The sequence below is a fragment of the Orcinus orca genome, chromosome 3 (genome assembly GCF_937001465.1).
Source record: "Orcinus orca chromosome 3, mOrcOrc1.1, whole genome shotgun sequence".
NCBI lineage: Eukaryota > Metazoa > Chordata > Mammalia > Artiodactyla > Delphinidae > Orcinus > Orcinus orca.
In genome coordinates, this window is record NC_064561.1 from 151,554,832 (window position 1) to 151,678,065 (window position 123,234).

The 123,234-nt window shown below is 38.8% G+C and overlaps 5 protein-coding genes, 1 long non-coding RNA gene and 1 other non-coding gene across 13 annotated transcripts in view; 5 read left to right on the forward strand and 2 right to left on the reverse strand.

Moving 5' to 3' along the window:
• LOC101285765 (caspase recruitment domain-containing protein 6) overlaps positions 1 to 5,846 on the reverse strand; it is a 9,281-nt gene extending 3,435 nt beyond the window's left edge. The window contains 2 exon segments of the mRNA XM_033421146.2: positions 5,536 to 5,632; positions 5,767 to 5,846. Of these exon segments, the coding sequence (XP_033277037.2) occupies positions 5,536 to 5,632; positions 5,767 to 5,846 (177 nt within the window).
• On the forward strand, positions 5,766 to 8,480 carry RPL37 (ribosomal protein L37). The gene is made up of 4 exons (XM_004265965.4): positions 5,766 to 5,902; positions 6,636 to 6,771; positions 7,015 to 7,099; positions 8,364 to 8,480. The coding sequence occupies exons 1-4, from the start codon at positions 5,900 to 5,902 to the stop codon at positions 8,431 to 8,433; spliced, it is 294 nt and encodes a 97-aa protein (XP_004266013.1). The 5' UTR covers positions 5,766 to 5,899; the 3' UTR covers positions 8,434 to 8,480.
• Positions 8,205 to 8,283, forward strand: LOC117200002 (small nucleolar RNA SNORD72). Its single transcript, XR_004481380.1, has one exon. It is a non-coding gene; the product is annotated as a small nucleolar RNA SNORD72 (small nucleolar RNA).
• Positions 8,481 to 30,438: 21,958 nt separating the features above from the next.
• Positions 30,439 to 76,869, forward strand: PRKAA1 (protein kinase AMP-activated catalytic subunit alpha 1). Of its 6 annotated transcripts, none has more exons than XM_033421212.2 (10): positions 30,483 to 30,593; positions 31,798 to 31,929; positions 58,145 to 58,286; positions 59,965 to 60,058; positions 64,072 to 64,216; positions 65,775 to 65,862; positions 67,622 to 67,846; positions 70,826 to 71,312; positions 71,425 to 71,551; positions 73,950 to 76,869. In XM_033421212.2, the coding sequence occupies exons 4-10, from the start codon at positions 59,999 to 60,001 to the stop codon at positions 74,192 to 74,194; spliced, it is 1,377 nt and encodes a 458-aa protein (XP_033277103.1). In that variant the 5' UTR covers positions 30,483 to 30,593; positions 31,798 to 31,929; positions 58,145 to 58,286; positions 59,965 to 59,998; the 3' UTR covers positions 74,195 to 76,869. The 6 variants fall into 6 exon arrangements, with proteins under 6 accessions (XP_033277106.1, XP_033277105.1, XP_004266015.1 ...); XM_033421211.2 differs by having other exon boundaries at positions 31,798 to 31,921; XM_004265967.4 differs by lacking the exon at positions 31,798 to 31,929 and having other exon boundaries at positions 30,440 to 30,593.
• Positions 44,857 to 50,700, forward strand: LOC117199976 (non-histone chromosomal protein HMG-14-like). The gene has a single exon (XM_033421217.2). It carries the CDS (start codon positions 45,121 to 45,123, stop codon positions 45,493 to 45,495), a length of 375 nt encoding a protein of 124 aa, XP_033277108.1. The 5' UTR covers positions 44,857 to 45,120; the 3' UTR covers positions 45,496 to 50,700.
• On the reverse strand, positions 68,512 to 80,204 carry LOC117199977 (uncharacterized). The gene is made up of 3 exons (XR_004481343.2): positions 80,012 to 80,204; positions 74,080 to 74,129; positions 68,512 to 69,426 (listed from the first exon to the last, which is right to left on the reverse strand). It is a non-coding gene; the product is annotated as an uncharacterized LOC117199977 (long non-coding RNA).
• Positions 80,205 to 80,303: 99 nt separating this feature from the next.
• On the forward strand, positions 80,304 to 112,376 carry TTC33 (tetratricopeptide repeat domain 33). Of its 2 annotated transcripts, none has more exons than XM_004265968.4 (5): positions 80,304 to 80,446; positions 82,996 to 83,217; positions 105,378 to 105,459; positions 107,281 to 107,412; positions 110,342 to 112,376. In XM_004265968.4, the coding sequence occupies exons 2-5, from the start codon at positions 82,997 to 82,999 to the stop codon at positions 110,693 to 110,695; spliced, it is 789 nt and encodes a 262-aa protein (XP_004266016.1). In that variant the 5' UTR covers positions 80,304 to 80,446; position 82,996; the 3' UTR covers positions 110,696 to 112,376. The 2 variants fall into 2 exon arrangements, with proteins under 2 accessions (XP_004266016.1, XP_033277107.1); XM_033421216.2 differs by lacking the exon at positions 80,304 to 80,446 and adding an exon at positions 80,452 to 80,588.
• Positions 112,377 to 123,234: the final 10,858 nt, after the last annotated feature.

Genomic DNA, 123,234 nt, shown 5'->3' on the forward strand with positions numbered 1-123,234 from the left:
TTTTGGAGAGAAATCTGTCAATATGCAGCAATAAATAAATAAATGTGACAGATAAAAATCAAAATTCATACCATTCAGTGCAGCAATCCCACTGCACTGAATAGGAAATTATCTTATGGAAATAATCAGACAAATGCCCAAAGATGTATGTGCAAGAATCTGCATTACAACATTTTTATAACAGCAGAAAATTGAAAATAACTCAAATATCCACAAATTGGGGGTTTATGGAACCAATGTTGATACATCAACAATGGTGTTACCTAATCAGGTCTGGCTGTTCACCACTCAAAAAATCAATACTTGAGGGACTTCCCTGGCTGCACAGTGGTTAAGAATCTGCCTGCCAATGCAGGAGACACAGGTTCGATCCCTGGTCCGGGAAGATACCACATGCCCGTGCGCCACAACTACTGAGCCTGCGCTCTAGAGCCCACGAGCCACAACTACTGAGCCCACGTGCCACAACTGCTGAAGCCTGTGCGCCTAGATCCCATGCTCCACAACAAGAGAAGCCACTGCAATGAGAAGCCCGTGCACTGCAACGAAAAGTAGCCCCTGCTCACTGCAACTAGAGAAAGCCCGTGCGCAGCAATGAAGACTCAACACAGCCATAAATAAATAAATAAATAAAGGTTAAAAAAAAATATACGAGAGAGAGAGAGAGAGAGAGAGAGAGAGAGAGAGAGAGAGAGACGGATGTTGTTAGGAAAGTTGCTTTTAATCAGAATGCTGGCAATCTGGGGAGATGGTGGACTCAGTGTCCCCAAAATCCACCTCTGAAACTTATGCTTGGCCATGAAAGTTTTTATAGGGAAAAAGGGAAGTAATCTCAATCATTGGGATAGGGGGTGGGAGTCGCCATCCCCCACTGTGTGCAGACTTGTATGCAGGCTTGTCAACTTCCTGTGATTTTTCTTTAGATGCTATCTTGTTCACACAGTTTGTTTGCAAGATTACTGAAGGGGAAGCTAGGGAAGAGATCTGGTCATCTGTTAATTACTTATTCTTCATTTCAGCTTCTTTGATCTATAGAAAGAACCAACAGATTAGGCAACGTATTGTATGATCAAGATTTGAAAGGCATGCTAGGGCTGGAGATGAGTAGAGCATGGGGGTACCTGGTTTCAGGTTAGTGACAAGGCAAAAGGGGCCTCCTGCAGAGAGGTCTTTCCTGCAAAAAGCTTTCTCCTGCCAAAAGCTGCTTACAAATCCCCACTTGTCAGAACATCATTCCATTTCTACGGGATCATGGGCGAAGGTCTGTCTTCTGTAACTTCTTCATTCTGACAAAGGGCACCATATTCTTAGAGTGGAAGATGTCAGCACGGGTTTGCAGCATCTCTTTGCTGACAATTTTAGTTGCCCACTTACATATGCAGGCAGAACAAGCTACAATTATTTTGATGCCCACCAAGATATAGATTATTATGAGCAATAGTGTTAATCCCATTCTCTTAAGGCCAGTTCTTGGAATTGTACTAGCCATAGATTCAGTACTGCTCAAGTTAGAGCAGCTTATGTCATGGCTACAATCCAGTCATCATGCAATTAGCTTTTCCCCTCTGGTGGCAGTTATAGTATCTGTAAAACAACTCAGCAATGTGCATCAAACACTGAGTCTGTGACTCTATTGTCCTAATCATTAATGGCTTGAGCTTGCTGTTTTGCGACTCAGGGAGGCCTGGGAGACCTCAGCTTTTCTATAAACAAGAGGCAGGAGACATGAAGGAGCCTTTGTGCTTGGGGTGGGGTGGGAGTGGGGTGCAGAGTTCTGCTCATTTCCAATGCAATACCAAAATGAAGTTAAAAGTGATGAAGTAGGGATTTCCCTCGCGGTCCAGTGGTTAAGACTTTGCCTTCCGATGCAGGGGGTGCGAGTTCGATCCCTGGTCAGGGAGCTAAGACCCCACATGACTCACGGCCAAAAAACCAAAACATAAAAGAGAAGCAGTATTGTAACAAATTCAATAAAGCCTTTAAATAGATAAATAAATAAAATAAAGTGCAAAACCTACAAAACCATCTGCCCTCATCCCATATACCACAAAAAAAAAAAAGAAAAAAAAGGATGACATAAATCTACACATATTGACAAGTAGTGATATCCATGATATATTATGGAAAACGGCAAGTTATAGATCCCATTTTTATTTAAAAAGTTAATATGTGTATAGTGTATGTATACAATATGTGTATATACATATACATTATATTTAAAAGAAGACAGCCAGGAAAGAGATACTCCAATTGTAACACTGGTATCTCTGGTGATATGATTACAGTGGTATTCATACCTTCTACTTTAAATATTTCTATTTATTTTAATAGTTTACATTTTTTGTCTTGTTAGCTGACTTTAACTTTTTTAAAACTATCTAGTTGGTTTTTATTTTCAGTTATAGTTCACAAGAACCTGAAAACAATCTAAATAACTATCAACAGGACTGGATGAGTAAACTGTGGTGTCTCATATAATGTAATATACAGCATTGAAAAAGAATGAACTTCAGTGACCCACAGTATACATAAATAAATCATAACAATATTAAGGGGAAATTCTAAGTCCCCAAATATTATATGTTGCATGATACCCTTTTCGAAAAGCTCATACACACACATTTTAGGAATACACATGGAATCGGTATAATTATATAAAATGAGAAGTACGGAAATGAACTTCAGAAGGATGGCTACCTTGGTTAGGGGAGGCTAGGGATGGGATGGGATTGGAGGACAGGGAAATCATGGAGTTAGACATAGGATATCATCTGGGAATGAGTTTATAGGTGTTTATTAAATTATTAAAGGTAAATAGTTAAACGTGTAAGTGAAAGCAGGCCATGCATGGACCAATGCTGAGCATAACAAAGGAAAATGATTCATTAAATTTTGGTGTCCCTAAGGTTGAAAAAGAATATGAGAATCCATATATGACATTAAAAATTAACTTTAGGTTGAGAGTTTTAAAATGTGTCACAAAGGTATGGGTTTCAAGAGATGTATCCCACCTAATACTAACAGTTTGATTGGCAATGTTAGTAGGTTTGCCAATCTTTTTTTTTAATTCAACTTGGTTGGTAAGGTATTCTAATAACCAGCTTCTCAAACCCCATCTCCTCCCCACTGCTCCCCATAAATACCCTCCTCTCCCACAAGAACTTGCTCCAGGAGATCTCAAAGCTGATGGGAAGAAAAGTGTTTATTTGAAGTTGCATATTTCACAGTAAAATGTAAATTTAGGGGAGGAAGTTTAAATTCAGTTCCTTGGTAACAGGAAATCTGCATCGCACACACTTTGAATGCAAATGGAAGTGAACAGGAAGGGGGCAGGGCAAAACCTTTAAAAGAATGACATAGCCCGAGGACATGACATAAACTAATTAGAACCAAATAGGTCCAAGATGGTAGACTAGTCTAATTCCACTAGACCTTGAGTCTCAGTATATGCTCATTGTAACACATCTGCAAGCTAAATGACACACCCATAGGCGCCATGACAGTTCCAAGGCCAACCATAAAGGTCAAAAAGTAGGCCTGGGCTTCCCTGGTGGCACAGTGGTTAAGAATCTGCCTGCCAATGCAGAAGACACAGGTCTGAGTCCTGGTCCGGGAAGATTCACATGCCACGGAGCAACTAACCCCGTGAGCCACAACTACTGAGCCTGCGCTCTAGAACCCGTGAGCCACAACTACTGAGCGCGTGTGCTGCAACTACTGAAGCCCGCGCACCTAGAGCCTGTGCTCCACAAGAGAAGCCACCGCAGTGAGAAGCCCGCGCACCGCAACGAAGAGTAGCCCCCGCTCGCCGCAACTAGAGAAAGCCCGCACACGGCAACGACCAAAGCAGCCAAAAATAAATACATATTTATTTAAAAAAAAGTAGGCCCAATTCCTAGAAATCCCCACCCCTTCCCCCAAATAGCTGGAATACTCCTCCTACTCATTAGCCTATGAAACTACCCACCCCTAAAAAACCTGACAACCCCATACCCTGGTGCCTTTCTTGCCTTCTGATATGGCTCACACTCTGTGGAGTGTGTTTCTCTCTAAATAAATAAACTTCTTACCTATCACTTTGTCTCTCACTGGATTCTTTCTGTGATGAGACATCAAGAAAAGACCGTGGGTCTAAATCCTGAGACCAGGTGTGTGATCTCAGTTAAAACACCGCGGGTTCAAGTCCCAATCTGGGTTTTGGCTGGGTTCGAGTCCCAATCTGAGTTACACGGTTTCAGAAGTGAGCTGGGGGAAGGGTGGCCAGGAGATGAAGATTTGAAAATACATCCCTCTGGGCTTCCCTGGTGGCGCAGTGGTTGAGAGTCCGCCTGCCGATGCAGGGGACACGGGTTCGTGCACCGGTCCGGGAAGATCCCACATGCCGTGGAGTGGCTGGGCCCGTGAGCCATGGCCGCTGAGCCTGCGCGTCTGGAGCCTGTGCTGCGCAGCGGGAGAGGCCACAGCAGTGCGAGGCCGTATGCCGCAAAAAATAAAAAATAAAAAACAAAAAAAGAAAATATAGCCCTCACATCAAATACAGTGAAACAGGTGTAAAAATTTTGTTTGCAGCTAGGAGTTTAAATTATGTGATTTTTTTTTAAAGAGAAAAGTCAGCACTAATTTCACCTATTGTAGGAAAAGAAGGCAGGTCAAGTCAAGAGACCTGAACTATATCAGAATAACAGATGCAAGATTTATGAACTCTCTATCACTCTCTGTCAAAAGGCAAAACACCGTAAGTAACAGCAGAGATTGCAACAGGGAAGACCCAATTTTGACTCCATGTTGGATCTGTTTCTTTGACTTTAGCATTTACTTTTCGTAGCTTTTGTTATTATAATCATACATAATGGACTGCCTCAGGGAACCCTACCCACCTGTGAATGGCTGCAAGAAAGAAGAAATTAACCATCTCCTCCCGGAGGCTGGTCATTCCAGAAGATGTTTATCCTTTTCACTTTACTTCCTCCCCGCATCTCCCTCTCTATTCTGCCTTTTTACTTTACTTCCCTCTCTGATTCTATTTAGGAAACTGGCATCCAGATCCCGCTAAGATGGTTTTTTGGGGACTCTAGTCCACCATCTTTTCAGTCCGCCAGCTTTCCAAATAAAGTCGTATTCTTTGCCTCAACACCTCGTCTCCCAGTTTATTGGCCTGTCGTGCGGCGAGCAGAGTGAGCTTGGACTCTGTAACAAGATTATCTGTTTCATAAGTCATTCCTGCCGACCTAAACCTGGCATCTGGATAGAAATGATCTCGGCTTGTGGGATCTTCCTGGACCGGGGCACAAACCCGTGTTCCCTGCACCGGCAGGCGGACTCTCAACCACTGCGCCACCAGGGAAGCCCAACACTATAGTGTTTTGAATGAAGTACAGATGTCCAAGCCCCATCCAAAGATGCTGAACCACATTTCCTCACGGTAGAGTTTAGGAAACTATTTAACAAGTTCCACGTCTGATTCCTTGGCATAACAAGATTGGGGATCAAATCCTTTGCCTCTAAAGTACTATAGTTAGAAAAAACATTATTTGCCTTTCTCTTCATATTCTGAGCCCAGCTCCGTCCTCCTAGCAACCTCTCAGCGATGATCAGCGTCAGCCGAAAGCTTCCGGCGAGACTGCGGAAGAAACTGGCGAAGAACCCCAGTCCCAATCCGAACCCTACACAGACGCCCACCCCGGACCCAGAAAACTGTGAGCCCCGCCCCTCTGAACCTTCTATTGGCCCCGCCTGGCTCGGGATCCTCCTCTCGACTCCACGCACGCTGCAGCAACGGACGCTTGAGAGCGGTGCACCGCGTCCCGCCGGAAGTACTTTCCTGGGCGGAAGCTGCTGAGCGCCATATAGCGGAAGTGCCTTCGAATTAGCTCTCTTTGGTCTCGGCGGCAGAAGCGAGATGGTGAGTTGTTTGCAAGGGCTGTCGGAATCGGCTTCCATCCTAGCGCCCTGCGCCGCGTTCCTTGCTATCCGTGGGGGCCCGGCAAGGTTTCCGATAAGGGGAGCCGGTGGGCAGGAAAGGGACATGCAGTGGCCCTCGAGAGGCAGAAGAATGGCCTCTATCTGTCTGGGAGTGCGGGGCCTGCAGTCGTGGAGCTGCAGCTGCTCTAGGCACCTTGCTTCTGTCTGACCTTTGGGGAGCCCGCACAGCCCTGTCCGCCTATGGGAAAGGACAGAAGAAGCATAGTTTGAGAGTGGCTCTGTACGCCAAGGAATCGTTGGCGGTGGTCTCTGGGCGGGAGCTCTTAGATTTTGGAGTGGGGTGGTAGGAAAACCACGTTATCTCGTCTTTTGCATTATATATATATTTTTAATAATGTAGCGGATTTCAAAACACAGCAGCTCTTGCAGGGGGCATTAGATGACGTGAAATTCCGATAGAGGTCTCTGATTTAGCATTTAAGGAAAGTCAGACTCTGCTATGTTTATAGCATTTGAATTCTTAATACGTTGTAGTCGATTTGAAAACATGTAAATAAAATAAATACACCACATTTTAAACAAAAAGAAAAGTCAGACTCCCACAGTTTGAGACCTTGTGGTTGTCATGAAATCTTATCAATAGTTTCTTTAACTGAAAACGTAAGAACGTGTGTAGAAATCGCTAGATTGAAGAATCGTCTGTCCCCTTGTAGACGAAGGGAACGTCCTCGTTTGGAAAGCGTCGGAATAAGACGCACACGTTGTGCCGCCGCTGTGGCTCTAAGGCCTACCACCTTCAGAAGTCGACCTGTGGTAAATGTGGCTACCCTGCCAAGAGGAAGAGGAAGTGTAAGTGCATGTTTACTAAACTCTGATAGAGTGTATCATGGCGTTGAGAATTCTCCCGTGTTTGTTTTGTACCTCAGTGGGGCATGACTGAGCATTTGGGGGCCCCTAGCAGAATGGGGCATCTGTATAGCGATGAAGTGGGGTTAAAACCCAAGGCAGGCATTTTTAAGTATATTGACCGACAGAGCTTACAAGGTGTGTGGGGAAAACCGTTTACAACCTTCACCTGAATGTGTGTTTTAGATAACTGGAGTGCTAAAGCTAAAAGACGAAATACCACCGGGACTGGTCGAATGAGGCACCTAAAAATTGTATACCGCAGATTCAGGTACAGTTTTTATGTTTCAGTTGTAGTTGGTTCTGTGAGCTTGCATAATTTCCTCTCAAATGCCCTGGTTGGTGGGATGAGGTGTTAGCAAGGGACTTGTTTCTTCTGCCACCATAAGCTTCAGATCAGTTAGTTTAGATCTTGTGAATCTTTCAGTAAACAGTAGTATGAACTATGCATGCTGGGGCTTAGTTGGATCTAGACTCCAGAAAATGTGATGACATTTGTTAGCATACCTACATTTCACTTTCCTACCAAAATTTGTCAAGATAATCGTGCATAAAGGAGACTTTGGGGTTTTGTGGCTTTGGGCAAGTGTGCTATAGAAAACTGTCAGTTGCTATTGCGTTTGTGTAGAAAGAAATTTTATAGTCTTGTATTACTTAAAGACAGGCCTTAGAGTTTTAATTTCAGCCCCCATCTAGACTAAACAGAAACTGCATTTTAGTGGTAGCTTTTGAGGGGTTAACCCACGTAAGGTCTCAGCTGAGGTGATTTCTTTGTTGGGGAGGGCAGTTGTCCTGTGCAGTGTAGGATATTTAGCAGAATTTCTGACCTACTGCTGAATTCCAGGTTTTCAAATTTTAAAAAACCTGAAGACAGTTTGGGGGTTTGTAAACACAACACCCTTAGATGTGCTTGTGTTTATTTGCTAAAGTGACCTTTCTGTGCGCTTTGCGCTTCATAATGTGTAAGACTATTATACAGTAGTATAGGCTTAGGATTCAGTGGTCTGCTAGTTCAATGTAAGAGTTAAGAGTATGAAGTGAAGCCAACTTTAACCTGTCTGTCCCTCAAAAGAGGGATAACGGTACACCTCAAGTAGGTGTTAATATTAAATGAGTTACGTTATAGAGTAGTTAAGCAGTTGAGAAAATGTCTACCATTAAACACATTGTTTTTCCTTGGCTAAAGGAAAGTAGGATCTCTGGCTCGTAATTTAAGAACTCGTTTTCACAAATGCCTTAGGAGTCTTAAGTGGTGGGGAAATACTGGCCCAGTGATCAGTACAACCAAATATGTTGCCCTTTTTTCTTTTTTTTCCAATTAAAGTTATCTGTGTTCTTGAAATGGCTACCTTGAAGCAGAAGGAAGTAAATACTGCAGCTTATCAGTGATGTTGTAAAAATAAATGTCTGAACATATGAATTCAATATTGATTTCAGATTTAACTGAGATAAGCTCATAAAAATCTGTTATAGCAAAAATTAAAATGTATGCATTGGCATTGCTGAAGTAACTGTTCTTGTTTTTAACGGTGCAGGCATGGATTCCGTGAAGGAACAACACCCAAACCCAAGAGGGCAGCTGTTGCAGCATCCAGTTCATCTTAAGGATTTCAATTATTAGTCACGCAATAAATGTTCTGGCTTTGAAAAACTGTCTGGTGTGCTAAGGTATTTTTAATAGGCTTGTATCAATGATTTGTATAGGTTTGTGAATGGGACAGCTTAAAATCAGATTTACTTGTTAAGTGGCTGTTTTGGAACAGTAACTTTTGAACTGGGTTGTGATACTGCTTAAGAGAACAAGGAACAAGCAGAATTCCAGGATTCCTTCAAGCAGACAACACTGGCATATGATGTGAAGAATATAGTGAATTTACATAGTACAATTCTTAGTACAACACATACGGATATTTAAAATGTTAGAGTGAGTGAAAGAGCATAACTTAATTTCTTTTAGGAACATCTATGGTCTTTGGGGAGTGGTTATCAATCGTTACGATAGGCTTTGGAGTACCGGTGAGAACGTGAAGGTTAGGAGTTAAATGAACTCTATTTTAGAAAGGTGATTTTTTTCTTTTTTCTTAAAATGTTTACTGGAGTATAGTTGATTTACAATATTGCGTTAGTTTCTGGTGTATAGCAAAGTGAGGCAGCTATACATATACTTTTTCAGATTTTTGGAAAGGTGATCTTAACTGTTGCTTGGCACCTAGGTTAAGGTGGTCAGCTAAGTGAAAAACTAAAGCAACCTTCTCAGTGTGAGTCAACAACAAAATATGGAAGAAAGTTTGTAGGGCCACGGGCAAATACAGTGGATTGAGTAGAATGTAAAGGAAGGCCAAGTATAAACTTATATTTGTAGGCTAAAGGCAATGATAAATAGATTCCTGGAATTACTTTAACCCTTAGCTGGGTGATCATTGATTTTCGGTGCTCTGAATTTTTTTGCCTTGCTTTCCCAGTTCTAGTGTTACTGCCATTTGAAGTGAAGACAAGGCTGACTTTGTTGGACTGCTGAATGAGAGAATAGAACATTAATTAAACAGCATAAGTGTTGAAACAACTGGCATAAAATAGCAATGTGGCCAAGCTGTGCTCTCCTAGCTTTTAGCTTCCCATTGTATTAAGTATAACGTCCTTAACCTGACCTTGAAGGGGTCTTCATGATCATCACTGCCTCACCAATCTTACCTTTAGAATGCATTCCCAAAATTGTAGCTAATTCCTTTCCTCCCGCTTTTTTCCTAACTCATCCTTCAGGTCTTAGCTTACATTTAACTTCTACAGAAGCCACTGCTGATCTAAATCTACATTGGGCTTCCTCCCAATATGTGAGACTCAACACAATGACTCAGTACTCTGTACTTTAGGGATGCATAATTGAGAGCATGGTTCCTGGATCCAGCTGACATGTGATTTTACTGCTGTGCCTGTGCCGCAGTTGTAAGCTGGAGGTCTTAACATTATGGGCTTCCGAGTTCAGTGAGTGAAGGTGCTTCTACAGTGGCTGCGGCCTAAAGTTGGTATAGTAGGTTCAAGTTTATGAAATTGCTTTTGACCTACAAAAATAGTGGTTTTAATATATTTTGGCTTCAGAGTACTGAAATAATCTAACTTCGTGTTAAGATCTTTCTGAAATCTTCCAGTGTTACTAATGGTTGATTCCTGAGTGATGGAGAGGCCCATTAAGATAGGTAATGCCCAGGATGGAATAAATATTAGGCCTTGAGGTGAATGGGCACTGACCTGAAGACGTGGAATTTCTGAATCCTGGGCCAGAAAACAATTGGCACAAAGGGGTTGTGAGAGAGGTGGGCAGTGATGCATTAAGAAAGGCCTGTGTATTTGAGTGTCAGGGGAGCTTATCTCTTGTTTGCCAGTGCCTATGACCGTTGACAGGTTGGGTTTCAGTGGGAAATTGTCTGATGCAATGGTAAGTATCTCCATAGATCATAGGTGGCTCACAGACCAATTGAGGCTGCTCCAATCACAGGTAAAATTAATTTTAAGACTCAGGGAGCAGCAGTGGGAGAGAGATGGAGCTGGGTTAACACATTCAGTATAGAATGCAATCAGGTGGATTCAGTTCATTGAATACTAGTTTGCAGGAAGTTCACATCTGACGTATCTCATGTCCTGAGGGTCAGAGTTGGTTTGGACAGTGGGCCTCAATCTGACAAAAGATGCCTAGGGCCAATGCCACAACTAAGGAATTTGTGTTTCTTGGGCAGAGGATACTCAGGACCAGATGGGTGTCGCCAAAGGGTATCTGAAGTGAGACCCAGGAACATGTCTTAATGTTTTGTGTGTTTACTTGGCCTTTCAATCACAGATACTGTGGTTTGTCAGGTCTAGAGAAGGTGAGGGGGTTGGTAAGAATCTAGAGGGGTGAGGATGATCAGATGTGGAAGGTCTTGAGTATTATACTAAGGAGTTTGGACTTTAGCTTGAAGCAATGATAAATCATTGGAAGGTTTTAAGCACACACAATGGCATGATTAGTTATCATTAGCAAGATTAATATGGTGATGGGAGGTGATGGTATGGATGTGATATGTTTTGAAGCTGGAAAACCAGGCAACAGGTTCTTAAATAGTCTGAAAATCGTGAGGTTGTGGACTAAGGTAGCAGTGGGGCTGGCTGTAGGGGGGATGTCTCTACTGAGAACATGTAAAACTTGAATCAAAGGGAGTAGCTTCCAAGCCCCCTCTTCTGTATCAGGCTGTGTGAGGCTTCCATGAGATCACATATATAAAAATATAGCGGGACTTCCCTGGTGGTCGAGTCGTTAAGACTCCATACTCTCAATTCAGGGGGACTGGGTTCAATCCCTGGTCAGGGAACTAAGATCCCACATACTGCAACTAAGCCTGCGAGCCGCACCGGAGACCCAGAGCAGTCAAAAATGAATAAAAAAATAATAATAACTTAAAAAACAGCATTGTGTCTAGTGCGGTAGGCCTCAGAAATATTGGAGGTAGGAGTCTTGGATGTTTTGGACTAGGGGGCAAGGAGGTGGTGCATTCACTGGGAGGGAATATAGGGTGGAGGCAACAAGGGGGAAAATTAAAGTTAGGTTTTGTTGCCTGTGCGATACCAAGAGGAAGTACATTGGAAGACGTGAGTAAGCCTGGTGGCCGTTGAAGTGTAAAGCCTGGGCTAGAGGTCTGCATTTGGAAGTAATGAACAGAGAGTTGTGAAAGGGAACTGATTTCAGGGGTTGAAATGGTGAAGATAATTTAAATGGAGGTATGAGGTGATGGTGAGACCTGGTAGGCATTTAGAAATGATGAGAAAAAGGACTTCCTTTTTTCTTTTTCTCTTTTTTTTTAAGGACTCAGTTTCTTGGCTGATGAACTTCAGTAAACCATCCTTGACTCAGTAATGGTTGAAACCATTTGAAAATACAGATACTTAGAAAGAAAAGACAATTTGGAGAGGCTCAAGGAAAGATTTGGGGAGATGTCCATAGGAGACACGAGGAGAGAGAGTGGTTCATTAATTTGTTCAACATAATACATATGATGATGCTACTATGTGCTAGGCAATGTTAGAGATACAGTGGGAGCAACAGCCGACATGGTTGAAGTTGACAGTTGACTCTAGTGGTTGCAGAAATAGCCCAGGAAGTAGGATAGGGTTGAAACCAAGTATTGTATGTGGCTGAAGCCAAGGAGAAAAAGATTTTAAAATTTAAAAAAAAAAACCTTCCAGGATTTGCAAAATTTAGGTTAGTGTTTACTTCCATAAACCTTGTTTCAATAGAGCAGCAAGAACAAAGCCAACTTGCTAGAGGTTCAGGGGAGATTGGGCAATGAGAAACGTAAGAGTTTAAAATTAAATATACTTCTGGAAGAACCTAGATGTTCTATGATTCCCTTTCATTTCTGTTGATACAGTGCCACTTATGAATCAGATCTAGTGACCTCTATGTGCCAGAAGCAGTTCTAGGCCAAGGAGATACAAGTGGAAAACAAGGCAGACAAGGGTCCTTGTCTGACAAAGATTTCAATAGCATGTGTGTGTGTGTTGGGGGTTGACAGACCTAGAACAGGTAAGCAATTTCGGGTGGTGATAAGTGCTGTGAAGACAAAGATATAAAGAGTGTGATAGAGTGGGAGTGGAGGAACCTTTAGAAAGGTGGTTAAGAAAGTTAAATTATGGGAATTCTGTGGCGGTCCAGTGGTTAGGACTCTTCACTGCTGAGGGCCCCGGGTTCAATCCTTGGTCAGGGAACTAAGATCCCAACTCTAACTTTTACCAAGTTAAATGATAAGGAGCTTTCTCTTTCTCATTCGTACTACATATGGATTGTATTTCATTCTTTTGTTGTTTTTTTTTTTTCCTCAAAACAAAAGGTAGTTCAGATCATAATCTAAGAGAAGCACAGGGCAGAGGCTATCAACCTCAGGAACCAAGAATGGAATCTGAAGCAAAAGCTTCCTTGTATGGTAAGGTAGAGGGATGTCTTGTTCAAAGAAAATACCAGTGAAAAACAAATGGTTCTCATGTATGCAGGTGGCTTGTAGATTACCACAGGCATGGTATGTTGATTGAGGTAAAAACACAGTTCTTATTTTTGTGTCCTCATCTTTATACAGTGGAAATATGGTCCTGTGCCCCAGGATGAAGACTTGGTCTGACCCTTGTTTTTTTTGGGTTATTCACAGATAACAAAAAATATCCTCCAGTCATGATTAGTTGTAAAAAGTTTTATTTCAGTAAGTTATTTTTTTATTTCAAATAAAATTTCCAGTCCTTTGTTATAGTCAAACTTCAAAATTGACTTAACCTTATCTCACATCTTCCAGCTTGGGCCTCCTTTAGGTTGGAGCCAGCAGTGGAGAAGGGGGCATGGTCCCTCTGATCTCAGCCTTCTCCCTGTATACATTCTCTGGGGCTTGTGAGCTGCAGTTGCACTCCTCAGTGGGGTTAAAGAGTAGACAGGAGGAGGAAGGAGAGGTGGGGGGATGGGGGCTGGTTCTTCCTTGGTTGGGTGGGTAAACAATGTCTGGACCCTGCAGATGATTAAACTTTTCCTCTCTTGGGCATTTGTATGACCTCTCCTGTAGTTCCCATCTTAATTCAGAATAGTCTTTTGTGATTCCTTCCTAGCCCCTAGGATCCAACCTCTTTCTCCTGAGGTTTTCTCTACCTCTGAGGGCCCTACGGACAGGATTCAAAATTATCCCATGCTGTCCCTCTCTCCTGAGTGGCCCACATCTTGTCCACAGGAAACATTCCCACCTCCCTGGCCTGAACAAGTTCTTAAGTGCAGGGAGATCTCAGGCAGCAGCACTTTCCTGGCCCCCCACCAAAACAGTTGCAGGAAGCAAATTTTAAAGCTCTCTGAGTGGTTCCTTTGAAGTTTCCTTCCCTAGGTTTAGAGCTACAAGGTAGTAACCCCCTTTTCCAAGAAGGTTGAGTTGAATACTTAAAACTCTTCAAAGAAATTTCTTTACCAGTCTTTCCCTTGGACCCCTCTATATCCTTGATCTTGCTGAGGATTCTAAAGGCTGTGACCAGATGTAAACTATTATAGAATGGATGAACAACAAGGTCCTACTGTATAGCACAGGGAACTATCTTCAATATCCTCTGATAAACCATAATGGAAAAGAATATTAAAGAATGCATATATATGTATAACTGAACCACTTTGCTGTACAGCAAAAATTAGCTCAACATTGTAAAACAACTATACTTCAATTAAAAAAAAAAGTTTCTTGTATACATTTCCAGTGTGTGTGTGTGTGTCTGTCTGTCTGTCTAATTTGGTACTTCGGGCCCACTGCAGTGAAAGCGCCAAGTCCTAACTACTGGACCACCAGGGAATTCAGAGCCCTAATCTAATAGTGTTACATTATATAGCTCTGCAAATAAACATCTAACACATGTAAAAAGTGTGTGATTTGCCCTCAAAAATGTTTAAAGTGATTTGGACTCTAGAGTTATGTGGAGGAAATTAAGGCCTTTAGGGGAAAGGTCTTTTGTGAAAAAGACAACTGATAAAACAGGGTATTGGAGAAAGGTCCAACTTCCTTAAGTTACGGCAAGTGGTAGAGGTGGCTGAGGAAGAAGCAAATGGGATTAATACCAGGTGGCCAATAGTTCTGTTTCAGAAACACGACCATCTTGGGCAAATGGGAGGAAGGATGGCTTGTCAGTAAATGGCTCAGTCACCTCAAGAGTGGAGAGGGCATAGTCAGAGCAGAAACTTTATGGTCCCTGTTTTGCAGGGGAGCAGCCCTCAGGAGAAGCAGCTCCCCAAGGCAGGAGAGAGACAGGAAGACTCAGAGAGAAGTACTGTTCAATTAGGATGACTGGAGAGAGAAACCTCTGGGAACATAGATCTCTGAGGTAGCACAGCATGGCGCAGTGCTTTTAAATTTGAAAGAGACTTGAGATGATGTAATAAAACTTAATTTTGGAGAGGAACAAACTAAGGCACAGAGAGATGGTGAAAGGTATATATTTTCTTTTTCTGGTAATAAGGATTCTGACAATAGTGAGTGTTATTGGAATGCATTTAATTAATACAGACATTGTACAATGTAAGATTCCTTTTGTAGAAAATTTGTCTTTATTAAATAGAATACTTACTCATCTATGGCCTAGGTGTGGAACCACAGTGCTAGTCATACATCATATAGTACAGACATTAACATATGTAATTTTAGCACTGGATTAACTCATTAAAGGTAATAGCAAGCTATTTTACGGTCATAGGGATCAGAGCAAATCTGCCCCTTCCTGATTCCTGCCCTCTCCCCCCCAAAAAAGTCCTATGAGAATATACTACAGAGTTTTAAATTTTTGAACAGCTCTAAATTTTGAATAAATTTCACATTCATCAGAGACAACTCTTCGAATCTAAGTAGATGAACTATAGGCAGATTTAAAGACTATCACATGGGACTTCCCTAGTGGCGCAGTGGATAAGAATTCCAGTGCAGGGGATACAGGTTCAATCCCTGGTCTGGGAAGATCCCACATGCCGCGGAGCAACAGCCCGTGTGCCACAGCTACTGAGCCCTCGCGCCTAGAGCCCATTCTCTGCAACAAGAGAAGCCACCACAATGTGAAGCCCGCACACCACAACGAAGAGTATCCCCCGCTCTGCACAACTAGAGAAAGCCCACGCAGAGCAACGAATACCCAACACAGCCAAAAAGTAAAAATAAAGTATCACATGATGCCTTTTGGTATTTTTCAATTACTTGAATTTAGACCAATGCTAAAATCTGTGCAGATGCAAGCACAGAAAGTCATTTAGTATTTGCAAACTAATAAAACTTCAGGGCTTCCCTGGTGGCGCAGTGGTTGAGAGTCCGCCTGCCGATGCAGGGGACACGGGTTCGTGCCCCGGTCCGGGAAGATCCCACATGCCGCGGAGCGCTGGGCCCGTGAGCCATGGCCGCTGAGCCTGCGCATCCGGAGCCTGTGCTCCGCAACTGGAGAGGCCACAACAGTGAGAGGCCCGCGAAACGCAAAAAAAAAAGAAAGAAAAAAGAAAATTTCAGTTATTGCTCAAAACATGGTAATTATATACATATATAAACAGAAATAACATGTAGAGTATAAAAATACAAACATCCAATTAAAATAGCTGGTATACCAGTGAGGGTTCAATGAGGAGACAAGTCACATAGTAACTTGAACAGGAAAAGATTAAGGGATTAGGGTAATAAGGGATTGGCTAGGAAAAACTGAAGTGAACTCTTCAGGAAGAGCAGAAATAAGAAGCAGCCACTACTAGAGCAGAGATAGAGCACCCAGGAAGGAGGCCTCCCCACCCCCGGAGTTGAGATCCAGATGTCTGAGAAGATGCAGCATAGCTCACTGGATGTTGAAGTGTCTTGTTTCTGGGACTTGCTGGGAAGCCACCAGAAGGGTGATGGGGGGGAAGCCATTCATGGGGAGGTGCCTTGTCCAACAATGTTCTGTTCTGAAGCTGCCTGAAGGGGGTCCAGGGAAAGCTTCTGGTCATTAGGGGCACCTAGCCGGTGCACAGGGCAGGAACCTGGCACTGGAGAAGCCACCAACACTGCAGGGGCCTGGCATTGGGAAAGCCCGCATACTGTGGGAGCTTGGTCTTGGAGAAACCATAGGCCTCTTTCTGAATCACCAAGAATCATTTTGATACAGCTTAGAGCTCTTTGTCAGATTCAATATGAGTAAAATCTGTGCTGAATTGGCCAATATAAATGTCTATAAAATGTGCTAGACAAGCATCTAGTAGAAATATAACACGAGCCACAAATGCAAACCACATATGTAGTTGTAAATTTTCTAACAGCCTCATTTAAAAATGTAAAAAAGGTAAAGCTAATTTTAATAGTATTATTTTATTTAAAGTTTTGCCCAGCATAGTATTATTTATCTTGTAATCTTGTATCTTATTGTAATCTTGTAATCTTGTATCTTATTTATCTTGTAATCAGTATAAAAATTGAGATATATATATTTTTTCATACTAAGTCTTCAAAATATAGTGTATATTTATACTTTCAACACATCTCAGTTTGGACTAGTTGCATTTCAAATGTTCAACAGCTACGTGTGGCTGGTGGCTATCCTACTGGGTAGCCCAAACCTAAACAATAACAAGTTTAGTGTTTTGGGGTTGAGTCATCATTTGGTAAAGTTGTCTTCATCTAAAATAATGCTGGGACTTCCCTGGCGGCGCAGTGGTTAAGACTCCACGCTCACAATGCAGGGGACTCTGGGTTCTATCCCTGGTCAGGGAACTAGATCCCACATGCATGCTGCAACTAAGAGTTCACATACCACAACTAAAGGAGCCCACAGGCCACAACTAAGGAGCCAGTGCAACAAATAATACAAAAATATTTTTTAAAAAGTAAAATAATGCTGCATTCACCATGTAAGTATATAGGTAGAATCAAAACAGTTGCTAGCTTTTAGGTCAGTTAATTAACTTAAGCCAAGATTTTTACCTGTAAAATGGTACAAAAGTTGTGAAACGGAGCAGGACCCTATGGTCCTTGCCCCCCATGTCCTCAGCCTGCCTTTTGTCTGTGAAAAACTTTAGCCAAAGAATAAGTTTCATCAGAGAAGTGAGAAAATGCAGAAACAAAGACAGTCCAACAAGACTAAATAATAATAGTTGAGTCATTAAGCAAAGTCAAGGACTTTTAGTTCCCCCTCAAGGGCTATAGATAATATTCTGAGCCATGTCCTGTGAGCTGTCTTATAGATACGGAAACCCTCACCAGGTGGAAGAAGTTAACTACATGATGGCCAGAGTGTAGCCATGACATAAGTTGCCACAATTCCAAGAATTGGCCTCAAGGAAATGGGAACAAACCAACCCTGGAACTGAAGATTAATCGTACTTAAAACAGTCAAGATGACGCTGGTCAGACCACCGATGACCAATTTCAAGATGACTGTCAGAGCTGACTGTATTGTTTCTGCATGTAGCCCCTCCCTCAGCCTACAAAAGCTCTTGCCCCCTGATTGTCAGCTGGGGGGGGAGTCGGCCTTTGGACAGGTATCCGCACCCCCCCACACCCGGGTTGCTGGCGTCCAAAATAAAGCCAAGTTTCCTTTCCACCAACCTTACCTCTTTATTGCTTTGAGTGGCGAGCAGCTGGACCCCACTTTCAGTTACAGTTGTACCTACTTCATAATGTTCGTTGTGAAGTGTTGCTATGAGAATAAAATGGGATGGTGCATATAAAGTGTTCAGCATGGTGCCTGGCACAGGGTAAGAGTCTGATAAACGTTAGTGATCATAATTATTACTATATAGGTAATATTCCTGGATAATGGGTGTCACTGATAATAGCAGGAAGACAAAACCCTATAAGACAAGATGTATCTTGGTGAATTCACCGTGGTCAGTAGTGTCTGCTATATGCTAGAGACTCTACAGCACTGTAGGCTCAGAAATTTGATTTGATCAGAACGAAGAGGGTGGCTTATCTCTCAGGGGAAGCTCTTGTTAACCAAATCAAGATAAATGTATATTCAATAAACTAAATTTTAACAATATTCTATCTACAGATGTAAACTGTACGCTGTCTATGTGCTAGCCACTGATCTAGGCATTGGGAATATATCAGTGAACCAAGAAGGGTAGGAAGAGGGGAAAGTGGTCATGCATAAGCCCAAGTCATGTTTAAAACAAAATTACAGTCAACTCATTATTCAGGTAGGGTGGGTTAACCACTGGGGGATTATCTTTGATTGAGGTTCAGAAGTTACTTGTTGTGGATTAGGTTGAAAGGCAGAGGGAGCAGAGAAAGCATGATTCTGAGATGCCTACCACTTGAGCTCAGTTTCAACCTCAAGGCCTTAATTTCTCCATCTACTCAACTTCTCCACCACACCATGCACTTCACCCGCCTCTATGGTTAATCAGCAAACTGATTAATCCAATCCCAGATTAAATTAATAATTGTTTGAAAATAGGCTTGCCAATTGATCAAAAGTATAACTGTCAAACAGGCAGAATGCCCCTGATGTTCTGACAAACACTAACTCTGACAGCACTCTTATTTTTGTGTTCTCGAGGAAGCATCTTTCTATAGCTCACATGAACTGACCAAAGAGGAAAGCAGGAAATCTTTAACACATAGGCTACAATGCATTGCTCAAGATCCGTATCTTAGAACACAGTGTCAGACAGTGTCTTAGAACACAGCCAAGCACAGCCTAGTTACTTACACTATAAGTCTTACCCAAATGGATCTATACCTGAAACTAGACCCAATTACTAGGGGAAAATGTGGGGAACACTGATCCAGCATTCCCAATTCTAAACATGTACCCTACACAAGCACTATCACAAGGGTACAAAGTTATATGCCCATGGGCATTTGTTGCATTATCTGTAATATAAAAAATAGAAACAACTTAACCCCCTAAGTAGAGGCTGAGTTAAGCAAATTACTGTACCTCTTTACAATGGAATAGCAATACAACTGCTTAAAAACAGAACAAACCAAAAAAAAAAGGCTTTACTATAAAGCTGCAGTAGTCAAGATAGTGTAGTATTGGGACTTCCCTGGTGGCACAGTGGTTAAGAATTTGCCGCCAATGCAGGGGACATGGGTTCGAGCCTTGGTCCGAGAAGATCCCACATGCCACAGAGCAACTAAGCCTGTGTGCCACAACTGCTGAGCCCGCATGTCACAACTGCTGAAGCCCATGTGCCTGGAGCCCATGCTCTGCAACAAGAGAAGCCACCGCAATGAGAAGCCCGCGCACCACAAGGAAGAGTAGCCCCCACTCGCTGCAACTAGAGAAAGCCCATGCGCAGCAACAAAGACCCAATGTATCCAAAAATAAATAAATTTATTTTAAAAAATAAAAACAAGACACAGTCTTGGAGAAAATATATGCAAAACATATATGATAAATGACTTGTATTCAGAACTTAATAATTAAAAAATAAATTGCCCAATTTTTAAAATGGGCAGAAGATTTGAATAGGTAGTTCACCAAAGAACAAATATGCATGACAAATAAACAGAGGAAAAGATGTTCAACATTAATATCAGGGAAATGGGGGCTTCCCTGGTGGCGCAGTGGTTGAGAGTCCACCTGCCAATGCAGGGGACACGGGTTCGTGCCCCAGTCCGGGAGGATCCCACATGCTGCGGAGCGGCTGGCCCGTGAGCCATGGCTGCTGAGCCTGCACGTCCAGAGCCTGTGCTCCACAACGGGAGAGGCCACAACAGTGAGAGGCCCGTGTACCGCAAAAAAAAAAAAAAAAAAAAAGAAAATCAGGGAAATGCAAATTAAAACCACAATGACATAGTACTACACATCTACTAGAATGGCTAGAATAAAACAAATAAATAGATAAAACTGATAATACCAAGTGCTAACGAGGAACAACTGGAATGCTCATTCTTTACTGGTGGAAATGCAAAATGGTACAGCCACTTTAAAACAAGTTGGCTGTTTCTTAAGGTTAAATATATACCTACTATAACCCCAGCACTCCTACTCTTATTTATTCAAAAGAAATGAAAATGCAAAGACTTGTATGTGAATGTTCATAACAGCTATTCCTGCTCCAAGAATTAGAAACAATAAAACATCGAAACTAGAGAATGGATAAATATATATATATATATATATATATATATATATATATATATATATTTTGCCCGAGCCACATGGTTTGTCAGGCCACAGCAGTGAAAGCACTGAGTCCTAACCGCTGGACCGCCAGGGAACTCACCAAGAATGGATAAATAAATTTTGGTATATCCACACAATGGAATACTATTCAGCAATAAAAAGCAATAAGCTACTGACACAGGCAACAACATGGATGAGTCTCAAAAGTGTTATGCTAAGTGAAAGAAGCTGGATGCAAAACACTGTATATTGTATAATTTCTTTATATGACATTCTGAAAAAGGTAAAATTATAGTTACAGAAATTAAAAGGTCACAAGGGAATTTTGGCAGGTGATGCAATTATTCTAAATCTTGATAGTGGTGATGCTTACACAATAGTATACATTTTTTCAAAACATTGAAATCTACACCTAAAAAGAGTGAGTTTTATTTTATGTCAATTACACTTCAAAAAACTTGTCTAAGAAAAAGATGGGAAGTTAGAAGATAATGGAGCAATGACTTCAAAACCCTCAAGGAAATCCTTTACAACTTAAAACCCTATGTCCAACCAAACTATAAGGTGTAAGGGTAGAATAAAGACATTTTCAAACACATAAGCTCTCAGAAAATTTTACTTCCCTGAGGCTTTCTCATAAAACTACTGGTGAGATTGTTCCACCAAAACCAGGGAGAAAGGACAAAAACAAAAACAAACAAACAACAAAAACGGAAACCACGGCATTAGGAAACAATAAACCCAACATAGGAGAAAGGGAAGGGACTCTCCAGGACAATATTTAAGGGGATTCTCAGATGAGAACTCTGACACAGGTATAGAAGGCAAACAACTGAAGCAGGTACGAAAGCTCTAGGAGAGTTCAAGAACCTCAGACTGATAATACACATCACATGTTCCATGTCTTTGAGAGATTTTAGACAACTGGTGCAAGTTCGGGTTAAATCAATAAGTACTTAGAAATCTAAGCAAGTAAAAACCATGACAAAGTATTAATTCCAGGCGAAACAAAAAGCCTTTTATAAAGGTCAATTATAATGTACATAATCCAGTAAGGCACCTAGAACATTCTCCATGTTAAAATTTCAGAGTCAAGCAATCTAGAAGCATTTCAGTAAAAATAAAATATATTAGACTTAGAAAAAATTCCTAACATATAAAAAACTCCTGAATTCCCGTATAAAACCAACTTAATTTTTGAAATTAAACACTCTACACATGTTATAATGTACTTTAATTGTGCTTTATGTAAGAGAATAATAGATATAGAGAATATGAGAATTACATTAGTAATTTCACATGATGGTCACACAGGTAAGGAATAATATTCTTTACTAAAAAAAAATCAGGTCTTTAACTCTCTTTTCTTTCTTATATAATTTATTAGATTTAAGGAATCCACCAGGGGCTTCCCTGGTGGTGCAGTGGTTAAGACTCCATGCTCCCAATGCAGGGGGCCTGGGTTTGATCCCAGATCAGGGAACTAGATCCCACATGCATGCCGCAACTAAGAGTTCACATGCCACAACTAAGGAGCCCATGTGCCACAACTAAGGAGCCCACCTGCCACAACTAAGAAGCCCACATGCTGCAACTAAGGAGCCAGTGAGCCACAACCAAGACATGGCGCAACCAAATAAATATTTTAAAAAAATCCACCAAAGCTATATTACAGCTCAGTTCTTCAGAGTATATCCTCAACACATTTAACAACTATTTTTCTTTTTTTTTTTTTTGGCTGTGCTGCATGGCATGCGGGATCTTAGTTTCCTGACCAGGGATCAAACCACTGCCCCCTGCAGTGGAAGCGGTAAGTCCCTTACATAACTTTTAATAAATCTCTATCATAGTAAGATTCTTTTAGAAAGTATAAAATATTTCAAAATATTTGAAGAAAATATTTTAGAATGGAGACCAATGTTTTTAAACATTTTTAAATAGTTTACATTTTCCTTGTTTCAAAAGCCTTTAAGTGTGACAGAAAAGGTATAGATGAACCTTAAGGGAAATTGCTAAGGGAAAGAAGCCAGTCTGAAAATACTACATGCTGTATGATTCCAATTATATGATATTCTCAAAAAGACAAAATTATAGAGACAGGAAAAAGAGGAGAATGGTTGAATGTGTGAAGCAACAGGAGATTTTTTAGGGTAGTGACACTATTCTGTATGATACCATAATAGTGGATACAAAAAAAAAATAGTGGATACATGACATTGTTGAAACCCACAAAAATTTACAGCACAGAGTAAAGCTTAATGTATGCAAATTTATAAAATCATATGGAAAGTCGTAGTATAAGGCCTAATATAAAGTCTCAATATTATCTGCTGCCTTAACAGTCATGTTTATTACCTGGGAAAAATGGGAGGGCCTACAATGGCCTATCTGTATGTCCCTGTCCCCACTATTGCCATAGATAAGTTCCTCTAGCTAAACCTCTAACTCTCCATACTGAAGGGACCAGGCACACTCAGTGCTGATCCCTGAGTAGTTAGTTTCAGTTCCCTGCCAGCTTGTGGAATTATTCAAACAACTAATCAAATTCTTCACAGGAACCAGAGGGCACCTCATCCTCTTGATACTACAAAACTCTCTCCCCACAGCCTCTGGTTGTTCCTTCTGTTCCTGAGTGCGACTTCCGTGTGGCAGTGCCTTCTCTATGTGGTACCCTCCTGCCCGAGAGACTGTGAGTATATGTGCCCAACAGACTGCTGTTGATGTCATCTGTCCTGTGTCGGGTGTTGTGTGTTTGGCTATTCCCCAAACCCTAGGGAGGGAACTCTTCCCTCACCAGCAGGGTGACTAGGAGGCAATTAAAACAGAGGTTGGGGGACCCGAGGATGGAATGCAGATTGTGACAACATAATCTGTCTGTATTGAATATATATGAAACGACCTCACTGAAGAGGGTGGAGGAAATAGGTGATTACCTAAGGAAATGGTGGCATTCAAGATTACCACTTGGAAGTGAGTGAAGTCGGTAAAACTAAAGACAAAAGCAACTGCACAAAAGCACTGGACTCAAGTTGATACAACTGTTATCCACAGGAGTAGGGTTAATAATTCTGATACTTCCATAAATGTACACTCATATTGAGCAATTAGGTAAATAGAAGTTAAATGATGGAAGCTAGGTTTCTCACTGTTGGAGCAGGAATTTACAGATAAGCAATGGGAATGGCTAGAATAATCTATGCGGCAATGAATTAGAGTTGGTTGTATGGATCAGTATGAAGTCATGCTTAGCTTAATATAGACAGGGGTGGTTCCACATAGAGAAATAGAGATATGGGTATATTTATTAGTTAGAATACACACATATATTTCCTTGCTCTGTCAGCTGAGAGGGTCTAGAAGCAATTACACTCCAAATACCAAATCTTGGGTTCTAATACCACTCTCCAATAAAAGTAACAAGGACATCTTTGAGAAATGGCTGATCCTAGGACCAGGACAGGAAATATACAAGTTCAGCATCTTGTAGTGTCAGTAAGTGAGTGACAGACAAACAAAAAACAAAAACAACATTGATGGGCTTCCCTGGTGGCGCAGTGGTTGAGAGTCCGCCTGCCGATGCAGGGGACACGGGTTCGTGCCCCGGTCCGGGAAGATCCCATCATGCTGCGGAGCGGCTGGGCCCGTGAGCCATGGCCACTGAGCCTGCGCGTCCGGAGCCTGTGCTCCGCAGTGGGAGAGGTCACAGCAGTGAGAGGCCCGCGTACTGAAAAACAAAACAAAACCAAAAACAAACAACATTGATGGAGGCATGTCAAAGGGATACAAGAGCCAACTGAAAGAGCAACCAATGACCAAACCTGGAACAATCTGAGCAATACAATGAAGGAGTATTGGATTATAACTCAGTGTATAAAGTAAATATTCATGAATCTATACTGCTATAAATAAATGATCAAATAAATAAATGGGAGAGAAGAGAGAAATCTCCTGTGAAGAATTCCAAATAATTTAAATAAATATCCCACCTTAAAGGAGACAGAGCATAATTCCCCAATCCTTAAGTGTGGGCTATGCTTAGTGATTTCCTTTCAAAGAGTACAGTATGGAAAGGAGGAAAAAACAAGTGACATTACTATAGAGAAACCCAAATAGACCTTTGATGTGGTTTGATTAAGATAGACCATTGTTTGTGTTCTTCCTCCCCAAACCCCATAACGCCAATCTAGCCATGAGAAAAACACCCAATTCCAATAGAGGGGCATTCCAGCAAATATCTGACTAATACACCTCAATACTGTCAAAGTCATAAAAAACAAAAACCAAGATATCTGAGAAATTGTCACAGCCAAGAGGAGCCTAAGGAGACATGACAATTAAATGTAATGTGGTATCCTGAATGGGATCCTGGAACAGAAAAAGCACATTAGGTAAAAACTAAAGAAATTGGAATAAAGTATGGACTTCAGTTAATAATAATATAATATCAACACTGGTTTATTTTTCTCATTAATTGTAACAAATGTACCATATAATGTAAGGTAATAGGGGAAGCTGGGCATGAGTATATGAGAACTCTGTAGTATCTTTACATTTTTTCTGTAAATCTAAAGCTGTTCTAAAAATAAAGTCTACTTTAAAAAAAGCACCTGGGAAGCCTAGAGAGTGCTAATATCCAGCAAAGTAAATAATAAATAAATAAGGAACTGAGGGGAAGGAAAATACGTTAATCCAGGGATGAGGTTAGAATACTAACATGCATGCCTTTAGCAACGACGTTCTTGGTTAGAGGTAGGCTGTACATTTGGGTCCGCAGAAGTAAGGAAGCTTTGCGTGTCTGTTTCTCATAGCAGCCCTCAGCACCCTCCTGCACTGAGGACAGAGACAGCAGCAGAAAAGCAGACAGACCTGAGCTGGGCTGCTGCCCGGAAGCCAGTCTATAAAGGACACTGCACATCTCGGGGGCTCCAAAACGTCACTCTAATCTTTACTTACCTGAGTTCTTCTTGGAAGGATGCGGCTAAAAAGAACTACTTTGGTAAGTCACTTGGGGTGGGATAAAACCTCCTCACCCCACAAAATGCATGCTTAGATGGCCTGTGGACTGCTGCCTAAGAAGTTAGTGTCTGGGAACAGCAGGGTCTTTGTTTCCTGGGACACCGCTCCAGACATCCTTTATCTCTGCCTTTCCACTTAAATAAACGTTGAATAAATTTTTCAAGAATACTGTTTTGAAGGGAACCAAATTACTAGTTGGAACAGAGAGCCCAATTAATAGCCTATTAAAGGCGTCCGCATGTTATCAGCCCCTTGTATTACCAAGTTGAGTAAAAACGAATCTAACAGTAACCAGAGCCAGACAGTCCAACGACCTCTCTCTGATAGTCTCAGATGGTCCAAGGGCACAATTTAGACGATCAGCCTACCCTTCAGGCAACCATCCAAGGACATTATTTCCCTTAACTGATAAGAATAGGGCAGCAAAGAGTTTGGAGTTACATTTTTTTGGTGAATGACTATTCTTCGTGCTGCTGATCACGGACAGATTCACGTGCCTGATACTTAGTGAATCAACTGAGAGGTGGGCAGGGTTGATATTTTCTTATTAAAAGCAAGGAACCCAACCAGGACTAACCAACCACATTTACCTAAAGATGGACCGAGGGAGTCCTTGTGAACAGTGCTAAGATTTTCCCTAGAAAACAGCTCTGGGCCTATTTTTACAAGGGTAATTGAAGCTTAAAATTCATCATCATGAGGGGGTTGCAAAAGTTTTAACCTAAAAATATTTCAAACCAGGAGTTGGGAATCATCAACCCTAGATAAATAGGGGAAAACTATCCGCAAACTAATTTTAATCACTGTAACTTCCTAGAGAATATCTAACATAAATTGGCTTTTTTTCCTGTTTCTTTCATAGGCTCACATTGCTTCTGGATCTTCTTAATTATCCATATTCTCTAAGTGAGCGTTCCGTCCTTGGGTCCCTTAACGCTACAACCTGGGGAGATCTCACCCAAATTCACTGCCCTACTCTGCAATTTGTTTGGTGAGGACACCCAATCTGTATCTCTACACTGACCTTTTTTTGGGCTAATAGACCTGTATTACCCATACATTCCTGGATATCTTTCCTGAAGGTCTCTCAGATGCCTTAATGTCACAGATAGAATTCATTATTTCTGCTGAACCTCCATTCCCCATCCTCCTGACAATCTCTCCAGAAACCTGGGAGGTAATTAGGATTCCTTCCTTTCCCGCTCTGTCCACACCAATCTCTGTACCTCACTAATTTCATATCTAAATAGGTCTTGAGTTTTTTCCTTTTTTTTTTTTTTTTTTTTGGTGGTTCGCGGGCCTCTCACTGTTGTGGCCTCTCCCGTTGCGGAGCACAGGCTCCGGACGCATAGGCTCAGCGGCCATGGCTCACGGGCCCAGCCGCTCTGCGGCATGTGGGATCTTCCCGGGGCACGAACCCGTGTCCCCTGCATCGGCAGGCGGACACTCAACCACTGCGCCACCACGGAAGCCCAGTTTTTTCCTTTTTATACATGGTACCTGCCTCATCATTTCTTCACTAGGCGATTGCAAGTCTCTTGTCACACACATTGGTCTTGCTCTTCTCCAAACTATCCTCCACACTAAAGTCAGAGTTAAAAAAATTTTTTTTCTAACAGTTAATTTTTTCAACTCTGTAATATATGCATAAAGTTTAAAACCAAAACGTTACAAAAGAGTACATAGGGAAAAGTCTGCACTTTGCACCTGACTCTCAGTCACCCAGTTTGCCTTCCCAAAGGCACCCATAGCTATCAATTCCCTTGGTAAAGATTGTATTTCTAAAAGGCATCTACTTCACATCTTCCCATGGCTCACTACTGTCTATAAGAAAATGGTGAAACTGAGAAGCCCATATGAGGCCTCTCAGGGTTTTGTCCTGTTTCTCTCATTTCTTCTAGTCAGTCCCTCTATCCATCCAGATTTTGTCTGCTGTAAGCGTTTTGCTCTTCCCTAAAAAGTCTAAGGCTTCCTTCCCTCTGTGATTCTGTATATGCTGTTTCTCTCACCTGGGGCCTTCCCCAAGTTCCTTCATCCCCCATGCCACCCTTTTCTTTGAGTACAAAGTACTCTTAATACTCCTCTAAATATGTTCAATTTTAAAAGACTTTGTGGACCTCTGCAGATAAAGGTTATGCCCTTGTCTCATGAAGCCCTTTTAGGACCATATGTATATATATTTTTGTTATAGTACCTATCACATTGCTTGGCCATGTCAAAGGCAGTACTATGTTCCTTTGTTCTTTGAGTCCTCAGAGTTTAGCAGTCTGCCTAATACCTAGTTGTTGTTGAATAAATATTGAATATTAGTTACAATGTAACTACTACTAAGGATATATTAGGCTGCATTAATAGCAACACAGTACTTAAAATTTTTAGTTCTGGCCACCACATATACAGATAGATGTTGAGGAAGTATAGCATCTCCCTGACAATGTATGGTTTACTAACACTGTGATGGCCTTAACAAGAAAAGACTAACAGGGTACACAGCTCCCTCAGAATCTCTGAAGGGCTAAAGAGGACGCAGCTGACAACAAACTAGTGAGTTTCCCCATGAGACCAGAGGTTCTCCACCACAGTGTTCGGTCATCTTGGTTTGTCTTCATCAGTGCTGAAAGGTATTGTAACTTATTTGTGCTAAAAAAAGTTAAAGTACTGAAATTAGAAAACAATTTACTTTTCTCCCCTCCTAAACTAGACTGGATTCGAGGTTACTTCTACAAAGTCACTCCTGCCCACTTCTATTCCAATATACTTTGTTGAGATAGGGGTACAACTGATGGGTCCGGAAACTGGGCATAAGTCACAGTTTACCTTATCTTTACTTCCCCTCCGGAAGACTGCTAAACATGTGAACATTATCTATTGTGGGGTTGGGGGGATACAGAGAACTGCCCTCCTAGATTATGAGCTTCTCCAGGGTAGGGACCATGACTTTTCATTTTGTGTCTACCCATAGTGTCTGGGTGGAAGAAAATGTGACAAAAACTTTTAAAAAGGACTGAAGGAAAGAGAAAAAGCAAAGGAATAAAGGAGGTTTATCATTTGCTTTCTTAGAAACTGTTAATTGAATTCCATTTTTAACTCAGCATAAGAAACAAACAAAAAAAAAACAGCAATAAAAGCTGCTTAGGGACTTCCCTGGTGGCGCAGTGGTTAAGAATCTGCCTGCCAATGCAGGCCACACGGGTTCGAGCCCTGATCCAGGAAGATCCCACATGCTGCAAAGCAACTAAGCCCGTCCGCCACAGCTACTGAGCCTGCGCTCTAGAGCCCGCGAGCCACAACTACGGAGCCCTCCTGCCACTACTGCTGAAGCCCATGCGCCCAGAGCCCGTGCTCCACAGCAGGAGAAACCACCAAAATGAGAAGCACGTGCGCCGCAGCGGAGAGTGCCCCGCCCCCGCTCGCCGCAGCTGGAGAGAGCCTGCGCGCAGCAAAGAAGACCCAACACAGCCCCCAAATAAATAAATTAAAAAAAAAAAGCTGCCGAAACTCACATTACAAACAGTAAAGGTGAAGAAACAACAGAGCAAAAATTACAACAGTAACCACTGCCTACCCCCCAAATATCTCAGTAATCAAAGATTTCTTAACTTTTTGGCTCTTCAAAATATGTGCAGTCCATAATACAGTAGGAAGTGATTATCTATCCAAGGCTAGTTGTAAATGTCCTCTGATTATCTGATGTAATTCTAAGCTCAAAGGCTTTTGCCTCTCCTGCAGTACCTTGCTTGGAACAAAGCTGTGCTTAATGCATATTACTTTTATTTCATAAATATAAAGTATATAAAAACCAGAAGAGTTGAGTAACTTTCACTGGGAAGGAAAAAGGTAACATTTTTCATCTTTTTCTTTTTTATATTATTTTCATGAAGAGTCTAACTCTGCCCATTGACACCTGTCCAAATGCTATGACACTGCAAAACTGAGATCACATAAACTTTTTTTGGACACTTGATTTTGCCCATGTTAAAGGAATATAATTGAGTAACACACTCACTTAAAATTCTATTACAAATAAGCATACTTTCTCTACTCCCCCTGTGATATGCCATGATCCCATCTGTATAGACTAACTTTTACTCACTGAAAGTACAATAAATATTTGTCGATTGATTTGGTTGATGCAACTGTAAGCCTTGTTTTCAGTTCAAAGTCTACATTTTACTGGTAATCTAAAAATATTAATTCCTATACATCCAAATGTCTGGGTAGCATCCTGCTTCCCGAACACACACACATTCACCCTTAACCCCAACCTGCTCCTTCCTCAGAGCTTGTTGTGGGGAGAACATTTCAGGAGGGCATCCAGCAGGAGGAAAGACCAACACCTCTCGCTTCTTGAACTGTCGAGGTGCCCAATAGCAACTTAGTGGCTCAAAGTAAAAAAGAGCAGCGCGGGTGGCAGGTGGGGTGGAGGAAAAGGAAACTTCATCAAAGATGCAAGTGACAACTCCCAGGGGCTTATAGATTCCATCCGAACAGGAAAAATGAAAAGGTTAGAAAACAGTGGCAGGGTGGTGTCTCCAGCCATGTTTCAATTCACGCTGCACTGATAACAAGCCACATATCTGCCTTACCCAAGCAACTTCCCCAGTGCCCATCTCCCCACCTCGGAATAGGAAGGGGAGCGGGTCCCCACGACTCCGGAGTAATAATTAGGGGAGACCACTGCCTGTAGAGACTCCGCCAGAGGAAAGGAGCCGAGGGGCTGCGGCCCTTCTCTGCAATCCAGGAAGCCCCCTCCCGCGCGCAGGTGGGCGGGCGCCCGATGCCGCAAGGATGCAGGGCATGGAGCGAGGTACCGGGGCCCCTCCCAGAGACCCCCGCCAGCCCCGCCAGGGGGAGCGTCTGCGCCCGACGGCTGGCTGCGGGGACACGGCGGACGGCGCAGGGCGGTGGCTCGGCTACGCGGCTCCCCTCCCGCGTCCCCACCCTCTCCCCGCCCGCCCCCGGCGCGGCCCTGCCCGCCCCCTCCGCCCCCTCCCGCGGCGCCATGCGCAGACTCAGTTCCTGGAGAAAGATGGCGACAGCCGAGAAGCAGAAACACGACGGGCGGGTGAAGATCGGCCACTACATCTTGGGAGACACGCTGGGGGTCGGGACGTTCGGCAAAGTGAAGGGTGAGGACCTCCGGGGCAAGGCTCGGCCCCAGCCCGGGATCCGAGTGACTTCCGCCTTTCGCATCTCTTCATCCTCCCCCGCCCCTTGCGTTCCTCGTCCCCCGGGCTCGGCAGTCCCTGTCCAGGCTCCGGCCGGAGTAGAGCCGGAGGCCACGGCGGGACTGCGGAGCGGCGCCCCCTGGGAGGGCGGGGGTGGGGTGGGGACTGGTCGCCATGGCGACGGTGCGACGGCCGGAGGGGCTCGTCCGTGCGAGGGGCGGGGATGCAGAGGTGCGAACTTTCCCAGGCCTGACGGTCGGGGGCTGCACTACTCGCTCCCTTAGCTGGGTGGGGGCGCCGGGGTCTTGGCCGGGAACCCTGGAGAGGCGGCCCGCCGTTCGTCCCAGCTGTGATCCCTCGGCTCAGGGCCAGCCCATCGGTTCCCTGGCCGTCCTCGGCATTGTCCATATTTCCGTCCTCTTCAGAAGGCTGTTGACTTACCTGCCCTGGCTGATTCTCAAGTGTGAAATGTGTTCCCCCGAAGTAAGGTTGCTTTGGGGAGTAGTTTACAGAGTTAAAAAAAAAAAAAAAGGCCATTTTCTCGGAAAGGATCACTAATTTTTTTCGGAGCAGTTAATGAATATAAACTGGTCCTACATGTATTTGCGATCCTTGGTTTATGGTCTGAAAGCAGACGCCGTGCCTTCAGTGTTTCTGAATTACCAAACCTGGTAGGCAGTGCAGATTTTGCTTCCAGATAGTGTTTATTAATTCACTGATGCAGTTAGTTTCTGTTTATTTTCACAGCATATTTATATTTTAATTAATAGTTTTATGTACATTACTTGAAAAAAAAATTTTTTTTTAAAGAAAAGTGGAATCGCTTACCCTTGTGTTTCAATACAGTATTCCGGAAATAACAAACTTGCTCTCCAGTCCACCAATGCTGGCACAAAAAGTTTAATTGCAAATTTTGTGAGGCATAAATATTTTTTCCTTCAACATATTTGACTTTATTATTAGGGATGTAGAGGAAGGAAGTATGGAACTGATAAAAATAATTCATGCATTGGCTTTGGATAAATAGCCTGTGACTTGCATATACTAAGCGCTTGGTAAATATTTGACTTGAAAGAGAAAAAAGTTTGTGAAAGTCTGTACAGTGAATTAACTAACTGAGCCTTGCTCTATCGGAGCTAAATAAACATTTTCTGATTTTATCTAGGGATGGAAGAGGAGAGCCCTTCCTTCTCTTGCTCTTTCTGAGTCATAGAACTGGAAAATTGCTGTATAGCCCACAGGGAAGCAACTGCCTAAACCTTCTTAAGAAAATCAGCAAGGCCAACAATGTAAGAAAGTAAGAAGCAAATGCCAGAATAGGGTAATAACAGCCTTTAGGGTGGGTCTGTATTAGGCCAGTAAGATGTTTCTGTGCTTCTGAAGTTATTTATTTTTGGTGATGTTGTCTCTTTACTTGTTAGCAATTACAAACTTTCAGTTTATAAGTATTTGTAAGAAATACTCATTAATGCCACCCAAATAGCAATAACAGTTTTGATGCCTTCACCCCTCCCAGAGTTCTGTTTGGATTAGGATACTCATTGTTTTCCTAATATAGACCTGAGCAGAGTCAGGTCTCACTTTCTTATTGGCTAGGTGGCTTTTGGCATGGCAGATAGGAAAGCAAGAGGATATTTCTCATTTCCTGGGTTTGATCTGTGATGTGGCTGTGCCTTGAATCCCTCCAGTGACTGCTATTCCTTAACCTTCGCTCCTCCACATGTGCTTCTCTTGAAATACCACACACTGTCAAAGTCAACAATCTCTCCAAATATAGAAAGGCCAGTATTAGTCAAAGGATCATAGGTTTTATAGATATGGTTCATTTGTTCATAAATACATTAATTGATGGTGGTCAAAATCTTCAACCAGTGCATTTTTTAAAGTTGTTGAACAGTTGGAATGCTTTCTGTCCCAAATAAGAAAATCCAACTCAGCCTAGCCAAGAACATCTCTTTCTGTGGTTCTCTGTCCAGAGCAAGGAAGCCCCAGCATAGCCCTCATGAGTCTCATTGGCTCAATCATTCCCTCTGGCCAGGGATACCATGTGCTAACTGGCTTAGGCTTGTGTTCCTATAAGTAGGCACTAGCAGGAGAGATGGTATTACCCTTAGAGGAATACGGCCCGCTCCTGGACGTGTGTGTGTGTGGGGGGGCATCTTCTTCTGAAGTACTTGAATAGTATGGGGGGACAGAGTAGATACCTACACAGAAATGGGTTTTTTTTAGAAGAGAGGAAGGGGGACATAGCTGCCCAGTGAGCAAGCAAAAATAGCCACTGTAGTGGTGACGATGGTAACTTACAGTAGCCAAGAATTTGACAAGAATTCTTATAAATTATATGATTAGCCACATATTTCAATGGAGACAATTTGGATTAGCTAGAGGTTTTAAAATTAGTCATACACATTGCTAAATTTAACATAGAAAAGGAGTCTAATAGAGGATGTTATACAGATATGCAGAAAAATTCCCGATATGGTATTCCATCTTATAGGAAACTTATGGGGGGGGTGCAGAGAGGACTTTAAATTCATATGAATTATTTTGTTTCTTGTTACAGGTTTAAAAAAGATCCTTTGGTAATTTAATGGTAACATTTTGAGGGGAAACTTTAAATAGACAGCTAGGGTTAGCTTGGGATTATGCTTGAATTATCTTATTATTTCCAAGATACGTCCCCCCCCCCCGGTTGTCAAGGTGTTAGTCTCCACTCCCTTGTGGGGTCTAGTCCCCTTTCCTCCCAGAACAATTATAAAAGCATGGATGAACAGAGGCATGTTACTACTGCAGTAAATTTAAATGACAGTTTTTGTTAGTTTTCCAAAAGAAGATGCCTCATTAGTAGGGTGGGTAGTCTTTGGCAAATGAGTTGTTTATACATACAATCTATTTATTAATTTGCTGAGTATTTCTATATAAAACTGCAATTTAAGATAAATAGGTGACTCTTTGAATGAATCAAAGAAGTTACTTAAAAGCTTCTTGAAGTAAAAAATCGATATGTGAATTAGAGCTATATATCTCAGCATGGGTGAATTTCAAGTATATAAGGTTAGGCCACAAAAACAAGAAGTTGAAGAATATATATAGTCATGTTATTCATATAAAATTTAAAAACATGCAAAAACACTCATGCATTACTGGTAGGAGTACAAATTTGTACCACCTCTATAGAGTATGACAGTGTTTATTAAAGTTAACCCAGCAATTCAACTTCTAGGAATTTATCCTATAGGTGTATGAAATAATGAGTTATTCATATCATATTGTTTATAAATGCAAAAGATTGGAAGTAACCTTTCTAGTAGGACAATAGTTAAATTATGGTTTATCCATAGTGGTATACCTTGCAGATATTAGGAAAAAAGGAAAAAAAAGCAAGCGACTTCATATAATACAGGGAACAGTTTCCAATGTGGTTTTGTTTTTTTTTTTGCTGTACGCGGGCCTCTCACTGTTGTGGCCTCTCCCATTGCGGAGCACAGGCTCCGGACGCGCAGGCTCAGCGGCCATGACTCACGGGTCCAGCTGCTCCGCGGCATGTGGGATCTTCCCAGACCGGGGCACGAACCCGTGTTCCCTGCATCGGCAGGCGGACTCTCAACCACTGCACCACCAGGGAAGCCCTCCAATGTGTATTTTTAAGAGGAAAAAATAAGGGGATAGTAGAACAAAGTATATAGTATTCCTACCATTTGTGTATAAAGAGCAGGGGCAAATTAAAGTAAGTGTAACTACCTGCATATGTATAGAGTGTCTCTTTAAAGATACACACGAAACTGTTACATTAGTTGTTCAGGGGAGGGGAACTAGGTAGCAGAGGGACATGTCACTGTATATCTTTTTATAGTTTTGAATTGTGTAGTGCAGGTATTATGTATTCAAAAGAATATACAAAATTAAATTTTGTATATTTGTATACAAATATATATTTTATATATTTGTATATAAATAACCATATGAAAAACATTGTTACTGGATCATTTATGGATTCATACCTGTGGGAAAGACAAACACCACATTCAAGATAGTGGTAACCTCTAGGGAGAGAGAAAGGAGAAAGGAATCTGGGAGGAGTCAGACTGGGCTTCAGTTGCATCTGTTAATGTTTTACTGCTTAAGCTACTGTTGGGTGGAACATGGGTATTTGGCTTGCCTTTTGGGATGCCTGAAATGTTTGGTTAAGGAAAGGTACCTTTCTCACATTTCCACCTATAGCTTTTAAAACTCATCTCTCTCTAGGATTAAGTTATTTCCCTGATACTTTTAGCAGTGAGATTTTTTTTTTCAATTTTAGAGTGAGAATGAAATAGTTGGGTGATTAGAATATCTTTATAAATATTTCCATCTTTGTGGCGTCTCTTTATCAGTATTTAAAATTCTCTCTTTCAAAGTATGATCTTGTTTTACTTCAGGATTACATAGCTGATTAGAAGAGCATCTGTTACACTGTTCTACAGTTAGACAAAGTTCCCTTTAGAAAGCAATAACAGGTTGTTAGCTAATATTTAGTTGACTCATCTGTTGCTTTTGTTGTGTGGGAGACATTGTGAATTCTGGTAACCTTTGCTGTGAATGACTCAAGTCTTTCATGGCAGAAATACCTGTCTTCCATTTCACTGAAAAGCAACATCTTAGCATTACTGTAAAACAGTGACAGTCTGAAGAGTAACGTTTTGAGCTTTGGAAAAGGGGAGAAATATCTTAGTAATGCATATTCCTGACAAAGTCCATTTACCGCACTGATTGACTTATGGAGCAGCAGTTAATTTGGCTGTAACTGAGTTAAGTCACTGGAGAATCTTTAGCCTAGTTTTGAGAAAAAGTTCAGGTTTTGATATTGTGCCAAGGCTTTTTTTCCCTTCCCACTGCACTTTGATGGTGGGGTAGAGTGGAGAGGTCCAAGACTTGGAATATTTCTAATTAGAAGACCGGTTCCAACTTGATCAGTTAATAGCTTTACTTCAACAAATTAATCTCCCAGAGCCTCATGTTACCTGTATCATAGGTTTATTGTGAGGATCGAATGTGATAATGTGTTTCCTAAGCTATAATAAGGTGACTATATTTTCAAAAGTATTACGCTACTGAAATTCTAATGCTGAAGTACGTTGGCAGTTGGGTTCAAGGCAGATATCTGTGTTCTTACAAGTAAGGAAAACATGACATATTATATTATGGCCTTAAATTAGTAAGATTTTGCTGGGAGGAAAAAGGGAGAAAAATAATAGGAGATACTGCCTACTCTGAAAGAGAAAATATTTAGAGAATCAATGTTGGGACATATTTTAAAACTTTTTTTTTTTTTTGTGGTACGCGGGCCTCTCACTGTCGTGGCCTCTTCCGTTGCGGAGCACAGGGTCTGCACACGCAGGCTGAGCGGCCATGGCTCACGGGCCCAGCCGCTCCGCAGCATGTGGGATCTTCCCGGATTGGGGCATGAACCCATGACCCCTGCATCGGCAGACGGACTCTCAACCACTGCGCCACCAGGGAAGCCCAACATATTTTAAAACTTCTGAGGGAAAAATCTGTATCCAATTAAGACTGGGAAATACCAGGTTAAACGTTTGTTAGGTTTCTTTATGGCAGGGCTCTTTAGAGCCATTACTATATTAATATGTATAATGAGTTTCCAAAAGGGAGAGCAGACATCCTTCCCCAGACTCCTTGATTATGAAATCTTTTTCTGTGGAGAGTCTCCAGTCCTAGTGTTTTGTAGAGCATACTTTAGAAAGTCTATTCTAATAATTTTAGTTTTATGATTTTTTCTAGCCCATAGAAACTTAGAATCCTGAAATTAGAACATTGGAGAGGAGGCTGTGAGTTGACTCCTGATAGTCTTTGAAGGATGAGACACAACTTGAAAAAGCAGAAAACCCTAGGAGCTGGAACATAATAGTCTGGGAGCAAGAAGTAACTCCCACGGATGTCACTGTGTGAGGGCATAGGGAGTAACTGATGCTCATACAAGGTGAACATTTGCTTGGTTCCCCATCATCACTGTGTTCCATTTAAGAATTCTTGGATGGGACTTCCCTGGTGGCATAGTGGTTAAGAATCCGCCTGCCGAGCAACTAAGCCCACGCTCCACAACTACTGAGCCTGTGCTCTAGAGCCCGCGAGCCACAACTACTGAGCCTATATGCTGCAACTACTGAAGCCCATGCGCCTAGATCCCGTGCTCCACGACACGTGCACCGCAATGAGAAGCTCGCTCACTGCAATGAAGAGTAGCCCCTGCTCGCCGCAACTAGAGAAAGCCCATGTGCAGCAACGAAGACCCAACACAGCCAAAAATAAATAAATAAATTTATTAAAAAAAAAAAGGATCCGCCTGCCAATGCAGGAGACATGGGTTCAATCCCTGGTCCAGGAAGATCCCACATGCCGCGGAGCAACTAAGCCCGTGCGCCACAACTACTGAGCCTGTGCTCTAGAGTCAGTGAGCCACAACTACTGAAGCCCACGTGCCTAGAGCCCATACTCTGCAACAAGAGAAGCCACCACAATGAGAAGCCCACGCACTGCAACGAAGAGTAGCCCCCGCTCGCTGCAACTAGAGAAAGCCTGCGCGCAGCAATGAAGACCCAGCAGCCAAAAATAAATAAATTTATTAAAAAAAAAAAGAATTCTTGGACATGTGTAGTTCAGTTTAGAAAACCTGTTTTCAAAAAAGATTACTTTTGTTAACTTGTTGATTTTAATGGTGAATATCATAAACCTATCAGTTTCCTAGGGCTGCAGTAACAAAGTACCACAAACTGGGTGGCTTAAAACAACAGAAATTGTTTTGGAGTTCTGGAGGCCATAAGTCCGAAATCAAGGGTTTAGTAGGGTTACACTCCCTCCGAAGGCTTTAGGGGAGAATCTATTTCTTGCCTCTTCCAGCTTCTGGTGGCTCCTGGTGTTCCTTGGCTTGTGGTAGCAAAGCTCCATTCTCTGCTTGTATTCACATGGCCCCATTTGTGTGTGTGTGCCTGTGTTCTCTCCTTTTCTTATAAGGACACCAGTCATTAGACATGGAGCCCACCCTACATCTAGGATGATTTCATCCTGAGATCCTCAACTAAGTACACCCCCAAAGACCCTATTTCCAAATAAGATCCCATTCTGTGGATATAGTAGACGTGAGTTTGTGGGGAGGGGGACACTTTTCAACCCACTGCACTTGCCATTACAGTTTATGTGCTTTTATTTGTTTATTTATTTGGCCATGGTGCACAGCTTGTGGGATTTTAGTTCCCTGACCAGGGCTTGAACCCAGAGCCTGAACCCAGGGCCTGGCAGTGAAAGCCCTGAGTCCTAACCACTGGACCGCCAGGGAAATCCCCATGTACTTTTAGTTTTATGTTCTTAATTTCTCCCTTATGATGCAGTCATCCCTCAGTATCTGTGAGGGATTGGTTCCAGGAGTCCCTGAGGATACCAGCATCTGTGGATGCTCAAGTCCCTTATATTAAGTGACATAGTACAGTCGGCTCTCCATACCCTCAGGTTCTGCATATGGGGATAGGGAGGCTGAATGTTTATTTACTGAAAAAAATCCTAGTATAAATGGACTGTTGCAGTTCAAACCCGTGTTGTTTGTTCAAGGATCAATTGTACTTTTTGAGTAACTTTTTAAAATTTTTAAAAAAATTTTTTGTGGTAAGCGGGCCTCTCACTGTTGTGGCCTCTCCTGTTGCGGAGCACAGGCTCTGGACGCGCAGGCTCAGCGGCCATGGCTCACGGGCCCAGCCGCTCCGCGGCATGTGGGATCTTCCTGGACCAGGGCACGAACCCGTGTCCCCTTCATCGCCAGGCGGACTCTCAACCACTGCGCCACCAGGGAAGCCCTTGAGTAACTTTTAAACTGGTTTAATAGAATGAATAAAATGTCTTCTTTGGTATCTTGTATTAAAACATTGAAATCAATAGGAAGCAGGTTTTTATTAGACTGGATTTATTTTTCATATACAAGAAAAAGGTCATAGTAGCAGTGTCTGGCACATAGTAGGTGCAGGTGCTCAATAACTATTTCTTAAATATATGAATGAATTTTTAGAATAAGTCTTATTAGTATGGGGCATTCAGTCTATTATTCTTTTCAAAACTATAAGACTGTAAATTAAGGGTTCTGCTTATATGTTCAACTTCTACTATTTATGTTTTATTAAAAGGATATTTAGTATTATTATACTATGTAATATTCTTTTGAGGATTATCTTTTTAAAAATATCACATTTCACTTACCCTTTTTGGAAAAAGCACAAGTTTTTGAGACAGATCTGTCTTTGTATTTTTGCTTTGTCAGTCACTAGCTGTGTAACTTTGGGCAAGTTATTTCATCTTCCTGTGCCTCAGTTACTTGTAAAGTGTTGCTAATAATACTAGTCTTCCAGGGTTGGTGAGAGTTGGAGTCAGTATGTTTGGGTACAAAGTGGGTATGTCATGAATATTAGCTAGTGAGTTGTATACTTTAATTATGTATTATAAATCAACTAGATTTATATGTTAAAAAGTAGTAGTCATTTAAAAAAATCTGATTTCAACTTAAGTCAAATGAACCTGTTTTTACCTCTGTGCTCTTCTATGACAGAATAAGTGTTTCTATAGTTTTCGGGTAGTAGGTGAAATCCCTGTCAAGGACTTGGCACTATGTATATATATGTCTAGCAATATTATGTTGAAAATTAACCAAAGTTAGGAAATGGGTTGAACTTTGGAAGCTAGAAATCTCTGGTATTGATGGGATAGAGGAGGATGGAGCAGGTTAGTGAGATTGAAGCTTATGGGGATGGAAACTAGATGCATAGAAATTACAGCTATTATTTATTTAGTACTTATTATGTACTTGGATCTAAGTGGATAAAAGGGACAAATCAAAGAGCTGAGATAAGATTGGCTATATAGGATTAAATCAGAAAATTTAGGACTGATTAGCTAGGAATGGGGGACAGGTTTGGAAGCAATGGAGAATATATAACCCTGAATAGCAATAGCCATCCTTTCTTTATTGAGCACTTAACTGTGCCGGTCACTATGGAAAGTGCTTTACAAAGCCTACTTCATGTCACCCTTATGGAGTACGCGGTATTCTGATTTTGAATAGAAGGTTGAAGTAATTTAACTTGTTCAAGTCAAACATTTAGTAAATACCTTCGTGCAGGACCAAAGCCCAGATCTTTGTGACTGCAAAGCCCATGCTCTGTACACAGATTGCCTTCTCATGTGGAAGTGGAATTGGGTGCTTAACCCTACTCCTGAAAAAGATGAATCTGTTAATACCTATCATTGTTTTTTCCTTCTCTTTGAAATTTTTCTTAATTGAATAGAATATTAAAAAGTAAGTAAAATTTGAAAAAAAGACCAGAGTAGAATAACTTTTAATTATGGCACATTATCATTTTTATGTAAATATTTTTGTATAGCTGGAAAATGTAGAATACATATACAATTTTTGTTTGTTCTTTTCATGTTTATGAGAGCATTTCATGTAGTTTTTCTATGAGAGTCTGTTATGTTGGAATGACAATATGTTAAACTGTTCTCTGAAATTGGTCATTTAGGTTAATTGCAGTATTTGTTCTTACATAAGACACTGTAATAAACATATTTATGCACATTTTTTCATTTACTTAGTTCTAAGTTAAATTACAAGTCCAGGAACAACAAATTAAAACAAAAATGAAATAGCACCTTTAATGCTATTCTAGGACATTAATTGCCTTTTTATTGCCCTAAAATGTACTGTTGGTTTACACAGCCATGAAAAAGGAATTATTATACTAATATTCCATTAAAAGAACCAAACTGTTGGGACTTCCCTGGTGGTGCAGTGGTTAAGACTCCACACTCCCAACGCAGGGGGCCTGGGTTCTATCCCTGGTCAGGGAACTAGATCCCACATGCATGCAGCAACTGGGAGTTCGCATGCCACAACTAAGGAGCCTGCCTGCCACAACTAAGACCCAGTGTAACCAAATAAATAGATAAATATTAAAACAAAAACAAAAAAACCCAAACTGATCATGTACTCTGCCTGTTGACTTAGTTTGGAATGTCTGTGTATGTGTGAGAATTTGAATGATCTCTTTACAGTTGTTGTCATGACACCTTCCCCCTCCCTGACATTGTCTTAATTTTTATTTGAATATTTATGCAATCACACTTTTGTGATTTCTTCCACTGTTTCAAAAGTGAAGAAGTTATGCCTCTATACTTCTAATTAATTTATAATTTGATGAAATGCTCAAGTTTTAGAAAAAAGTTTAGCTATACCTTGATTGTCTGGTGATTGATTTCATTCTGTTTATTCTGCCTTCTTTATTTTTTTGGGGGGGCATCTATTATTTATAGGTGGAATGATATTCTACTCCTTATTACTCATGAGTTGAATTTTACTTGATTCCCTATGCCTTGTCTATCACCTTCCCTCCTGCTCTTGCTAATTTCTTCCTAACTTTTTGGTATGTGCTCCATAAAATTTTCTGTCACATATCTGCTGCAACTTACTGCTTTCTAAATGATTTTAGTTGTTCTGTTGTAAAGTTTGTCTTGCACTCTCTTATTTCATAACTTCTTTATTTTCTTATCATCATGAAATAGTTAATAATTTTCCTAGAACATTCACATATTTCTCAAGTGAGCGTTATTAATGTCCATTCTTTTTGTTTGCTTGTTTAATTCTTTGGGACTCGTTTTGGTGTTTCTTACCTTACAGTTACTTTGGTCCTCTTCAGAGGCCAGGAACGTCCCAGGGACCCAGGCTGCTTTCCATTGGTACTTTCCCTGGCAGCGTTAACTGGCGTATAGCAGATGCTCCATACATAAGGCCAAATGAATGAATTTGAGAGAATGCTTTGCATTTCCTATTCCAGGCCCTTATTTCATGACAGAATGTACATCAAGAGTTTCAGATAAGCCCTAATTGTTTCTTAAAGTTAGTTGGGGTTGAAAATAAGCAGAGTATGGTATAAGAGGAGACTGGTCAATGAATTGGAGTTTCATCAACCAGTTGATGAATTGGGTGATGAATTGGAGTTTAGACCCAAATGGATTCTGCCAATATTAACTGGTATTGTTGCTGTTTCCCAGTTCTGTTTCAGTTGTGCAGTTAAAGGGAAAAGGTTCCTACTAAGCCATGCTTGGAGTTTTTGTGGGTAGTTGGGACAGATGAGATTAGTACTTACTCAGTATCAATAAATTAGGTCTCAGAAAGAAGTTACTTCCTGAATTAGGGTTTAACAGTCAAGTTGACTCCTCTTAATCACATCTGATTGGTACTGGAGACTGTAGAAAACCTTATCAGAAATTAGAATGTGCTTGATTTCTACAGTTCATTTCAGCTGTGACTATAGGTTTTTCTTCCTCACTGGTTTCATATATATTTTAATGATGTTTTGATGGCAATATATCCAGTGCATTATGTTACCGTGCCATCTTTCAGAAAGCTTCTATAATTTCTTAGCTATGAATGGTTCTTTTTTTTTTAATTGAGGTATAGTTGATTTACAGTATTATATTCATTTCAGGTATACAACATAGTGATTCAAAATTTTTATAGATTTATACTCCATTTAAAGTTATTATAAAATGTTAGCTATATTCCCTGTGCTGTACAATATATCCTTGTAGATTATTTCATATTGATACACAGTTTGTACCTCTTCCTCCCCTACCTCTGTCTTGCCCCTCCCCACTTCCCTCTCCCCACTGGTAACCACTAGTTTGTTCTCTATATCTGTGAGTCTATTTCGGTTTTGTTATATTCACCAGTTTGTTTTATTTTTTAGATTCCATGTATAAGTGATGATATACAGTATTTGTCTTTCTGTCTGACTTATTTCATAGCATAATACCCTCCAGGTGCATCCATGTTGTTGTAAATGGCAAAATATCATTCCTTTTTATGGCTGAGTAATAGTCCATTGTTATATATGGATATATATATATATATATATACACACCACATCTTATTTATTCATTCATCTGTTGATGGACACTTAGGTTGCTTCCATGTCTTGGCTATTGTAAATAGCACTGCTATGAACATTGGGGTGCATGTATCTTTTTGAATTAGTGTTTTTGTTTTCTTCAGATATATACCCCAGGAGTGGGATTGCTGGATCATATGGTAGTTCTACTTTTAGTTTTCTGAGGAACCTCCATACTATTTTACATAGTGGCTGCGCCAATTTGCATTCCCACCAGCAGTGTACAAGGGTTCCCTTTTCTCCACATCCTTGCCAACATTTGTTATTTGTAGACTTTTTTTTTTTTTTTTGCGGTACGCGGGCCTCTCACTGTTGTGGCCTCTCCCGTTGCGGAGCACAGGCTCCGGACGTGCAAGCTCAGTGGCCATGGCTCACGGGCCCAGCCTCTCCGCGGCACGTGGGATCTTCCCGGACTGGGGCACGAACCTGTGTCCCCTGCATTGGCAGGCGGACTCTCAACCACTGTGCCACCAGGGAAGCCCATATTTGTAGACTTTTTGATGATAGCCATTCTGACAGGTGTGATGTGATATCTCATTGTGGTTTTGATTTGTATTTCTCTGATGATTAGCAATGTTGAGCATCTTTTCATGTGTCTATTGGCCAGCCATGGATGGTTTTGAGATTAGGTGAACTATATAAATGGTACTTACAAGAAAAGTTAGAGATTCCCTTTACATTGTAGTAGTTTAAAAATGGCACTTTTTGGAGATTAATCCTTTGTCAATTGCTTCATCTGCAAATATTTTCTCCCATTCTGAGGGTTGTCTTTTCGTCTTGTTTCTGGTTTCCTTTGCTGTGCAAAAGCTTTCAAGTTTCATTAGGTCCCATTTGTTTATTTTTGTTTTTATTTCCCTTTCTCTAGGAGGTGGGTCAAAAAGGATCTTGCTGTGATTTATGTCATAGAGTGTTCTGCTTGTGGTTTCCTCTAAGAGTTTTATAGTGTCTGGCCTTATATTTAGGATTTTTCTTTTCTTTTCTTTTCTTTTTTTAATATTTAGGTCTTTAATCCATTTTGAGTTTATTTTTGTGTATGGTGTTAGGGAGTGTTCTAATTTCATTCTTTTACATGTAGCTGTCCAGTTTTCCCAGCACCACTTATTGAAGAGGCTGTCTTTTCTCCATTGTATATTCTTTCCTCCTTTATCAAAGATAAGGTGACCATATGTGCGTGGGTTTATATCTGGGCTTTCTATCCTGTTCCATTGATCTATATTTCTGTTTTTGTGCCAGTACCATACTGCCTTGATTACTGTAGCTTTGTAGTATAGTCTGAAGTCAGGGAGCATGATTCCTCCAGCTCCGTTTTTCTTTCTCAAGATTGCTTGGGCTATTTGGGGTCTTTTGTGTTTCACAGATTGCCAACAAACACATGAAAGGATGCTCAACGTCACTAATCATTAGAGAAATGCAAATCAGAACTGCAATGAGGTATTACCTCACACCAGTCAGAATGGCCATCATGAGAAAATCTACAAACAGTAAATGCTGGAGAGGGTGTGGAGAAAAGGGAACCCTCTTGCACTGTTGTTGGGAATGTAAATTGATACAGCCCCTATGGAGAACAGTATGGAGGTTCCTTTAAAAACTAAAAATAGAACTACCATACCACCCTGCAATCCCACTACTGGGCACATACCCTGCGAAAACCATAATTCAAAAAGAGTCATGTACCACAATGTTCATTGTAGCACTATTTGCAGTAGCCAGGATATGGAAGCAACCTAAGTGTCCATAAACAGATGAATGGATAAAGAAGAAGTGGCACATATAATATAATGGAATATTACTCAGCCATAAAAAGAAACGAAACTGAGTTATTTGTAGTGAGGTGGGTGGACCTAGAATCTATCATACAGAGTGAATTAAGTCAGAAAGAGAAAAACAAATACTGTATGCTAACACATGTACATGGAATGTAAGAAAAAAAATGGTTCTGAAGAACCTAGGGGCAGGACAGGAATAAAGACGCAGTCGTAGAGAATGGACTTGAGGACACGGGAAAGGGGGAGGGTAAGCTGGGACGAAGTGAGAGAGTGGTATGGACATATATACACTACCAAATGTAAAACAGATAGATAGTGGGAAGCAGCTGCATAGCACAGGGAGATCAGCTTGGTGCTTTGTGACCACCTGGAGGGGTGGGATAGGGAGGGTGGGAGGGAGACGCAAGAGGGAGGGGATATGGGGATATATGTATATACATATAGCTGATTCACTTTGTTATACAGCAGAAACTAACACACCATTGTAAAGCATTATACTCCAATAAAGATGTTTTTTTAAAAAATGGCACTTTTACTTTATGATTCCCTGATAATCCTTTGTGTTAGACTATGTTGCGGTTGAACATTTGCTCGTGTGCTGGGAAGATTTGTATTGTGGGAGTATTGTGAAAGTTAAGAAAGGATCTGGGCGGGTCCCAGAATCAGCTTCGCGAAGGCTCTCGGCCTCTCGGCCGTGCCGCGGCCCGCAGGCACCCGGCACATGCCCGCCCCTCCGTCACAATGCCCAAGAGGAAGGTCAGCTCCGCCGAGGAGGAGCCCGAGAGGAGATCGGTGAGGTGGTCAGTTAAACCGGCTCCCGCAAAAGTGGAAACGAAGCCAAAAAAGGCAGCAGGAAAGGATAAATCTTCAGCCAAAAAAGTGCAGACAAAAGGGAAAAGGGGAGCAAAGGGAAAACAGGCTGAAGTGGCTAACCAAGAGACTAAAGAAGACTTACCTGCAGAAAACAGAGAAACTAAAAATGAGAAGAGCCCAGACTCTGATGAAGCAGGAGAGAAAGAAGCAACTCTGATTCATATCACACATCCGGTCCTATCAGCGGTCCCTGTCTCCCTGCTTGTACAATCCAGAGGAATATTCTTACCAACTATTTTGTAAATGCAAGTGTTTTAGTAGCTCTAGAAACAGTTTTAAAAAGGAGGGAATCCCACCTTATCCCATTTTTTAAGTGTAAATGCTTTTTTTTTAAGAGGTGAAATCATTTGCTGGTTGTTTTTTGGTACAACCAGAAAATAGTGGGATATTGAATATGGAAGGCTTTGATTATCTTGGGTGTCAGCTTAACATTCCACAGATGAGGGGTAGCTTTTATATCCTATAATACAAAGCATACTAAATGGCAGTTTGGAGTCAGTTGTGCATTTAATGTCTTAAACACTTGAAATTACTTCTTTTCCCATGTTGTTTTTGGTTGAATTGTTTCCTAAAGCAAACCACTCACTCCCTGATCTTGGCTCTCCTGGTCAGAATTTTGTGTACTCTGTAACATCTTTGGTTGTGGTAGTCCAGTTCTTCTCATAACTTTGTTAATGTGCTCTGAACGATTGACAATTTGAGTATGTAGTGTATATGATATTAAATTGTGAATTAGTGGGACTTACGATGTAACAGCATATCAGTATTTGAAGATATTGGTACTTGATACCCTGTCAAGGAAAATTTGCCTCCAAATTTTAAGCTGGAAAGTCACTGGAATAACTGTTCAGAAAAGAATCACAACTACATGATTTTTTAGATTTTTGGTACGTATGTTAAGAAATGTATACAATTTAGGAACTTCCCTGGTGGCACAGTGGTTAAGAATCTGCCTGCCAATGCAGGGGACACGGGTTCAAGCCCTGGTCCGGGAAGATCCCATGTGCCTCGGAGCGACTAATCCTGTGCACCACAACTACTGAGCCTGCACTCTAGAGCCCGTGCGCCACAACTGCTGAGTCCGTGTGCCACAATTACTGAAGCCCACGCGCCTGGACCCCATGCTCTGCAACAAGAGAAGCCACCACAGTGAGAAGCCTGCGCACAGCAAAGAAGAGTAGCCCCCGCTCGCCGCAACTAGAGAAAGCCTGTGCCCAGCAGCAAAGATCCAACACAGCCAAGAAAAAAAAGAATCGTATACAATTTAAATGTCTGTGCTGATCCTCAAAACAACCAGTAAAATCTCAATTATGAAAAAAAAAAAGGAAGGGATCTGGACAAAATGGAAGGTGAACTTAGGTGGTAAGTTACATTCTTGAAAGGGACTGAGTTCGGACTCTGATTTAAACACTTTTCTTTGAGTCTTATTTAACAAAGACTTTTTCTTCCATTGTGAAATATCTGTATAATCTAACCTTAAATTTAATATTATTAACTAAAATATTTAAGCAAAGTAGTAAATGCTTAAAAAATTCAAAATAATGAGGAACCACCCCATCCCCTGTCCACCCCTCTCAGCTGCAGGGGGTTTCATGGGGCAGAAGATCCCTTCACTCATTGTCTTGGTTAGCTTGGTGGGGAAAAAAATGTTAAATTGTTGAAAACCATTGGACCCGATGATCTGTAAGGTTCTCTTTAGTTCTAAAATTCTAAACTTCTTATTGTTAAATCGTCAAGAGCACATACTAAGTGAGGAGCAAACAATGTGTCTTTTTTTTTCTTTTAGAAAAAATAATTATCTCATTCCTCCCGTGATTAAAAACCTGCAGTGGTTCCTAGTCCTTGGGGGTTTTTAAAGGATGGTCAGGCTCGGCTCCTTCCTAAGTCCCAGATCAAGCAGGAAAGTCTATTGAGATTGGAATAATGAGAATAATTCTTTGTTTAAAATAATGTTTTAAATACAAGGAGTTTAAAATATCAATGCTGAGTTTCAATTTGGAAATAGTAAAAAATATTATATTAGTCTGCCAGCGCTGCCATAACAAAAATATTGCAGACCGAATGGCTTTGACAACAGAAATTTATTTTCTCACAGTCTAGAGGCTAAAAGTCTGAGATTAAGGTTTGGTTTCTTCTGAGGCCTCTCTCCTTAGCATGCAGATGGCTGCCTTCTCTCACTGTCCTCACATGGTTTCCTGTGTGTACCTCTGCTGTTTCTCTGTGTATCCATATTTCCTCCTAAAGGCACACTTGTCAGGTTGGATCAGGACCTACCCCAACTGTTTCATTTTAACTTAGTCATCTCTTTAAAGGCCTTATTTCCAAATACTATCACATTCTGAGGTACTAGGGATTAGGACTTCAACATATGAATTTGGGGAGAGACACAATTCAGCTCATGAAGGATTTCTTGTTATCATTACCCTTGATTTTCAGCTGGTAATTATGAAGATTGCCAGGGAAAGCTCTTTGATATTGGTCTTACAAACTATGTTCTAATTTAGAAGAGAACATTTTCTTCCTGAAAAACTAAAACTCTAAATCACTTATTTAAAATTGAAAAACAAATTTTTTTTGAAAAGTAATACATGTATATGTTAAAATGTCAAATAGTGCTAAGAGGTCTATTTATAAAACAATTTCCTACCCCCACTTTCAACTCTTAGCTGTTTCTTCTTGTATTTATCTTTTAAAAAAATTTTTTAATTTTTTATTTATTTTATTTTAATTTATTTAATTTATTTTATTTTTGGCTGCATTGGGTCTCCATTGCTGCACACGGGCTTTCTCTAGTTGCGGCGAGCAGGGGCTACTCTTCATTGCAGTGTGGTGGCTTCTCTTGTTGCAGAGCACGGGCTCTAGGCATGCAGGCTTCAGTAGTTGTAGCACGTGGGCTCAATAGTTGTGGCTCGCGGGCGGTAGAGCACAGGCTTAGTAGTTGTGGCACACAGGCTTTGTTGCTCCACGGCATGTGGGATCTTCCTGGACGAGGTCTCAAACCCGTGTCCCCTGCGTTGGCAGGTGGATTCTTAACCACTGTGCCACCAGGGAAGCCCTGTTGTTTTAAAACTTCCACATTTCTAATTGATAATGCATGCATAAAAGTTATCTTAATTCTTGTTGACAGACTTTTTGTTAAATTCTTATTATGGTTGATGAGGATTTTAGTTCGTTCTTAAGTTATTTTTATATTGAGGTATAGTTGATTTACAGTATTATATTAGTTTCCAATGTACAACATAGTGATTCAAAATTTTTATAGATTATACTTCATTTATAGTTATTATAAAATATTGGTCATATTCTCTGTGCTGTATAACATATCCTTGTAGCTTATTTATTTTATGCATAGTAGTTTGTACCTCTTTATCCCCTATCCCTATCTTACCCTTACCCAATTCCCTCTCCTCACTGGTAACCACTGGTTTGTTCTCTTTATCTGTGAGTTTGTTTCTTTTTTGTTATATTCACTAGTTTTATTTTATTAAAATTAAAAAAAAATTTTATTGAAGTATACTTGATTTACAATACTGTGTTAGTTTTAGGCATATAGCAAAGTGTTGTGGATATATATATATACATATATTCTTTTTCAGATTCTTTTCCATTGTAAGTTATTATAAGATATTGAGTATAGTTCCCTGTGCTGTACAGTAAATCCTTGTTGTTTATCTATTTTATATATAGTGGTATCTGTTAATCCCATACTCCTAATTTATCCCTTCCCATCCTTTCCCCTTGGATAACCATAAGTTTGTTTTCTATGTCTGTGAATCTGTTTCTGTTTTTTAAAAAAGTTCATTTTTATTATTTTTCGATTCCACATACAAGTGATGTCGTATAATATTTGTCTTTCTCTGTCTGACTTCATTCAATATGATAATCTCTAAGTCCATCCATGTTGCTGCAAATGGCATTATTTTATTCTTTTTTATGGCTGAGTAATGTTCCTGTGTGTGTGTGTGTGTGTGTGTGTGTGTGTGTGTGTGTGTGTATGTGTGTGTGTGTATCACATCTTCTTTATCCATTCATCTGTTGATGGACACTTAGCTTGCTTCCATGTCTTGGCTATTGTAAATAGTGCTGCTATGAACGTTGGGGTGCATGTATCTTTTCTTCTTTTTAAAAATTTTTTCTGGCCTTTTGGGAACAGTGTCATCTTAGGAGGAACTTGCCTTTCTCCTCTTATGCTTTTTTTTTAAAAAAATAAATTTATTTATTTATTTTTGGCTGCGTTGGGTCTTCGTTGCTGTGTGTGGGCTTTCTCTAGTTGCAGTGAGCGGGGGCTACTCTTCATTGCGGTGCACAGGCTTCTCATTGCGGTGGCTTCTGTTGTTGCGGAGCATGGCCTCTAGGCGTGTGGGCTTCAGTAGTTGTGGCGCATGGGCTTAGCTGCTCTGCGGCATGTGGGATCTTCCCGGACCAGGGCTCGAACCTGTGTCTCCTACATTGGCAGGCGGATTCTTAACCACTGTGCCACCAGGGAAGTCTGCATGTATCTTTTTGAATTAGAGTTTTCATCTTTTCTGGATGTATGCCTAGGAGTGGGATTGCTGGATCATATGGTAGTTCAATTTTTAGTTGTTTTAGGACCCTCCTACTATTTTTCATGGTGGCTGCACTGATCTACAGTCCCACTAGCAGTGTAAGAGGGTTCCCTTTTCTCCGCACCCTCTCCTGCATTTATTATTTGTAGATGTTTTGATGATGGCCATTGTGACTGGTGTGAGGTGATACCTCATTGCAGTTTTGAATTGCATTTCTCTAATGATTAGTGATGTTGAGCATCTTTTCATGTGCCTATTGGCCATCTGTGTCTTCTTTGGAGAAATTTCTATTTAGGTCTTCTGCCATTGTTTGATTGGCTTGTTTATATATATATATATATAGGCTTGTTTATGTTTTTGATATTGAGAGAGCTGTTTGTATAGTTTGGAAATTAAGCCCTTATTGGTCTTATCATTTGAAGATATTTTCTCCCAGTGCTTAGGTTGTCTTTTCATTTCCTTTGCTGTTCAAAAGTGTATACGTTTGATTAGGTCCCATTTGTTTATTTTTGCTTTTATTTCTTTTGCCTTGGGCTGATCTAAGAAAATATTGCCATGATTTATGTCAAAGAATATTTTGCCTATGTTCTCTGCTAGGGAGTTTTATGATATTATGTCTTGTATTTAAGTCTTTAAGCCATTTAGAGTTTACTTTTGTGTATGGTGTGAGGGAGTGTTTGAACTTCATTGATTTACATGAAGCTGTCTGGCTTTCCCAACACCACTTGCTGAGGAGACTGTCTGTCTGACTTACTTCACTAAGCATAATAACCTCCAGGTCAAAGATTTTAGTTCTTTTGTACCTTTTCCTCTACACCCTCGTTCTCCTAATATAATTATGTCACACTTTAAAAAAAATCCATATTTGGTGTTTTCATAATTGTGACTGTGTAAAAACTATCTGCTAAGCCAATACTATGACTATATTTACTTATAGAACTTTTCATTTTTCCTGGAGTTATTAATTTACCTCACTTTTTCATTTGCTTAGTTTTCTTCTAACCTAAGGTTAAATTCTCCACATCTTCAAATGCTTCTGTAAGATCTTTCTCAATGTAACATTACGTACTTTCAAACCTGTCAGATAATTTATCTGTCTATTCTTTTTTCTCCCTAGAAATAACCGTCCTGGATCCTCTGCGACATTTCTGTCTGGATTTGTTGCCTTCCAGCCTTCTACACAGCTGTTACCTATGACTTTGCTTCATTACCTTATTGGGGATTCTCTTCTTTTTCTCCTATATTGGATCCCTTCTTACTGAATACCATCTTGGTTTCTTTTTACTTATTTATTATTTAAAGAAAAATTTTTTTATTTTTAATTTTCTTTTTGAATTTTATTTTTTATACAGCAGGTTCTTATTAGTTACCCATTTTATACATATTAGTGTGTACATGTCAATCCCAATCTCGCAATTCATCACACCACCCCCTCCCCACTACTTTCCCCCCTTGGTAGCCATAAGTTTGTTCTCTACATGTGTGTCTCAATTTCTGCCCTGCAAACCAGTTCATCTGTACCATTTTTCTAGGTTCCACATATATGCGTTAATATATGATATTTGTTTTTCTCTTTCTGACTTACTTCACTGTGTAAGACAGTCTCTAGATCCATCCACGTCTCTACAAATGACCCAATTTCGTTCCTTTTTATGGCTGAGTAATATTCCATTGTATATATGTACTACATCTTCTTTATCCATTCGTCTGTCGATGGACATTTAGGTTGCTTCCATGACCTGGCTGTTGTAAATAGTGTTGCAATGAACATTGGGGTGTATATGTCTTTTTGAATTATGGTTTTCTCTGGGTATATGCCCAGTAGTCGGATTGCCTGGGTCATATGGTAATTCTATTTTTAGTTTTTTAAGGAACCTCCATACTGTTCTCCATAGTGGCTGTATCAATTTACATTCCCACCAACAGTGAAAGAGGGTTCCCTTTTCTCCACACCCTCTCCAGCATTTGTTGTTCATAGATATTCTGATGATGCCCATTCTAAATGGTGTGAGGTGATACCTCATTGTAGTTTTGATTTGCATTTCTCTAATCATTAGTGATGTTGAGCAGCTTTTCATGTGCTGCTTGGCCATCTGTATGTCTTCTTTGGAGAATGTCTATTTAGGTCTTCTGCCTATTTATTTATTTATTTATGGCTGTGTTGGGTCTTTGTTGCTGTGTGCGAGCTTTCTCTAACTGTGTTGAGTGGGGGCTACTCTTCACTGCAGTGTGTGGGCTTCTTATTATGGTGGCTTCCCTTGTTGGGGAGCATGGGCTCTAGGCACGCGGGCTTCAGTAGTTGTGGCACGTGGGCTCCGTAGTTGTGGCACGCGGGCTTTGGTATTTGTGGCTTGCAGGCTCTAGAGTGCAGGCTCAGTAGTTGTGGCGCACAGGCTTAGTTGCTCCGTGGCATGTGGGATCCTTCTGGACCAGGGCTCGAACCTGTGTCCCCTGCATTGACAGGTGGATTCTTAACCCCTGTGCCACCAGGGAAGTCCCTTCTGCCCATTTTTTGATTGGGTTATTTGTTTTTTTAATATTGAGCTGCATGAGCTGTTTATATATTTTGGAGATTAATCCTTTGTCCGTTGATTTGTTTGCAACTATTTTCTCCTATTCTGAGGGTTGTCTCTTCGTCGTCTGTAGTTTCCTTTGCTTTGCAAAAGCTTTTAAGTTTCATTAGGTCCCATTTGTTTATTTTTGGTTTTATTTCCATTACCTTAGGAGGTGGATCAAAGATCTTGCTGTGATTTATGTCAAAGTGTTTTTCCTATGTTGTCCTCCAGTAGTTTTATAGTGTCCAGTCTTACATTTAGGTCTCTAATCCATTTTGAGTTTATTTTTGTGTATGGTGTTAGGGAGTGTTCTAATTTCATTCTTTTACATGTAGCTGTCCAGTTTTCCCAGCACCACTTATTGAAGAGACTGTCTTTTCCCCATTGTATATCCTTGCCTCCTTTGTCATAGATTAGTTGACCATAGGTGCATGGGTTTATCTCTGGGTTTTCTATCCTGTTCCATTGATCTATATTTCTGTTTTTGTGCCAGTACCATATTGTCTTGATTACTGTAGCTTTGTAGTATAGTCTGAAGTCAGGGAGTCTGATTGCTCCAGCTCCATTTTTCTTTCTCAAGATTGCTTTGGCTATTTGGGGTCTTTTGTGTCTCCATACAAATTTTAAGATTCCTTGTTCTAGTTCTGTGAAAAATGCCACTGGTAATTTGATAGGATTGCATTGAATCTGTAGACTGCTTTGAGTAGTATAGTCATTTTCACAATATTGATTCTTTCAGTCCAAGAACATGGTATATCTCTCCATCTGATTGTGTTGTCTTTGATTTCTTTCATCAGTGTCTTATAGTTTTCTGAGTACACGTCTTTTACCTCCTGAGGTAGGTTTATTCCTAGGTATTTTATTCTTTTTGTTGAAATGGTGAATGGGAGTGTTTCCTTAATTTCTCTTTCTGATGTTTCATTGTTAGTGTATAGGAATGTAAGAGATTTCTGTGCATTAATTTTGTATCCTGCTACTTTACCAAATTCATATATTAGCTCTAGTAGTTTTCTGGTAGAGCCTTTAGGATTCTTTATGTATAGTCTCATGTCATCTGCAAACAGTGACAGTTTTACTTCTTCTTTTCCAATTTGTATTCCTTTTATTTCTTTTTCTTCTCTGATTGCCATGGCTAGGACTTCCAAAACTATGTTGAATAATAGTGGTGAGAGTGGACATACTTGTCTTGTTCCTGATCTTAGAGGGAATGCTTTCAGTTTTTCACCATTGAGAATATGTTTGCTGTGGGTTTGTTGTATATGGCCTTTATTATGTTGAGGTAGGTTCCCTCTATGCCCACTTTCTGGAGAGTTTTTATCCTAAATGGTGTTGAATTTTGTCAAAATCCTTTTCTGCATCTATTGAGATGATCATATGGTTTTTCTCCTTCAATTTGTTAATATGGTGTATCACATTGATTGATTTGCATATATTGCAAGAATCCTTGCATCCCTGGGATAAATCCCACTTGATCATGGTGTATGATCCTTTTAATGTACTGTTGGATTCTGTTTGCTAGTATTTTGTTGAGGATTTTTGCATCTATGTTCATCAGTGATATTGGTGTGTAATTTTCTCTTTTTGTAGTATCTTTGTCTGCTTTTGGTATCATGGTGATGGTGGCCTCATAGAAGGACTTTGGGAGTGTTCCTTCCTCTGCAAATTTTTGGAAGAGATTGAGAAGGATGGGTGTTAGCTCTTCCTTTTCTAAATGTTTGATAGAATTCACCTGTGAAGCCATCTGGTCCTGGACTTTTGTTTGTTGGAATATTTTTAACCACAGTTTCAATTTCATTACTTGTGATTGGTCTGTTTGTATTTTCTGTTTCTCCCTGGTTCAGTATTGGAAGGTTATACCTTTCTAAGAATTTGTCCATTTCATCCAGGTTTTCTATTTTTATTGGCACAGAGTTGCTTGTAGTAGTCTCTTGTGATGCTTTGTATATCTGCAGTGTCTGTTGTAACTTCTCCTTTTTCTTTTCTAATTTTATTGATTTGAGTCCTCTCCCTCTTTTTCTTGATGAGTCTGGGTAAAGGTTTATCAATTTTGTTTTTCTTCTCAAAGAACCAGCTTTTAATTTTATTGATTGCTATTGTTTTCTTTGTTTCTGTTTCACTTATTTCTGCTCTGATCTTTTTGATTTTTTCCCTTCTACTAACTTCGGGTTTTGTTTGTTCTTCTTTCTTTAGTTCCTTCAGGTGTAAGGTTAGATGGTTTATTTGAGATTTTTCTAGTTTCTTGAGGTAGGCTTGTATTGGTATAAACTTCCCTCTTAGAACTGCTTTTGCTGCATCCCATAGGTTTTGGATCATCGTGTTTTCGTTGCAGTTTGTCTCTAGGTATTTTCTGATTTCCTCTTTGATTTCTTCAGTGATTTCTTGGTTATTTGGTAACGTATTGTTTAGCCTCCATGTGTTTGTGTTTTTTACGTTTTTTTCCCTGTAATTGATTTATAATCTCATAGTGTTGTGGTCAGAAAAGAAGCTTGATATGATTTCAATTTTCTTAAATTTACCAAGGCTTGATTTCTGACCCAAGATGTGATCTATCCTGGAGAATGTTCTGTGTGCACTTGAGAAGAAAGTGTAATCTGCTGTTTTTCGATGGAATGTCCTATAAATATCAATTAAATCTATCTGGTCTGTTGTGTCATTTAAAGCTTGTGTTTCCTTATTAATTTTCTGTCTGGATGATCTGTCAATTGGTGTAAGTGAGGTGTTCAAATCCCCTACTATTACTGTGTTACTGTCAATTTCCTGTTTTATAGCTGTTAGCAGTTGCTTCATGTATTGAGATGTTCCTATGTTGGGTGCATATATATGTATAATTGTTATATCTTCTTCTTGGATTGATCCCTTGATCATTATGTAGTGTCGTTCCTTGTCTCTTGTAACATTCTTTTTTTTTTTTTTAACATTCTTTATTTAAAAGTCTATTTTATCTCATGTGAGCATTGCTACTCCAGCTTTCTTTTGATTTTCATTTGCATGGAATATGTTTTTCCATCCCCTCACTTTCAGTCTCTATGTGTCCCTAGGTTTGAAGTGGGTCTCTTGTAGACAGCATATATATGGGTCTTGTTTTTTTTGTTTTTAAAATTTATTTATTTTATTTATTTATTTTTGGCTGCATTGGGTCTTTGTTGCTGCGCGCAGGCTTTCTCTAGTTGTGGTGCACAGGGGCTACTCTTCTTTGCTGTGCATGGTTTTCTCATTGCGGTAGCTTCTCTTGTTGCAGAGCACGGGCTCTAGGCACACGGGCTTCAGTAGTTGTGACACTCGGGCTCTAGAGCGCAGGCTCAGTAGTTGTGGCACACGGGCTTAATTGCTGTGTGGCATGTGGGATCTTCCTGGACTAGGGCTCGAACCCGTGTTCCCTGCATTGCCAGGCGGATTCTTAACCACTGTGTCACCAGGGAAGCCGTGGGTCTTATTTTTGTATCCATTCAGTGAGCCTGTGTCTTTTGGTTGGAGCATTTATTCCGTTCACGTTTAAGGTAATTATCGATATGTATGCTCCCATTACTATTTTCTTAATTGTTATGGGTTTGTTTTTGTATGTCCTTTTCTTCTCTTGTGTTTCTCACTTAGAGAAGTTCCTTTAGCGTATGTTGTAGAGCTGGTTTGGTGGTGCTAAATTCTCTTAGCTTTTGCTTGTCTGTAAAGCTTTTGATTTCTCTGTCGAATCTGAATGAGATCCTTGCAGGGTAGAATAATGTTGCTTGTAGGTTCTTCCCTTTCATCAGTTTAAATATATCATGCTACTCGCTTCTGGCTTGTAGAGTTTCTTCTGAGAAATCAGCTGTTGACCTTATGCGAGTTCCCTTGTATGTTATTTGTCATTTTTCCCTTGTTGCCTTCAATAATTTTTCTTTGTCTTTATTTTTTGTCAATTTGATTACTGTTTGTCTCGGTGTGTTTCTCCTTCAGTTTATCCTACCTGGGACTCTCTGTGCTTCCTGGACTTGGGTGGCTATTTCCTTTTCTATCTTAGGGAAGTTTTCGACTGTAATTTCTTCAAATATTTTCTTGGGTCCTTTCTCTGTTTCTTCTCCTTCTGGGACCCCTATAATGCGAATGTTGTTGTATTTAATGTTGTCCCAGAGGTCTTTTAGGCTGTCTTCATTTCTTTTCATTTTTTTTCTGTATTCTGTTCCTCGGCAGTGAATTCCACCATTCTGTCCTCCAGGTCATTTATCCATTCTTCTGCCTCAGTTATTCTGCTATTGATTCCTTCTAGTGTATTTTTCATTTCAGTTATTGTATTGTTCATATCTTTTTGTTTGTTCTTTAATTCTTCTAGGTGTTTGTTCTTTAATTCTTCTACGTCTTTGTTAAACATTTCTTGCATCTTCTCGATCTTTGCCTCCATTCTTTTTCCGAGGTCCTGGATCATCTTCACTATCATTATTCTGAATTCTTTTTCTGGAAAGTTGTCTATCTCCACTTTATTGTTTTTCTGGGGTTTTATCTTGTTCTTTCATCTTGTACAAAGCCCTCTGCCTTTTCATTTTGTCTGTCTTTCTGTGAATGTGGTTTTCCTTCCACAGGCTGGAGAATTGTGGTTCTTGCTTCTGCTGTCTGCCCTCTTACCATCTTGGTTTCTTTCCTGATTTTGATGGAATATTAATTCTCCACTAGTTCCTTAAGAAAGCGTGTTTAGAAGCTAAATTTTTGGAGACTTTGTTGAAAAATGTCTAAATTCTATTATAACCATTTATTATCTGGGTATAGCATTCAAAATTGAAAGGTAATCACTTAAAATTTTTTTCTTATTTTTCAAAACAGAAATTACATGCTCATGAACCTAAATTTTAAAGGTTCAAGAGATTATAGAGAAAGTGTGTCTAACATGAGGGTGGTTTTTGGTATGATGCAACTGTTCTGTATCTGATTATAATGGTGATTACACCAATTTCTACATGCCTTAAAATCCATAGAACTGCACAACAAAAGAAACAAGTTCAATTTGTATGTATGATAGTTTAAAAAATGAAAAGTAAATTAAGAGAATTTAAAAGTACAAAAAGGTAGAGAGGGCTTCCCGCGTGGCACAGTGGTTAAGAACCTGCCTGCCAACGCAGGGGACACGTGTTCGAGCCCTGGTCCGGGAAGATCCCACATGCTGCAGAGCAACTAAGCCCATGTGCCCCAGCTACTGAGCCTGCGCTCTAGAGCCCATGAGCCACAACTACTGAAGCCTGCGTGCCTAGAGCCCGTGCTCCGCGACAAGAGAAGCCACGGCAATGAGAAGCCCGCGCACTGCAAAGCTGCAACTGGAGAAAAGCCCACACGCAGCTACAAAGACCCTGCACAGCCAAAAATAAATAAATAAATAAATAAATAAAAAGGTAGAGAGCAAAAAGAAGTTTCTTTCTTTCTCTCTCCCTTAGCCTTCCAGCTTTAAACATCTAAACGTTCAGGGGTAAATCAGGCAGAATTGAAAGGAACTTGACGTATATTCACTACTATGTATAAAATAGATAACTGATGAGAACCTACTGTATAGCACAGGGAATAGTACTCAATGTTCTGTGGTGACCTAAATGGGAAGGAAGTGCAAAAACAGGGGATATATGTATACCTATAGCTGATTCACTTTAATGTACAGCAGAAACTAGCACAACATTGTAAAGCAGCTATACACCAGTTAAAAATTAAAAAAGAAAAAAAGAACTTGGAACTGCGCAAGTACATTTGGAGAATGCTAAGATTACTACTCTTAGAATAGTTCTAAATATGTTATTAATCAAACCTGGCGCTAATTTATTAAAATTATTTTTCCTACAGTTGGCAAACATGAATTGACTGGGCATAAAGTTGCTGTGAAGATACTCAATCGACAGAAGATTCGAAGCCTTGATGTAGTAGGAAAAATCCGCAGAGAAATTCAGAACCTCAAGCTTTTCAGGCATCCTCATATAATTAAACTGTAAGATCTGATTGTATTAAATATAGTCATATCATTTTTTCATCATTTTTGTTAACCTTCTTAATCTGACAAGTGAGAAAGATGAGTGACATTGCTTTGGTCTGTTCCTGAGGGTTTTCAGATTTCTTCCTGTTCATGTATTTATCTAACCCCATTCATGGTCCCTTAAGCCTAAGTTCACATTTTGCCCTTGTGATGATCAGATGTTATCTTTCTCATTTTCGGGACTGATGCCGTTCTGATAGATAACTTTCAGTGCCCCTATTGCTGTAGAACCAACAATGATTTGCTAGTAAAGACTCCTGCCCTCCAAATGTCCACATGATATCAGCTAGCCTCACCAGAGACCATAAAGTAGGGTCTCCACTCCCCCACGCTGCTTATATCTGATAAAACAAGTAACAAATCATAGATCTTCAGGAATCCAAATCCAAATAATAGAATTTCAGGAATCCGAATTTCAAAAGGCAGTAATATTACCATTGTTTTACAGCTGACAATTGTAGGATCTACAGTTAAGTTATTTACTACTCAGCTTTATTATGCAGGCTATAAATTAAAACCATTTAGGCTTTTGTATTGAACTGGTGACTCAAAATTTGTTTCACTCTCACCTCTTCTCATGTGTTGAGGTGCCATGGTTTTAAATACCATCCTTATGCTGACAGCCCTTAATATACATCTCCTGCTTTGAAACCTGTTTCCTGAATATGCACACTGCCTATTTTACATCTCCATTTGGGTGACCATGAGGCATGTGAAACTCGATCTGGCCCAAACTGAACCCTTTATTACCCTCCGGTGCCTGGTCTTCCTGGTCTTTTCACCATCTCAGTTAATATCAGTTCCTCAGGGCAGAAACTTAGGAACTATCCTTAACTTTCCTATTTCTCTCACTTCCCAACCTCCATTCCATCCCTTCCTTCAAAAACTAAGATCTCATTCTAGTTCCTTCATTATCATCAACCCAGTATGGGCCCCCTTCACCTTTCTCATGGACTACTGCAGTAGCCACCTGCTTCCACCCTACTGCCCAGTCAGTTCTTCACATTGCTGCCATCAATTAAAGTTACCCTTTTACTTGGCCAGATCATGTGACTGCTTTGCTTAAAACCTTCAATAGCTTTCTTTCTCCTATAGAGTAAAAGCCAAAGCCTCATCATGACTTTTAAGGTTCTGTGTCCTCTGCTGTCCAGTTACCTCTTTGACCCCACATCCTGTTTCTCTCTCCCAGCTCACTCTGCTCTAGCCTTCCTACCATTGCTCAAATGCGCCAGGCAGGTTTCCCCCGGGGGCCTTTGCACTTGCTGTTCCTCTGCCTGGTTCACCTTCTTCCTAGATAATGGCATAGTTTGTTCCCTGATTTCCATTAGGCTCTGCTTAAATGTTACTTTATCAGAGAGGCCTTCCTTGAATACCCTGTATGAAAGATTTCCCTTAGTTTTGCTTTGATTCTCTTCATAGCATGTTCCACCACCTGAGATACTGTTTTTTATTCATTGTCTGTTTCTTGGCTTCTGGAAAATAAACTCCACGAGAGCAGAGAATTTGTTTTGTTCCCTGCAGTTTTCCCAGCGTCTAGCACAGTGCCTGGTGTATTATAGGTGCTTAGTAAACACTTATTGAATGAATGAATATACATGTTTTAATACTGGTAGATAATGTTTTCTCTTACCAGGTACCAGGTCATCAGTACACCATCTGATATTTTCATGGTGATGGAATATGTCTCAGGAGGAGAGCTATTTGATTATATCTGTAAAAACGGAAGGGTAAGCAGTTCTGATTTAATCCTGTGTATATTTTGTAATTCCCCTGATCCCTTACTAGCATCAGAATATCAGAAAGCAATTCTGTTAAGAGGTCTGTTTAATAACCAGCTCCCTTAGTCATGTATTTGCCTAGAATCATAGACTATTTAGAGCTAAGAAGCATCTTAAAGATTATCTCCTTAGCCTACTTACACAGATATGGAAACTAAGAGTCACAGTTTATTTATTTATTTTTTAAAAAATTAAATTAATTTATTTATTTACTTTTGGCTGCATTGGGTCTTCATTGCTGCGTGTGGGCTTTCTCTAGTTGCAGCGAACGGGGGCTACCCTTCGTTGTGGTGCGTGGGCTTCTCATTGCGGTGGCTCCTCTTGTTGCAGAGCATGGGTTCTAGGTGCGTGGGGCTTCTGTAGTTGTGACATGTGGGCTCAGTAGTTGTGGCTCGTGGGCTCTAGAGCACAGGCTCAGTAGTTGTGGTGCATGGGCTTAGTTGCCCCGTGGCATGTGGGATCTTCCTGGACCAGGGATTGGACCCGTGTACCCTGCATTGGCAGGTGGATTCTTAACCACTGCTCCACCAGGGAAGTCCGTCATAGTTTATTTATTTTTATTTATTTACTTTTTATATTTTGGTCATACTCTGTGGCACGTGGGATCTTAGTTCCCTGACCAGGGATTGAACCTGTGCATGCTGCATTGGAAGCGCAGAGTCTTAACCACTGGACCACCAGGGAAGTCTGAGACTCACAGTTTATATATATGCTCAAGGTCACATAATTTATTAATGACAGAATTGGATTGAGACTCCAGAACTCACGATCTTCAGACTTTGCTTCTCGGGCATACAAATACTTTTAATATATATCTTAAATTATGTATGTAATCCTTAAAAAATATATTATTAAATACTTAAAGATCTAGGCCTTGCTAGTCAACCCTAGTCACATTTAAATTGCATTCATTTTTTGGTTTCAGAAATCTGATGTATCTGGAATAGTAAGAACAGGCTCCATGAAGGAGGTGGGAATTAGACTTAAAGAATTTAGAGTTGGAAGGAACTTTAGAAGACATTTTGAACAGTGTCTTAAGTTACAGATACAAAAACTGAACATTGCCCCCTGCGCATACTTTTTCTTACACCCAGGGTATGTGGTATACAAAAACCTCTTTCTGGAAGAGCCACGTCAAGCACTGAGAAGCCAATTTTTTTCCCTCCCAATCTGACATTCTTTATATCATTCACTCATTTGTTCTATGTAGCATATCCTTACTTTCATCAAAATCATTAACCAAATTAATTTTGATTTTACCATTTCTTAACATGGTTCATTTCAATTTCAGGTATTCCACTTGTCTTTTCACTCCCCACTCCCTGCCCCCGCAATCCCGCACAAATATTCTGCCTAGAAAAATGGAAACAGACACAAATTGAATTGGCATCTTGCTTTCTTATCTTTTGTTTTTCATGTCTTAATCATTTTGCTTTACATTGTGGGGATTTTCCTCAATTTTATCTGTTGCATATTAAAATTCCAGCTGTTTTTTTTTGTGGTACGCGGGCCTCTCACTGTTGTGGCCTCTCCCGTTGCGGAGCACTGGCTCCGGACGCGCAGGCTCAGCGGCCATGGCTCACGGGCCCAGCCGCTCCGCGGCATGTGGGATCTTCCCGGACCGGGGCACGAACCCGTGTCCCCTGCATTGGCAGGCGGACTCTCAACCACTGCACCACCAGGGAAGCCAGTTGTCTTTCTTTAAATAGCCTATTTTTGTTGTTGTTGTTCCACTGAGATAATAAATGTATCTGTCTGAGGATGACAATTAGTTTAAAATTTTTTTCTTCTTCTCTTCCCTGGATTGCTTCTGTACCTTCTCTGCTCCCTGCTCCCTGTTTTTTTTCTATTCATTTTATTGGTCTTTGTCTTTTGTGCATGACCCTTGCTCAGATACCTGGTGATTCTGGGTTGTCCACTCATATTTGAGAGTGAGATTCTAAATGCCAAGCTCATGAGGATGGAACTTATTAATTGGTGGGCCTTCCCATAGGTTGAATAGGTACGGACCTGTTTGTTTTACTAGGAAACACCAAATGTTAACAATTACAAATATTTTTCCTTGGATCAGAATGTTGCTCCAGAAGAAACCTTCCAGTTTCCTTGAGCGTGTTAGCTTAGCTGCCAGTGCTCTGCGAGCTAAATGGGGAAAGGCCCGCAAGCCTTACTGGTTAGTATGTTGACTTTCATTTTATCCCCATGTTTTCCTTCTGGTGCCTCATTCCTACTCTGGTGTCCTTGAGAACAGAGCTGGTTCAGCCTTATGAAAGAGTAAATCGTGGGTCTTATTCCCCAGTAAGGGTGAGCTTAAAACTTCTTTATTCCATCAGTTGTCCTGTTTTCAGTCCACTTCTCACTTCTACCTTCAGAAATTCCCCACACTTCCAATATCTAAGCCCTTCCAGGAGTCTGCGTGCAGATGAGTTTATCATTGATTTCCACCCCTAAAGGCTTATTAGATTTCAGCTTTCTGTGGTTGGCCAAGTCTTCATCACTGTTCATCTACTCTCTAGCTTAGTGACTCCTTGGTTACTGCTGTCTGTTCTCTTGCTCTTTTGTCTTTATATGCTGTCATCTTAGTGATGTTTCAAGGAGTGGAGACAAAAGGTTCCATCTGCCATGCTTAAATGGAAATATGCTTTGACTTTTCTAATCTTTCTTTGTAGACTTCCCCTCCTTGATCCTTTGTACTCTATTTATTATTAATAGAGTATAATTTTCATTTTTGTAGCCTATCTAGTTATTTTACCTCTTGTATTTTGCTTAATCAATTAAATTTTCTTCTCTTTCACATTTAGAACACATTCTTTTTTTCATTTAGTGTATTTGATATGAAGTCGTATTAAAAAATGAACCTATATTCTAGAAATAAAGGTATTAGATTGCTAATGCATTATTACTTTCTCTAGAGGAAGGGTATCTCTGAGTGCTTTGATAGTTTTAGTTTTGCTTTCAAAAGAAATTACTGGTTCATATTCCAGATTATCCATACCATTAAAGGTGTAGGAACCTGGTTTTAGAATGCTAATTTGTGACCTGTGGTAGAGAATTGCATATTAGAGTCCTTTGCCTAGAGAATTAATAGCTTATTTATTAAATATGACTTCTTGGGAGCAGGCATACCCAAGTAATGGCTTTCACTTATGGAAAAAAATCATAAAATAATAAAATATAGATAAATGGACAGAGAAGTTTTTAAAGAATATTTTTTAAAATGTAATTACAGCATAAGATGTAATTTTTCAGTAAGCATAGTAAAGATAAATGCTGTTATATTTTATAAAGCAAATGAATTAAGGTTTTTCTTTTGTTAAAATTAAAACATCTTTTATTTCAGGAGATATGATAACATGGTTGCTTGCTAATTCATTAACACTGCTTAAATGTTGCTTTCTCATATAGTCCACAACAGTATTCCCCACCCCAGCATAACTCTTGGTGCCCTTATCCTCCTTTGTTTTTCTTCAAAACACTCTTACTCCTTATATTGATATTTATATGTTTATTGTCTATTTTCTTTAACTAGATTAGGGCCTTTTTTAAATTCATTGCTGTATCTTGAGTGTCTAAAATCGTGCATGGCACATTGAAGGTATTCAATAAATATTTGTTAAAGGAATCAAGGATTAAATATTTGTAATTTACAGGAGAAAACATGCCTACTTTCAGTTAGAAATTGAAATTATTTGAAATAGTGCATGAGATTAGGTGAAACAAGTTATTAGGGTATAGTCAAGAGAGTGATAATATTAGGAAGTTGAGTTACTGATTTGGGTTCTAAGACCCTCCTAGCATTTCTGTTTTATGCTGCCTATATCTCCTCCCCGTTTCAAAAGTATCTCATGAGTGAGGTTCATTTGGAAGGTTCCTTGCATCTTCACAGTTTTATAGGTTGGAAAATTATAGGTAGAATAATTTCTTTTGGAAGACACACGTTTAAGTTGCCTCTCTACTGTTCTTAGCTGGATGAAAAAGAAAGCCGGCGCCTGTTCCAACAAATCCTTTCCGGTGTGGATTATTGTCACAGGCATATGGTGGTCCACAGAGATCTGAAACCTGAAAATGTCCTGCTTGATGCACACATGAATGCAAAGATTGCTGATTTTGGTAAGGATATTTTTATAGTTTCATGTATTCATTATGTTTAACAAGCATCAGTAGGATTCTTCAGATAACTTTTGCTTTTATATAATAGACTGAGTATCCCAAAGTAGCATATCCTCACCGTTTGTCTATGAGCTACAAAAAGAAGTAAAAATAAGGAATTCTGTTAGCTCTATGTCTTTAAAATTGACTTTTATGACATAGGCAAACAATTTAAATTGGCAGCATTAGCGACATCACTTGAAAAGAGACCATTATTTGTGAAGGACCATTATTTAACTATTTGCTAAATAGTGTTATCAATAGAACACACTGTTTTCAGTGTGTGCTTCTGATCAAGTATGGAGCAAGAGGAAAGAGACTGGGCTGGAGTTATTCAGACTTTGAAAGCCAGAAGGCAAACCATATGAACAAAATTATTTTTAAAAAAAGAAAGTAAAATATTTTAAATAGAAAAACATAGTTTCAGCTTGAGGAAAATTTAATGAATTTATTTTTCCTTTATTTCTTATATAAATTGCCATTGACATTATTAAACCTGAGATAAAAATGAATATCTACAAGTCTCTTTTTTTAGTTTCATTTCAAATCAGAGGAGATACTTATATTTTCTTAAGTTTTGTATATGTTTATATATTTTAATCTATAGAGATTCACTAAATAGTGCCCAACAGCTCTGAGCTGCTGAGTTTTTTTGTAACTGACTAAATTATTTGACTTTCTTATTCTTTAGTTGTCATTATTTTTTATACATTGTATTTTTGAGGAGGCAGAGTTTTCTTTTTTTCTTTTTTTTTGGCCACACTGCGCAGCTTGCGGGATCTTAGTTCCCCCACCAGGGATTGAACCCGGGCCACAGCAGTGAAAGCACCGAGTCCTAACAACTGGACCACCAGGGAGTTCCCGAGTTTTCTTTTTGTAGTAGAACTATGAAGGAACTTTGATATTAAAAATTATTATTATTTATTTTATTTTTATTTATATATATTTTTTTGCGGTACGCGGGCCTCTCACTGTTGTGGCCTCTCCCGTTGCGGAGCACAGGCTCCGGACGCGCAGGCTCAGCGGCCATGCTCACGGGCCTAGCCACTCCGCGGCATGTGGGATCTTCCCAGACCGGGGCACGAACCCGTGTCCCCTGCATCGGCAGGCGGACTCTCAACCACTGCGCCACCAGGGAGGCCCTATAATTTTTTTTTAAAGAATCAGAATGGAGGTTAATAGAAACTTTTAATTCGGTTCTACATTTTTTTCTAGTAATTTCTATATTAATAAAACTTAAACATGCCCAGTTTATTCTATTAAACAAAATAACCAATAACTTAATATGTACTCATGAAACTCCAACAATGCACTAACTTTATATGTTGAAACAGATTGCAGATTTTATGGCATAAAGGCAAAATATTTGGGAACAGTAAAGACTACAGGATTCTGTTGAAGCAAAGAACAAAATGATGATTTATCACTTTAATGCAAACTCAATTTTATTGTTTAATGGAGCTTTGTTTTTATTTTTGTTCTTGGGAAATCTTGAGCAGTGGATTTTGTGCATTTTCAGGTCTTTCAAACATGATGTCAGATGGTGAATTTTTAAGAACAAGTTGTGGCTCACCCAACTATGCTGCACCAGAAGTAATTTCAGGAAGGTAGTGTTTGCCACCTCCTCCCCGCCCAATATATTTGTAATTGTCTTCTTTTCCTAGACTTTGTTAGTCTATAGTATAATATTCAATTCTATTGAAAGGAATTTAAAGCTTATTTTTTTCTTATCCAGAAGGTATTCTATTTTAAGAATAAAACATTATAAGTGAATAAGGATTAAGGACTCCATTTATTGAGGAGGATGTTGGTTTGCAAGTCAAAATTATATTAGTTAGATGAGAGTACTCGTTTTTTCCCCTGGTGGAAGAAACTGAAGGTTTAAAACTAGCAAGTTTTAAAGGTGAGACATTAAAAACTTGAATAATACAGAAATATCTAGTAGTAAGAAATAGTGTACTATTTGCTTAGATGAAGAATTAAAAGTGTAATGGGTAGCTTTAATTTTTCAAATTAGCTTTAGCTTTTATGATAACGTGCCTTGGGGAATTGGACTGAAGTATTGATAAAGTCCTCAGATTTTATTTAATTTTCATTCTTTAAATCTTCTAGAGACTGAAATATTTTAAGAATTCTAATCTCTCAATTTAGTAACCACCAGCATTGAGAACATGAGGATCTTAGTATAGGGCAGCTTTTCGGATAGTTTAGATGACAGGAAAATTTAATTTTTTGAAGAGTAACTGTTCTTCACTATACTACTGAAAGTGAAAACAAAGAAGCTAAAGTTTGTTTACTAGTTTTTATAATTAACTTTTAATAACTTTTCATTCAAACCATGTTTCTTTGTTTGAATGTCTTACATCCTGATTAATTTAGAATGCAGAAATAGAGTAGTATTTTCTTTCTATTTTCATAAGCTTGCTTGCCTAGACTGCTCAGAGAAATTATATTTGTGTTAAGGCATGGTTATGAGTAAGGCAGAAATATCTAATTTTAGATTTATCAAGGTTCATCATTACCTTTTTATACTAACTTAATGTTTAAATTATTATTTCATGTGGGTTGTCTATTTGGGGAAGAAAACAATTTAGGATCTGGATACTGGGGGCAGTGTTAATTAAATAAACAAAAAGAAATGTAATTGTGCATATATGTAATGGGCCATTACTGAAGTCTAATTTTCCCAGTTTGGATAAGGTCCTTCTGTGAGGTCTAGATGTATGGAAACTTTTACTTTCAAAATAGTATATATTGATCAGTTCAATAATTTATTTGACCAATTTAAAGAAATCCTTCCCTGAAGCCAGACTTTGAATGGGTTATCTAATTAGTCAGTAGCTAGTTAAGTCAGTGGGTTACAGTGTATTGCAAATAAGAGTTTCAAATCTTCTGCGAATTAGTTAGCTGGGCTTCATTCTACAGCCTCAGGCCCCTTTTACCTTGGTATGAGGTATGAGGTCTCGGGTTATTTCGGAGAGTGGCTTTAGAGTCAGAACATTCTCACTTGATGAAAGATCACTTAATCTCTCCTCTGTAACCAAAAAACAATGGTTTTAAATTCAGTAATGATATGTTTGTTCAAAGTTTGGCCCTCTTGATTGGATATCATGAGGACCCTTGTGAGGTAGTCTGGACAGAATTTTAGCTATAGTTTGTAACTTAAAAAAATTCTTAATTTTTGTTTTCAAAGATAATACTGATAGAATTAGTATAGAATCTGTATGTGTAGTACACAGCAGTGACTTACAGAAACCATATTCTGACTAATAATTCTTTATGAAGTCTCTATATTTAAAATGATTAATTGATTCACTCTTTAAGTTACTAATGACTGTTTAATCCAATTGATATTTCCTGTTACAGATTGTATGCTGGTCCAGAGGTAGATATATGGAGCAGTGGGGTTATTCTCTATGCTTTATTATGTGGAACACTTCCATTCGATGATGATCACGTGCCAACTCTTTTTAAGAAGATATGTGATGGGATCTTTTATACCCCTCAGTATTTAAACCCTTCTGTGATTAGCCTTTTGAAACATATGCTGCAGGTGGATCCCATGAAGAGAGCCACAATCAAAGATATCAGGTGATAAAGCAACTTGATTATCAGATCTAATAGTATCAGTGATATAAGTGAAAGAAAATTTTGCAGAACAGTATGTACAATGTAATCCTGTTTTTATGTTAAAAATAGTGTATAGACTCATTTATTTTATTTTGATATTTAAGAACACATACTAACCTGGCTGCTTTAGGGAAGTAAGATTGGTAGGAGGAAGGGCTTTCACTTTTTTGCTTTTGTTTCTTTATTTGTTTTGAAATTGTAGCAGTGAACATTATATTACTTTTTTTCTTATTCCATACATCTACAAAGTTGCTTTAATGAAATTCTGAACACAATATTTTTTATTAAAGTAAATGTGTATACTGTAACTAAAATAGAGGGGAATTCACTCTTAGCTAAGTATTGTAATAATATACTTGGGGTTCAGTAAGGAAAATATAATCTCTTCTAGGCATTTCAAACAGGATAATATCTGATCAGAAAAATAGGTGCTTACAAAATAAGGTGGAGGAGTTAAAGTCAGAAGTGGGGGAAGGGTGCTTTGATCTGTCAGTTTTGTCACTCCTCACTAGTTCTTAGGACACCAGTAAGTTACTTTTTTTTTTTAAACTTTTTTTAATTCAAACAGAAAGTCACAAAAATTATAATCATCCTCATCAGTTCACTCAGTCCCATGTAATTATTTATTTTTCATCTTGATCTTTTGTTAGCACTTTTATGAATTCATCAGTTTTCCATTAGAGTTCTGAAAATGCTTATTCATTCAGTTCAGCAGTATAGTCAGTTACCAGAAACCTGTACTTGTCAGTGTATTACTTTTTTTTTTTTTTTTTTTTTGCGGTACGCGGGCCTCTCACTGTTGTGGCCTCTCCCGTCGCGGAGCACAGGCTCCGGACGCACAGGCTCAGCGGCCATGGCTCACGGGCCCAGCCGCTCCGCGGCATGTGGGATCTTCCAGGACCGGGGCACGAACCCGTGTCCCCTGCATCGGCAGGTGGACTCTCAACCACTGCACCACCTGCGAAGCCCAGTGTATTACTTTTTAATTTAAAAAAAGAGCTAATAAAAAGGACCCTGGTTGGGTATTAGATTTGGTAGTGATTCTTTAAGATTTTCTATAGTATGCTTCATGTTTGACTTTTACATATTCTCATGGGGACTAATATTTTTTCGTAGTAAATTTCTGTGTTGCTATTTGAGTTCTGATCTTATAAATTATTGTATTTTCCCCTTTTGTTCATCTCAGGGAATGAGAAAATTTTAATTCAATCAATGACATGTTTGTTTTTGTAGTAGTATACATTGAATTACATATGAAATTACTGTTTTGTAGGTAAAAAAGTCCATCAATTTTACCAGTTGCATATGGTTCCACGGAATAGTTTAAATAAGGCAAAAGTGATGATGACAAATCTCCTTCTCAAATTTGGGCAGGTCATTTCTGATGAAGATTTTTTAAAAAACTGCAAACTTTGTTTCTTCTACCATCATTTTTCTTTCCTTTTTTTCCCTTATGGAAATTTCTCTTTTGGTCTTCTAACGGCTAGACAGCACACTTCTCTGAGATGGAGGGCGAAGGAAGAAAGAAATCAGACGTATATCTGGGAATAGTAAAGAAGAAAGCATTAGGATAATGAAGAAGAAAGAAAGATCATATGTAGAACTTAAAGCTTGATTCCTAAAATAGATAATTAATAAGGACCTACTGTATAGCACAGGGAACTCTACTCAATACTATGTAATGACTTATATGGGAAAAGAATCTAAAAAAGTGGATATATGTATATGTATAACTGGATTCACTGTGCTGTATGGCAGAAAGTAACACAACATTGTAAATCAACTATATTCCAATTAAAAAAAGAAGAAAAGAAAAAAGCTTCATTCCTTTCCATTTACTCCATATGCTGCAGACTAGCTAAAAAACAGACTGTGAGTGGCGGGGCATGACTTTACCACTAGAGGAGAAGGACTAGTCATTCTGTAAAATTTATATTTCAGACTATCTTAGTGAGAGGTGCTTTTTCTTGTGTTTTACATGTTTTTTCCAATTTAAATGAAATATGTGACAATTGGAAAAGACTTAGAAAACATGAAAAAAATTAGAGAAGAGAATTAAAGTGATTTTTAATTCCATTACCCAGAATATAATCATTGTTCTTTTGGGTGTTTTCCTCTCTTAATGTTTTTAGTTTTAGCATATTTTTTTTTACATAGTTCAAGTCAAAAATATCCTTTTATATATGAAGTTAGGAAATCCTCAGTTCCTTCATTAAAATAAGGGGATATTATCTTCACAGAGTTGTTTGAAAATGAGGTGAGATAATATATATGAAGTGTTTAGCCCAAAATCTACCACATAGTAAGCACTCAATGAATAACAGTTGTCTATTTTTGTTGTTGTTATATATTTTGTCACTTAACATTATATCCAAAGAGTATTATAATGAATCCACAGACTAATTTTGTTCTCTTTCTGAGCTGGAAATAACATGGTCTTTGCCATTGCCATTTGTTCCAAAACTTTGAAGTGTAGACACTTTGTTTCTGGTTGCTCCAGCAGTGTTTTCTCCCTCTTAAAATCAGAGGAAGGCTGGAGAATTTCCCTTAACATATACAATGAAATGTGAGCCAGAAGAGGAAAATCTCAGTTTTAAAAAAATGATAGGGCTTCCCTGGTGGCGCAGTGGTTGAGAGTCTGCCTGCCGATGCAGGGGACACGGGTTCGTGCCCTGGTCCGGGAAGATCCCACATGCCGCGGAGCTGCTGGGCCCGTGAGCTATGGCCGCTGAGCCTGCGCGTCCGGAGCCTGTGCTCCGCAACGGGAGAGGCCACAACAGTGAGAGGCCCGCGTACCGCAAAAAAAAAAAAAAAAAAATAATAATAATAATACAGTATGAGTATAAATATAAATGAATTCATATCCTAAATTCCCCCAAACTGTTACTTTCAGTCTCATCTCTCCTCGAAGTCCTTCTGACCCCTGCCATTTTCTCTCAGGGAACATGAATGGTTTAAACAGGACCTTCCAAAATATCTCTTTCCTGAGGATCCATCATATAGTTCAACCATGATTGATGATGAAGCCTTAAAAGAAGTATGTGAAAAATTTGAATGCTCAGAAGAGGAGGTTCTCAGCTGCCTTTATAACAGAAATCACCAGGACCCTTTGGCAGTTGCCTACCACCTCATAATAGACAACAGGAGAATAATGAATGAGGCCAAAGATTTTTACTTGGCAACAAGCCCACCAGATTCTTTTCTTGATGATCACCACTTGACCCGGCCCCATCCTGAAAGAGTACCATTCTTGGTTGCTGAAACACCAAGGGCACGCCATACCCTCGATGAATTAAATCCACAGAAATCCAAACACCAAGGTGTAAGGAAAGCAAAATGGCATTTGGGAATTAGAAGTCAAAGTCGACCAAATGATATCATGGCAGAAGTTTGTAGAGCAATTAAACAACTGGATTATGAATGGAAGGTAAGAAAGAAAGAGCATTCTGATTATTAGCACATTTGACAAACCTGTAGTCTATATAATGTTTTCTAGAAGAATTCCTTTTGACTTTGTTTTTCTCCATACCATATGCTAGGTTGTAAACCCATATTATTTGCGTGTTCGAAGGAAGAATCCTGTGACAAGTACATTCTCCAAAATGAGTCTACAGTTATACCAAGTGGACAGTAGAACATACTTATTGGATTTCCGTAGTATTGATGGTATGTACGTCACACAGAACAACATAGATGACATATTAGACCTTTTTACCTAATTTGGCATTTTAGTAAATCTTTGATTCTTTTGAAGCTTCTTGAATTGTTTCTAGTAATTCAATAGCAAAAGAACATAGAATATAAGATTTTGTGCCTTTGTTGACGTGAACAATTGTGTATCTTGTGAATAGTTTATTGTCCTTTTAAGATTATCTTCTAAAATCCTTAAAGCCTGATACAGCCTGATCCTAAAGTGATAGTTTCTTCTACATTTCTGTTTTTTGTAGTTCATTTTGGTAAGATAAAATATTTTATTTAGAATAAATGTTGACTTCTAGTAAATGGTGCAGAATCATACCATGGTTTGAAATGTACATTAATTCAGGTCTCCCATGCATATACACTCTTTTTTTCTTTTTTTTTGCGGTACACGGGCCTCTCACTTCTGTGGCCTCTCCCGTCGCGGAGCACAGGCTCCGGATGCGCAGGCTCAGTGGCCATGGCCCATGGACCTAGCCGCTCCGCGGCTTGTGGGATTTTCCCGGACAGGGGCACGAACCCGTGTCCCCTGCATCGGCAGGCGGACTCTCAACCACTGCACCACCAGGGAAGCCCTGACTCTTAAAACTAATTTACCTTATCTACTAAAAAGCCTGATGGAACACATTTGACTCATAATTCAAATAAATATCAATAATAATTCTACCCCAGCATTATGAAAGGCTATAGCTGTGTGTGTGTGTGTGTGTGTGTGTGTGTGTGTGTGTGTGTGTGTATATATATAAAAAAATGTTCTCTCACAAACAGAACCTTTTTTAAAAAAATAATTATTTTTGGCTGTGTTGGGTCTTCGTTGCTGCACGCGGGCTTTCTCTAGCTGCAGCAAGCAGGGGCTACTCTTCATTGTGGTGCGTGGGATTCTCACTGCGGTGGCTTCTCTTGTTGCAGAGCGCGGGCTCTAGGAGTGCTGGCTTCAGTAGTTGTGGCACATGGGCTCAGTAGCTGTGGGTCGCGGGCTCTAGAGCACAGGCTTAGTAGTTTTGGCACACGGGCTCAGTAGTTGTGGCTCATGGGCTCTAGACAGCAGGCTCAGTAGTTGTGGTGCACGGGCTTAGTTGCTCCGCAGCATGTGGGATCTTCCAGACTAGGGCCTGAACCTGTGTCCCCTGCATTGGCAGGTGGGTTCTCAACCACTGCGCCACCAGGAAAGCCCCCCAGAACCTTTAATTAAGTAGAAGTTTATGGCAATTCTTCATTGGCCAAATCAATTGAATTAAGATATGTTGCCACTTTTGTTCATTTAAGATTATATGGAATTATTAGATGAGATTTACCTGTGGATTTTTTGTCTTCTTTGTAAACTCAAAGATAGTACCTACGTAGTATCAGAAAGACACAGTTTTGAGCTATGATATGTTGGCTAAACCTGTTTGTCTATGTCTAGATGGTATTTTTCTTCTAACACTTACTAACGCAGTCTGAGATACAGAATGGGTTTTATTTTTTTCCGTTGTATTTGGATTAAATTCATGAACCTTGGGGCTTCCCTGGTGGCGCAGTGGTTGAGAGTCCACCTGCCGATGCAGGGGACATGGGTTCGTGCCCCGGTCCGGGAGGATCCCACATGCCGCGGAGCGGCTGGGCCGGTGAGCCATGGCCGCTGAGCCTGCGCGTCCGGAGCCTGTGCTCTGCAACGGGAGAGGCCACAACTGTGAGAGGCCAGCGTACTGCAAAAAAAAAAAAAAAAAAAATCATGCATCTTAGGTTTATTAGTACCTGGGTTTACCAATTGAACGGACATTTACTGTTTTTATATTGTGTTCCCAACTTAGATTTTCCTTGATTTTTGTTCCTTGGAATTGTTCTTTTATAAGATCTTAAATCAAATATGAAGACAAAGTGGGAGAATGAAGAGCACCAAGATGAGAGTTAGGAGACTTGGGTTCTAGATTTACCTCTCTGTTCATTTGTCACTTAACTCTTAAGGGGTTTATGTTTTCTTATCAATAAAACGAGGAGTTAAATGAGATGATTTCCAGGGTTGAAATTTTAAGTGCATTTATTCTATGATTTTAATATAGAAAGATTGACTTTTATTGCTAGGGAATGATGTTTATTAAGCCTCATTATTAGTTTATTGGGCTCTCTTAATCCTGGATCGCAAGACTGATGAGTAGCCAAATATGTACCCAATCTTAATAAGTCATTAGGGGAATACATTGCTGTGTGTAAAAAAGGCAAGTGGCATAATACAGATTCATTGCTTCTATTTTAGGAGGTATTCAAAGTAAACATGCTCTTGATAGCTGGTCAGTGATCTCACTTAAAGAAGCAAATTAAATACTATTAAAATTTTTGGGGGGGTGTCATGGATTATAATAAATTGAATTTTCTTTTTACCCAGATGAAATTACTGAAGCCAAATCAGGGACTGCTACTCCACAGAGATCGGGCTCAGTTAGCAACTATCGAGCTTGCCAAAGGAATGATTCAGATGCTGAGGCTCAAGGAAAATCCTCAGAAGCTTCTCTTACCTCATCTGTAACGTCACTTGACTCTTCTCCTGTTGACTTAACTCCAAGACCTGGAAGTCACACAATAGAATTTTTTGAGATGTGTGCAAATCTAATTAAAATTCTTGCACAGTAAACCTAAAACTTTGCTTATTTCTTTGATAGCAATAAGCATGCATAATAAATCATAGCCAAATGCTTCCATTTATAATCAAGTTATACATAATTATAACTGAGGATTGGCCTTTCGGAATGCAGTTTGCACAGGGACTGGAACATGATTAATAGTTAAAAGCATAATGTGCAGAAATGAATTACGATAATTTTGTTCATTGTTCAGTAGGCATATAGAATAATATAATATACACAATGAATTATAGATCTCTCAGGCTCACTTGATTTTTGGCTATTTTATATTTAGTGTATACAGGGCTTTGTCAAATATTAATTTACCATAAAGGCCTTCATATATTAATTACGTGTTGATGTGTTATATATTTGCTTCATAAATTTATTCAATAAATATTTGCCTAGAATCCCCAGAGAACTTTATAGGTGATTTTGTTTTCTGGGCTCCTTAAATAGCAAGTATCTTCAACAGTACGGACAGCCTGGATGATTCTTCCATATCCCCTCCTTAATATTCTTCTTATTCTGTAGTATATGGTTAAGTCACCTTAAAGATATTGGACACATTTAAATTTTTTTCTTTCATTTGTTAAGTCCAAAAACACACAGAACTTATATATTCAGATACTCTAGGCACTAAGTTTAATTTTACAGTTTGTCCCACTATATTCTGTACATAAATTGCTCTTTTTGTCACAAGAGCTGTGTTGCATATACTGTAAATAAATCATGCTGGTTTTGCCAATATCACAAAGTCCTCTGCTCATCATGTCAGTCAGTATTAAATGTATGCAAAAATTTCTAGTCATTCAATCATGTATCTTTTAAATTGATTCAGTGCATAGAACATGTCTTGCAAACTATTTAAATGCTCAGATATGACTTTTTTTCCTAGACTTCATTATGGACATTTTTTAAAAGAAAAGTTGAAAGGCTGTAAGGTGATCACATGTGTATCTACCACTTAGATTCAACATTTGTTAACATTTTGCCATATATGCTTTATCTATATCTGTATATAGATACAGTTATATATATGTGTGTGTGTGTGTGTGTGTGTGTGTGTGTATGCTTTTTTCCCCTGAACCATTTGGATTTTGCAGATATATTCATCACCCCTCAACACTTAAAGCATCTCCTAAAAAAATGATGACATTCTCCTAAAAAAAACCCATAATACCATTAAAAATTAATAATTCTCTAATGCCATCTAATCATGCATATTTAGATTTCCCGTTGTACTACAAATTTATTTCAAACCAGGCTCCAATTAATGTTTATACATTGCATTTGGTGTCTCCTTCATCAGCTATTACTTTATTATTGTTTTGATAAAATATGGAACAGATCAGTTAGTTCTTCTAAATAGTAACATTTGCTTTGGATTTTAATTACTTTTTAAAAAGTAGCATTATGGAAACTGCCTAAAGTTGCTTAATCTTCCTAAGAACTCTGATTTATATTTTCTTTCTCTTGCTCTTAGTATAATGCATTACATAATAGGTGTAAGAAAAAAATTTAGTCACCTCAGATAAAATTCGTATCATGTGTATGGTAATAAAAAATTACTGTGTCACCCATAATTGCCTTATACTATATTTTAACTTCAAGAAGAATTTTTTGGTGTTATTTTTCCATTGCAATGGAACTATCTTTTTTTCTCTTTTAAGACTCTTTGTATTGTAGTATTGTTTTTGGCACCTCTGTAACCAGATGATAACGTACTCAAATGTCATGATAGCTCGCATAGTTACTGTAGTTGTAGATTTGGCTCCAGTACCCCTAGAAACATGCACTGAATTCAAAAGAAAAACCTTGCTTCCTTTTGTCCAGGGCTTATTCTATTCAACTTAGAATCTGAAAGCTGTATAAAATTATAGGAGTTCCATTTAAATATAAGTTCAAACTGTATTTATAACTTGTATGTGGCCCTCTGTTTTGAGGATATTGACTTCATGTAGGCTCTAAATGCAGCATTTTGTTCCTAATGTTAAGAACAGAAGACTGTATTTTTAAAGCTACAGATTTGTATATAGAACTAAGACATCGTTGTAATGTCTCTATAACCTGTTGTGGGGAGCAGGGAAAAAAAGAGGAACCAATTAAATAGGACCTTCTAAAAATTGTTAATTTTGTAAACTGCTTCTTTTAAGTTATTGTGGTTCCTTTTAGTTACTGAGTTTTATTTTGAAGATATTTAAATATTGCACTTGTACAAATAGTATAATAAATGCACAGACTATTGCAGTAAATTCTTTTTTTAAGCTGGGATATTTGAAATGACAACTTTTGGTTGAGTATGTCAAGGTTGCATCAGAATTTTCAGAAATTTACTGTGGTTTGCAAATTCTTACTAATTGAAGATGTAAGGGAGTCAATGCAAATGATTTTTAATCTTTTTTTATTATCTTTTCAGCAATTTATATTTTTTGTGATTTTATGCAACCATATTTTTACTTTGTCTTGACAACTGAAAGATGTATAAGGTTTTTGCCAGAAATGTACTGTATACATAGTTTTAAATATAACAGATTTTACTGATATGTAAAATTTTTGCCATTAAAATAAATGATTTCTCACTGAGAGGAACTTTTCTACCAGGTTGGGGGATATGGGAGCTTAATATATCATATCTAATTTAAAATAATTTCACTGAAATAAACTCCATTGCTTTTACTTTGATTATATTTTTTCTTTGGATGGTTCTGTAGTTTTTCAGAGTTTTAAATGATTTTGTACAAAAAGTCCTGCCCTCTCACCCTGCCCCCCCCCCTACTTTTTGACCTTGTAGTGATACCATTCACACTGAATTAATGACTGGTGGACTATGGGTGGATGTAGAACTCCATGAACCTTTGGAATGAAAGAAAAAAAATGTATTTAAATCTTTTCCCTTTAACTCCTTCCATCTCCCCCATCCACAACAGAAATCATATTTTCTTCGTGAGTTCTCTTCACTAGATGAATGAAAGTCCACATAAAACATAACTATAAATTGGTAGTATGGTAGAAATCAATCTTTGCGGTACAATATTTCTGAGACTTGTTCATGTATGTCTTGACCAGAGTATATTTAAGGATACAATTTCAAATACTTTGATTTGGAAAACGGATAATAAAGAAAAACATCATTTTTCATCAGCTTACAATGTGCTTAACTTTTTTAACTTCTGGGAAAACTACATGGAAAAAAAAAGGCACTTGTTATGGCTGACCATCTGTGCACTTTTTAAACAATGTGCCTAAAGTATAGTGCTTGAACAGATTTCAGCACTTAAACGTGGTGATTTTTGTCTCATCTAAATTAGTGAGTTTTTGTTTCATCTAAAAATTAACCACCTGAACAAAATATTAAGTTATATACAATAAAAATCAGAGCAATTATCTTTGGCTGCTAACATTAGATTTGGTTAGAATTCCACTCCTGTTAGAATTCAATCAGTATGAAATCTTATACGGCGTTGTTGGCAGGGCTTGTGTTAGATTGCTGACATTCTGAATCCTTAAAATAGCTTGATAACTAACAGAACACAGTACTAGACTGTTATGAACAGCACATAGATTGTTCTTTTAGGGAACTTAATTACTCTTAACCTGACTGAACAAAATTGTACAAGAAATTCTCTTGTCTGGAAAATAGTTATTGAACTGTTCTATTTATTGTAAACAAATGGGCTGTTCTATTTATTGTGGATGACAATAAACGTTAACTATGACAAATGTAGAGGATTTCTAGCAACTTGGAAGATGATCATGTTGTCTATACAGACAGCATGGGAAATTATCAAATATATAAATAGATGCATTATGATCACAGACCAAAGTAAGTAGGAAAGTGGTGGGTGAAGTGTGAAAACTTAGTGTTGGAGGTCGCCTTTACTAGGGTAGAGTGGATCAAGATTAAATTATTTGAGAGATTTAGGAAAGACTCCTTTTAGAAAGGGGTACGGCTTCGAGCACCGTTTAATTATTTTACTCTGCAAACTATATCCCCTCATAAGGCAACTATGAACCAAGCACTATGAATGTGACCATAAGGCATAAATCCTGCTCTGAATGCCTTGTTAGGGAGATATATATTTTTTAAAGAGTTTTATAGAGGTATAACATATACAGAAAAGTGCACAAATCATAAAATATTTGGCTTGATGTATTTTCAGTGTTTTAGGTTTGCAATGAACATGGCCATGTAAACCTCTAACCCAGATGAAGTAACATTGCCACCACCTTAGTAATGTCTTTTTTATTAATATCAGAAGTGATATAATATCAGAAGTGGTATACTATCACTTCTGCCCTATCCTACAGGCCACACAGAACAATCCTGGTATAATGTAGGAAGGAACTACACAAGAGTATGAATGCCAGGATTAGAGATCATAGGTGGCTATCTTGGAGGTTGGCTACCATAATTGCGTATTGCTCATTTTGAAAAATCTGGTTCACTTCCACAGTTCTTACCGATGTTGAAACATTTAATCCAACAATATAAATAAAAATCGCATCTGATACCACCACTGATCTCACTGGAAAAATCTGAAAGTACTGGGAAGCTGGCAAGCTCACTGTGGCAAATACATGTTTTCCAGAATGATGATTTTTGCTTAAATTCTTGAATTTTATCATTGGTAACTGTCGATTGTTTTCCTTGATGTAACAGGCTCCCTTTGTTCATTTTCACGAAAAGGCCTGTCAGACCCAAGCCTGAAAACCAGCAGGGGTGTAAGCCCTTCTAAGTAAAAATTGTATTCCACAAAAAAAGCATCTACTTCAGTTTATAAAGCAATTTCACGAGTGCTTTTATCTTGAGACATCATACTTCAATATACAGCAAAAGTACTTTGTACCTCCCATTTTTGTCACACAATATTAAAAAAAAATGTGTGTACTCAAGGGTCATTTTAATAAAATAATTTTTACTGCTTCGTCAAGGACATTGAGGGACTGCCTCTTCTTTTTCTTACAATGAGTGTGTACAGTGGTGGAGAATACAATGACTACTAGTACAGCTTGGTAGCATTGCCCTGATTCGGGCTGAGGTGCCAGTGGTTTTAGCCACCATTGCTTTTGCACTCTAAGTGCAAATGTCAACATTGTGAAAAAGGTAAATGACGTCTTCATGTTAGTATGAAAATAGGGATAGTTTTGACTTTAAAAGGATCTTGACGACCCTCAGGTCTGAGGATCACCTTTGGAGAATCCTTGCTTCCTATCAGTGGTTCTCAGTGGGGTAGGGGTGGGGTGGGGGTGGGGGTGGGGGTGGGGGGGTGGGGGGTCCATCTTTTCCCCAGGGACATTTTCTCATGTCTGGAGACATTTTTGCTTGTCACAGCTGGTGGGGTGGGAGTGGATGCTAATGGCATCCAGTGGGTAGAGCCCAGGGATGCCGCTAAACACTCTGCCCTGCACAGGAGAGGCCCCCTTCTCCCAACAAAGAATCATCCCGTTGGAAAAGCTACAGCCTTGAGGTTGAGAAAACTGGTCTACAAAAATGATCCACAGCGACATTAAGAAATCAAAACGATCTTAATTTTTCAATTTCCTAAACACTTCCCCGTATTACATGTCCCCACTTTTTTAAAATTTTCAAGACAGCTACTTTCGGGCCATAATTTTTTCTTCTTTAGAGAAATTGAGTCCAACTTTTTGCGGGTTTTTTTCCCCAACGGTTGAGCCACGGCCGTACCCTTTTTCAGTCGGGTTTGCCTCTGTCTTCAGCGTCTGGACGACCTCATCAACTAGGTTGTAAAGTCCTTTAGGGAGAGTCGTGAGTCAATGCTCTGGATTCCCCCCAAATCGTTTTCCCGGGCCTCTTCTCCTTTACCTGCTGACTGGATGGACCTCGTGGTACCGCCAGGGCTGTCCTCTCCGCGCGCACTCAGCCGGCGCAGCCGTAGCTTTCCGCGCTGCCGAGTTGTGGGCGCCCACGCGCCGACGCTCTCGTCTGCCGCTAGAGGGCGCTCCTTGCCCGGGCGGCCCGGACTACCAGCCTTGGAGGGTAATAATGGGGTGGGGGCGGCCGCAGTGACTTCTGGGATTTGTGGTCCCGGGGAAAGGATTGCGGAAGAGAAAAGCGCTGAGTCGCCTCTTCCCTGCCAGCTTCTCTGGACTGTTCGCACGCCCCATATCGGGCAACCCCCTATCTTGGGACACCCTGCACCTACGGCAAGCAGGCAGGAGGTCAGGCGCGGTAATTTCCGTTTCCGGTGGGCAAAGGGCAAGCGGAATGTAAACACGGGACCCGGGGAGTGGTCATCAGGTAACAGGGGTTACGGGTCTGTGGTGGAAGCGGGAGGAAGTTGAGGAAAGCGAGGCTGGTGGGTCTTGGGGTAACGGGAGAAAGGAGCTTCAGAAGTCGGAGTTGAGGCCCACCGCGGGTGTGGCAGAGGCTGGACGCTAAGGTTGGTCACTAGGGACCAGCAAGTCTGGGGATCGGGCCCTCCCTGGCACCCGTTCTGAGGCGGGCGGTGCGGCTTTGACCCGTCCTGAGCGGCGGGAGGAGCGGAAGCGAGCTGGCTTTGCCCCCAGCGTGGCAGGGGCCCGCGGCCGCGGGCGGGGCTGTGAACTCGCGGGTGACGTCCTGAGCAGCCTTTATGAACTTCGCTCTTGTTTACTGTTGTGCAAAATGAGGGGAAATCGCTAATGCTGTTTTCTCCTGTGCGGTAACATTTTCGGGTAAATCGGTTCTTGAATTCCTCACCTCTGACTACATCCCGATACCCGGAAGGATGCTGTTTTCATTACCTGTTTGTGTTCATCAGGTTTCTCGTCTTGGGTGCTGCATTTTACGTCTCAGTGAAGAGAAGCATTCTCTAGCTTGTGGCAGGGTATAATGTCTGTATTATTAGTTCCCACACTTCTTGGTCCCTCACATTGCCAACTTGGAAACTTGAAGCCAGAAAACGTAATCATCCTCATCCTTGTCTCCTTTAGGGACAGTCATAAATACAAGACTTCTTTCTTATCTTGACTTATTTTGTTATCTCGTGAGACCTTCCTAACGATTCATTCTCTCATGTTGTTCTCTTTCTGGGCCTCCGAACTTGTGTTCCTTAGTAACAACACTTACATTTTCAGTCATTTCTTGGTTCTTTCCCTAAGTTACTTGCAGTCATCTTTAAACAGAGGAAACTCATTCTTCTCTATTGTAATGGGTCTGGGGAGAGAGTTTGGCGTTGTCCTGATTCCCTAGTATAGCTTATAATCCATTACTCCTACAGGCTTTTCTAGAAATCTCTGCTCCTGTGGAAAGCATGTGGTTACCCGTGTCAACCTGTACATTTCTTGATTGCTGTAATTTATTGGCACTTTGTCATATTCATTAAGAACTTAGGTACATGACCCACAATTTTCTTACCCCTCCAAAATCTGCCATTATCTTGGGCCTTTCCACGTTAGTGACCTCATAGCCAACCTCAGTTTTTTTGTCTCCTTCATTCTAGTGGTTACTTATACTTTACTGCAGCATGTGTATCAGTGATAAAGATCTTGGTATCTGCTAGAACTTACTTGCTATTTCATTTCTCTCCCTCCCTTACTCCCACAATGCCCATTCTTTGATAGTTTTATGGAGACCTCTGGTTCATTGCTTTTCCTTATCTCGATAGTTGATCAGTCAGTTGATCATAATCTTCTTGGGGTTATAGGCTCCTTTAAGAATGGAATGAAAGCTTAGAGACTCTTGTGCAGATTGCACACAAGCATATAAAAATGTATATAGAATTCCAAGGGTTTCTCAGTATCTTTAAACCCATCCATGTAACTAGCAAGAGCTCTCGATCCCTCAGCAAATCCCTTCTCTAAATAAATATTTGTTCAATTCTTCCAGGGTTTCCTTTAACTTTGTTCCATTAGTTATGCTGTCTCGCTTAGCCCTTACATTTGTATATTATTGCAGATTTACAAAATAGTTTAACATTTCTTATCATTCTGATTAACCCTATAGTTCTGTGAATTAAGTCATTTCCTAAGTTTGAATCTTTCAGAAACTTTTTATGGAAAATTTCAAACATATATGAAAGGAGAGAGGAAAGTACAGAGAATCCTGTGTACTCACCACCTAATTTCATTGCTTATCAACTCAAAGCAATCTTTTTATCTATATCTCTCTTCTATTGCACTCCCCACTCCCGCTGATTACTTTGAAGCAATTCCTAGATATCGTGTAATTTCATGTAAAATATTTTAATATGTATTCCTAAAAGATAAGCACTCTTTTTGTCAACATAATCGCAATACTGTTATACCAAAAAAAAAGGAGGAACTTCTTAATATTATCAAATATGAAATCATTGTTCTGATTTCCCCTATTATGTCGTAAAGGTTTCCTCCCCATTGGCTTGTTTGAACCTGTAGCTAAGCAAGCTCCACACATTATATTTGATTTGTGTGTTTCTTAAGTCTCACTTTTCTTTTTTTCTTGAAGAAACCTGGCAGTTATTTCTTGAAGAAGCCAGTTTTTTCTTTAGTTTCTGTGTCTTGCTGTCTGCATCTCTGACATCTTATTTAGCATGCTCATCTGTATCCCATATTTCTTGTAAACTGGTAGAGGTTTGATCTGATTGAGCTTTAACTTTTGGCAGAAGTACTTCATGGATGCTGCGTCACTTCCATCAGCAGATACAATTGTGGACTTGTCTTTATGATGTTAGCAGCCTTCAGTGATTATTGCCTAGATCCACTATTTTAATTAGGGGTCAAAAAAAGATGACAGTCTAATCCTATTATCCTTTCTTTACCTATTTGTTGGAATACTTCTATAAAAGGCCAAGTTTGAAATTTCAAGCTCTTTCCTTGTCATTTTTCCAGAATGGCTTCCTTTGGATGGAAAAGGAAGATTGGTGAGAAGGTCTCAAAGGTCACTTCCCAGCAGTTTGAAGCTGAAGCTGCTGATGAGAAGGATGCAGTTGAGAATGATGAAGGGAACTGGCTTCATGCCGTTAAACGGAGGAAAGAAATTCTCCTTCAAGGCTGTGCTGAGAAGAGTAAACAGCTGAAGGACGAAGGAGCCACTTTGGCTGAAAATAAAAGGTATGTTTTTAGCGTTTTCTTTTCGAGAACAGTTTTGGTCTTTGGTAGGACAGAATACTCCTCAGATCATCCAGAGATCTACGGTCAGGGCTTTGTGCCTTTGACTGGTGTCTCCCTTGTGGTGCTGAAGAGTTTGAGAAATTAAAAGTAGTGCTGAACAAGAAGAACTTTTTAAAAATTATTTTCTTTGTTCTTTATCTTCTTTTTTCTTTCTTTTTTTTTTCTGTTGGTAAGGATGGTTATAAGATTCCTGTTTATCATTTTTGTCATAATTGAGTCAAAGTTGAGGAACCAGCATTTTTGTTTCTAGGCATGTTATTATTTTTGATTCTGGGAGTAATCTTATTAACTCATTGTAATATAAAACATAAAATAATGCTTAAGCTATAATATATTAGCACCTCAAATTGGGAGTGAATGGTAGACAATAAATCAAGGACAACTAACAGCTTAATGGCCTAATGTTAGATTGTGAATTCTCATTTGCAGTGTTTTAGGCAAAAATTTTTCTCTTGTAGAGCTTTGCAAGATTGGCCATTCTGTCTTAGTCAGAAGAAAACCAAGTATAAATTTTCCACGTTTATGAAATCATTTTCAGAACATCCATAAAACATCTTTAGAAATTCCTGTAAATGCCTGTTAAAAGTTCATTAACTTTGTTGTTTTTATCTTTTTCTCTAGACCACACTAGTGTGTAGAAGGGAAAAGCTATTCAGTTATTGCCATGGGATTCCCTATGAATTTCCTGTGGTAGATGAGAGATACCAACTTTGTGTATAAACAAAATAACTCATTTTTTTTTTGCCTGCGTGTCAAAACACTGAGTCATTTCACTGAAATCAGCTGGATTGGATGCTTTATTTTGAATGGAGAACACTGAGATGATTAAGTTTTTTAGCTATTTAGCACTTGTTTTGGAGTAATGTATACACAGCTTTAAAAGATAACAGAATTAAAGGAATCTGGTAGAAATGAGTCGTTCGGCTACTCTAAGCCCAAAATAAATAGAAATAATGGTTTAAAAATATCTAAGAGAATATTCAGTTGATTGAAAGTAATATAAGGAATAGGAAATAATATAAGGAAGAATAGTGAAGTTAAATTAAGAAAAATAAAACTCAGTCCCTGTCTTCCAAATCAACTTTATCTTAAACCACCATCATTTTCACTACATTTTTAGCCACATTGGTCTTCCCTGTGTTTTTGAACACAGTTCTTAATACAACTTTGTCTTATGACTCCATCTGAAAAGCTCTTATTTCCTGTGTTCTGATGTCTGTCATCTTGTCCTTCAGATCTCTGCTCACATGTCCTCTTCTCAGCAAACCTCTCCCTGACTACCCAGCAACCCCGTACTCCCTCTTCCTCCATTACATCAGCCTTTTTTATTGTTTCTTAAATATTTATTTATTTATTTGACTGCATTGGGTCTTAGTTGCGGCTCGTGGGCTTCTCTAGTTGTGTCGCATGGGCTTCTTTCTAGTTGTGGCGTGTGGGCTTAGTTGACCCGCGGCATGTGGGATCTTAGTTCCCTGACCAGAGATCGAACATGCGTCCCTTGCATTGGAAGGCCGATTCTTAACCACTGGACCACCAGGGAAGTCATGTTTTTGTTTTTGTTGTTGTTTTTTAAAGATTTTTAAACTTCTAGGACTTCCCTGGTTGTCCAATGGTTAAGCCTCTGCTCTTCCACTGCAGGGGGTACTGGTTCGATCCCTGGTCAGGGAACTAAGATAGCACATGCCGTATGGTGTGGCCAAGAAAAAAAGAAATGAAATTTGAACTTCTATTTTGTGATTAGGTGAAAGGAATACTAGTCAAATAAACCTTACAAATGACTGAAAAATAAAATTCTTTACTCATGACTTATGTGTATGTTTCTAAATCTGTGTTTCAAAGGATATCATTAAGTTGATCTCAACTATGGTGACAGATCAGGAAGTAAATTAGTTGCTAGGGTGGCAGTTATTGGTTCAGGAACAGTATTAGACATTTATTGATGTACCAATGTGTATAAAATGAGTCAACTTTTAAGAAATGTGTAATGTCATCATTAAAATATACCATCAAATAACCATTCATCCATCCATCCTTCTTTAAAAAAAACATTCAAAGAGAGGTAAGATATATTATCAGACTTTAAGGAGCTCAGCCTTTGGTAAGATGCACAGAATACAGATAATTATCAATACATTGCAGAGTAGTGTATGCAGTAAGACAGGTTAGTTCATACAGAATATTTCAGAATCACAGGGAATGGAGCCACCAGTTCTGTCTGGTATATCAAGGAAGTTCTGACAGATAAGTTCAATCTTCAGCTGGGTTTCAAAGAAGGAGTAGTACTTTGCCAAACCAATAGTGGTGGGAAGCATTTCAAGAAAGTGGGAACAGAATATGGAAATGCAAAGAATTTTCCTAAACATGTAAAAGAAATTGTTTTACATGTTTAGGAAGATTCTCCAACTTGGTGTTTCTGGAGCAAAGAAATACAAATAAGTTTGCAGCAAATACTGCTGAAGAAAAAAAACTAGACTGTGATCTCTTTATATGCAACAGTAAGACCCTTTTCATTATATTCTATTGGCAATGGTGAAAAGTAATTTTATGACTTTAACAAAGTAATGAAAAGCCACAGTCACATCAGCATATTAAATTTTCTTATAGTATTTCTCCCTTTTTGAAGTTACCTTATACGCTTATTTAGTTGTTTATATTTAGTTGTCTTTCTTCTGTAGAAATGTAAGCTCCAGGAATGTAGGGACTTTGTCTAGACAGACTTTTGTCCTCTGCCTTCAGCTCTTAGACCAATTTGTGGCACTTCCCAGGCCCTCAGTAAATATTTATTGAATATTTATAAGGCTGCTGTGTTTTGCTATATTATGGCTAAATAGGTTTTTGTGGATTAACTACCATATATTGCATTGTACTATAGGAATATATATTTCAAACTCCAGATTAGAACACAGTATTCTGAGGACATATTTTATTGCATATCCCAACCACAAAGGACCTTTGGGAATAGAATTTTCCTATCTGTATGAGAATATGACACTTGAAAATTATTGTTCTTTTCTGAGTCTTATTCCTTTCCCTATAACCTATGATGGTAAGGATTAAGTAATAAAATACGGAACAGCTTTGAACTTGGAATGAGTAATAATCCTTAGAATTGTAGAGAAGTAGGGATGCCCCTGGAGGAATCGCTAAAGGAGAGACGGAGGAGGGAGCACCTTCTACTTCCTGGGATGCATTCTTTTGCCTCCTTGTGATTTTCTTCATTTTTGCCCTCAAGATTCTCTTATTTAGTTTTATTTAGCACCGAGAGAGTTTTCTGAACACATTGACTATGCATGATCCAAGTGTGTTAATGTCAGCCTTCCTCCAAAGGAGGCATAGTTCTTGAGCATCAGAGTCTCCTGTTGTCCATTTTATTTCGTTAGTAAGAAACTATAACTGCTCTTAGAAAAATTTGGTTTGCAATGGAATGGTTTTTAAATTCTGAAGTTCTACCTTGTAGTATTCATGATTCTTTGTAACAGAAGACTAGTTTACTTTTCTACGCAAGCCCTAAGTAATGTTGGTGCCTTATAGAGACAGTATAGTAAGTCTAGTGGTTACAAGTGGGGATTTTGAAGTTATTTTAACTCCATTCAGATCCTAGTTTTATCATTTATATCTGTATAAACTTGGGGCACATTCTTAACCTTTCAAGGGTCAATTTCTAGTTTCCTTATATTAAAATGGTGACACTTACCTCATAGACTATTGGGGTATTAAAGAGCAAGTCCATGTAAAAGAGCTTAGCATGCCACCTAGCACCTAGTAAGCACTCAGTAAATATACTTTAGGTAATTTATTTTAAGATTTTATATGTGATTGGTAGATTTCATGCAGTATTAAAGGTTTTTTTTTTATAAGTTATTTTGTTCAAACAGCTTTTTCTTGAATTAATTCTAACTAGGATATATCTTCTCAAGAATCACAATGTGGGTCCCAGCTTTGATATGTTGGCTTTTAAGGTTTCAACCACTAGATGGTGATATTTGATTGTGTAGCTAAGTGGTTTCATTTTTTCTTGTGAGTATTAGTGTGTATGTGTGTGAAGCTAGAATATAATTAGAATTTACCATGAATTTTGTTCCTTGTCTAGAAAAGCATACTTACCAATGTGAACCTGAAGGTGACCTGGCTGTGTGAAACACATTCTGATGAGTGCCAACCTGAATATATTTAATGACTGTGATCTTGCCTCTTATTCTTTGGAAGAGAATAGATACAGTCAGTGTAGAATGCCTTTATTTTCTCACCACCACATCTCCTAATCTGAGTGCATCTGCATCCAAGCCATCTGCGTTCACTGTGTTGTAATGAAGTGCCCCTTCTTTTTTCAAAGGCCCACCCCTCCACTTGTGCACTAGACTTCATCTCTCTTGCCTTTTCAGGAATATTGTTCCTAAAACCCCCTTTCATTTTGATGTCATCTGTTGTCTTCTCTCTCCCTCTCTCTTTTTTTACCCTTTTTTTTTACTGAATTATAATTGATGTACAATATTATATAAGTTACAGGTGTACAATATAGTGATTCACAAGTTTTGAAGCTTATACTCCATTTGTTATTATAAAATAATGGCTGTATTCCCTGTGTTGTATACATAATAGTTTGCACCTTCTATTCCCCTACCCCTTATTGCCCGCCCCGCCCCCGCCCCCCCCCCCCCCCCCCCCCCCGGCTCCCTCTCACTGGTACGTAAACATACCCTGATAGCATCCATTTGAAAACATTCCCTTGACTCCACACACCCTACCATTTCTTTGCTCCCCCTTCACAACAAACTCCATTTCTTTTTTTTTTTTTTGCGGTACGCGGGCCTCTCACTGCTGTGGCCTCTCCCGTTGCGGAGCACAGGCTCCGGACACGCAGGCTCAGCGACCATGGCTCACGGGTCCAGCTGCTCCGCGGCATGTGGGATCCTCCCGGACCAGGGCACGAACCCGTGTCCCCCGCATCGGCAGGCGGACTCCCAACTGCCGCGCCACCAGGGAAGCCCCCAGACTCCATTTCTTGATGAATCATCCTCTCAGTCCATTCCAGTCAAGTTGCTGTCCCCACTAATCCACTTCTAAAGGTTGTTGATGACCTCCATGTTGTCAAATCCCGTCTTCATGTCTTGGTTCTCATTGAGTGTGCCTCTTGGTATTCCACACAGCTGAGCACTCCCTTCTTAAATATATTGCCCTGTAATCTGCAACACCACACTCTCATGAGTTTCCTTTTGTCTCAGTGTCCACTGCTTGTTAATCTTCTTTGCTTGCTGTTTTCTTTTGCTCATTTTCATTTTCTTTGCTCATTTTCATTTCATTTTTTAAATATTAGTGAGCCACTTTTAACATCAAAAGCCAGGAGTCATCTCTGCTGGTTTATGTGCCATTCCAGAGCTAATCAGCCCCACTCACCTCCAAAACCCTGCCCTTGAGACAGCTCATGGTATTCTTTTTTTTAATGTGTTTTTAAAATTGAAGTGTAGTTGATTTACAATGTTGTGTTAGTTTCAGGAATACAGCAAAGTTATTCAGTTTATATATATATATATATATATATATATATTTTCAGATTATTTTTCATTATAGGTTCTTACAAATATTCTTATTACCATAAAGTCCTGGCAGCTGCTGCTGTCAGCGCAGACCAGAGAGCCCCTATGTACGGTGCTAACTGATAATGAAAGACCATCACACCTTGACACTGGCCAGGTTGGACCTATAGGTGCTTTAGAGGCACTGGGTCACACACCCAGAAGTGTGAGTGGGTTAAAGCCTTGTGGGGCTGACTTTGATCTAGGTGAGACAGGATATGGGAGGGAGGCTGCAGATAAATTCTTTTTCCTCCTTTCCCCACTGGACTGTTTCCAATACAAAGAGGTTTCATACTGTCTCTGAAGAAGTTCTACAATATTAACAATCATCTGTGTTTGTTTTGAAGCTGTTGTCAGCTTAACATATGCCTTATATTTATTCTCCCTCCTTCCTGCCTCACTTTTCTTTCTTTTTTTTCTCCCTTGGATCCTACGCCCCACACAGCGGTAGCCTATAAGCTTAGGCCTCAGGCTTTATTTCCCAGGTAACCCAAGCTAAGATTTCATCCTGGATTCCTTTCTTTTTTTCACTCCTCATATCCAATCCAAGTTAAGATGATTTTACTTTTTAATGTATTCCAAATCACTTTTATCCTCCCTTCTGTTTTCATGGCTGTCATCCTAGTCTAATCTACCAGCAGCTCTTACCTAGATTACTCTGGTAGTCTCCTAACTAACAGGCCTCCCTGTGCTCATTCTTATACCCCAACAGTTCATTCTCCTCCCCCGGGCCTGACTGATCTTTTCAAAATGTAAAGCAATTCATGTCTCTGTGTTGCATGGAAACTTTATGGATTCATCACTCATACAGTGAAATCCACACTCACAGCTATGGGCTACTAGTTTCATGATCATGGCTTTGGACTACCTCTCTGGCCTCGCAATCCCCTTCCTCCTCCTTTTATAGCCATGCTCGTTTTCTTTTCTTGCCTCAAAAAATGGGGTGTTTGATCCTGCCTTGGGCTCTTCCTTTGTGTGGAATGAACTTCTCCAGGTTTTCCATTGGCTGGCTGCTTTTTGTCATTCAGCTCTCAGCTCAGATGCCTTCCCAGAGAGACCTTTTCTGACCATGCATTCGCCCCATCACATCCGTCCATGTGTTGTTCATCATGGCACTTAACCATGTTTTAACTTATGTTTGTTGCCTTTCTGTGCCTTCTTCACACACATATACAGTCTAGAATGTAAGCTCTAGAAGAGTAGTAGGGTCCTTTTATATCTTATTGAATGCTGCATCCTCAGTACCTAGAATACTACCTAACCCAGAGTAGTGTTCTGCTCTGGTGCTCAATAAACGTTTATTAAGTGAATAAGCTGGTAACTGTATAGCTCATTAAACTTGATGCTACAGTAAATTACAAACATAATTGGGAGCAAAGTAGCTAAACACCTTGATATTTCTATCTGGTAGTAAGCGTGCTGACTTATTTGGCTTAATCACCAGCTGTTCTTTCTTTTTTTTTTAATTTATTAAAAATTTTTTTTAACATCTTTATTGGAGTATAATTGCTTTACAATGGTGTGTTAGTTTCTGCTTTATAACAAAGCGAATCAGCAGCTATACATATACATATATCCCCATATCTCCTCCGTCTTGCATCTCCCTCCCACCCTCCCTATTCCACCCCTCTAGGTGGTCACAAAGTCAGCTCAGTGCTTTGTGACCAGCTGTTCTTTACCTCAGTGTAGGGTATTATCTCACCCCACCCTTGGGCAGTCCCTGGAACTATTCACTCTGCTTCCTTCTTTGTGCTAGTTTGGTTGCATACTGTTAAGGTTGTCTTTAAACTGGCTGAATCAGACTTTGGTCACTTATTAACCGCAGTGACTTTAAACCAAGTTTTTATCTTTTAATGTTTCCTATCCAGCAGCTGCAGTAGGGCTATGCCTGTTCGGTCTGTTCCAAACCAAATTTGAATTAAGAGATATGCTGTGGAGCTTACGAGAGACCATTGATTTATTAGGTGCCAAGTTTACTGTGATCCAAAAGTGGAGGAACTAGATGGTGCTACCTTTTATTTGTAGGCCAGGAGAAGTAAATCAAAGAGGAAATGAGAAATGAGGGAGGGGAGGGAATTCACCAAGCCGACAGTAGTGAAGTAAATGCCCACCAATTCTTGCTTCTCTTTAGCCAGTGGAAAGCAGCTCACTTGTTCCTTTAAACCTTTGTGTGCCTTGGTGAACAAAGCACGTTTCATTTGGCAGTCTCTCTGCTAACAGCAGTGGCTATGTTTTCAAAACCAAAACAGTGCAACGGGAAGAGGACATTTTTCTTTTTGCCTCAGATCTGTGTATTTGCACAGGTTTGCACATGTGTGTTTGTACGTGTGGGCATGTTTGCATGCCTGCCTAATGAAAAGAGAAAACAGAACTAGGGATGGTCAGTGTCATCTTGAACTTCTTGGTTTATTTTGTACTTTGGGACAACTTAAACTTAGGTGCATAAGCAGCTTTGTGGCAGTGGGTGGATGAGCCGGCCTGATTCTCAGGAATAATGCTCTTGGCATCTTGGGCAGGAAAGTGTCTTGTGCAGGATTGCCTTTTGCCTTGCAGGATGTTAACATCCCTGACCCCCTGCCACTAGTGCCTCCAAGTCTTTGACAACCGAAAAGTCCTCTATAAATTGCCATACATGCCCTCCATGGGGTGATAACTGCCCCTGGTTGAGTTAGGCAGAAAATAGGACTGAAAGAAAAAAGGGCATTTGCCAAATGTGGCGGTTTAACAGTGGTTGGCCCAAGTAGAGTAGGTGTTGGCAAACCTTAGTCTATTTTTATAAATAAAGTTTTACTGGGACACAAACATGTCCTTTTGTTTGTGTATTGTCTGTGGCTGATTTTGTGCTACAACAGAATTGAGTAGTTGTGTCAGAGACAATATGGCCCACAAAGCCTAAAATATTCACTGTATGGACCATTACTATGCTGACCTTGGCTTTAGGCCCTTCCTCAAAAGCCACAACGATGCCTGAAACCTTAGACACCCCAGGGTCTTAAGGTACCTATAATTCTAATCTCTTGATTCTTTCTACCCACGTTGCTATTCCCCTAGTCTTGGGAATTTCTTGTAATATCTGTACGTGGAATGGTGAGATGAAACAAAGTAAGAATTAAGGTGTTTGCTACTTTTGTCTTAGGGTATAATTTGTTTTTACGTCTTTCCATCTTTTTTTTTTTATGTATTGTAAGCATGCTAGCTTCTGTCCTCTTTTCATGTCTTCCATGCTTCTCTCTGCTGCTTTCCAAGACTTCTCTTGGAGAAGGTAGGACAAATGAGATAGGTAGAATCTGTGATATTAGCACCTTCTATGTGCCCGGTCATGTTCTGGGTATTGTAGAGAATACAAGCAAATCCACCCTTTGGTCCCTGAACTCATTAGTAAAGAGAAGATAGAAATACATGGAAGAATTAGAGAAAAATTAAACGAAAACAATATTGGGGTAGTTAGAGAAAGCATTGGTCAGGTAGTTATAAGAGCTAGCTTCAAATCCTGGTTTGTGTAGGCTTAGTACCATGTGCCTTTGGACTAGTCCTGTAGTTGCTGTCTACTTTTGTTTCTTCCATCAGTAAAGTGAAACAAGTAATGCCAATCTTATAGGACTTTTTGTGAGCACTAAGTGAATTAACTTTTTACGAAAATAATTATACGTTAAGTAATTGTATGGAAAGTGCTTTGTAAAACATAAATTACTTTAGAAATATAAGTGTGACTGTGTGGTCAGTTAAGTGGTACTCATGGTCTTCGTGGGAAAAGGGGATTTTCACTTGGTCTTAGAGGAGAGAGAGCCTTTGACTAGGTGAGAAGCGGGGGAACAGGAACCTAAATGTGCACATGTTTGTTCACTGAGGAACCGACACGAACAAAGGAGTGATGTGTAGGTAGAGACGGGGCAAAGATGCAGCTAAGTGAAGCAAAGGAGTGGTGGGGAGAAGAAAGACTGGACAGATAGGCTAAGACTGGGAGACATAGACTTGCTACTGTTAAATCCTGTGGAATTTACTACTATGCTATTAGTTAGAAAATTATGAGTATAAAGATTATTATGAAGCAACAATTGAATTTTCCAGAGAAAGAAGGTAGAACATAACATACTTCCAAAGTTTTTCATGTTGTGTCTATAATAACATTCGGAAATATTATTTAGAGACCAGCTTATAATCACCTGTAATATGCCTAAGAAGTACAAACACGTTTTCTTAGGTGACACAGTTAATGCTTTTAGAGGTAATACCATTAATACTTAGTGGATAATAGCACCAGGGAACTAAATTTCTTTAATATTGTATATACATTTTGTTAAAAACATTATAGATGATAGCTATAAATAATCAAAATTGGGTATTAAATTATAGTAAGCGTTGTTGAGTGTCATATACTTTTTTTCTCCATTATCTATTACGTATGAAACCTTTTCTAATGTTTTTCTGAGGCATACATGGTCATGTAGATTTTGTACTTTAGCAAATTGCTGGATTTAATTGCTAATCCTTTATCTAGGATTTTAACATTTATCTTATGGACTAAAAATTCTTCAGTGATCACTAGGATTAATTCTCATTTCTCAAATAATGTATCTTTCTTAGGACGAAAGTGTGCTTTATTTTTATTGCTAGATTCTCCACATATGCTGCGATGCATTAGGACTCTTAAGACTACACTTCTAATTGTGGAATTTTAAATTTTGGATTAGGCAGTGGCTGCTCTTTTCCAGTCAGGGCCCCTCCCATACTGTCCCAGTTCGTCCTGTGTTAGCTGATACAGCTGCATATACTTTGGGGAGCAAAGTACCTATTGCACTGTCTACATAGAGCTTTTAGTTTAAATAAGCACAGGGATAAATATAAAGTTTCAAACAGTTTTACAAAGATAAATAACCGGGTACCATGAGCCAGAGTGATTTAGATAAGGGGTCACAGAAAGCTTCTCCAAGGAAGCAAGAAGACAAATGATTGAGTTCATCCAGGCGAAGGGAGTTCTACTTATTGTTTTGCCTTTATTGTGATTTTATATTTATCATTAAAATAAGGGAACTACTGATTTATTTGTAAATGTTTTTATTTAATCCAAATTATACTAGAATTAATTTCTGGTGAATTTTATTTTGTGACATGTATGTGTATGCTAAACGAATGAGTAATATAGGTGGTAAAATATTTCAGATGATTTTTGTATCTAAAGTAAAAATTGGGATATTAAAATGATGACTTTTTAGAAATTTTTCAGAAAATTCTCATTGCCTAGTGTAGCAAGGAGTAGAACAGGGTAATTGCTTTCAATACAGTAACAACTAAGAAACGTTCTGTACTAGTTAGACGTTGGCGTTGTTGTTTCAATTTGCTTTGGAAAATGACCTTTATTCAGTGTGTGTGCACTTCCATGTAATTTCAGAGGACCTTCCTCCTGTTTCCAGAGTGAATTGATCTGCCTTAAATTGTTTGTTCTTGTCTATAATAAATTAGAAACTTTTAAAGACATGTTTGTTCTTTTGTGTAAGTAAATTGTTTAAATTATTACTGAAAGTAGACTTTATGACTTAACCTAATCCTGTGTCCACATAATTTCAATAAGTGATAGTGACTAAAATTCAGAGCAGTTTAGTATAAAATAAAGTATATTTATATCGTGTCTCTTGCTCTTGCCTAGTAAAAACATACTGGGACTCCAGTCTGAGCATCATTTCAATACTTCTTCCCGTTTCACATCCCCTTTCCTTCAATATGACTGTCTTGAGAGAGTATGCAATTAGGTAGTATATTTTTTTCTTTCATTGTTTTTGCTTCTTTTTTTCTTCCTTTCTGAGCCTAACTGAAGTTGCGAGAAGTTAAGTTCCTTACGATGAATGATCATTATATGGAACTGCACATTATTTTCTCCTTGCTTTCTTCAGAATGTTATTCTAAATTCTAGACAGAAAAACTCAAAGTAATTTATGGAGGATTTTTTTTTTTTTTGGTTTAATTCAGGGAATTGACCGTTGTCTAAAACTTGGAACCTGATCTACCTACATTGGAAATCGCATGATTTTCAGTCAAATCTCAACAGATTTCAACATCATTATAATTTCTCTATGAAAGCTCCCACAAAATCAAGGAAGCAAACTAAACTTTAATTTCAAATATTATATACTGAACTTACAATAACAAAATCTAAACTAAGCCAGAAAAGTTATTTCTGTCGTTAAACATTTTGGGGAAACAATGATTATGAATATTAGAAAACACAATATAAAATAAGGTGAAAACTTTAATGTTCTTTTTTAAAATTTTTTAAAAGATTTATTTATTTATTTATTTATTTTTATTTATTTATTTTTGGCTGCGTCAGGTCTTAGTTGCAGCATGCGGGATCTTCGTTGAGGCATGCAGCATCTTTCGTCGCGGTGTGGGGGCTTTTCATTGTGGTGCTTCTCTGTAGTTGTGGTGTGTGGGCTCCAGGGTGCCTGGGCTCTGTAATTGTGACATGCAGGTTCCAGGGCGTGTGGGCTCTGTAGTTTGTGGCACGTGGGCTCTAATTGAGGGGTGCAAGCTCAGTAGTTGTGGCACGTGGGCTTAGTTGCCCTGCAGCATGTGGAATCCTAGTTCCCTGACCAGGGATCGAACCTGCGTCCCCTGCATTGTAAGGTGGATTCTTTACCACTGGACCACTAGGGATGTCCCCTTTAATGTTCCTGACGATATAGTTTTTAGTAAGGAAATAAAATGATGAATCATATATTAGCTGCTGATTTACTGAAATGTAGCTGTATAGGAATAGCTTTTAAATTTGTTTTGGTATTCCCACATGAGCACATAAAATTGTATGATAGAAGTCTATCATGATATTAGTGGAAAGTGGTGATCAGTATGTTTAGTTACAATTTATTTGACATTGACAAAAATGCTCTAACATTTGTTCTTAAATACAGTCAGTCCTCATTCATGGATTTTGGATTTGTGAGTTCACTTACTCAGTACAATGTATTTGCAACACCAAAATCAGTACTCATGGTGCTTTCCCATCTGAGTTCCCAGCTGAGTCAAACAAGGCAATGCTCCCTCTGCCTTTGTGTTTTACCTCTCATAGTGAAAGCAAGCGTACTGTCTGTGGTCTAGTTAGTGTTATGTTTTCCCTTTTTTTTTTTTGCCTTTTCTTGATGATTTTGCTGTTTAAAAAGGCCCCCAAGTGGGGGGGGGCTTTTTAAACAGCAAAAAACGTAGCGCAGAAGTGCTGTCTAGTGTTGTTAAGCCCAAGAAGGCTGTGATGTGCCATATGGAGAAAATACGCGTGTTAGGTAAGCTTCATCCAGGCCTGAGTTACAGCGCCGCTGGCCACGAGTTTAGTGTTAGTGAATCAGCAATGTACATTAAAGATGTCTTTAACCAGAAATGGACATAAAACGGGGTTATATGTTAATCGGTTGATAAAAATGTGACCAGAGGCTTGCTGGAACTTAACCTTAGAACCAATGATTCAGTATTCATTAATTCAGTCTTTATGGTGACTTTATAGAACAAAACTACTGGGAATGGGAATCAGTTATATCTAGAATAAAGATTTTGAGTTTAGCAGTGTTTTCATGTATGCAACTTTTCTTTTGTCAAGAATTTAAATAATCAGGACAAGTAATTAAAATTTACTTTAAAGCTGCATAAAATCTAGCAGTGTGATTCAGCAGAGATAAAATTATGTTCAACATCATTTGTCATTTGTTGTTTCATATTCTTCTCCCCTCACTCAAATTAACTTAGTATATTAATGTCTTGTATCTATTTTTACTCACTGAACATTTATTTAGTGCTTTTGTTAGGCATTGATGCCACAAAGAAAATATTAGATAAGCATCTTTTGGGGGACAACACAAAGAGGGAAGCTGTTTTGATATGGAGTAAAGAGTACAGTTTTAGAGAGTTCCTTGGATGATATAAAAGGAGGGCGTTTAACTGAATGGGGGAATGGAAGAATTAAAGCGTGTTTTACAAGATTTTTTGGAGGAGATAGCATCAGAACAGTCATAAAAGGTAAATGGAAATTAGCTGAAGAAGGGGCAGAACAATGTTCCAGTCGTAGGAATCTGCATGTGCAAAGCCAAGAAGAGGCCAGAGAAAATCTCTCCCTTTGGAGTATCAAAAATAGTTCAGGGGCTTCCCTGGTGGCGCAGTGGTTGAGAGTCTGCCTGCCGATGCAGGGGACACGGGTTCGTGCCCCGGTACGGGAAGATCCCACATGCCGCGGAGCGGCTGGCCCCGTGAGCCATGGCCGCTGAGCCTGCACGTCCGGAGCCTGTGCTCCGCAACGGGAGAGGCCACAGCAGTGAGAGGCCCGCGTATCGTAAAACAAAAAAAACAGTAGAACTGGAAGGAGCATAATGCACAACGTCAGTGAAAGGAGCGTCTAGAGGAGAAAGGGGATTTGGAGCCGAGATGTGTCTGTTGGATGTCTAGTGAAATTTAAGAGGCCTGAACTTGAGTGTGTTGAAGGTAACCCGGAGCTATTGAAATATTTTTATCAGTAGGTGAACTCATCAAAACTATGTTTTGGAAATTTTTTTCTGAGATAGAGTAGAAAAAGGATTGGAGTCAGGCAAGACTGATCTCAGAAAGACTGGTTTATTGAATTTTTGACCATCCTGGAAGGCTGAGGACCTACACTAGTAGCAGTGACAGTGGATTAAAGGAATTGAATTAGAGAATTGAAGACTAATGTGACCTAGAGCAGGGAAAAGTATAGTCAAGAATGAATGGCTTCAGGATTTTCTTAATGCCTCGGTGGTGCAGTTCTTTAAGTCAGGGATATACGGGTAGAGTAAATTTGGAGTAGGAGATGATGGTGAGTTCAGTTTAAACACATTGTGTTTGAGATATGTCAATCACCTCTTTATGTTTTTTTAATAAATTTATTTATTTATTTTTGGCTGTGTTGGGTCTTCGTCTCTGCGTGCGGGCTTTCTCTAGTTGTGGCGAGCGGGGGCTGCTCTTCGTTGTGGCTCAGGCTTGTCATTGCGGTGGCTTCTCTTGTTGCAGAGCACTGGCTCTAGGTGCACAGGTTTCAGTAGTTGTGGCACGTGGGCTCAGTAGTTGTGGCTCGCGGCCTTTAGAGCACAGGCTCAGTAGTTGTGACGCATGGGCTTAGTTGCTCCGTGGCATGTGGGATCTTCCCGGACCAGGGCTCGAACCCAGGTCCCCTGCATTGGCAGGTGGATTCTTAACCACTGTTCCACCAGGGAAGTCCCTGTAAATCACCTCGTGATCTTATATTCTTATATGCGTAATCTTCTCATTTCTCTATTTGGTATTCACAGAAAAACCTCCCAAGTGAGTCATTCATTGTCCCTACTTTTTTACTTCCACTTCACTATTCAGTCTGGCTTCCATTCCAACAATACTGTTTTGGTCAGTGTCACCAATGACCTGCATGACATTAGAGCTTTCTGAAGTATTCAGTACAACTCGTCATTCTCTCCATGACAGACTTCTCCCTTGGTTTCTATAAAATCACACACACTCCTGAATTTTCTCCTTCCATTCTTTCTCTGCTTCTCAGTCATCTTTGCTGGTCCTTACTTCTTTGCTTGATCTCCACATTTGGAAGACTCCAGCCCTGGTATCTTTTCTCTTTCTTATCTACTCTCTTCTTAAGTGATCTTTCCCAGATCCATGGTTTGTTTAATTTATTCTTAAAATTTTTACTGAAAAGAAAAAGGCAATGAAATATACTCATGATTTTTAAAAAGCAAACGCAGTAATAACAAAGGATACACAGTGAAGAGTCTTACCCTTACTCCTGTCCCCTAGCCTATTATTTCACTTTCCCAGAGGCAGCCACAGTTACCAGTTTCTTGATATCCTGCCAAGATACTCTTTATATTTATAAGCATGTAGGTCTATAGATCTTTTAAAACATCATTAATGGTAGCATTCTAAATATAATATATATATACCATTCTCTCCCTTGTCTTTTTAACTTAATACATCTTAGAGATCTTTTTTTTTTTTTTTTTTTTTTTTTTTTTTGTGGCTGTGTTGGGTCTTCGTTGCTGCACATGGGCTTTCTCTAGTTGTGGCGAGCGGGGGCTACTCTTTGTTGCCGTGCGCGGGCTTCTTATTGCGGTGGCTTCTCTTGTTGCAGAGCACGGGCTCTAGGCACGCAGGCTTCAGTAGTTGCAGCACGCAGGTTCAGTAGTTGTGGCACATGGGCCCTGGAGTGCGTGGGCTTCAGTAGTTGCAGTGCGTGGGCTCAGTAGTTGGGGCACGCGGGCTCTAGGGTGCGTGGGCTTCAGTAGTTGTGGCGCACGGGCTGTAGAGTGCAGGCTCAGTAGTTGTGGTGCACGGGCTTAGTTGCTCCGCGGCATGTGGGATCTTCCCGGACCAGGGATCAAACCTGTGTCCCCTGCATTGGCAGGCAGATTCTCAACCACTGTGCCATAGGGAAAGTCCTTTTTTTTTTTTTTTTTAATGGCTGTGTCGTAGGTCTCTTACTATCCAGACTCTTAAGTATCTGAAATCAGGAACCAGAAAGATTTGGATATGAAGGGATACTTGTATTTCATTATATGATGTTCTAAAATGTATTTAACCTTACCTCTTTTGAAAAAGAACGTTTTCATCTTTAATTTTTACAAATGATATAGTGGGTATCCTTTCAAAGATATAAGTGTGCACACATACAGTTTAGTCCAAGAAAGATTTATAGAAATGGAATTGCTAGATCAAACTGGATGTGCATTTAAAAAAACATAGTTTACTTTTTTTCCCTTTTTGTTTTTGAGTATATTGTTATCGAGCAGCAAACTTGGCTTTTAGTGATTGTGTGCATGTGTGTATGTAGAAAGATAGGGGACATGCTTATAACTTTCCATTAAAAACTGTTTTCTAACTTTTTATTGTGAAAATTTTGAAACATACAAAAGAGTTGAAAATTACAGTGAGCATCTGTTTACCCACCACCTAGATTCAGCATTGTTATCTTGCCATATTTGCTTTCTCTGTATATGTTTTATGAACCATTTGATAATAAGTTGCAGACATCATGAAAGCTTATCCCTGAAAGCTTCTATATGAATTTTCTATCAATAAGGACATTTCCAAAATAACCATAATATAACTAGCATGTAAGACAACAATAATTTCCTAATATTTGTTAGTATCTCATACGTATTTAGTTTTGCAGTTGTCCATAAAATGTTTTTTATAGCTGATTTTTTGACTGAAGATCCAATCAAGACTCATACGTCATTACTGGTTGTTAGGTGTTTTTAGTCTCTTTCAATTTAGAGCTGGGTCTAAGACTACATACAGTTAGTGGATCAAACTTTGTATGCCATCTGTTTTTCTAAATAAAGTTTTGTTGGCACACAGCACCACTCATTTGTGTTGTCTGTGGTTGCTTTCACACTAGAGCAGCAGAGTCAGGTAGTTGGAACAGAGACTGTCTTGTCTCCAAAGCCTAAAGTATTTACGATTTGGCCCTTTACAGAAAAAAGTTTGTGGACCCTTATTTAGAACATTAGAACAATTCTCTCACCTTTAAAAGTTTTTCCCATGGCATTGACTTTTTGAATTAACTAGGCAAATTGCTTAGTAGACTGGCTCACACTCTGGATTTGCCTGATTTTTTCCCTCTGGATCATTTAATTTTTTTTCTCTCCATCTCTTGTATTTTATGTAAACTGGAAGTTAAGTCAGGCAGCTTCAATTGAAGTTCAATTTTTTTTTTGCTAGAATATTCATGGTGTTGTTTACTTTCTGTTGCATCACATCATGATATATATAATATCTGGGTGTCCCTTTAGTGATGCTGTCAGTTACAGCATTCAGGGGAATATCAGCCTTATCTTCCATCGTACAGTTCTGCATCAATCTTTTCCCTAATGGTTTTAGCATCCACTGATGGTCATCATTTAGATCCATCTAGATCCATTATTTCATAAGTGATGATTTTTAAAATTCTAATATTTCTCCTGCATTTATTAGCTGTTTTCTTCCCCCGTTAAGAACTTTCCTTCATCAGCATTTGTTTAGAGGTTTATTTTTATGTTTAAGTTGTTGAAGGAAAAAAGTTTTTTGTCCCTTACAAAGGTTTTGAAAGTAGTGTTCCTGTACATGTCCTCTTATTGTTTACAGTAGTTTAAAAGTAGTTGTTCACGTCCGGAGCCTGTGCTCCGCAACGGGAGAGGCCACAACAGTGAGAGGCCCGCGTACCGCAAAAAAAAAAAAAAAAAAAGTAGTTGTTCATTTGAAGCAGAGCTTTTAAGTGTATGTTTGTGTGTGCGTGCATGCACCTGCGTACTAGATTGAGGAGAGAACATATGAGAGGCTGCTGCTGTATTTGTTTTTCACTATAAGGATTTCCCCTTTTTTCTATAAGGCCAAAATTTTAAAATTATAATTCTAATTGTTAAACACCTAGACTAGTTTCAGAGGATTAAACAACCTGAATATGATTTGTATTTTAGATATAATCTTCTTATACTTAAAAAGTACTAGTGTCATTTGAATTCTTGATTAGTTTAGAGATTGCTAATTCTGATAACTAAACTAACCTGGAACTGTCCCTTGTATGTCTGGCATATTAATAGAAAATCTGAAGGGGAGTTGCATAGACGAGTAAATATAATACTTATTTTTCCCTCAGTGGCTTTTTTTCTTAATTAAAAGAAATCAATGTGAGTGATATCTTGAGTTACACAACCTTCCTTCTAAGGTGATCTCATTTCCAGTCAGTTTTACATCAAATATAATACGTGTATTCTGTTTGACCTCCAAAATACATTTTTTCTTCTTTAATAATTATTATTCGTGGCACACTTTCTTCCAAAAGAGAATTGTAATGGCCAAAGTGTAACTTTTTTCCAGATTTATTGAGATATAATTGATATATAACACTGTGTAAGTTTAAAGTTTACAAGGTGATGATTTGAACATGTATATATTTCAAAATGATTCCCACAATAAGGTTAGTTAACACATCCACCACCTCATAAAATTACTTTGTTTGTATTTGGTGAGAACACTTAAGATCTACTCTCTTAGCAACTTTCAAGTATGTGATACAGTACTGTTAACTAGAGTCACCACACCATGCTATGCATTATGTCTCTAGAACTTATTCATCTTATAACTGGAAGTTTGTACCAAAGTGTTACTTTTAATATCTAACAAGGGAGGATCCATTTGGAACAGTAGTAATCAGTCTTTAAGTATTATGCTGTAGAGGGAAGAATTTGATGATTTCAGGACTTGAGAAGACGTTTTGTGTGTGTGTTATATACGTTATATTAAAATATACTGGAAGGGTATACAATAAAATGTTAAGTATATTAACTATGGTTATGATCTTTGGGTGGTGAAATTGTGTCTTTAATTTCTGTATGTGTGTGTGTGTGTGTGCGCGTGCACACACGTGCGCACATACCCACGCCCACTTTCCTCTGTTTTCTGGTTCTTCTCTATTTGTATACCCAGGGAAAAATTTTTTATATCAAAACAGGTATCATTTACTCAGGTAAAGAATATAAGGAAGACCTGATTTAAGAATATTTTTTGTTCAAAAAAATACTGAATACCAATATAAGCCACCAGTGCAATTTATAGTTGCCAGCACAGATATGCTGTCTTAGCTGCCTTAAAAGATGTACATGTGCAGATCAAGGAAGGAAGAGGTCCACTGGAATCTGCAGGCCCTGTCTTCCTCCTCCTTCCCTTTTCCTCCTCTCTGCAAGCTGTGGTTTTTATCCCTGTTTAAGAGTCTGCCGGTAAAGTTCAGACTTTCTTTCCTTCTCTGTGTGTTTTTTTTTTGCTAAGTGCAATACCAGGTGAAGTCCTTGTATCTTTTCTCTCCATCCTTTTTTAGAGGGACTTTTGGCTTAAAGGAAGCTGCTTTATCTAAAGGGGCTGGGAAAGGAAAGACTAAGAATAGGCTCCTTTAGGCATTAGTATATGAATCCAAGCAGTGTGACCTGATAGGTGGTGATGCTACAGAAGGAGCTAGTTAATTAATTCTGTAGAGTTGATGGTATTTTAATAGAATAATTGGAATTCATAAATAAAGAATTTTAATGGTACCTGAAAAGATACTTAAATGTCTTACTTTGAAGTGCATTTGGTGGGTCTAAGCTAACACTGACATGACAATTATTTAAAAATAATTGTGAGCCTCAGGTTCCCATTCAGGGTAACTAGAAAGTAACAGTGGGACACAGTGGTTTAGCCAGCGTGTGTATACCACGTGCTAAGCACAGTTTGTGTGGAGAATTGTGTGCCAGCCACTCAGGCCTGTGCAGGCCAGGCTAGTGGGTATAGCCTGACTCTGCACAGAAGTGCCAGGGCCCGTGGAAAGCAGAGCAATGCATGGAGCACTGCAAAGGGATCTCTGAGTGAGACGGAAGGAGGAGCGTTGAAGGACAGCGGCCAGTGAGACGGCATGTCTCCACTATTACTTCCCACTTGGGGGACCCTGGCTCTACACAGGTGCTTGAGTTTGGCAAAATCCTTGATAGAGAAGTAATTTTCACTTGGTGAAGCTCTTAAAGATTTGATTTGTGTCCTAAGAATAGGTCTGTTGCAGGCAGAGACGGGAAAACATACAGCATCGTGGTAGCACATCATAAAAATGAGGTGAATAATGGTCTCTCTGTCTTCAGATCATTGGTAGTTCCTAAAATTCGAGTAGTCTTTCACCCAGAGTTAAACAGTCTTCAAGCAAATACCTCCTCGGGGCTCAGCGGGGACCCCTGTTAGGGAAGAAGATATTAACAGTGGTTCTGATAATCATTTCTGTGTATTCAGATGTGGTTTGTCTAGAAACAAAGACTGCCAGCCATTGTGGGGTGAATCTTCAGCTTATTATTATATTGATACCTTAGCCTGCTGCTACAGAATAACAGTAGCCATTGCTACAACCCATGTGGCAGTTAAGGCAGGCTTTCTGTAGTGCACTTGTGTGCTGTCCACCTTCACCCCTGCTGCTAGCCATGGAGTTGGCAGTGTGGCAAAATTATTCTAAGATAGCTGCCGCCCTTTTGCCGTGTGCCTGGTGGCACAGGACCCTGGAAATGGTATTGCCATTTGTATTATTTACTAGTAAAGGAGTGCTGTAGCAAGGTGGAAGCAGAGATAGAGAATGTACTTTTTTATGGTTTTCAGCTTTGTATTTTCTACCAGATTCTGCCTTTATTTCTTTAGTTTTCTGCTCCCTGCTTAAATAATAATCAGTGCAGGTGAGCCCACATTTTGGTTGTTATGTTTGGTTTGGATCTTCACATAGAAGGTAGGAAATTATACACTAGAACACATAGAGGAAAGGAAGGGTAGCAAGAAGAGATTTAAGAGAAGACAGTACATGATAGGGCTTAATATCCCAATAGAGATCTTATCAGTGGTTCTGAACTCTGGTTTTTATTAGCATAACTTGGGGAACTTTAAAAAAATACAGATGCCTGGGCCCTACTCCAAGAATTTGTTTTCATTGATCTGAGACAGGGACCAGCATATATGTGTGTGTGTATGCGTGTGTGTGTGTGTGCACGCATGTGTATTTTTTTCCCCACACAAACCTCCCTAGATCGTCTCTATGTAGCCAGGAATGAAAACTGGTGGATTATATATTTTCTGTTTAGCTCTAGAAAAGAGAATGAGTAGCATTGAGGGGAAGGTACAGGATAGAAAGTTTTAGCTCATTATAATGAAGAATATTCTAGTAATTTGAACTTTGTCCTCCTAGAAATAATCAGGTATACATGAGTTAACTGCTTGGGAAGGATGCTGTGAAGGTGACTGCTTTGGATAATATGCAGGACTTAGTCATTCCTTAATTTTATTAAAAAAAAAAAGTGCTACTGTGCTTCTGCAGATTTGGCATGGAGTATGCTAAGATCAGTTTGGGGCGTATTCAGTTTGAGGTGTCTATAGGGAATCTAGGTAGAGATGTTAGCTCAGAAGAGAGTTGTGACTGGGAGAACATCAGTGAAAAGATGATAGTGGAAATCACTGTCTTCATACTGTTTTTCGTTCATGTGACCCATATCTTATAAGCTTACCATTTATTGATAGTGATAACTAAGACATGGTCCCTGTGTTCTTGGAGCTTATAGACAAAAAATCTTAAAACTGAAGAATCTTTACAGAATGACCTGGCAACATCTTAAATTGTCATCTCTGTCAGCTAGATTGCTGCAGTAGAGCCAAGGGTTGTAATTAGATTATAAGTTCTTGAGAGAAATCCTTTGTAATACATCTGAAATGAATGACAGCACATGCAGACATTGAGGTTGGTGAAAAAAAGAAATTCTGGTGGTGATTTCTTAGGCCAGAAAATAAAATCTTGAAAAATTTCAGAAATCTTTTTTATTTAGGTTTTGCTTTTTTCTCTTTTGCTGTCCTTTCCCTTCATGTCTTAAATTTTCCTGCTTTTGTAACATCACCATTATCAGTTCTTGAATAGAGATATTTCTTGGTAAACAATTATTCCTTATTTTCTGATTTTTAAATTTGGTCATGTACTCTCAAAGACATACTGAAAATATAATATTAATGTAACTTTAACAACCATAGATACCGAGAGGCGATTCAGAAGTGGGATGAAGCACTACAGTTAACCCCAAATGATGCTACCCTGTATGAGATGAAATCACAGGTAATAATTATGAAGAATTTCCCTTTCATTGTGAAATTGCACTCACTATGTCTGGTGAGCGGTGATGAACCAAAAGAGCATTTCCTCCCATTTTCTTTCTTTTTTTTTGTAAATTTATTTATTTAATTTATTTACTTTTGGCTGCATTGGGTCTTCATTGCTTTGCACGGGCTTTCTCTAGTTGCGGCGAGCGGGGCTACTCTTCGTTGCAGTGCACAGGCTTCTCATTGCAGTGGCTTTTCTTGTAGCGGAGCACAGGCTCTAGGTGTGCGGGCTTCAGTAGTTGTGGCTCTCGGGTTCTAGAGCGCAGGCTCAGTAGTTGCGGCAAAAAACTAAGTTGGGCTTAGTTGCTCAGCGGCATGTGGGATCTTCCCGGACCAGGGCTCAAACCCATGTCCCCTGCGCAGGCGGATTCTTAACTACTGCGCCACCAGGGAAGCCCCATTTTCTTTTTTTTTAAATATAGTTTATTTGGGAAAAACATATGTCACCATATTATTTATGGCTCTTCCTCATGCATCAAATTAGAAGTTTGTTTAAAACACTTCACAATGAAGCTAACTTTCATTTCAACCTAACTGCTTAAGATATGAGCAGATGGATGTCTTTTAAAAAGTCACTGGTGATCTCTTAAACGAATGAAATGTGTTAGCTTTCCTTGGAAATTAATTGTAGTGGACTTAGCAATAACTCAGTCTCTTCAGAATGAGGATGGATTGGATTCTAGATGATGCTATTTCTCTAATAATGGCCTAGTCCATAGCAAAAGGTCAGAATAGACTCAATTTATTAATATTATAAAAATAACATTTGTACTTAAAAATACAGTTTTAATATTTTGTGAGAAATTTCGTAAAGAAAACGTCTGAGCACTTATATTAGATTATCCAAAAGATGTTTAAAATCTCAAACAGAGAATTAACCATACTTCTGGCAGGGAGTGGTTGCAGTTCAGCCTTGATCCACACACCTAGCATATCTTGCAGATGATGATCCCAAACATAGGGCACATCCTTTTTCAGCTTTGATGGTAGTTTATCCAGGAAAAACCCAAATAAATTATTTCCACTGAATGGAGTGCTGTGAGGACCTTCATTTGGATAAGTCTTTAATTTTTAATCTTAAATATGTATGTATTAAAGATAGGATTTGTGGCAAGCTATATGAAATGAGTTGTTTTATTTGGAACCTGATAATGATGGTGTCACAAATCTTGTGAAATGCAGATGGGCAAAATATTATAGATAAAAGCCAGCCCTTTCCCATAAATTGAGGTAGAGGGTTCTGGAACTCCCTGATTTTTCTGATGTGTGTGGTTTGAAGAACCCAGTTGTGGGGAGGCTGGTGGAGTGTTTAAATGATTTTTATAGCAGAAAGATGTTCACTATGGATAGGATGGGTAGTTGAACAAATTTAAATTTACCTTGTTTGACAGCAGGACCTGGAGTTCCCTAAAAAAAACACATTGTAAGTAGAATAAATAGAAGGGGAATTGGGGTTCAAATAGCTGTGAGCCACCATGGCCAGAATATGACCACCTGGTTTTGACCAGATGGACAGTAGGTTTCATCAGTTGAAAAGGGAATGCTTTATATTTTTCATAGTTATTTCAGGAGTAGGAAGAATATAATTTCTAACCCTGAAGAGCAGAGAAGGGGGTCAAACCCACTAAAATGTTACATTTTCCAGACTAAAAATATATTTTTAAAAATGAAAAGAGTTGTTTACATACAATTATCCATTTTTTCTTTTTGGCTAGTATTTAGTTTGCTAATTTATGAATATTACTGATGGGTTCTGTTTCTTCTTTTTTGGCTATAGGTCCTAATGTCTCTTCATGAAACGTTCCCAGCAGTTCATGCTGCGGAAATGGCTGTCCAGAGAAATCCACATTCATGGGAATCTTGGCAAACTTTGGGACGTGCTCAGCTTGGATTAGGAGAGATAGTCTTGGTAAGTAAGTCAGATTATTACAGTGATGACATTTTATTTTGACATGCTTTTCATCAGCTGAACCAAAAAGTAAATAGTCATTTATCATGTGTACACAAAAAGTAAATAGCAAATAACCTTTTAAAGGTATTAACCCATAAACACAGATGAGTTATTACCAAACATCTTTTTCCATTACAGATATCAATTATATCAGGATCAGAATATTTTTCAGGTATTTGACATCATGGGAATTAAAAAAATATTAACATGAAATGTAGGCATTTGGTAAACCTTATTTAAATATAAAACAACTTTTAGGTTAGTTCCTTGCATCATTAAATTTACCACATTATAAAGTGGTATTAGTATCACCATGGAGACAAAAACCACTAAAAGATTATGTTGAGGAAGGAAGAAAGTGAAATACGGGAGAGTAATGGTGATAAATATTCAGACTGAAAAATTGCTAAGCTTAGTGAGGGGAGAAATGGGGAAGGGTAGAAGCTTATGAAAATGAAATACTCATTGTGTAAAGTTTACTCTAAACTGGTACTTGGTGCATTTCTCACCTTGTCTGGACTATACCTTGTAGGTAGGCTTGGTAGGTCAGAGTTGGCTGTGAGCATTGTCCTGTTTTTGTTTTTCTTTTGACTGAACTATATATACCTGACAGCTAATTTCCTAAAAGACTTCTGTAAATCTAATATAGTGGTGCCACATTTGCTCTTTGTCATCAAAAATTAAGATTTTTCATGCTTTTATTAGCTTTTTACAGTTAAAAACAAAACAAGCAAAAAAATACCAAAGAAGTTTCTTTAAAGGCTAAAATTATTGGTAAATCCTGAATTTAACATTACTAATAATGGCTTTAGTCAGTTGTAGATAACTTAGATTTTTCTGGTACTCTTGTAAATATATCATTATTTCTAATTAAGAAGGTATTTGTCAAATTCTCAAAAATCATAAGGAATTTTGATGAGAAAAGGATTGCTTAAAGTAAAATAACTTAAAACTGATAATCTGAAATAAAATTCACAGTGATGGAAACAAGTTAAACCAAAGGTTGTTTTCTTTCCTTGCCATTTAACATAGTCATCTTTCCTCTTTTTTATCTGAAGACTTAAATCATATCAGAGTTGGAAAAAGAAACTCAAGGAATTTAGTTTTCTAACAGGTTAACAGCAAAACAAAAGTCTATTCTATGATACTTTTTACCCATTTCTCCTTTATTAAAAACTTACAGATCATTATCTGTTTTGCTTGTAAGTACCTATGGTAATGGGAAAAACCTCTAGGACATAATGTTTAGCAAAGATTGTCCTATAAAGAAAGAAAATAAACTGCAGGTGAGACAACAGAGATACTTTGAATAAACCAATAAAAGTAAAATTATTCAATTTTTTAAAATTGTTATTTTTTCTGCTTGATACATTTCTTTCTATTTATATTGTGAAATTCTTGGAATTAAAAGTGTTTTTCCCCCATTTAATACAGTTTTAGGGTTCTACTTGAAAAAAATCTAAATTTGTAATTTTTATGTAAACTTAAGCTGTTCTTTTGAAATACTAGAATGGTTAAAAAAATAACTTTACTCATTGTCATAATGAAGGGAATACTGTAAAAAATATATTGAAAACAAGCTAAAATTTCTAACATCTCACAGTTCTTTCTACATATACATATGGACAAAAACATAAGAAAATACATAGGTAAATAGAACAGGCAGTAAATTAAAAGTCAATAGTTGTATATACATCTATGAGTATTTAGATTTTTATGCGGAGCTGGGTGTGTATGTTGGAAAATGTTCATAGGCTTAGTTTGTTTTTCATTTTCTAATTCTTCGAGGTATAAAGTTAAGTTTTTTTCCTTGAGATCTTTTCTTTTTTTAACATAGGCATTTATCATTATAAACTTCCACTTAGTTTTGCTTTTGCTGTATCCTATAGTATCAGGATGTTACATTTTAATTTTCGTCTCAAGATACGTTTTAATTTCTCTTTTGATTTCTTCTTTGACTCACTGGTTGTTCAAGAGTGTGCTGTTTTATTTCCATGTATCTGTAAGTTTTTCCAGTTTCCTTCTGCTGTTGATTTCTAGTTTTATTCCATTGTAGTCAGAAAAGATACTTGGTATGTCTTCTTAAATTTAAGACTTGTTTTGTGACCTAAGATGTGATCTATCCTGGAAATGTTCTGTGTGTTCTTGAGAATAATGTGTATTTTGCTGCTGTTGTATGAATCATTCTATATATATCTGTTAGGTCCCTTTGGTCTATAGTGTTGTTCAAATCTTCTGTTTCCTTATTGATCTTCTGTCTGAATGTTCTATCCATTATTGAAAGTGGGGTGTTGAATCCACTACTAATACTTTATTGCTGTCTATTTCTCCCTCCAGTTCTGTCAGTGTTTATATACTTAAATGTTCTGATGTTGGGTGCATATATATTTATAATCGTTATATTTTTCTGGTGAATTGACACTTTTATCATTATATAACGTCCTTCTTTGTCTCCTGTGACACTCAAGATGTGTTATCATTATTATGATCTAAACTCTTGGCTTCAAAGATATGCATTCCTGGTACCTTTCTGATCATGGGTTAGCCCAGGAAATCGCCAGATTTATATATTTGCTGATCTGCAGAAGCTGAACAATGCATTTACCTTGTTTTGAGCCATAATATCAGTACCTCTGTTTTAATAGACTTTTAGTCCTCATCAACAATTTGTCAGCCACTTTCTTTTACACTCTTTGACTCTTTTTTTTTTTTTTTTTTTACTGTAACCATCATCTAGTGGGTAGAGAACAGCTCTAACTTCCATCTTTACATTCTAATACATTGAGGAAAAAGAGAGAGAGAGATATGGATATTGTGGATTATATTAAATACACTCCTTTTTTAAAACTAAGCAAACAAAAAACGTTTGACCTTTTCTCCTCCCTAGGCAATTCGAAGTTTTCAAGTAGCCCTTCACATCTATCCAATGAACCCTGAAATATGGAAAGAAGACCTTTCTTGGGCAAGAACGCTCCAGGAGCAGCAGAAGGTAGCACAGAGGATTAAAAAAAGTGAAGCACCAGCAGAGGTAACACATTTCTCACCAAAGTCAATTCCTGAGTATGACTTTGAAAGTGAGGAGATTGTAGCTGTTTGTGCAGCTATTGCTGAAAAACAGAAGACAGTTGCAGCAGATAAAACAATGGTTATTGTGTCGGCTTCTGGGACTGTAGAGACTGTGACTGAGAAGGAAGACGGTGCTGCTCCACCAGATGGCTCTGTTTTTATCAAAGCCCGATAAAGCTTAGCAGGAATCATTTGAATCTATCTTTGCCACCTAAATTTTAGCCGTTGGGGCATTTAGAGAAACAGGGCAAAACTCCTGTTTGTAAAATAAGTTTTTCAGATGAGGCATATGAAAACTAAATGGAAGAATTATTGTGTAGTGTTTGGACTCTGCTTTGATAAGCTATGATTTCAGCTTCTTAAGATTAAAATTCTGAGTACAGTGGTTTTTTGATTAATAAGCTTAATTTAATCCAAATATATAAGTGAATGCATTTTAAAGATACAACTTGAAAAGTAAATTCTCAAATAGTGAATAACTTGATGGCCAGTGTTATTAAAATATTGACTTGTTGGCTTTTATGATAAAGGAAGTAGGCTTCTTGCCCTGCTAGAAATACCCTGCTGTTACTGTTCACTCTTCTTTTTCTCTTCTTTCATTAGAGTAAGTCTGTCACAAAGCTTGAATGTTTTTGACATTCATTTTGATTCAAAGTTGTCATTTGGTTATGTGTGGGATCCTTGAAAGTTTGACTGAAAATGCATGCAAATGTGTACATTCTGAATATTTTCTGAAGTTTCTCTTAATTCTGATTTGTGCTTTTGTTTTGACTTTATAATTATTTATAACAGTGGTAGTTGCTAGTTTCAGTATTTGTTAGATGTGTGAAATACTGATAAATGTCAGAATCATGGTTTTATTTTTTAAATTATTAAAGTAGATAGAGTAGTCCTTAGTACCAAGTGAGTCATTTTTAAGATGTGCATTTTTTAAAACGAATGGCTCTTATAGATACATCATAACAAATTGCACTGCTGTTGTCCCAGTCACAAGCAGTTATTTTCTTTTCCTTATTTTTACAAGATTAAAACCCTTGAAAATAACTTATCTCTTGATATAACTTTCCAGCTGATGGTTTGGAATTCCTTTTCTAGTTAACTTTTCTGGAACTACTCAGTGAAATGAGAAACAATCACAGTTTTAAATAGCTAAATTATACCTTTCTAAAAATTGGACAAAAAAAAAAGTAGAGATTTATTAAAGTGCCAATGAATGAATACCTTAGGCACAACAGAAACTGAAATGTGATTTATGGTTCAGTCCCATGAGTAGAAAGGATATATTGCAGAATATATTTCATTGAAAGGCCACAGTCACATCCACAAGTCAATACTGTCATTGCTAATATTAATTGTTATTTTTATGCCACATATATGTTAGTACAGTAGGACTGCTGTGTACTGTTACTTCTGAAACTCAGGAAGCTATTATTGGTTTAAAATTAATTTTATCCTTGTTAGAGAGGAAGTAAGTTATTTTAAAGAATCTCACCTTACCCTCTGAGGGCATGTACATGTAATACTGTACATTTTTCTGAGATAATTTAAAAACATTTCTTTTAGTCGAATGCTTACCTCTTTTTTTCAGAGTTGGAGAAGCCAGCACTTACCTTGGAAAGTATTATATTTTTTCCCTAAAGTTGTATCAGAAAGTTAGCTCTGGTTAAAGAAGTTAGTTTTAGAAAGACCCAAAAAACAAATATTAATTATATTTTATTTTGTTTAATAAGGTATATTCTCAAAGGGCAGATAGTTGGGTATCTAGAGAAGTGAGCACTTACTATTTTGTACGTTGTTTTGAGTAATGGATGTGTATTGTATAATTTGTGAATAAATAGGTTTTTTCTGCATTTAAAGGTTTGCCTATTATTTTGTGTTGTTAGCTTTTGAAAAATTAGATTGATTTATTTAATTAATTTCTTATGTGAAAATAAAATATGTAAGGCACCTTGTATGGTGTCTTGTGTATGAAGTACTCAGTAAATGCTAGCTATTTCTATGAAGAACTTGAATTGGTTTTATTTAACCTCACTTTCTTCTGATTTTAAGAAAGGAGGAGAACTTCTTTGTAATCTTTTCCTTTCGTGAAAGTGAGAAGTCACTACTTCTGATACTGTAGAACAGATGGCTTTCAGTTGAGGACTCTTCTTGGTGTAAGGTCTATATCTCAACCCAAAAGAAGCAAGACCCAGGATGGAGTGCATGTAGCCACTAAATTCTGTTTATGAACCTAGTGTTTCCTCTGTATTGACATCAGTAGGCCAGGTTTGTCTCTTCCTTACACAGAGATAAGACATAAGATGGTTTAGATGCAAGACGGAGGAGAGAAAGAAATAGTGAATTATACAGAAGGAAGGCAGCTCATTTCTTCAGGCCCCAAAAGATGCTTAGCTAACACTCTTCTGTGTGTGAAGAGAAGAATGCATACATTATTTTATAAGGATGTGAATACCGATAGATCTTTACCAAGCTTGGTAACTATAATAGCAAATTCTTTTGAATCTGAGAGAAAAACAATTGATGTTCATGATAAAGATATAATCAAATATATTTAATATACTTTCTGAAACAGCACTAAACACTAACATTATATTGAACATAGTTTGTAGTATTCTTGTTTGAAAATTGTATGGCATAGACACTCATTAGTCAGAACACTACACATCCAGACCATGCCTGATGATTTGAGAATCATATATTATTCTCTAGACAACGGGTTCTTTTTGTTGTTGTTGTTGTTTGGCCGCACCAGTGGCATGCGGGATTTTAGTTCCCCGACGAGGAGTCGAACACGCACCCCCTGCAGTGGGAGCACAGAGTCTTAACCACTGGACTGCCAGGGAAGTCCCAACAACAGGTTCTTAGATTATAGAGTATTTATCTTAAATGTGCTAAACATTGAAAAGTCATGCAAGGTATAAATCACAGAACCTGGATCTACTTTTTTTTTTTTTGAATTTTTGAATTATATTTTATTTATTTTTTTATACAGCAGGTCCTTATTAGTCATCCATTTTATACACATCAGTGTATACATGTCAATCCCAATCACCCAGCTCATCACACCACCACCACCACCACCCGCCATTTTCCCCCCTTGGTGTCTATACGTTTGTTCTCTACATCTGTGTCTCAATTTCTGCCCTGCAAACCGTTTCATCTGTACCATTTTTCTAGGTTCCACATATATGCACTAATATATGATATTTGTTTTTCTCTTTCTGACTTACTTCATTCTGTATGACAGTCTCTAGATCCATCCATGTCTCTACAAATGACCCAATTTCATTCCTTTTTATGGCTGAGTAATATTCCATTGTATATGTGTACCACATCTTCTTTATCCATTCATCTGTCGATGGGCATTTAGGTTGCTTCCATGACCTGGCTATTGTAAATAGTGCTGCAATGAAGATTGGGGTGCATGTGTCTCTTTGAGTTATGGTTTTCTCTGGGTATATGCCCAGTAGTGGGATTGCTGGATCATATGGTAATTCAATTTTTAGTTTCTTAAGGAACCTCCATACTGTTCTCCATAGTGGATGTATCAATTACATTCCCACCAACAGTGCAAGAGGGTTCCCTTTTCTCCACACCCTCTCCAGCATTTTTGTTTGTAGATTTTCTGATGAAGCCCATTCTAACTGGTGTGAGGTGATACCTCATTGTAGTTTTGATTTGCATTTCTCTAATAATTAGTTGGATCTACTTTAATTGAAGCCTATGTACAAAATTTTATGGTACTCACGTACGAAATCAGCTTTTAAATTGATGTTGTATGTCAAAACTATAATGAAGACTTTAAATTAAAAAAAGGTTTGTTTCAGAAAACTAGAGTTTCCAGGATTATAACTAACATTACATTATATACTTTATGTAATGATGTCAAAAGCTTGTTTCCCTTCCTTTCCCAGCAGTAGGAAATTGTCAGTCATTTCTTTAATTTCACGTTTCATGAGTCAGAAGCCCTTCTAAATTGACTCTGGACTTTGATTTCATGACATACATGTATCTAAATGAGCTGTGAGTTGACACAAAAACCATAGTTCTATAATTATCTTCAAATCATTAGGTATATTAAGTGTGTTTTTCCTCAGAGGTTATTATGAAACTGATGGTGTATTTTGTAATTGATGACATTTTAGGATTGAGAAAGTAAGGTTTTTCTTTTTTTAACCAATAATAAAATACACATGTTTATAAATGATTTACTCATTACCAAAGCAAAATGAAATGTGTCACTTCTGCCACATGCAATTAAGTATGTCCACTTGAATGGAAGAGAAGGGATGGCCCTATAGCCAGTGTACCATGAATTGTGCCTTAATGTGTGTTGTGTGTGAACCTCACTTGCTGTGTGTGCAGGGTGGAAGAAAGGGTGAGAAATGCTGGTCTACACTTTGTTGGGAAGGCAGAGGGTGGGGATGGTGCTGCTTTGGACATCCATTAACCAAGAAATTGCAATCTCTTCCTTCCCTCCCCTCTCCCACCTCACCAGTAAAGGGAGTTTAAGATAAAGAACTGGACCTACAGCCCCTTTCTGCCTTTTTTTTTTGGATGTATCATGCCTGCAGAGAGCCTGTGTTGTGGTCTCTTGCCAGAAATGTTGTAGGTTTTGCAGTGAAGACTCTCTGTCCCTGTGAGGGGAGACCTGTGGTTGTGCAGGACTGCCCATGCCTTGGTGAGCAGGTCTGTCTAATTCTGGGTTTGATATTGGGTGGCCATTGTTGTCACAAACCTAAATCACATCCTCTGACCTAGACTTTTTCAGCAGTAAATCTGACATATTAAATCTCTACATGACTTTTTGTCTCTCAAGTGGCTCAAAAAGTCAGGAGGAGAAAAGGGTGTTATTTTATGACTCCCTCAAACCCTAACAAAGATTAATGCAGATTATATTTCAATGTAAGCATGAGACAAAAACCAAATTTTTTTCTAATTTTAGATTTTTTTTAAATCATGGAAGTTCTATTGAAAATGGGTAATGTTAATTACAAGGCAACATGTAAACATTTGTTCAGGGTATCTAAAAGGTCTGCTGACTTAGCATTGTGCTAGACCACAATATCGACTCTAGACTTAATTTGAAGGGAAGAATATGAAACAATATCTCTGCCCACCCTGTCAACTTTAAGAGTGTAATTTACGTGTAATAACATGCATTCATTGTAAGAGCTTTGACACCATTACCATCAAGGTGTAGAGTATTTCCATTACCCAGAAAGTTCTCTAATGCCCATTTATAGCCACTTCCCCTCCACCCCAGCAGCCAGCACTAGTCAACTACTAATTTTCTTTCTGTGACTATAAGTTGATTTGACTTTTCTAGAATTTCAAATAAATATATCATACAATATATACTCTTTCTGACCTTTTTCGCTTAGCATAATACTTTTGAAATCCATCCATGTTGAGATCCATCCACGCTATTGTGTATATCAGTAATGTGTTCCTTCTAATGCTCTTACTCTGTTGTATGGATATCATGATTTGCACTTATTCATATCTGTTGATGGACATCTAAGTTGTTGATGAACATCTAAGTTTTGGTCTATTATGAATAAAGCTGCTATATACATATGTCACAAGTTTGTGTGTGGATATATGTTTAAGTACCTGGGGGTGGAGTTACTGAGTTTTATGATAAGTATATGTGGAGCTTTAGAGGAAACTGAATCTTCCGAAGTATCTGTACCATTATGCATTCTGACCAGCAATGGATTAAAAAAGTTTCAGTTGTGCCGTATCCTTGTCAATGCTTGGTACTGCTGTTGGTTTTCATTATAGTGACTTCTGTGGATATGTAATGATATCTCATTGTGGTTTTAATATGCATTTCCCCGATGATGTTGAGCATCTTTTATATGCTTATTTGACGTTTGTATATCTTCTTTTGGGAAGTACCTTTTTAAACATTTTGCCCATTTTTTAGTTTGGGTTATCTTATTATTGAGTTGTAAAAGTTTTTTCTATATTCTGGATAAAAATCCTGAGATATATGTATTGTGAATATTTTGTCCCCATCTGTGGCTTGCTTTTTTGTTTTCTTAATGATACCTTTTGAAGAGCAGAAGTTTCTAATTTTGATGAAGTCCAGTATATTTCTTTTATGGTTGTATTTTTTTGTGTGCTGAGAAATCTGTGCTTACTCCAAGATCAGAAAGATTTTATGTTTTCTACTAGAAGTTTTACAGTTTTAGCTTTTATGTCTAGGTTTGATTCATTTCACGGTAATTTTTATGTAATATATGAGGTGAAGGGCTAGGTTCATTTTTTGATTTTCAGTTATTCAAGTACTATATTTTTTTTTAAAAACTGCTCTTTCCCATTGAAATACCTTCACCATGTATTTGAGGGTCTGTCTGACTTCTGTATTGTTAGGCTGATCCATATGTCGATTCTTATACCCATATCACACTGTCCTACAGTCTTAAAAATCAGTGTGATTTTTCTAACCGTTATTTTTTTCTCAAAGAATCGTTTAACTATTCTAGTTTCTTTTATATACATTTTAGAATCATTTGTCTCTATCTACATGCAGGTCTAATGGAATTTTGATTGGAATTGTATTGAATCTGTAAATCAGTTTGGGAAGAATTCCCATCTTAACAATGTCACATCTTTGAATCCATGATCACAGCGTAATTGTCATTGTTTTAGATCTTTAATTTCTTAGTAATGTTTTTTAGTTTTCTGTGAATAAGTCTTGCCTATATTTTTGTTAAGTTTATCCCTAAGTACTTCATATTTTTTTGGTGCTTTAAGAGGTGTCTTTAAATTTTCATTTTCCAGTTTGATACTATTACATAGAAATATAATCGATTTTTGAATAATGACATTGTAGCCTACAACCTTGATAATTCATTTATTAGTTGCATTAACTTTTTTGTAGATTGTTTAGGCTGTTCTACATATATTATCATGTTGTGAATGAAGATAGTTTTCCTTCTTCTTTTCCAAACCGAATGCCTTTTATTTCCATCTCTTGCCTTATTACACCAGCTAGAACCTCCAGCACAATGTTAAACAGAAGCTGTGAGAATGGACATTCTTGCCATGTTTATAATCTTTTGGTCTTTCACCATTAAGTACGATGGCAGCTGTAGTTTTTATATATGTCCTTTATTAAATTGAGGAAGTTCCTTCTCTAGTCTACTAAACACCTTTTTTTTTTTTTCCCCCCCGGTACGCGGGCCTCTCACTGTTGTGGCCTCTCCCTTTGCGGAGCACAGGCTCCGGACGCGCAGACCCGGCGGCCATGGCTCACGGGCCTAGGTGCTCCGCGGCATGAGGGATCTTCCTGGACCGGGGCACGAACCTGTGTCCCCTGCATCTGCAGGCGGACTCTCAACCACTGCGCCACCAGGGAAGCCCTAAACACCTTCTATAACAAGTGGGGATTGAATTTTGATAAATGTATTTCCTGCATCCATCAGAAATCATATGATTTTTCTCTTTTATACTGTTAATATGATGAATTACATGTATTTTTCGAACGTCAAATCAACTGCATTTCTGGGATAAAATAAGCCCTATTTAGTTATGATGGATTATCGTTTTTAGATCCTTTTTGATTCAATGTGGTAATATTAAGGATTTTTATGTCTATGTTCATGAAAAATATTGGTCTGTAGCTTTCTTGTAATACTCTTAGCTCTTGAATCAGAGTAATGCTGACCTCATTAAAAATAGAGGTTGAAAAGTATTTCCACCTACTCTTTTCTCAAAGAGTTTCTACAGATCTGGTATTTTGTTCAATAGCGTTTAATAGAACTAACAAGCGTTGTCACCTGGATCTAGCATTTCCTTTTTGGGAAAGTTTAAAATTACAAATTAAGTTTCAAAAATAGCTACAACATAGACCTTGTTGATTGTGTCACATTGAGTGATAGTATGATTTGATTAAATTAGGATCCCAAAAAAGTCCATTTGTTGCATTGTTGATATGTCTCTTAGTCTTTTATAATCTATAGGTTCCCTTTTATTTTTTCCTTGCAGTTTATTTTTTTTTTAAACTGAGTTGTTTGTCCTTTAGAATTTTCTGCTTTTTGTATTTTGTCTCTTGCATCCCACCTAATATCATTATGTTACTCTGTACCTCATTTCCTATAAAATGATTAGAATTCTTCAATTTTCTGGTAAGAATACATCATGGGTGGTTTTGGATATTTAGACCAGAAGTTAAATATTTCTGGCTATCTCTTTCTCTTTGTAATGTCAGCAACTGTTGACTATTTTTGCCTAGATTCATTGTTTCATTAGAGGCTACAAATGGTGATAATTGTTAGAAGTTTGGTGCTAGAAAACATCTTTGAAGAAAAACTTCCCTTCATCAACTATTTTGTTACCTTGGAAACAATTTATGTAGTACAGGCAGTTTCTGTAGTGGAGGCTTTGTTCTTCCCCTTTATTTAGCACTTTTCAAAATAATACGTTGGTTCTCTAGCACCGTCCAAAGGTGACGGGTGAGGTGTTCTGTTTCGGTTTTGTATCATTATGAAGTCATGCATTGAGACATATATGTTTCGATCCTTGCAGTTATTATTCGTATTGATGTTGTGTACATCCTCAATTTCAGTAGATCACGCCAAGTTCATTTTTTCAAAATGGTTCTAATTTTATACCCCACCAACAATGTATTAGAGTTTCTAAAGCATACTTGGTATTTTCATATTATAAAATTTTTACAAATATGATTGGTGTATAAGGGTGTGAATACACACACACACATATGTGATTTTACTGCATATATATGTATGTGTGTGTATATATAATTATGATTTCACTGCTTATTCTTTTTTTTTTTTTTTTTTAGAAATTTACGACATGAACTATTTGGAATATGATTTGGCTCCCTTACATTTCCTCAATATATTATTACTTCTGCATCCATTTCCAATACAGTTGATTTATAATTTTGGCCTCCATCTATATTCATTGTTTAATATGACTATGTAATTATCACACATAGTTCATCTCACCTAGTCTATTATTTTACCTTTCTTGTACTTCTCTTTTTCATGGAGTCAGTACGCCTTTTTTGTTGTTGTTCTTTAGTTTTCCATGTATATATTACAAATATCCCCTCTAATAGAAATATAATACTCCCCACAATATTCCAAATATAAAATAATCCATTGATTTTCTTTCCTTTCTTTTTTTTTTTTTAACCTAGAGATACATCCAGAACCCCTTCTCCTGCCTTAGGCTACTTTCACTGTGTTCTACTGCAGAGCTGTTGCCTTGAGTTCTCTTTCATCACTGTTCTTGGAATTCTCTTTGTTTCTTCCTTGTATTGAACTCAAGAAAGAGAAATATTTACCCAGTTGTTCAGATTTTAGTGTATGGACTTGCTGTGGTTGAAAGTTGTTAGGACACAGGTATGTCTGGTGTGCTCCTCTGTCCTCCTCTTCTGTGGTGTGGAATGGGGTGGATGACCTGGGAGGGTAAATAAATGTAAAGTTGTGAGTGAATGGTAGAGATGCTGATATTGATACAAAGACAAGAAGCCCAACTATCTTTCTCTCTTCTTTTCTTCCAAAGCACTTGCAGCCTAGGGCTACAGCCCCATGTGTGGCCTAGGGCAGCTCAGGCTAAACAATAGGGTCGAATGTTCTCTCGAGCTGAGTCTATTTTTCTCTGGTTCCACTTCTGGCGTACCTTGAGAGCAATCATAAGATCACACTTGCAGCATCTTAGACTCAGGCTCTGTGATGGTAGGAAGGGCATGAGGTGGGGGAGCAGTGAAAAGAGAGCAAACTTCATGGCTTGTTTTGTTCTGAAACTATGACAAGTAGTTTAGGAAAAATGACTGTTTCATGTAATGCAGATATTTCTGCATTAAAGTCTAAGGCCAAAGGCATAGCTAACAGTGAATACTACTGTGCCTTGATTTTTCCATGGCCCTTTGTGTTTGTGGCTCCAGTAAGAAACTTGTGTAGAGGGGTGGCTGTACTTTGGGAAAAGACTCTTGCATTCCATGGTCTTCTAGTCAAAGTACCACTTTAATAGCTGTACCAATATCACAATCTTTTCTAATACACTTGACCTGGTTGGTTAGATTATGAGATTGTCTTAAAGATTATGAGATGGTGTTAAAATTATCTTCCTGTCTGCTATATCCTACTGGGACCAGGTAGGATTTAATACTAGCCAGTTAGATAATCAAAACTGTCCTGCATAGAAAGTTTGACACTCTAAATGATCAGAAACAAGTTTCCCACAACAAAAAAACTGTCTTTGCATAACATAGTTGGTAAGTCTTATAAGTAAATGTGGAATGGATGACGAACAATGCTGAAGTTTTTCTTCCTTTCGTTCTTTTTAGAATAAGCCAGACTCAACAATAAAAAGACAGTGTATGGACTGAATTGTATCCCCCTGAAATTCACATGGTGAAGCCCTAAAACCCCCAGTGTGACTGTATTTGGAGATAGGGCCTTTAAGGAGGTAATTAAGTTAAATGAAGTCATAGGGTGGGCCTTAATCCAATGTGACCGGTGTCCTTTTTTTTTTTTAAATAAATTATTTATTTATTTATGGCTGCATTGGATTTTCATTGCTGTGCGCGGACTTTCTCTAGTTGTGGCGAGCGGGGGCTGCTCTTCGTTGAGGTGTGTGGGCTTCTCATTGCAGTGGCTTCTCTTGTTGAGGAGCACAGGCTCTATACATGCGGGCTTCAGTAGTTGTGGCTCGTGGGCTCTAGAGCGCAGGGTCAGTAGTAGTGGCACACAGGCTTAGTTGCTCCACAGCATGTGGGATCTTCCCGGCCCAGGGCTCAAACCTGTGTCCCCTGCATTGGCAGGTGGATTCTTAGCCACTGCGCCACCAGGGAAGCCCCTGACTGGTGTCCTCTTAAAGAGATACCAGGGATGCATGTGTACAGAGAAGGCCACGTGGCAAGACAGCAATAAGGCAACCATCACAAGCCAAGGAGAGAGGCCTTGGGAGAAACCAAATCTGCCAGTGCCTTTATCTTGGACCTTCAACCTCCAGAACTGTGAGAAAATAAATTTCTGTTGTTGAAGACAACCAGTCTATGGTACTTTGTTATGGCAGCCCTAGCAAACTAATACAGACATATTATCCAATTTAAAAATGCACAAATGATTTGAATGGGCATTTCTCCAGAGAAGATATACAAATGGCCAGTATGCATACGAAAAGATTCTCAACATTGGGACTTCCCTGGTGGTACAGTGGTTAAGAATCTGCCTGCCAATGCAGGGGACACAGGTTTGAGCCCTGGTCTGGGAAGATCCCACATGCCACAGAGCAACTAAACCCATGCGCCACAACTAGTGAGCCTGTGCTCTAGAGCCCGTGAGCCACAACTACTGAGCCCATGTGCCACAGCTACTGAAACCAGTGCACCTAGAGCCTGTGCTCCGCAACAAGAGAAACCACCACAATGAGAAGCCCACGTGCAGCAACGGAGACCCAACGCAGCCAAAAATAAGTAAATTAAAAATATATATATATATAAAATTACCATTTAAAAAATTATAAAAAAGATTCTCAACATCATTTGTCACTAGGGAAATGCAAATCAAAACCACAGTGAGACACCACTTCATACCCATTAGGATGACCGTAATAATTTAAAAAGACAATAACATGTATTGATGAGGATGTGAAGAACTTGAAACGCTTGTACATTGCTGGTGGGAATGTAAAATGGTGCAGTCACTTGGGAAAACATTTGGCAGTTCCTCAAAAAGTTAAATATATACTTAATAAATGACCCAGCAGTTTCACTCCCAGGTATATAGAGAATTGAAAACAATATGTTCCCACAAATACTTGTACACAACTGTGGCTATCAGCGGTATTAATAACAGCCAAATAATGGGATCAACCCAAATGCTCATCAACTGATGCATGGATAAACAAAATGTGGTATATTCACACAATGAAATATTATTCAGCCATAAATCAGGAATGAAGTACTGATTCATGCTGCAACATGGATGAACTTTGAAAATATTATGCAGACAGTAAAGGCCACATATTGTATGATTACATTTATGTCCAGAATGGGCAAATCCATAGAGATACAGTGGTTGCCAGGGTCTAGGGGGAAAGGTGAATTGGGAGTGACTGCAAATGGGTATGTGGTTTCTTTTTGGGATGATGAATATGTTCTGGAATTAGGAGTAATGGTTGCACTCTATGAATATGCTACAATACTTTACAAGGCAAATTTTATTATATGTGTTTTATTCCAATTAAAAAAAAGAATAAGCCAGAATCAGCATTCCGGGTGGTGAACCTGAAGTAAAGGATGAGTGAGATTATGCCTTGACTATTAGTAATGCTGACTTCTGAATGAGGCTTTGTTTTTCCTCCATGAACATGGGTGATGAATATATATATTCATTTATACGTAAATTTAGATGTTGTCTCGTCCATATACATGGAAGAAAAACAAAAGCTTCTCTCACAGGTAAAATATTCTCTGAAAACATTGTTTCCTATTCATTGGTTAGCACGGTAAAATAGAAAGAGCCAGATCTCCTTTTCCCTCAGCCGAAAATCACTAAGCCATCAGGACTGTGAAGATGACAGTCTAGCTTTTCTGATATCATCCAAAAATCTCTCTAAAAAAATCGCAAAAAAAAAAATCATAACCTCACTCCTGGGGATTGTTGCTACTCAGTGTGTTCTAATACTGGCAGCATCAGCATCACCTAGGATATACCCCAGACCTACTGA

What these genes read in the sequence shown, in the direction of transcription:
- RPL37 (XM_004265965.4), top strand. An exon ending in TGCCAAGAGGAAGAGGAAGT is followed by an intron (nt 6,772 to 7,014) that starts GTAAGTGCATGT and finishes TGTGTGTTTTAG; the next exon opens with ATAACTGGAGTGCTAAAGCT. An exon ending in ATTGTATACCGCAGATTCAG is followed by an intron (nt 7,100 to 8,363) that starts GTACAGTTTTTA and finishes TTAACGGTGCAG; the next exon opens with GCATGGATTCCGTGAAGGAA.
- PRKAA1 (XM_004265967.4), top strand. Translation starts at nt 30,467, where the DNA reads ATGCGCAGACTCAGTTCCTGGAGAAAGATGGCGACAGCCGAGAAGCAG. An exon ending in CATCCTCATATAATTAAACT is followed by an intron (nt 58,287 to 59,964) that starts GTAAGATCTGAT and finishes TTCTCTTACCAG; the next exon opens with GTACCAGGTCATCAGTACAC. An exon ending in CCAGAAGTAATTTCAGGAAG is followed by an intron (nt 65,863 to 67,621) that starts GTAGTGTTTGCC and finishes TTCCTGTTACAG; the next exon opens with ATTGTATGCTGGTCCAGAGG.
- LOC117199976 (XM_033421217.2), top strand. Translation starts at nt 45,121, where the DNA reads ATGCCCAAGAGGAAGGTCAGCTCCGCCGAGGAGGAGCCCGAGAGGAGA.
- TTC33 (XM_004265968.4), top strand. Translation starts at nt 82,997, where the DNA reads ATGGCTTCCTTTGGATGGAAAAGGAAGATTGGTGAGAAGGTCTCAAAG. An exon ending in TGTATGAGATGAAATCACAG is followed by an intron (nt 105,460 to 107,280) that starts GTAATAATTATG and finishes TTTTGGCTATAG; the next exon opens with GTCCTAATGTCTCTTCATGA. An exon ending in GATTAGGAGAGATAGTCTTG is followed by an intron (nt 107,413 to 110,341) that starts GTAAGTAAGTCA and finishes TCTCCTCCCTAG; the next exon opens with GCAATTCGAAGTTTTCAAGT.